Genomic DNA, 115,000 nt, shown 5'->3' with positions numbered 1-115,000 from the left:
GGGGGGCGGCTGGGGAGGGGGCCGGCCGCAGGAGCTGGCGCTGAGCCCCGGGGGGGCGGCTGGGGAGGGGGCCGGCCGCAGGAGCTGGCGCTGAGCCCCGGGGGGGCGGCTGGGGAGGGGGCCGGCCGCAGGAGCTGGCGCTGAGCCCCGGGGGGGCAGCTGGGGAGGGGGCCGGCCGCAGGAGCTGGCGCTGAGCCCCGGGGGGGCAGCTGGGGAGGGGACCGGCCGCAGGAGCTGGCGCTGAGCCCCGGGGGGGGGCAGCTGGGGAGGGGGCCGGCCGCAGGAGCTGGCGCTGAGCCCCGGGGGGGGGCAGCTGGGGAGGGGGCCGGCCGCAGGAGCTGGCGCTGAGCCCCGGGGGGGGCAGCTGGGGAGGGGGCCGGCCGCAGGAGCTGGCGCTGAGCCCCGGGGGGGCGGCTGGGGAGGGGGCCGGCGGCAGGAGCTGGCGCTGAGCCCCGGGGGGGGCGGCTGGGGAGGGGGCCGGCCGCAGGAGCTGGCGCTGAGCCCCGGGGGGGCGGCTGGGGAGGGGGCCGGCCGCAGGAGCTGGCGCTGAGCCCCGGGGGGGCGGCTGGGGAGGGGGCCGGCGGCAGGAGCTGGCGCTGAGCCCCGGGGGGGCGGCTGGGGAGGGGGCCGGCCGCAGGAGCTGGCGCTGAGCCCCGGGGGGGCGGCTGGGGAGGGGGCCGGCCGCAGGAGCTGGCGCTGAGCCCCGGGGGGGGGGCAGCTGGGGAGGGGGCCGGCCGCAGGAGCTGGCGCTGAGCCCCGGGGGGGGGGGCAGCTGGGGAGGGGGCCGGCCGCAGGAGCTGGCGCTGAGCCCCGGGGGGGGGGCAGCTGGGGAGGGGGCCGGCGGCAGGAGCTGGCGCTGAGCCCCGGGGGGGGGGGCTGGGGAGGGGGCCGGCCGCAGGAGCTGGCGCTGAGCCCCGGGGGGGGGGCAGCTGGGGAGGGGGCCGGCCGCAGGAGCTGGCGCTGAGCCCCGGGGGGGGGCAGCTGGGGAGGGGGCCGGCCGCAGGAGCTGGCGCTGAGCCCCGGGGGGGGCAGCTGGGGAGGGGGCCGGCCGCAGGAGCTGACGCTGAGCCCCGGGGGGGCGGCTGGGGAGGGGGCCGGCCGCAGGAGCTGGCGCTGAGCCCCGGGGGGGCGGCTGGGGAGGGGGCCGGCCGCAGGAGCTGGCGCTGAGCCCCGGGGGGGCGGCTGGGGAGGGGGCCGGCCGCAGGAGCTGGCGCTGAGCCCCGGGGGGGCGGCTGGGGAGGGGGCCGGCCGCAGGAGCTGGCGCTGAGCCCCGGGGGGGCGGCTGGGGAGGGGGCCGGCGGCAGGAGCTGGCGCTGAGCCCCGGGGGGGCGGCTGGGGAGGGGGCCGGCCGCAGGAGCTGGCGCTGAGCCCCGGGGGGGCGGCTGGGGAGGGGGCCGGCCGCAGGAGCTGGCGCTGAGCCCCGGGGGGGCGGCTGGGGAGGGGACCGGCCGCAGGAGCTGGCGCTGAGCCCCGGGGGGGCGGCTGGGGAGGGGGCCGGCCGCAGGAGCTGGCGCTGAGCCCCGGGGGGGCGGCTGGGGAGGGGGCCGGCCGCAGGAGCTGGCGCTGAGCCCCGGGGGGGCGGCTGGGGAGGGGGCCGGCCGCAGGAGCTGGCGCTGAGCCCCGGGGGGGCGGCTGGGGAGGGGGCCGGCCGCAGGAGCTGACGCTGAGCCCCGGGGGGGCGGCTGGGGAGGGGGCCGGCCGCAGGAGCTGGCGCTGAGCCCCGGGGGGGCGGCTGGGGAGGGGGCCGGCCGCAGGAGCTGGCGCTGAGCCCCGGGGGGGCGGCTGGGGAGGGGGCCGGCCGCAGGAGCTGGCGCTGAGCCCCGGGGGGGCGGCTGGGGAGGGGGCCGGCCGCAGGAGCTGACTTGCAGCACCCAGCTGCTCAGGCGGCACAAGCGGGGGCCCACTGTCTGTGCGCAGCGAGGGGCCTGCTGGCCGGGACCCGGGGGCCTGACGCTGGCCCAGGGCTGGGGAGGGCAGGGTCTGGTTCCGCGCCTGTGGCCCAGCTGCTGCCTTTGAACCCGGGGGAAGGGAGCAGCGGGTGCGGCCAGAGCCGGGCGGAAGCTGTTCAGCCCGGGGCCGGCGTGCCCTGCACCCCCCGCCGCGCCGGCCGGCCCTGCTGCAGCGGGACGCCCCTTCGTGGAAGCTGCCTTCCGACGCCAGCTGAGGCCCCGCAGGGCCTGTCGTGGCGCGGGCCTGGCTCTGCCGGCAGCGCCCTGCGTTACCCCAGCCTGGGCGCAGCGCAGGGCGGGCAGCTGGGCGCAAGGTAGCAGGCCAGCGAGCCCCCCGCTCACGCGCCCTCCTGCCCGCCCCACCTCTGGCCCAGCCCCCCTTCCTGCTGGCTGGGCACGTGGGCCTGGCGCCGGCGTGGCCAGAGCTCAGCGCCTCAGCCCAGGTGAAAGGTTGCCCTGAGCCCTGCTCCTGGAGCTAGGCCGCCCCATGGCTGCGAGCCGGCGGAAGAGCTGGGCCCTGCCAGGGGTGCAGGCCCGACCCGCCCAGCGATGCCGGCCCCAGCACAGACCCACAAGGGGCTGCCCCCCGGGAGCCGAGCTGCCCCTGGGGCCTGCCAGGCAGCACAGGGCGAGCCAGGCAGAGCAAGAGCAAAAGTGAAAGTTCTGCTGCTGGGAAAGGGGAAGTTCGGGGGTGCGGCCCTGCGCCACGATTGGCTGCCCCGGCTTCCCGCGGGACCCGCCTGGGGCGTGGGCATAAAACACCGAGCTGGAGGGGCAGCGCCAGGGAGCAGGACAGGCACCGGCTGGGAAGGGAGGCAGCTCAGCAGCCTGGAGCCACCCAAGCAGCCCCCCTCCGTGGGCAGCATGTGCAGCCTGGCTGCTGGGCCACCTCTGCCCTCCCCTGCCGGGGCCGCGGACTGGACCCAGAGGAGCCCACGCAGCCTCCAGGCCCGGCCGGGCCCGGCCCACGGGCGGCGGCGCAGGACGGGAGGGTCCCCGGACGGCAGGTGAGACGCGGCAGCTGCTGCTGAGGTGGGGGACCTGCCCTTGGCCGGCACATCCGGGAGCGGGCGGCTGCCCCAGCCTGCCCCGCCCAAGGGGTCCCCAATGCGCCCCCCCCCGACGTGCTGCTGCCCGGGGGGTGTGGGGGCCCGGGGCCAGGAGGAAGCTGAGGTGTGGCCCGCGAGGCGGGAGGAAGTGAAGCGCCCCGAGGCGAGCGCAGGCTGTGCCTGGGGGGGCGCCAGGGCCCTGGGGGGCCTTGCTTAGCCCCCGCTGTCCCCGGCTGACCCCCTCGGCGAGCCGAGCCAGGCCAGGCGGTGGGTGCGGGTCTCCCCGGGAGCCTGGGGCTCCGGCGCTGCGCCCCGGCCTGCTCAGCGGGTGACCGCGCCGCCTCCCCCCTCGCACGGGGACCCGCTAGGCTTGGCCTGGCCTCCGCAAGAGGGTGTTTGCCTGGGCCAGGAGCCAGCGGCGGGTTAATCCAGCCTGGCCACGGCGCCCTGACACCTTGGGGCTGGGCGGTGCCCAGCCGAGCCCTCTGCTGCGGGGGGGGCCTGCAGACCACTTCGTTTGCCCCCCAGCGCCTCCGGCCCCGCAGCTGAGTGCCCAGCGGGCCCGGCTCTCGGCGTCAGGCAGGGTAAACGCTGGGCACCTGCCTCTGCACGGCTGGAATAGCCAGTCCCCCCACCAGTGCCCTGCCCCGCCCCCACAGCGCCCCCTCTTGGGAGCACCCGCCGGTGCCCTGCCCCGCCCCCACAGCGCCCCCTCTTGGGAGCCCCCCCGTCGGTGCCCTGCCGCGCCCCCACAGCGCCCCCTCTTGGGAGCCCACCCCGCTGGTGCCCTGCCCCGCCCCCACAGCGCCCCCTCTTGGGAGCCCCCCCCGCCGGTGCCCTGCCCCGCCCCCACAGCGCCCCCTCTTGGAAGCACCCGCCGGTGCCCTGCCCTGCCCGCACAGCGCCCCCTCTTGGAAGCACCCTGCCCCACCCCCCACAGCGCCCCCTCTTGGGAGCCCCCCCGCCGGTGCCTTGCCCTGCCCCCACAGCGCCCCCTCTTGGGAGCCCCCCCGCCGGTGCCTTGCCCTGCCCCCACAGCGCCCCCTCTTGGGAGCCCCCCCCGCCGGGCCCTGCCCCCCTGCCCCCCCAGTGCCCTGCCCCACCCTCCACAGCGTCCCCTTCTGGGAGAGGTTGGAATAGCCAGTAGCTCCCCCCCCAGCCAGCGTCTGCCCTGCCCCCACAGCGCCCCCTGCTAGGAGACCCCACCCCACAGCCACACCCAGCCTTGCTCCTACAGTGCCTCCGCTAGGAGCCCCCCCCCACAGCTAGCGCCTGACTCCGCCTCCCCCCACAGCGCCCCCGCTGGGAGAGGCTGGCCCCAGAGGAGCCGGGCGCTCCCCCAGCACTCCTGTGCCCCAGCCAGCAGCCCTGCAGCTGGTGCTGGGGCCGCCTGCACGCTGCTTTGCTCGCTGCGAGCCGGGCCGGGTGCAGGCCCGTGCCCCACGCCCCACAGCCGCTGCAGTTCCTGTTTCCCAGCTCCTGCGCTCCCCACAAGCGTTTCCTCCGCGCCGCGCTCTGCCGCAAGCCCGCCGGCCGCCCAGCCCACCGCCCCAGGGCGCCCCCCCCTCCCCGGGGACTGGCTGGGGCACAGCTGAGCCCCTCCCCCACAGCCCCGCTGGGGAGCAGTGCACACGCGCTCAGCTGTGGCCCATCCCCCCACACCTGTGCGGCTGCGGGGGAGGGGCCTGGTTCCAGGGAAGGCCCCTGGGCAGCTCAGCGACAGCCCAGTAACAGGCCGGTATTTGCACCCTGACCCCTGGCCTCACGGTCCCGGCTGCCCTGGGCTGGGCCGGCTGGAGGCACCGCAGTGCGGGCCCGGGCGCCCTCCCCAGCCTGCGGGCGTTGGCCACTGAAGAGACAGTTACTGGCCAGCGAGATCCACCCGAGCAAGACTGGACGGGCTGCAGGAGCTGGGCAGGGTGCAGGGAGCCAGGGAGGGAGCCGGGCAGGGCGCAGGGAGCCAGGGAGGGAGCCGGGCAGGGCGCAGGGAGCCAGGGAGGGAGCCGGGTACGGTGCAGGGAGCCAGGGAGGGAGCCGGGCAGGGCGCAGGGAGCCAAGGAGGGAGCTGGGCAGGGCGCAGGGAGCCAGGGAGGGAGCCGGGCAGGGAGCCAGGGAGGGAGCCGGGCAGGGAGCCAGGGAGCCAAGGAGGGAGCCGGGCAGGGCGCAGGGAGCCAGGGAGGGAGCCGGGCAGGGCGCAGGGAGCCAGGGAGGGAGCCGGGCAGGGCGCAGGGAGCCAGGGAGGGAGCCGGGCAGGGCGCAGGGAGCCAAGGAGGGAGCCGGGCAGGGCGCAGGGAGCCAGGGAGGGAGCCGGGCAGGGCGCAGGGAGCCAAGGAGGGAGCTGGGCAGGGCGCAGGGAGCCAGGGAGGGAGCTGGGCAGGGTGCAGGGAGCCAGGGAGCGAGCCGGGCAGGGCACAGGGAGCCAGGGAGGGAGCCGGGCAGGGCGCAGGGAGCTGGGCAGGGAGCCGGGCAGGGAGCCAGGGAGGGAGCCGGGTACGGGGCAGGAAGCCAGGGCAGGGAGCTGGGCACAGCGCAGGGAGCCAGGGAGGGAGCCGGGCACGGTGCAGGGAGGGAGCCGGGCAGGATGCAGGGAGCCAGGGAGGGAGCCGGGCAGGGTGCAGGGAGCCAGGGAGGGAGCCGGGTACGGCGCAGGGAGGGAGCTGGGCAGGGTGCAGGGAGCCAGGGAGCGAGCCGGGCAGGGCACAGGGAGCCAGGGAGGGAGCCGGGCAGGGCGCAGGGAGCTGGGCAGGGAGCCAGGGAGGGAGCCGGGTACGGGGCAGGGAGCCAGGGCAGGGAGCTGGGCACAGCGCAGGGAGCCAGGGAGGGAGCCGGGCAGGATGCAGGGAGCCAGGGAGGGAGCCGGGCAGGGTGGAGGGAGCCAGGGAGGGAGCCGGGTACGGTGCAGGGAGCTGGGCAGGGAGCCAGGGAGGGAGCTGGGCACGGTGCAGGGAGCCAGGGAGGGAGCCGGGTATGGCGCAGGGAGCCAGGGAGGGAGCCGGGCAGGGCGCAGGGAACCGGGCACGGCGCAGGGAGCCAGGGAGGGAGCCGGGCAGGGTGCAGGGAGCCAGGGCAGGGAGCCAGGGAGGGAGCCAGGCAGGGCGCAGGGAGGGAGCCGGGCAGGGTGCAGGGAGCTGGGCAGGGAGCCGGGCAGGGCGCAGGGAGCCAGGGAGGGAGCCGGGCACGGTGCAGGGAGCCAGGGAGGGAGCCGGGCAGGGTGCAGGGAGCTGGGCAGGGAGCCAGGGAGGGAGCCGGGCAGGGTGCAGGGAGCTGGGCAGGGAGCCGGGCACGGTGCAGGGAGCTGGGCAGGGAGCTGGGCACAGGGAAGGGAGCCAGGCACAAGGCTGGGAGCCAGGGAGGGAGCCGGCCCAGCACCTCAGGAGCGCTCTGTCCCTCCGCACTGAGCTTGTGGCGGGGCGGGCGCGAGCCGAGCAGGAGGGCTGCAGGCAGTGGCGACGGGGCAGCAGTGGTGCTGGCAGACGGGCAGGCCCGAGCAGTGAGAGGCAGACGTGTCTCCCTGGAGATTTGGCAGCGTCCGGTCTCCAGCCAGCCCCGCCCCAGGCACTAACCCAGGGCTCACGGACACGGGCCTCCCGGCAGAACTGGCTCCTTCACGGGCACCTGCACCCCACAGCAGTGCCCAAGCTCTGCGGGCGCGACGCGGCGGAACCAGCTCCCTCCTGCTGCCTGCGCTGCTGCTAGGGTGACCCCCGGGGCAGTGCGCGTAGCACTCGCGTCAGCCAGCGACACCCCCCCGGGTCACTGGCCCCAGGGACTCCCCCAGTAGAACAAGAGCAGCCACAGACCCCAGACACACTGCCGGGGGCTTGTCCCCCGAGCCCTGCTGCCCCCCTGCACTGCCCCAGCCCCCCGGGGCCTAGCCCTGCCTCCCACCCCACCCTCCCGCCCCACACTGCCCCAGCCCCCCGGGGCCTAGCCCTGCCTCCCGCCCCACCCTCCCGCCCCACACTGCCCCAGCCCCCCGGGGCCTAGCCCTGTCTCCCGCCCCACACTGCCCCAGCCCCCCAGGGCCCAGCCCTGTCTCCCGCCCCACCCTCCCACCCCACACTGCCCCAGCCCCCCAGCCCAGCCCTGCCTCCCGCCCCACCCTCCCGCCCCACACTTCCCCAGCCCCCTGGGGCCTAGCCCTGCCTCCCGCCCCACACTGCCCCAGCCCCCCAGGGCCTAGCCCTGCCTCCTGCCCCACCCCCCCAGGGCCCAGCCCTGCCTCCTACCCCGCACTGCCCCAGCCCTGCCATCGCGTCTCAGCAGTCTCCCTGCCAGTTCAGAGCCAGCCCAGGAATTCCCCTGGGCGCTTGGAGGGGCCCTTCACTTCCTGCTCCAGCGGGGAAGCGATGCCAGGTCGGTCCCTCTGGGCCGCTCCCCCTTTCCCTCAGCCCCCTCGCAGGCCCGCCCCTCCCCGCCCCATGCCAGGTGCAGCCCAGGCCGGGCCCTCCCTCCGGCAGCAAGAGCCACAGGGCCTAAGCCAGGATGACGGGGTGTTGAGTTTTGAAGCCTCCCCTGCCCTGCCCCACCCCGTGCTCCTTGCCCAGGGAGAGCTTTGTTCTCGCTGCTGGCGGCACCAGGGCCTGGCCTCTGCCCCTCGTCTCACCCTCCACCCGGCTCCCCGGCAGAGCCTCCAGCGGGTGGGGACGCGCCCTCGGCCCTGCACCCCATGGGGCACCCGCCCTCCTGCGCCCTCGCCTCTGTGGCCCCTTCCCTCCTCTCCCCATGGGGCACCCGCCCTCCTGCGCCCTCGCCTCTGTGGCCCCTTCCCTCCTCTCTCCATGGGGCACCCGCCCCCCTGCGCCCTCGCCCCTGCACCCTAGGGGCACCCGCCCCCCTGCGCCCTCGGCCCTGCACCCCATGGGGCACCCGCCCCCCTGCGCCCTCAGCCCTGCACCCCATGGGGCACCCGCCCCCCTGCGCCCTCGGCCTTGCCCCCCATGGGGCACCCGCCCTCCTGCGCCCTCAGGGGTGGACCCCTCACAGCACCAGTGCGGCACCTCCTGGGCTAGCGGGCAGGACCTCAGAACGGAGCCACCCCGAGGGCTCTCGGCCAGTGCTGAGCCGGCTCCTTTGGCACCCCTCGCAGGCAGGGCCTTGCTGGACAGAGGCCTCCGGCAGCCCGTGCCCCAGGGCCCACGTTCCAGCGCCAGCTCCAGGGGACGGTGCCGCCCGTGCTGCTCCGTGCCCGTTTCGGGGGCTTGGCCAGGTGCTGGCGAGGGCGCTGCCGCAGCCCCTAACCGTGCTCAGCCACTCCTCTCCTACAGCCTCCCGCCGTGCGTGGGGCCCGCTCCCGTGTGGGGCCCGGCTGCGGTAAGTGACCGTCCTCCCGCTGCGGTGGCGTGGGCTGGTCTGGCCGGGTGCAGGCGCGGGGGCCGGGCTGTGTCTCTACATGCACCCGGGAACCTGACAATGAGCCGGAAGGGCCTGGCGCCGGATCCCCCTGCCCACGCGATGGCGCGACAGCGGGCAACGGAATCCCAAAAGCAGCTGTCTTCCTCTGAGCACCCAGCTGCGCTTGGATTTCGTTCCCTGCTCTCCCGCCCGGGCGCCGCCAGCCTGGCCCACGCCGGAGCCACCGCCCCCGGGACCTTCTGCACTCGGCCAGAGCCACTGCTCACGGAGCAGCATGGCCCTGGGGCACCCGGCGCCCGTCTCTCCCCTTGGCACCTGGGCGCACCTCCTTCCCCAGCAGCCTTTGCTGGCCCTTCGGCGCACAGGGTCCTGGCACAGTTGGCTGGGCTCCCCCAGAGCCTGCGCAGTGTCAGCCCTTTGCTGTAGCAAGCAGGCCAATGGCAGGGTGGGGTGGGGACAGAAGACAGGAGCATGCCGGCAGGCGCCGGGCGGGGACATACCGGGAGGCGCCGGGCGGGGACACACCGGGGGGCGCCGGGCGGGGACACACCCAGGGGCGCCGGGCGGGGACACACCGGGGGGGCGCCGGGCGGGGACACACCGGGGGGCGCCGGGCGGGGACACACCGGCGGGCGCCGGGCCGGGACACACCGGCGGGCGCCGGGCTGGGACATACCGGCGGGCGCCGGGCTGGGACATACCGGCGGGCGCCGGGCGGGGACACACCGGGGGGCGCCGGGCGGGGACACACCGGGGGGCGCCGGGCGGGGACACACCGGGGGGGCGCCGGGCGGGGACACACCGGGAGGCGCCGGGCGGGGACACACCGGGGGGCGCTGGGCGGGGACACACCGGGGGACGCCGGGCGGCGGGGGTGTGGCCAAAGGCTTTAAACCGGAGAGGGCACGAAGGGTTGGGGGCTGGTAGTTTCTCCTTGCAACAAATCTCTCTGCAAGGCAACGGGGCGAGGGGCTGAGCGGCCGGGGCAGACGGCTGCTGGACTCGCAGGGGAGCTGGTTTGCCGGGGGGGGCCGGCCGAGCCTCGATTCCCCAGGCGGTGGGACCCAGGCGGTTTCCGCTCTGCCGGGGAAGCGCTGCCTCTGCAGGCCGGGCAGCAGGAAGTGGAGGCAGGGCCTGCAGAAGCCACAGAGGAACCTCCAGTCCCCGCCAAGGATCACCCCGCAGGGTCGGCTGCAGCCCGTGCATGGGGCAGGGACCGGTGCAGGCTGGCCCTCAGCACGGCCCTGGGGAGAGCGGCCGGTGCCCACCCCACGCAGGGCCCGGTTCCCTCGCCAGGGCCCGCTGCAGCTGCAGTGCAGGTCCCGGCTCTCAGGCAGGCTCGTGGGCGATGGGGAGGCACAGGGCCCGTCCCCGCCAGCCGGCCCCCTCGCTGAGCCAGGGCGGCAGGGAGCAGCCGAGCTGGGCAGCCGGAGGAGGCTGGGCCCGGGGCTCTCGCTTCCTGGGGAGAAACCACCCAGAGGCTCTGTCCGAGCGGCAGCTGGCCACAGAGTGGATGTGGCCGCCTGCAGCCAGATGCAGGCGCCCGCAGGAGGCTGCAGTCACGAGGTGCTTGCTGGGGCTTCCTGCTGCTGTGAGCGGGACTCAGGCTGGGGGAGGGGCCGTGCCCAGAACGAGACGTGGCAGCAGGGCCCAGCCAGCCCAGCCCATGGGCTCGAGCGCTCCGGGGCAGAGCCTGGGGGGCGGCTGGAGAAAGCCCAGGGCCAGGTCTACAGGGCCCTCCCACAGCGTGCTGGAGCGGCAGGGAAACTGAGGCGGGGAGGACCTGGGAGAGGTGTGGGGCAGCTGGCACGTCTGTCCGAGGTCGCCCGTTCCTGCAATGGGGGCGCCGGCGCCAGGCACCGGGCTGACTGAAGGCCGGTCCCGCCCTGGGTGCACTGCCCGGCCCCGGCGCCCGAGAGAACGGGCTTTGGAATGACACGATCACTCCCGCTGAGTGGGCAGCCAGAGCCAGCGGGAATATCGTGTCCGTCCAAAGCCCGTTCAGCACCTCCTGGAGGAAGAGCCACACGCCGCTTGCCCAGCCCGAGCGCCCGCCGCCTCTTCCAGGGGCCCCTGGGCTCAGTCAGGCCATCGCTCTCCTGCCTGCCCCTTGTCCCTCCCACAAGGCTGCCAGGCTGTGACCCACCCAGGGAAGGGCCCGGCTCCTGGCCTCCTTCCCTAGCACCTCCGCGCTTTGCTCTCAGCAGGGCCCGGCCAGCACTGGATCCTGCCTCACGGACCCGAGTCCTGGGGGGACCCTCGTGCTCTGGCGTGGAGGCCCGCTGAGCGCTGCCTCCACACCCAGCTCCCCTAAGGCCTGGGCCCGGCTGCCTGCTGGGGCCTGGCGCGCTCCTCCCTCCCTGCTGGCGCTCAGCCTGGGCACCCCCCCAGCATGCCAGAGCCTAGCCCGAGTCAGACCAGCCAGCCTGGCGGGGCCAGGTGCTGCCAGGTCTCCCTGCCGCCGGCCCGCGCCTGGTCCTGGGGCTCCCTCAGTGCATCTCCCTGACGCGAGGCCCCGTGCCGGCAGCGGGCTGGAGTCCCCCACCACCCAGCAGTGTGAGCAGCGCCGCACCCGCGCCGAGCACGAGGGAGTGCCAGCGCCACGCCCGCACCGAGCACGAGGGCGTGCCAGCGCCACGCCTGCACCGAGCACGAGGGCCACGCCCGCACCAAGCACGAGGGAGTGCCAGCGCCACGCCCGCACCGAGCACGAGGGCCACGCCCGCACCGAGCACGAGGGAGTGCCAGCGCCACGCCCGCACCGAGCACGAGGGCCACGCCCGCACCGAGCACGAGGGAGTGCCAGCGCCACGCCCGCACCGAGCACGAGGGCCACGCCCGCACCGAGCACGAGGGAGTGCCAGCGCCACGCCCGCACCGAGCACGGGGGCCATGCCAGTGCCGTGCCCGCACCAAGCACGAGGGCCACGCCCGCACCGAGCACGGGGGCCGTGCCATGGCCGGAAGCCTCCTGCCCCTCTTCTCCCCTCAGGCGGCCCTGGCTGCGCCGGCCCCGGCGCACGGTCCCTTCCCGCCACTGTGGACAGTCAGTAGTTGGTCTGGTGTGAGCAGGAATTGTCAGATCACCTCTTGGCTGTGAGCGGTGGTGCAGACACACAAGGACGGCAAGAAGCAGCGGCGCCGGCTGCGGCTACAGGGGGGCAGGCGGGCCCGAGCCTGGGGCTGGCCAGAGACCAGCTGGGCTGACCGCAGCCTCCTCCTGGGGCCAGTTGGGGTGTGCACAGCGGCCCCGGGCGCAGGCCCTCCCCACTGCACGTTGCTGCCCAGGCTTGGCCTAGCTTTGGCTCTCGCGCCCTGGGGGAAGGGGGCTCGCCGGCCCAGGCCCGCTCAGAGCACTGCGCACCTAGCAGCCAGCCCAGCAAAGGGAGCCCAACCGCCTGCTCTGTGGGGCGCAAGTGGTGCTCACCAGGGCCAGCCCCCGACTCGTAGGGCACCCTGAGCTGTAGACAGCGCCCCAGGGAGCGCTAAGTACCCGCACGCCACACAGGGTCGCCCAGTGCCAGCAGTGGGCCGGGGTTCAAGCCAGCGCCGGCCCAGCCTGCGGCTCGGTGCCAGCTGTAACATTCCCCGAACAGGCACTGCGGTGCCAGCTGTAATGTTTGGGGAAGCCGCCTCTTGACCAAATTCAGCCACAGCCTGCAGGTCTGTGGGAGCTCCAACCCGCCGAGGCCCCCGGGGAAGCCAGGAGCAGCAGACACGTACCCAGTCCGCGGTGCTGGCCCAGAGCGGCTCCACCCAGGCGGGGCGTGCCGAGCCGAGCAGCATGGGACTGAGGCGCCACGCAGCGGTGGCCTTCGGCCATCAGACTAGCTCAGGGTCTCCCCATTTGATTTGGCCACGGAGCCCTTTGAAACACGAAGGAGTTTGCGGCGCCCCCGCTCCCTGGCTGGGCTGGGATTCCACAGGGCCACTTGGAAACAGTTTTCAATAAAATTCATAAACGCACCAATATCCATTGCTCTTCTGAATCGGGCAGTGCGGCTGCAACGGGACTGCCTCGCGGCCCCTTTCACTTCGCAGAACCCCCTCGGAGCCACTGTACTAGCTGCTGCCCATGTCCGAGGCCACTGGCTCTAGGGCCCTCGGCACAGGAGGAACGGAGCTGGGCAGATCCGACAGCCCACGCCGATCCCTGTCCCGTCGCCTTCCTGTGCTGCCTGCCTAGCGAGCGCCAGCTCCCTCCTCACCCTGCTGATCGCCCCCGCCCACGGGCCCGGCTAGTGCAGAACAGGAGGGAGCTGGGAGCAGCAGAGGCCTGGGAGTCTCTGCACACAGAGCCCTTCGGTCTCAAGGGGGCTCCGGCCTCCTCCCCCCGCCTGGTGGACCAGCTGCTGCGGGGGATGGGGAGCTTTGCCCTGGCTCACATCCATGATATTTGTGTCTTTAGCCAGACCTGGGAGGACCATGTGTCCCAGGCCAGCCAGGTGCTGGACCAGCTGCGGGGGGCTGGCCTGACCGTAAAGCCTGGGAAGTGCAGGGTGGGGGTGGCCAAGTGACCTACCTGGACCACAGGGCGATGGTGTGGGCCCTGCAAAAGCTGCAGCCGTACCTGTTTGGCCGGCGTTTCACGGTGACACCGCCCCCGCCCCCGACCTGGCTGCACCAGATGAAGGGGCCAGCGCCAAGCTGCTGCGGTGGAGCCTGCTCCTGCAGGACTGCGACATGGAAGTGACCCACGGCAAGGGGAGCGCCGATATCATCGCCGACGTGCCGCCCCATGGGGGGGCCCTGAACTTCCCCATGGGGGGCCCCGAACTTCCCCAGGCCACCTGCGGAGTGACCCCGCTCAGCTCGCTCTCGGGGGGGGGGGGGGAGAGATGGGACGTGGTGTCAGTACCTGGCTGGGGCTGTGGGCGACCCCTACTGGCCTCTGGCTGTGAGCACGGCCCAGCGCGGGGCCTTGAGGGCCCCATGACAGTGACGACCGGTTAAGGGAAGGGAGGGAACAAAGGAAGGGAGTGTGGGGGGAAGGGGCAGTGTTCGGGCTGGAACCATGAAGGAGACGGACTAAGGAGGGGCTGGGAGTCTGAGGGGCCCAGGCAGCCCATCCCAAGGGGGCGGAGACACCCTGGCCCTAGCTCCTGTAGCCACGTCACGTCTGTGCTGGGCTGTTCCCTGGAGAAGCAATAAACCCCCGTTCCACTGGCTGGCGCAGTCTGTTCTTGCTGCTACGGTGGTGCAGGGTCGGGGGGGACCCCGAGGTGCTGTCACAGCCCCCCACTGCAGAGAAGGGCTGCTCCAGCTGGGCTGGAGCCCTCCTACCTGCAGCAGGCTCTGCAGGCGGGGAGCTACTCCAGCCACTACTGGGTAACCAGAACCAGTAGGCAGCCTGAATGGGGAGTGCTAGCCAGTTAACCATTTACATGCCGAGAAGAAAAACCTCCTTTTGTTTTAACCTGCTACCAATTCATGTCACGTGGTGACCCTCGTTCTTGTGTTCCGGGACGGAGTTAGCGCGAGGCACGATTCTCCAGCCCTGCGACACCCCGTCCTCGCTCGTCCTCGCTGGAGTCCAAGCCTTATTACTGTTCTCTCGCCCGGCAGCTCTTCCACATGCCGCCCTTTTCAGAGCCTTCGCCATGCCAAGGTGAGACGACGTGAGCACATCTGCACGCAGCATCCAAACTGAGGCCATTCCATGGACTTCTAGAGAGGCAAGGAGACGTCCTGCCTCATTCTCTAGCCCTTTTGGAATTATTCCCAACATCACGTTTGCTTTTTTCACTGCCGCGGCCCATTTTCCATTAATATCCCCTCAGCCATCCACAATGATGCCAAGAGCTCTGAGCGCCTAGAGCTAGGTTAGTCTGCATCACACTAGAGCCGGGCGTCCCACAGGGCGTCCCTTTGCATTCATCCACGTTCCACTTCAGCTGCCATGTTGCTGCCCAGTCACAGCTCGTGAGATCTTTGTGAAGCTCTTCCCAATCTGCTTTGGGCTGAACTAGCTGGAGCAGCTTGGTGTCATCTGCAGATTTCGCCCCCCCCCGCTCACCCCCTTCTCCAGATCGTTTCTGTCCCGCCAGAGACCCCGTCTCTTCGGAAGAGATGGGATGGTGCCACTGCCCCACAGGGCGGCCTGACTCCTACATGTAGACTGGAGGGAAATCGGGGTCATCCTGACCCCGTCCAGCTTGGCTGGGGCCCTCCAGCAGAGCACCGGTAGCGGCCGCTGGCAGCGAGGGACGTTCAGGAGCCGGATACCAGCAATCGGCACAAGTTACAAGCCACCGAACGACGGGAGCTGGTGCCTGTTCTAACAACTCGCCCCGAGCTCTCTGCAGGCCACGGTGCCCCCCTTCCACAGCCTGCCCAGCCACGGCGGGAAAGGGCTTGTCTCCCGCCTCCCCCCGGCCGGCTCCTCCCGGCCGGCTCCCCCCAGCTCTCCGCTTCCCCCCCCCGGCCAGCTCCCCCCAGCTCTCCGCTTCCCCCCCCCCCGGCCGGCTCCCCCCAGCTCTCCGCTTCCCCCCCCCCCGGCCGGCTCCCCCCAGCTCTCCGCTTCCCCCCCCCCCGGCCGGCTCCCCCCAGCTCTCCGCTTCCCCCCCCCCCGGCCGGCTCCCCCCAGCTCTCCGCTTCCCCCCCCCCCCCCCCCGGCCGGCTCCCCCCAGCTCTCCGCTTCCCCCCCCCCCCGGCCGGCTCCCCCCAGCTCTCCGCTTCCCCCCCCCGGCCAGCTCCCCCCAGCTCTCCGCTTCCCCCCCCCCCCCGGCCGGCTCCCCCCAGCTCTCCGCCCCCCCCCCCCCGGCTCCCCCCAGCTCTCCGCCCCCCCCCCCGGCCGGCTCCCCCCAGCTCTCCGCTTCCCCCCCCAGCCGGCTCCCCCCAGCTCTCCGCCTCCCCCCCCCCGGCCCCCCCCCGGCCGGCTCCCCCCAGCTCTCCGCCCCCCCCCCCGGCCGGCTCCCCCCAGCTCTCCGCCCCCCCCCCCCGGCCGGCTCCCCCCAGCTCTCCGCCTCCCCCCCCCCCGGCCGGCTCCCCCCAGCTCTCCGCCTCCCCCCCCCCCCCGGCTCCCCCCAGCTCTCCGCCTCCCCCCCCCCGGCTCCCCCCAGCTCTCCGCCTTCCCCCCCCCCCCGGCTCCCCCCAGCTCTCCGCCCCCCCCGGCCCCTTTTCCCTCCAGCAGGCCCCTGGGAGCGGGGGAGGGGCGCCAGGCAGCGAAAGGGGGCGGAGCCTGCTCCCTCGGGCCAGCCCCGCCCCGAGCGTGTTTCCACACCTGACATGGCCGCCGCCTCGTGCCGCCACTTCCCGCACGGCGGATGGAACCTGAGACGGAACTTCCGGTTACACAAACCGGAAGTTGCTCACGTTCTGTTGCCCCCCGAATCCCTGGCGGGGGGTTCCGCTTTCGGCAGCTGCCTCGGTCCCCATGGAGACGGGCGGGGAGCGGTTCGGGGTGTCGGAGACCCTGGGCGCCCTGAACGCGGCGCTGAGGGGGGAACCCCGCCCCGGGGCCCCCGCTTCCGTCTGGTTCAAGGAGAGCAGCGCCCGGAACCTGCGGAGCCGCGACTTCCTGGCCCCCCAGGCCGCGCTGCGGGCGCTCTTCGCGGGGGGGCAGGTAGGCGGGGCCTATGGCCAAGCGGGGCGGGGCCTATGGGTCAGGGGCGGGGCAAGGTCTAGCGGGGCGGGGCCTATGGGTCAGGGGCGGGGCCAAGGCCAAGCGGGGAGGGGCCTAGTGCTGGTGTGTGTGTGTGTGTGGGTGTGGGTGTACACACGTACACACCTGCAGCCCCAGCCAGGCCCTGTAGAGGCTCAGCCCTGAGGTCCAGGCAGGTGGGGAGATGCCCGGAGGCCTAGCACGTCTCACGTCTCACCCAGTGGTTGTGGCAGCAGAGCCCAGCGCTGTGGGAACTGCGGGAATTACACCACTTGGGCCAGCGCCGCCAGGCGACCCGCAGCCGCTCTTCCTTGAGTCGTGGCCCGCGCGGCTAGTCGGGAGCAGAGGTAAATAAAACCTGTGATGGGAAAGCTGCCCTGGAATTTAGTTCACAGGGAGCAGCTGGAATTGTGCAGGTTTCACAAGACCTTTTAGTTACTTTTTCACTTCTCATCCAAAATCACCCCATTTTTTACAGCCCTCTTGCACTATACTGCGGTTCTAGGCTCACTGCTGGCACGGAGGGGAGAGCAGCCCCCACACTGAGCTACGGTAACTGCCTGGAAGGTTATGAATCCAGTCTAGATCAATGAGATTCCAGCTCGTGTCTGGTAGTAGCAGTGAGGAATTTGCAAGATGGGATGCGGGTTCCAGGAAGGTATATGCTGGAGGAGCACATGAGCTCTGCAGCAGCTTTGATCGGTCTGCCTTGTCTTCGTGCAGGTTCCCAAGACCATCATAGAGGGTGTGATTTCATTAAAGTGCCCTGGAGTGCCACCGCTCCAGAGCTGCCAGCTGACCCCGCTGGGGCTGACTGTCCAGTTACAGCGACCTGCTGCCTTCCAGCAAGTCTTGAGTTCCATTGCTGAGTTCACAAAGCCTTCCCAGTCAGCCAGCGGGCAGAACATCATCCTCAGCTGCTCTCCGCTGCAGAACCGGAGAAGCCTCGACACGCTCAGCCTGAGCAGTCTGAGAGCCATTCTAGTAGCCGACCACTTGGCTGAAGTCCTCAGAATCCAGGGGTCAGTGGATTGCTTTCTCCAGCTCTTTAAATGCTCTTCCATGCTCAGTCTTGTCTGTGGTGTTTCTCTTTGATTCTAGGATGAATGTCCACCTGGTTCCCGCTGTGCTGGATGAAGGACTCCAGGCATTCCTGCACCAGCTGAGAGTTGCCTGGCCCTCAGAGGTGGACGCAGCATTCATTACTGAGGATGTTTTGACCTTGAAGCAAGTCCTGAGCCAGTGCCCGTATGCTACCGTCCCAGGACTGGAGCCAGGCCAGACCAGGCTGGCTGATGATGTAATATTTAAAGTGCATTTGAAAAACTTCCTGGCGCAGCAGAGTTTGGAGGGCTACGACCCCAACCTGGATGTGTGTCTCGGTAAGTGTCACGTGTTTAACATGCTGACTGGGCGGGCTCTGCTCTCAAATCCCCCTTTTTCCAGTCCCTTTGCCCTTCTGTGGCTCTGGTGCACCAGCCTTTGGCATCAGAAGCCTGGGCCATGCCCTGGCTTCAAAGGACCCGGAGGCGGCCGTGGCCCCTTCTGTGAGCCTGTCTGAACCTTTTCCTCTTCCATGGCAGTGACCGAGGAGAAAGTGCGACTGCTGGCCGAGCTGCGGCATGTTGCCCTGCGCTGCACAGTGAGTAATCCTGCCCGTGGCTGCCCCGCCTGCCGGGTGTGTGCTGCTCAGAGCCCTGCCCACCGTGGAAGCAGATCTAACGAGCTGCTGCTTTGCTGCAGGGCACAGGGCCGGGGAGCTGCTGCAGGGTGGTGCACGTGGTGAGCTGTGAGGGCGAGTTCCAGCAGCAGCAGGTGGACTTGCTCTGGAGGATGCTGGACGTGGGAGCTCACACAGCCTTGCAGGTGAGGCCGCTCTCTGACCCACCCATCCCTGCCTGCCATGGCAGCACCCAGGAGAGGGCGACGAGCGTGTTTCCTGCTGCTGCCCGGAGCAGCCTGGGTCAGGCAGAGGGGCATGGAGCGTGACTGCCTCGGATTCCCTCCAGGGAGAGCTCATGGTGAAAGGGGCCCTTGGAAACCTGCCTCTTCCTCCTCTGGGGTCTCCCACCCTTCCCGAGAGCCCTGCGCACGAGAGGCGCTGGCCCTCCCCGCAGCCTGGGGTGCTGAGACGAGTTTGCCATCAGACACAGCACAGCTGTTTTTTTACTGACTGAACGGTGACAGCACAGAGGTGTGGGAGCATCCGTTCAGAGCCGGGGTCCGGCTGGCCAGGTGCTTGTCACTCTGGGTTTAAGCACAGCTGACTGGTGCATGCTTTCTCGCGCACCAGAGTCTCATGCATCCCTGGGAATTCACTCGCTCCTCTCTCTCTCTCAGAAGCACCTCGTCTGTGGGCCAGTGAAGGCTGCTAACTCCCCCTGTCCTGTGGGGGCACCCCAGTACTTCCAGTAAGTTGGCACTCGGCAAGGACGCTGCTGCAGTTCCTCTCCGTGCATTTCCCTGCCTCCTGCTGAGGCGGCAGATGTGAAACGCTGCCCGTCCTGCTGGCACTGCGGTGTGTTCTGAGGCCTCACAGCGCCTCCCCGAGTGGCTCCCAGACAGGGAGGTGCTGGGAAGAGGACTCTGGTGTCCTGACTTCCAGTCTCCGCTTCAGGCCAGTAGCCGTGCATTCTGCAAGCCTAGTCTGCACAGTCCTGCAGGGTGACCGCTCCTGCCCCGAGAAGCAGGCCTGGACCGCCAGCACCGGCACAGCGGGGGGTGGGGTCAGTTCTGGGGCTGAAGAGCAGGCCTGAGAACAAGGCTGAGATCTGGGTGCTGGACGCCAGCTCACTGTAGCATCTTCCATGGGAGGGCTTGGTGCTGACAGGTGTATCCAACCTGCTGTCTGCTTCCAGTTCGTGCTCTGCCCTGGCTGGAGACTGTGACAGTCCCTGCCTCGGGGCAGCCACCGGGGGCCCGGGCCAGAGAGACGTCTGCATCCTCAGTCCCTGATCCGAGTCCTCCCTCGTCGGAAGCCAGAGGACAGGCCCTCCGGACACCTCTCCTACCTCCTGCCGGGGCCCAGCTGCCCTTGTAGTGCGGCTCGGGGCCATGCTACTTGTCCAGCAGAGGGGCCCAGTGCCAGGCAGCGTGGGCGGGAACCCGGCCTGGCAGGAGCAGGGCTGGTAGGATGCTGGCCTTGCGGCAGGCTGTTTTCCCAGCCCTGGGCTCTCGGGCTGGCAGAACCGGAGCCAAGCCTTGGCAGCCAATGGGAGCGGGCAGAGACTGACCAAGGGGAGATTCGGTTCCACCCCAGGCCAATCAGAGTGCTTCTTTCCGCTGGGCGGCTCTCGGGGACACTGTCCGATGCCCAGCCCCAGTACGTGGCATCGCCATGGTGCTCTGGCGGGCCAGGCTGGAGCCAAGCGCAGCTAGGCCTGGCACGCGGACGACAGCCCGGGCCCTCTCCATTGACTCCCCAGGCTCCGGCGGTGCCAGATGTACGACGCCTCGGTGGTGAAGTACGGAGACCTCGTTCAGGGTGAGGCGTTGCGCTTTGCTTGGCCAGGGGCTGCCTCGTCCTGCCGTGCTCCCTTCGGCTCCCAGACACGCTCTGCAGCGGCTTGGTGGATTCGCAGGGCCCCGGCAGGGACTGGCAGACCTTCCCTGCTGCGCGTACGCGGGGCCTCGGGGGGGTGTGTGCAGGGAGCAGGCACCAGCACCAGGCGACTAGCTGGGGCTCAGCGCAGGCCAGTCGCTTCACAAGCAGCAGCCAGTGAACTCCCCCTGTGCCCGCCCATGCTGGTGGGGGAGCGCGGCAGCCGCGGCCAGCCTGGTGCGTGGAGAAAGGGGGTGCTGGCACGCGGGGCTATGCCTGGCACCTGCTCCCAATGCCCCTCTTCTGGCCAGTGGTCTGGGGCTCAGAGCTACAGCCACGGTGTCTGACGGGTGTGCAGGCTCCCGGGGGGCAGGGCTGGGGGCTCTACCGGGCGCCGCCTCCTTGCCATGTTTTCTGCACAGATGACTCATGGACCGAGATCATCGGCGTCTTGACGTCCGCTGCCATCCGCTTTGAAATGCTGAGCACAGCCCCCCACAGTCAGGTGAGCACAAGGAACCACTCGGCCTTTCCTTCCTGGGCCTCAGAGGCAGTCCCCCAGTAGGGCGGCCCCTGGGCCTTCGGGGCCCCTCGGGGGCAGGCGCGCGGCCAGGGACAGGAGTCCGATGCACAAGCCTGACCCCGGGAGCCCTGGGGGCCAGCGTGCAGCAGTTCCCTGGGAGCAGCTCAAGCCACACAGCAGTGGCAGAAGCCAGCTCCGTTCTGAGCGCAAACCCAGAGCAAGGGGCTGATAGCGGCTCTTGCCAGCCCACGCCAGCTTGGGTGTGGCCCTGGCCCCAGTGGGAGGGGGTAGCAAGAGCAGCGACTGGGCAGCTCCCACACGGCGCTGGGGCAGGACTTGCTCAGGGGGCGACTACAGGCAAAGGGGGGGCAGTGAAGCAAAGGCACACGACCGGACACATGAACAGTCTGCATGTGGGCCCCGGCGTGACCTGGGACGTTCCCTGCCCCCTAGCGCCAAGGCGGGCGCAGAGCGTGCCGGGGGTGACCTGGGCCGGGACGTTCCCAGCCCCCTAGCGCCAAGGCGGGCGCAGAGCGTGCCGGGGGCGACGTGGGCCGGGACGTTCCCTGCCCCCCTAGCGCCAAGGCGGGCGCAGAGCGTGCCGGGGGTGACCTGGGCCGGGACGTTCCCTGCCCCCCTAGCGCCAAGGCGGGCGCAGAGCGTGCCGGGGCGACGTGGGCCGGGACGTTCCCTGCCCCCCTAGCGCCAGGGCGGGCGCAGAGCGTGCCGGGGCGACGTGGGCCGGGACGTTCCCAGCCCCCCTAGCGCCAAGGCGGGCGCAGAGCGTGCCGGGGGCGACGTGGGCCGGGACGTTCCCTGCCCCCCTAGCGCCAGGGCGGGCGCAGAGCGTGCCGGGGCGACGTGGGCCCAGGCATTGTGAGGAACGGGGCCGTTTCCCCCAGATTTCCCTCGGCCTGGAGGACGGCAGCATCACCACCAAGGGAACGAAAAGTGGCGCCTTTGTGATGTACAACTGCGCTCGGCTCGCCACACTCTTCAAAGCTTACCAGCAGGCTGTGGAGCAAGGTGAGTGGCAGGGCAGGGTGGCCAATCCGCTGCAGGCAGGATGCCCCCCTCCGGCCCCCCGCAGTGTGAGATTAGTCAAACCAGTTCGGTGACCGACCCCTGGGAGCTACCCGGGGCTCGGTGGACGGGCTCCGAGCCCCCAGACCGACCGAGCCGGCGGCCAGGCCCGCCCGGGGCTCGGTGGACGGGCTCCGAGCCCCCAGACCGACCGAGCCGGCGGCCAGGCCCGCCCGGGGCTCGGTGGACGGGCTCCGAGCCCCCAGACCGACCGAGCCGGCGGCCAGGCCCGCCCGGGGCTCGGTGGACGGGCTCCGAGCCTCCAGACCGACCGAGCCGGCGGCCAGGCCCGCCCGGGGCTCGGTGGACGGGCTCCGAGCCTCCAGACTGACCGAGCTGGCGGCCAGGCCCGCCCGGGGCTCGGTGGACGGGCTCCGAGCCCCCAGACCGACCGAGCCAGCAGCCAGGCCCGCCCGGGGCTCGGTGGACGGGCTCCGAGCCTCCAGACCGACCGAGCCAGCAGCCAGGCCCGCCCGGGGCTCGGTGGACGGGCTCCGAGCCCCCAGACCGACCGAGCCAGCAGCCAGGGCAGAGGCCCCAGCGTTGCTGAGGAAGGGCCGACGTGGCCGAGCCCAAAGGCCCTTCCATGTCAAAGCCCGGCCTGTCCCGGCTCTGTGCTGCCTCGGGCGTAACCGGCTCAACTCTCATTCCAGGTGCATACCCAGCCTCCCCGCCCGCATCAGAACTGAACTTCTCCCTGCTCAGAGACGAGGTGAGTGGCCCAGCCCCTGGCGGGAGGGCTCTGCCCACGGCCATTTCCTCCTGCGCGCCCCCAGAGTTTCCAAGGAGCATGTGGGAGGGGCCGGTCCGTTGGGCTCAGCCTGGCCTGACAGCGCCCTGGTCTCCCCCCCGGCGGCCCCTAACATTTCTGTTCCTTCCACAGGGGGAATGGCTTCTGCTGTTCAACTACATCCTTCCCTTCCCAGAGACCCTGAGCCAGTCGGCGCAACTGCCCCTGTCCGGCCCCGGGCCCCGAATCACGGCCAGCACGGAGGCGGTGAGGCTGGGCGGGCGCTGGGAGCGCTACGGGCTGTCCCCCGGCGTCCTGGGGGCCTAGGAGCAAGGGCAGCGGGTGTCGGGGAGCACAGGACAGGGCTGCTTTGGCAGAGCCGCCGGTCCGTGGGGACGCGATGGCTGCAGTGCCCGCAGGCCCAGGCAGAGCCCCTGACAAGCTCTGGCAAACGGGGCCGGGGCGGAGGAGGGGGCAAGCAAGAGCCTGGCTGATGCCAGTGACCCTCTTCCAGGCAGCTGCCCCCGTGCGGGGATGCAGCATCATGTCCCTGGCGGGGGGTGGTGCCCAGGCTGCCCGGGGACGCGGTGATTATTGCTGGCCAGCAGGCCGACAGGCCTAGCAGCGTGGAGGGGCCGCGGGGGCAGGGCCCGACGGGAAGGACAAGCAGCTGGAGCACAGAGAGCAGAGCGCTCCAGCCTGCTGGCCAGCCCCCGCCGTGGCACAGAGCACCACGGGCTGATGGCCAGGCCCCACGAGGCAGCAGCACAGCCGGCCTTGCTGGGCGCACGAGCAGCTCATGCTGCGGCCAGTCAGCCCGCGGGCCCTGCTGACCTGCTGCTCCCGCCAGGGCCGGCGTGGCGGCGTTTTGCAGCCTGGTGCCACGAGCCCTGGGCAGGAGCCAAGCGCGGCGCCGTCGGCCCGGCCGTGCTGGCGAGAGGGAGGCGGTGCCCAGCGACTCGCGGACTGCAGCCCCAGGGCAAGGTCTCTAGCTGCTCCTCTGTGTGGCAGGTGTGCAAGTTCCTGATCCACCTGAGCATGGACTTCAGCTCCTACTACAACCGCGTCCACATCCTGGGGGTGAGTGCCTCTCCCGCAGGGAGCCCAGCCTCGCCCCGCAAGCGCCAGGGCGGGAGGTGAGGCCCCCACAGGACGCTAATGGGGTGCCAGAGCACCAAGGAGGGGCCCGGCTTGCTGGCCAGGGCATGCCCCCCCAGCTCTCTGCAGCCCTGGCCCCATGTGGCAGAGGGCAGAGCTGAGATGGGGAGGAACAGGAGGGCTCCCCACAGCCAGCAGGCGCCCCCACGCTCACTCGCTGCCTCCTCTCTTCCAGGAGCCGCTGCCGCACTTGTTCAGCCAGATGTTTGCTCGGCTGCAGCTGCTGAGAGGCCTGAAAGACGTGATCCACAGGGCCCTGGCTACCCTCCACCTGCCTCCTCTCAGCCAGATCTGAGCCTGGCGGCAGGGCCGGGCCGGGGCTGTGCTAGGCCTTCAGGCTGGGCCGGGTGCGCGGCTCGCTGGGGGCTGGTTATTCTGGGGCCGAAGGGGTGAAATGCCCTTGCCCCACCCAGGCAGCACAACGGCTCTGCCTGGCCACGAGCCGCCAAATGCCCAGGGCAGGGAGGTCAGGGCCCAGTTCTTAGTTGCCTCGAGTTCCCCCGAGGTAGCGGGAATCCCCGCAGGCCGGGCCTCAGCCCTGGTTGTGTTGTAACAAGTGGCTTAGTGGCTGTTTTGCTCTGAACTAGCTGAGGTGCCCGCAGGCCCCAGGGACACCTGTCCCCGCCCAGAGGGGGCCAGCAGCCTCGGTGTTTGGGTCCAAATACACGTTGTTACGGAGCAGGAGCCGTTTGCTTGTTTGCCCCCCTCCCATTCCCGGCCTCGGCCCCTCAGCTGTGAGATCCGGCTGGTCTGGCCCTGTTGGCCCAGCGGGGACGTGAGCCCCACCCCAGCAGCACAGCTGGAGATAAGGGAGCCCCAAGGGCATGAGACTCCTAGTCACACACCCTGCACCCCAAGACGGCACCGTACCTTCCGGTCTGCCCGGCCTCGCCCCAGGCTGGGTCTTCCCCGTTTCTCCCGGGCCCTGGCTCCTCCCGAAGCGGGGGGGGTGTCACGTCTGTGGGCCCTGCTGCCTGGTCACGGAGCAGCATGCCGGCCTAGACTCTAGTTTCAGACTAGAAAGCCAAGCGGCCTTGCCCTGCCCCCGCCTCCCTCGCTCATTTTCACGGGCAGGGGCAGCGGGAGGGCGAGGGGCTCAAGGGTCGAGGTGCAGGGAGGGAGTTCGGGGGGCCGAGGCGCGGGGGAGGGGTGAATGGTGCTTACCTCAGGTGGCTCCCAGAAGCGGCTGGCAGCTCCCACTGGCTACGAGCCCAGGCCCCGGGGCAGGAGCCTGCAGCCGACCAGGCAGGGGTGCTGCCCAGAGCTGCCAGGGACCCTTTTCCGGCCCAAAACTGGCCCCGTGGCAACGGGCAGCCCCCTCCCCCCCTCAGCCCCCAGTAAGGCAGCCCAGGGCTTGCCAGGTGCTCCCCTTTATTCCACGGCCCTGCCGGAGAGGGGCTGCAGGGGCCCTGCTCCAAGCGTGCACCAGACAATCTCCAGGCCCTGCCCACAGAGCACACACCCAAAGCCCCGCTCCTCTTGCCCCCAGCAGTCCAGCTCAGCCACGTCTGCCACGGGGCAGAACCTGCTGCCCAGGAAGACGAGGCCGCCCTGGTCCAGACGCCAGAGCACCAGGCGCTGGTCCACAGAGGCCGAGACCAGCAGGTCTGGCCGCAAGACCCGGAGTCCCGTCACGTGGGCCGCGTGGGCACAGGGCCTGGAGGACGCCGCTAGCAGGAGGACACGGGCCCCGGCCACGGCCGGCTCTGCGTCCCCAGGCAGGGCGGGGCCTGTATCCACAGCAACGAGACAGACATGGATGGAGCCGTCATCGCTGCCGCTGGCCACGAGGTAGCGGCCGGCCCCCGCCTGCCGGACGTGGAGGCTGTTCACGCCACAGCCGTGAGCCCGGACAGTCAGGGACGGGGCCCCCAGCGCTGCGGAGAGAGGAGCTCAGTGAGCCAGGAGTGCAGGCGGCCGCCCCGAGGGCACCGAGCAACCGGGGCAGGCACCTACCGAGGGGCGGCTGCTCCCCGCCCAGCTCCTCGGGGGCGGCTGCCGCGCGTTCGATGGTGGCCGTGAGATCCCAGAATGCAATGCTCCCATCAGTCGCAGCGCTGCACAGGAAGTGCCGCCTGGGAAATAAAACACACGGGGGTGGGGCAGTCTGGGTCCGGGCCCCACGGTGCAACGCGCACAGCCCAGGCTGGCCCCAGAGGGGGCTTCCGGCAAACCAGGCTCCCCCCCCGTTCCGCAGCGGCCCCGGGGCCCTAGCACCCTGCAGGCGGGTTTGCCAGGCCACAGCAAGCCACACGCCTAGATCCCTGTGGGCCCTGCTCACCCTGCCGGGTCAGCGGCCTAGTCCAGGCCGGAGGCTGTCCTGAGGGCGAGGGACGCTGGCCAGAGGGGACACGAGCCTCCCTGGACCCCTCCCCCTCATCCGCTCTCCGGCTGAACGCACCCACCTCCTGCCTCCCGCTACCCTGTGCTCAAACGTCTCCGCCTTCAGCACGCAGCGCTGGTGGTGAAAGGACTCGGCCACAAGCAGCAGCCTCCGGGCAGGCTCCAGCATCAGGAAGATCCTGCAACAGCAGCAAGGGGCAGGCGGTCAGGGCAAGGGGCGCACGGATCTCTGCAGCTCTGCCCCGGGCCCGTTCTCCTGCCCGTGGCTAGACCAGAATACGTTCGCCCAACTCAGAGGGGAGGGGGAGCGGGGCGGGGGGGGAGCCTCTCAGACTCCACACAGGAGTTCGAAAGGCCAAGGGAGCAGCTGCTTTCATGGAGCCCCCGCTGCTGCATCTCTTCCTCCACGGCCTCCCCTCCCCTGGATCACACTGTCCCCCACCCCGGCAAGCTGGAAGAGGCCAGCCCCTTGGGGAAGAGCAGGGGTCTGGGATCAGAGCCGAGACTCCCCCTTACCGGACAGACCCGTCGCTGCAAGCGGCAGCCAGGAAGAGGCAGGGAGCGCGGGTTCCAGCCACAGCTGCGATGGACATGTACCTGGAGCGAGCACAGTAACCGGTCAGCCAGCGGCCGGGCTCGGGGGCCCCGCTGCACGGAGCCGAGGCCACACCCTAACCCTGCCTCGCGGAGGGGCGCAGCAGAGCCGACCGACTGGAAGCCTGAGGGGCAGTAGCTGAGCTGCTCTAGGGCAGCGTCCCATTTCACCCGGCCCCGCGGGCTCAGCCGGCCCGGTGGACAGCAGGGCTCTCAGGCTCCCTCCAGAGCCGTGACAGGAAGTAGCCCCCCACCTGACCCATCCCCCATCCCAGGCCGGGGGGTTACCTGGTTTCTGGGTCCATCTTGATGACTCGGTGCTTGTTCCTCATGCGATCCCAGTGCTCATCCAGGCGGTGGGAGGCCACGTGGATGACCTGGCAGGCCACGCCACTCCTGGCACTGCCGTCGCTGCCCAGCAGTAGCCGGTAGCAGTGTATCTCAGCCCTGCCCCCCGCAGAGAACAGCAGAGCGGAGCAGCTGGCTGCTTCCTCCTGCCACATGCCCCGGGCCAGGGCCAGCGCTCTCACGCTCGAGATGTGGTCGCTGAGGGCTGCGAGCGGAGCCAGTGAGCGGGTCGACGCGTTGAAGGCGATCACGTTGGCCGTCATGTCCTCACTGCCGGTCACGAGGATATCCACGCCGTGGTGCCCACAGGCCTGCAGCGTGCCCACGTGCCGCACACACGTCCACTCCCGCCCATGGAGAGGCTCCCTCAGCACGTGCTGCCTGCTGGGCCCGCGCCTGCTCTGATAGACAAAGACGTCCCCAGACCGGACGTACGCAAAGGCCTCGGAAGCCAGCCAGCGGCCGTAGCTCCAGGAGCGGTGGCCCCCGCCGCACGGCACGCAGTGCAGCCGCTCGCCGCTCCGGGTGCTCCACACCACGAAGTGGTTGGCATGGAAGCCCAGCACCAGCAGGCTCCCATCAGGGGCGAAGTGCAGCTGCTCGATCCACTCCAGCCCTTTGCACGGCTTCTGCTTCCTCAGCTCCTGCAGCTGCTGCTCCTGCACGCGGAGCTGCCGGTAAGACCCGTCCCTGCCCGTGCTATAGACGTAGCCCTCGTGGTAGATCACTGAGGTCACACCTAGCTTCCCATGAAGCCCGAAGAGCAGAGAAACGGGGCCTTGCAAGGGGCAGGCTCCTTTCTCCTGGAAAGGAATCAAACCTGGCTTGTCACCGGAGTCGCCATCCCCCCGGGTAGCCTTCGTTTCCTGTTCTGCGCCAGATCCCAGAGCCGTGCTGTGGGCAAACAGCAGCAGGGAGCCCCTGCGGTCACCGCAGACCAGAAGGCCTCCCTGAGGCAAGAAGGCAATGCTTGTATGCCACCTGTGCCGGCAGACTGGCAAGAGAAAGCAGCCTCTCTCCACCACCGAAGCCACTTGTCCGGAGGAATGGCATGAGACCTCCAGCCAGAGGAGGACACCCCCTGGGCCAGAGGCAAAGAGCGCAGGCCTGCCGGGATCCCTGCCTGGGCACGCTGCCCAGCTCAGGCTGTGGACCTTCCCCCCATAAAGCCTCTTCTCTTCACTTTCTGTGGGGCAGCAGAGGGGGAAGACTTTGACGTGCCCCGTCAGATTGCCCAAGGCACAGAGCACGCTGCCCGTGGCCAGCTGCACAACTTCCAGGAGGCAGTAGGACTGATAGTTTGCATCCTCCAGGACCACAGCCCAGTGTCCGGAGGCCGAGTCGTAGCTGTAGATGGCCCCCGCATCAGTCATCACAAGAAGCCGGCTGGCGTCCACCAGCTTTACGGCCTTGGGGGATCCATTCCTACGGCGTGAGCTGAAGTTTAGCTGCACAAGGCCATTCCCACTGGGCTCAGATCCTCTCATGTGCCAGAGTCTAACCCCAGTGTCCGCCCCACCTGTGGCCACCCAGCCCCGTGCCTCGTGGACAGCCACTGCCCTGATGCTGCGCCCTTTATGCCCTCTAAAGCTCTGAACAATCTCGCCACTGTAGTTCCACACAATGCAGGCAGAGTCCTCCCCAATGCTGATGAGACAGTCGCTCAGCAACCTGACAGACCAGACTCTCGACTGGTGGCCATAACACACCAGGAGGCAGCGCACTGGATCACAAGGCGCGTGCAAGTCCCCAATATCCCACACCCTAATGCTCCGGTCATCTGAGGCGGAGGCCAATATACCTTTGCTCTTCAAGTAGGAGATGCTAAAGATGACTCCGTCGTGTCCACTGATCCTCCTCTGGGGCTTGATCCTTGCTTCGTCGTCGTCCCCATCGGCCACGCGCCAGACAACAAGCTGGTTAAAGACTGTCCCAGCCACTACTGCCAGCTGGTCCCAGCTGTCTCCAGCCAGATAAGCGGAGTAGAGGATGCACTTCTCCTCACAGTGCACCTCCCGCAGGGTCCTGTGACTGGCATAGTCATACAGGGCCACAGAGTTATGGCCGAGGGCCAAGGCAACGTGCGTGAGGGTCCCTGAGCTGCCCACCAGCCACTGCAGGTCCCATATCCAGTCGTGCAGCTGGCGGAGCTGGCAGCGCTCGGTCAGACTCACTTCCTGGCCCTGCACGCAGAGCTCCAGCACCACGAGCCCTTTGCCCCCAAAGACAGCCAGGGTCCCGTGCGGGGCGGTGGGGCGCTCCCGGATCCCGTGGACGCAGTGGTTCCGCAGCACCCGCCGCCAACGACTCCCCGCCAGGCAGCCCTCGGAGTCCAGCTGGAACACCCCCACGCTGGGCCCTTCGCCTGGGGGCACAGAGAGCAGCGTGACTGGAGCCCTGTCCAGCGGCCTCCCCCAGCGTCCCTCTGGCACCCCCCCCAGCATCCTCCCGCCCCCCACCTAGTGCAACCCGTAGCACCTTCCTGTCCAGCACCCCCCCAGCGCTCCCCCCACTCAGCATCCTCCCGCCCCCCACCTAGTGCAACCCGTAGCACCTTCCTGTCCAGCACCCCCCCCACAGCCCCCCCCGCTCCCCCCGCTGCAGCATCCTCCCGCCCCCCACCTAGTGCAACCCGTAGCACCTTCCTGTCCAGCACCCCCCACAGCGCCCCCCCCCCACCTCAGCTCAGCACCCCCCCGCCCCCCCACCTAGTGCAACCCGTAGCACCTTCCTGTCCAGCACCCCCCCGCTCAGCATCCTCCCGCCCCCCACCTAGTGCAACCCGTAGCACCTTCCTGTCCAGCACCCCCCACAGCGCCCCCCGCTCAGCATCCTCCCGCCCCCCACCTAGTGCAACCCGTAGCACCTTCCTGTCCAGCACCCCCCCAGCCCCCCCCGCTCAGCATCCTCCCGCCCCCCACCTAGTGCAACCCGTAGCACCTTCCTGTCCAGCACCCCCCCGCTCAGCATCCTCCCGCCCCCCACCTAGTGCAACCCGTAGCACCTTCCTGTCCAGCACCCCCCACAGCGCCCCCCGCTCAGCATCCTCCCGCCCCCCACCTAGTGCAACCCGTAGCACCTTCCTGTCCAGCACCCCCCACCCCCCCCCGCTCAGCATCCTCCCGCCCCCCACCTAGTGCAACCCGTAGCACCTTCCCGCCCAGCGCCCCCCGCAGGGGCGGGGCTAGGATGCTCGAGCCCCGCCCACACCTGCCACCAGCAGGGCTTCCCCCACGAAGCGCAGCGCCGTCACCGGCACCCGCAGCAGCAGCGACTCCATGGCCCGGGCTGCGCGCGCCGCCAAGCCCCGCCCCGCCCCACGTGCGAGCCCGGAAGCGATTCCACGCGCCGCACGGCTCGGCCCCGCCCATGGCCTCAGCCGCTCCCCATTGGCCGGCGGGCGCCAGGGCTGCGCGAGCCGCTCCCCAGGGTCCCGCTGCCCGCCCGGGCCCGCCCCAGAGCGCTGGGCAGGGAAGGCGTTTGCAGAACCAGGCGCCCCCAGGCCCGGCAGCACTGACCCAGCAGCAAGGAGTTCTCACAGTTTTATTGCAGGGCAGGCAGCTGGCTCCTCTGCACAGCGACACAATAACTTAAATAAATAGGAAATAAGGGACAACCGTGCCGGTGCACAGGAGGATGCAGCACACACCACCCCAGGGCAGGCACTGGGCCTTGCACATGCAACTGAAGTGCCAAGAGTAGCAACAGGTGCAGTCGTGGCATCGGCACAGCCGCTAACAAGCCATGCCCGCCAGCAGAAATGAAATGACACCACATCACCCTATGAAGAAAGCATCAGAGCTATGACATCGTACAAAAATAACGTACAAATTCCTCCGTTCTTAGATTAGTCTCTGCTGGTGGAGTGGAAAGAACACAGGGCAGGGCAGCAACACCCCCATCCAGCGCCCGACATCGCCGAGTCCAGGGACATCAAGAAAAGGTTCCAGCAGGTCAGATTTCAGCTGCACTGAATGTGACAGGTCACTGGAGTCATACCACTCTCTCCCCTTCACAACACACCCCAGCTACTCAGCTTTCTGCTCATCAAGTGGCAGCAGAGTTCAATGTGATTTGGAAGAGACACGAAATGCGGTAACACACTCTTAACCATTCGCAGAGCCCCAGGCAGGCGCTCCCCTACTGCACGTTCCCATGAGATGCAGAAGGCTGGCAGGGTCCTCTTGGTCTCCTAGTCTGGGGGTGCTGCATGGTGGCAACACGCAACACTAGCCTAGTGCACTTGATACATTTCTGCTTGGGTTTAAGCTAGCTGCTTGCGTAACAGCAGAGTAACACAGTGGAACTACCAGCAGCATACCCAGTTCCCAGTGCTGGGGCTACAGGACAAGCTCTTGAACATTCCCAACTGCTCCCAAGCCCCAGAGCACCATACAAAGGAATTAGATTTCACAGCGACACTTGCTCCATTCCCTTGCCTCCGGTCAGGGCTAGTCCTGCTTGGGAGGGTAACTTTCAGCAGGACTGTCCCCAGCCTTCACTCGTGCCATCTCTTGCACAAGCGTGTAACCTAAGACTGTGAACTGCGACAGAGCTGTGACCATCAGTGCATCCACCTGGCCTTCGGGCAGACACTACAGTAGCACACTAAGCCCTCTCCCTTCACAGTCAATAAATAAGCCAAAGCAACCAACTCAGCTCCCACCTCGGCCCCAACTCCAGCCACTTCCGCAGCAGATAGCTGCGCATCTAACAGGCTCACTCAGCCCCTCAGGCTGCATGGCCCTGCACTTGTTGACTTTCTGGATGTACCAGCAGCGAGGACATCCCATCTCCAGAGCTTGCAGTCATGCAGTCACCCATGCCCCGGCAAGGCAGGGATCTGTGCCACTCCTCGCCCCACGCAAACCGATTCCTTCCCCACACACAAATTCTGACAAATTCAAGCCCGTTAGGGAAGAAAATGCTCCAAGCCCAAGCGAGCAGGGAGTGATCAACTTCTCCGCACACGAGCATCAGAAGGAGATACACAGAGGCCTCTTTTGTTCCGTTCTCTGGGAGTCCCCCCAGCCCCCACACTTCCGACTTGCTACAGAACACGGGCATAGATGCGGAGCTCTGTGATGCAGGGCAAATGAGTCACTTGGCAGAAGGAACCTTCAGGAAACAGCCAAACACCTACCAAGGCAGCCAACCAAACCATGCGGTAGAGCGGTACTCTCCTCCCCCACTTAATCCAGCTCTGCTATTGCACATAAAAGCTTCTCTTCTCCCTGAGAATCAACCCAACAAACGCATTTCAGAACCACAGCAACCCCTGAGACGGACTCACCATTAACAACAAGTATTCTGTAAGGTCTCCACGGGCCCAAGGCCGCACATGCACCACTTCCCTTCCCCTGGCAGGAGAGGAAGGACACCCCTCTGTCCCTGATCAGTCTCATACCACGGGGCTGGAATTTAGGGAAGGGGCTTAATGCAGAACTCACTGTCCCCATTTCCCCCTGGGTTAGGCAGCGGGCTCAGGCCTGGCTGCAAGTTACTGGCCAAGAGAGCTGAGCCGATGCTCTGGAGGGAGGAGGGACAGAAACTGGCAGGTGCCAAGCAAACCCCTGTGGAGGCAGCTAAAGAAGAGACTGAATCCATTTCAATAGGAAAATCAAGACCTTGGAGGAAGCGGGGTTGACACCCTGCAGGCCCACTAACAGTGCCTTGCCCTTGCAGAAGGCCCCGCCTGGAGAGGCAAGAAGCCTGGGTAGGGCAGGGCCAAGGGGACCTAGGCCTGCCCCACAAAAAACCAACCCTGAAATAAAATGATGTGCAAATAGTGAGTGAAGCCCCCCCACCCTGCCATGAGCACGAGGCTTTCCTCCCGCCCCGAGCGCTGTGCTCGCCAAGCTCTGAGCGACAGACGCAGGCTACACCGCCGCTGGAGACCGCTGCAGGGATGGGGGCGGGGAGGGCAGAATTCTAAAGGCTTTACATCAATAGAAACTGAACTGGCAGGTGCAAAAAGTCCCGGGGGTTACTGAAGAGGCCTCTCGAGCCCAGCTGCGCCGGGACGCTACAATTCCACATGCACATTGCTGTAGGATTTATCTACAGTCCATTCGTTCTGGGCCTCGGCCCCCTCTTTGGCATAGCGAGCCATCTCCTGCTGGAACTGGAGCTGGCGCCTCTTGTTGGGATCCACGTTGATCCAGTTGTTGGCAATCCATTTGGTTCCCCGCGTGACGAGGCAGCCTCCGTGCAGAGAATATTCATCCAGGTCACCAACCCAGCCTGCCAAAGGGACACAAACCATAAGAGTCACGCTGGGAAGCACTGCACTCAACTGCCCTCACGCCCGCAGCGGCTCTGGCGCAGCCCAGTGCAGACGGCCGTGGCTTGCATGGCGGCGTTATGGACCAGGGCTCCAGACAGACGAGGTGCCCAAGAACAGATTCAGCGTTTGCCCTGACGTGCGGGCACTCATGGTGACAGCATGCGCACCAACAGTGCCAGATCCTGCGAGAGAAGAACAGTGCTCCCCAGGGGTAATGCCTCTGGCCAGTGCTCCTGGTGTCTGTCCCCCAGTTTCTCTCAAGTGAGCAAGCTCTGGCACCAGCATGGCACTAAGCTCCGTCGATGGCTGTCACCGCGAAGGATCGGAGTGCAAAAGCCGAGGGACAGATACACCCCCTGCGTCAGCTACTGGCCAACGTGCAACATGCAGAGATGCTCCGGTTGTCAGGAATATGGAAAAACTGCGCTGACCATGGGGAGCAGGGACAACCGCAGGGGTGGCAGCAGCTCTGGGGCGCCCTGGTGCTGGAGCAGGCGTGGCTGGAAGGAGATACTCCCACGCGCTGCAAAGCCCTGTGCAGGCAGTATCCCTCCCCACACCCAAGAGCCGAGGGCGGTCTCCCTTTCTGTCACACTTGGGCAATGCGTACAATGCATCTTGCCACCAGGACGCATGTGGAACCGAGGCCCCGGTTTAAGCTCTCACACCCGAGGGGGGGGGGGGGGCTAGCTAGGCCTTCTGCTGATCAACGCAGGAAGACTCAGTCCAGCTGCCACCAGGAACTCAGCAGTGCTCATCGGCTCCTGGCTGGCCTGTCACCACACAGGGCAGTGCCCAAAGCAAGGCTGCTGTCCTCCCAAATCCGCCCTTCCCTGCTGACGGGCGCGGTGCACGGTACCTTCCCCGTCTGACAGGTAGTTGTACCAGAAGACAGCAGTGCCCTGCTGCGGCTTCACTCGCAGGTTGCCCTTATCACAATTTTTCCGGGTGTCTCGTAGATCAACATCATTCTGGATGAGAGACTGAGAAAGGAGAACAAAGTAGGACTCAGATGTGGAGCCTCTGCCCCTCCATCACATCCCCTTTACCAGACCCGACCATTACAACAGCGCTGAACAGGAGTCTCCCCTCATCTCTGCAGCAGGGAACTGCCTGCCCTGCCCTGCCCTCCCCGGCTCTGCTACCCTGGCCGTCTGCAGTCTCCCGCCCCCTTGGTGTGACAGCCGGAGTGACAGCAACGTGCGTGCACTGAAGCCATTTCATCCTCATGTGAGAAACCTGCCAAGAGGCAAGGAGCAAAGCTAGGGCGGCCCTGGGAGGCTCCCCAGCGGGAAGGCTCTTGGTCACAGCCCTGCACCAGTCTCTTCCCTTTGGGCTTTGCCACTTGGTTTAAAAGGTCCTTTCCCCTTCGCGAGAGCAGAACCGCTCGTGTAAGCCCCCGCCCCCGCCCGCGAAGAAAACGCGCCAAGCGCAGGGCCAGGCTCTTTACCATCTCTTCATAGGTTCTGTTATCAGCGATAGGGAAGATGGTCTCTCCTCCCCCCACCACGTTGTTCAGGTAGAACAGCACCGTCACGTAGCTGGAAGAGAGCACAGCCGCTTGCATGCTGCCACTGGAAGAGTGACAAACCCTTCCCTCAACTCCCCGTCCTCGCACCCCATGCTTAGGGCCACAAGGCTGGATTGCCTGGCCCCAAACCAGGACAGTGTCCCCAGGGCCCCTCACCTGCTCCTGGCTAACCCGCAGGGTTCTGCGCGGCAGGGCGCTGTTCTGGCCTCCAGCTTGCTGGAGCCAGGCAGGTTCTCTTTGCACTGGCTGGAGGGACACAAGGGGTTAACCCCTTCACTCCCCTTCCAGTTGGGCAGGGCAGCGAGCAAACCCACAATCGACGTGCTGCGCTCAGCCGCCCGTCTCACACCAGGGTCCCCTCGGCGAGGCTCTTGCCCAGAGCGAGCCCCGCAGCTAGCGGCCAAGTGCCCCGCCTCCAGGGCGCCACTCACCGACACGAGGTCTCAAAGGGAGCGCTCTCATTGCTGATCAGTTTGGTGTGGCTGCAGGCCGTCTCGGGGAACACCGGCCCGCTGTCCACGTGGGCGTGGTAGTGCCCTCCCTGGTCGTACCGCACAACCTGCAGGGGCTCACTGTGCTCCACAATCTCAGGAGGCAGCCGCGTCAGGCGCATCACCCTGGGAAGGAGGAAGGCAGGTGGGAAAAGGGACAAGCCAACCCCACTCCGCCCACCAGGAAGGGCACAGTGCTCGGCAGACAGAGTGACACTTCCTGCCTCAGAGAACCCGGGAGGAGGGACAGGCTGCAAGCAACGGCTCGGCTGTAACAATCGATGGGTCTCAAGTGTCTAAACTACCCCACGGCCGCTCCCTGGCCTTCCCGCGGGCGCCAGGGTACAAGAGTCTCCAGGAAGGGTCTAGGTGCAGGGAAGCAGGTGTGAATCCCTCCCGGAGGATCACCGGGCCCCCTCAACCGTGTGCAGAAGCCAGGGGCCTGCCGAAAGGTATCGTAGTGGGGCTCCGCCCCAGACAGTCAAGCCACATTACAACCCCACAGTGTGGCAGCCTGGGCCGAAGGGGAGATTTGTCTCTTAAGTCAATCGGTCGCTCACCTGGCGGCAGTAACGAGTCACCAGAGACCCTGCAAGCCACGGCTCTGCTGAGCGTTGTCAGCTTTACTCGCGGGCAGCACAGGCAGCATTGGCGCTGTACAACGGGCCAAGCGGACCAGTGCCCGACACCTCCCTGCGGTGCGGAGAACCAGCATGTGCCAGAGTACTTAGACTAGTCAGTGCTAACCACAAACGTCCTGGCTAAGCGGCTCTCACGCAGCCAAGCTGCCGCTTGCGGGGAAAGAGTCCTTCCGTAGGCATCCCTGGAGACCTCCAGGTGCCACGGCTCCTGCACACGGCCCCTAGAGCCCAGCGACCCCCAGCAGAGCAAAGGGACCCCGACAGGCCTCCACGGAAGGGAAACAAGATTCCGTAGCAATAGCTTCTCACAGTGCGCATCCATCTCCTGTCCGGTATCACCCCAGCAGCACTGAGCAAGGAACCCAGACCCGCCTGCTCTAAGATTTCTGCCCCCCGTCCCCCCAGAACTTCCTGTCTCCACTTGCCCCAGAGCGAGCAGGAACCTCTCAGACCCGTTAGGCTGGCTGACAAAATCCGTACCAGGGTTGTGGGGGCTCTGGCATCTGAGAATCCCACCTGTAACAAGGGCTTTATTCACACCCTTTGGAGCGGCAGACTACCGCTGGGAGCCCCCTGTGCTACCCAAGTAAGGGCCGTGCTGGCAAAGGCTCCAATGAACAGACACAAGCCAAGTGCAGCCGCTGCCCGCTCTGCCCAGTGGCGTAACGCTGCCACCAGTTCCCTGTCTAGGACACACTCAAGACCAGGGTGGCCAAGAGCCAATTCCAGGCCTCAGGCCATGTTTCTCTCAAGCTTCCTGAGGGCAAAGGAAGAGACGTTCCACTGTGATGGTAGTGAATGAGAGAAGGGCTTGGCAGGAGGGTCGGGTCTGAGGCTGAACCCATCTCTGGATGGCCAGTGGGGCCGAACCTGGCCAGCGAGACCTACCACTGGATGTGTGCTCGAGGAGCCAGATGGCTCGGCTCAACTCGAGTCAGTTCTCCTTGGGGACCCAGGTGAGGCGTGAGAGGAGGTAAGTCAACGCACAGTAATTACTGGCGCATTAGCTCACGCTGGGAGTGAGCAACAAGCTCGCCTGAGGAATGTTTCCATTCACTCCCCCATGCGGTCGCCTCCGGGGTAGAGCAGTGTTAGCCTATAGCCACAAACACAGCGAGGAGTCCCAGGGCCCCTCCCACGAAGATCTAGTCGGGCCCCAGCTTCTGTGGGCAAAGCCCCACTTGCCAGAGGCATCCTCTCCATTTAACACCTGACCCGCGAGACCTCATGCCTGAATAAATTCTAGTTGGAGGGGCCCCAGGGCCCGAGGCGCTAGTTCTACGAGGCTGCTCTCCGAGCAGAGGGGAGCAGTTTCACTTCTGACCACCGAGCAACGTGCGCTTGCAGAGAGCACCGCCACCGTGCTCTGTCCTGGGACCCTGGGCACAGCGGATCTGCTTTCGGCGCTTACCCCCACGTGTGTGCGCGTCCCACCCCCGCCCCCGAGAGGATGGCAGTGTCTGCACAGCACGCTTACCCTGCCAGTGCCTTTACCTTTGTTGTATGGACCTCATGACCTGATGAGCCCCCTCGCCCTGGTACAGCCAGGTGTGTTGGCTGTTCCTCACCAGATCACTCATCTTCACGTCCTGGCTCCCCATGTACTTGTGGAAGTCACGAATGTTCAGCTGTTTAAACTCCTCCAAACTCAGCACGCCTGTGGAGAAGGAAAGCAGGCCGGCCCTTCAGCCGTCTGGCAGCAGCCGCACATTTCCCTGGGAGCTCCTGCCTTCAGGGACAGCTACCTGCCAAAAGGCAGCGCAGGGTTTTACCCGTCTAAAGCATGCCATGCCATGGGCCTGCGGCTGCCTCAGAGCTGCCCTGGCCACTCACTGGCAGCCAAAGAGCCACATCGGAGAGGTGCGAAATGGAAAAGACTGCATTTGCTTGTGTCTACCAGAGAGACAACAGGTCCCGGCACACGCTGTTCTGTCTGGGCAGAGGCCACGCTGGGACCGCTAGGAATGCAACAACTGTGCGATGTCGAACTCCAGGAATACGCTGTGGGTACTCACTGTGTTCTGCAGGAGCACTTCACAGTTATCTGCTCTACATTTGTGAGCATCTGTCTGCTCAAGAGCTTCCCCTGAGCCGTGAGAGCTAGGACCCCCAAATTCCTCTTACTGTAACTTAAAGCAAGGTCAGGGGTTGGTTGTGCCAGGGCAACGCGATGCTTCTCATCCATCCAAGCAGAATCAATAGGCAAGTGAAAGGGACTGGCTGGGGCACCCTCCCGCCGGACTGCCCTAATCTCAAGCCTCCCACCCCCACGCACGCTTTGTGCTTCCCCCCCAGATTCATACATGGACATTGCTGACCATTTGCTTTCATCAGGGAGCGAGGGGAAAGCGCACAGCTTGCTGCATTCCTCGTTCAGGCTGTGCACTTCGCTCCCGCTCCCTGGCAGGGAGAGAAAGGGGAAGAGCAAGCAATGCTGCTACTAATCTCAGTGGGGGGGGGAGAGGAGTGACGTTTTGGCCCTTCACTTTCCCCTGTGTACACACAGTCTCCTGCCCTGAGCTCCCTTCACCCCCTAACCCTGACACCTGCACCCCCAACTCCTCCTTAAGGGCCCAAGCAATGCTGGGTAAATGGGCTAGTCTATTATAATGAAGTGAACAGCCTCTCCAGTTTTGCCATCTGTAATACAAGGCTGCACTGTGCTACACGCGATAAATGGACTTGGACTTACACTCTGCCCGTATTTCAAAGGAGACTGCCTGCCAGTTGAACAGTGATGCTAAGCAACACACACACGGATTGTGAAGCCTTTCTGCATTTATGTAGCTCACAGCCCACGAGGGAAACAAAACAGACCGTGACACCAGAACCAAGCAACAGACATTTCCTCCCTGGAGCGCTGACGCGCATGCCTGACTCTCGGCTGTCACGGCGATGGCTGTGCTCCATCACGCGCATGAGCAGCAGGGAGAAGGATTATCTTCTGGCCTTTCCCAGTTCAGGGAAGACCTTCTGTTCTCTATTGGACGAAGAATCGGGTTGGTGTCTAGCCCCATGTGCCAGCACAGCGACCAGCCTGCCCCCAGACAGCTTAGCACAGCTAACTGTGGATTACCAATGTCAGCCACCAAAAGGAAAATCCAGCACCCAAAGCAGCTGCCTCTGGACTTGAGAACTCCCTGTGCTGACAAACCAGAGTTCTTAGCCACAGCAGGGCGGTGTTCCGCTGCCCCCTCTTCCAGAGGGCAGGGTAGGACAGTTCCCCCAGAGGCTGGCACTCCCAGTTCAACTCCAGCAGTCTGCACTTCCCCCTCCTGAGGACAGTGCCACATCCCGGCTGTGACCTGGCCTGTAAGGATGGGGGGAGCAGGGTTCTGGAAGTGAAGGGCTGCCAATGGCAGGGAGCGCAGCATCGGGAGCGGAAGGGAAGCGTCTCATTTGTGAAAGTTCAGCGTGGTGGAAACGCCGCAGACCGTTAGATCATCCGCCCTTAACCCAGCCAAGGACGGCACGAGCCAAGAGAGCACTGAGGCAAGTGCACTGGCCGGATATTTAGCCAAATTCCTCCCACCCCAAAAGCTCTAGGGCTGCTCCGAGAGCCAGGCCACTGGAGGCGAGTGTGCACAGGCTGCATGGTTCCTTAATTTGATTAGGAAGCGGAGAGTCACTCAACTGCCGGCATTCTAATTAGAGCGGGAGCGGTGGCTCTTGGCAAGCCGGGGGAAGCCTGCGCGGATCCGGACTCTTCGCATATGAAACTTGGATGGGAAGAGGGGCAGAAGCACCAACAGCCGAGTAAGGAAACTGCCTTCATGTGCAATGACCCTGACACCCTTTCATCAGGAAGAGACGCTAGCAGGCAGCTCTCCAAATTGGCTGGCTGTGAACAGTAGGAAGGAGACACAAATCACCCTGGAAATGTGGGGATGGGGCGGCATCTGACAGCTCTGTGGATGAAAGGGGCTGCAGGTCCCCAAGAACGACCGGAAGGGGAACAAAGCAGAGCTGCGTAGCCAAGGGATTCTCCATCATGCAATGGCACAAAATAAGGCCGAGCTGACAGGGCCCCTGGGGGAGTCCACCAATGTACCAGATACACAGCTGGTCACCCCCATTCCACTGGGGCCGAATCACGTGCCTGGAATAGTCCGGCACAGCCCTAGCTCCCCTGCACCCCTTACCGGGCCGCCAGGCTATGTCTGTGCTGCCAGCGCAGCAGCTGTAGCGTTTCCCTGCAGCCACTCAGCAGAGCCACAGAGGGGTCTCCGGCTGCTGTGCGAGGCGATACACCGCCATCCCACAAGCCACCCAGGGATCTGCAGTGCCACCCTCAAAGTAACCCTCTCAGAAGATAATGCAAAGGGGCGTTCGAGCAGAGGCTGGGAGCCCCGAGGGGTGGGTTCTGTGCCAGCTCTGCAGGCTGCCTTGTGAGCGGGCTCAGGCAAATCACTTCTCCATTCGAAAGCCGGGCACATGCGCGCACAAATAAAGCTGCCTATTTCTCAGGGCTCTGAGGGCTGGCAGTGACTGGCAAAGGAGAGAGCTTGCTGTGTGCCTGGATTGTGCTTGTTGGCCTGCTCCAGCCTTACATTACAGCCCTGCATCTGGTCTCCAATGCACGAGAGGCACAAGGCATTCTCAGCCCTCTCACCATTGCCATCAGGGTCTGCTTTGACTGCCGTGTACATGTCCCGGACGCTCTGAGGGGTCATCCACCGGCCGTTCCCTAGGCGGGTGTGGGTCAGCACCTGGAATTCCAAAGAAGATGGTCACATCCTGGGCTAGCATTCGCTCCTTTGGGATGCTAATTAAGCCCTAGGGGCTGGTCGCTTCTCTGGGGGACATCAGCTGGCCAGGCTCCAGTGCATCACCTGAACGTGTGCGCCAGACAGAAGCTACAGCCGCGTGACCAGCACTTGCTTTAGCATGGCAGTGCACGCCCCCATGAAGCACAGCTGGGGCCAGCCAGCCAGTTACGGTCTCAGAGGGGCGGCCAACCGCAGCGAGAGCGCCACTGTTTTCACCTGCGCCCAAGGGCCTCAAGGGGAAGGGGGAGAAAGGGACCTTTGCTCTCTGAAGAGGACCAAGCGCCCCGAGAGCTCCAGCTCTGCAGCAGCGCAGGGAAGGCAGGGCACGAAGGCAGGCAGGCCTCACTAGCCCCCCGGCCACCTGCAGACCTGTGGAGCGCAGGCGGGAAGGAGCTGCTCAGTGTCCCAGTGAGCCTCCGGGCTGTGCCTCCCCACGTGCTGGCAGCAGGCCCCACCTCACGGGCTTACCCTAGCGCAGCGGTTCTCAGACAGGGGGCGGAGACCCTATTCTAATGGGGTCACTGGGACTGGCTCAGACTTGCTGGGACCAACGCCAAAGACTGAGCCCCACTGCCCGGGGCTTCAGCACTGGGTGTTGGGGCTCAGGCTAAAGGCTTCTGTCTTGGCCCCGCCGCCCGCTAGGGCTTTGCCTCTCCAGCCAGGGCGGAGGAACTCTGGCAGGCTCAAGCTTCGGTCCCCACTCCTGGGGTCATGCAGTCCCTCCGCATGCAACACAGGGGGAGAAGCCCTGCCCCAGCGACTCAGCAGCTTACACACAGCTCTACACTCCTAAGCAGCGACCCTGCAGCGCTCGGCCACCGTGGGCAGGCCTGGCTAGCTCTGCAGACCTCCCCACGCAGGGCCCCGCCGGGGGACCCACCACAACACTGCCCATTCTCTCAGCTCGGCACAGGTCCGCGCACGGGACCCCTCGCCCAGCCCATCAGAGCAGACGTTTCCTAGCAGGGCCTGCGGCTGCAAGCCCCCGGCAGGATCCCGGACACTGAATGTTTCCCAGACTCCTAAGACGTGTCTCTTCCACGCAGCAGGCCTGCGGAGTCCCGACCTCCTCCAGTCAGTAGGAAGGTGCAGTGCCAGGCGCCAGCCGTTAGCCACACACAGATGGGTAGCTGCACCACAGCCGCTCTTCCTCAGTCCCCATCTGAACCCGCTCTAGGGCTCTCCCCACCTCGCTACCTCTTTGAGCTGCAGCTGCCCATCCTGGTTGTGGTCTAGCAGGTTGAAGATGTCCATTTGGCTGATTTCGATCATTTCCATGGCCTCCTCATAGTCTTCTGTGGGCAGGATCTGGCTCTTCTGCAGACCTTTCAACTGGGCCAGGTGGATAATCAGCTTACACTCATCTTCGCTTAGGAAATCCGGAATTTCTGCAGAGAAGAAAGCGTGAATGGAAGACCAAGGAAACCGTTGCAGTGAAATCTCTAATCAATGGCAAATAACAAAGAAAGGGGGAAATAAGAAGCTTTCCAACAGATCTGGTAGAGGGGAAGTTTCACCTAATTTGGACTTTGCAGATTAAGGACTATAGGTCTCTTCTGACTTAAAACAAACCCTGTGTGTGTGGCCAGTCTAAGTCCTATGCCCAGAGGTACAGACGCTTTTTAAATCTTATGTATGACAAACATTTTTACCACTCATTTTAATAGAACTTTAAAATCTGTTCCTGTCTTCAGCATACCTGTCCCCATGGAGCAGTGCAGAGGACGACCCACAGGCGGCTAGGGACTCTGCTGAATACTAGCTGCCGGAAATGACTGGAGGAAGAGAACCAAGAGCCTTTGTGCTGGGCATGCCTGCAGCTCCCTGGCTGCTTTGCCCTCATTCAGAGGGGAATTTGGCAGAGAACCAGGTGGAGCCTTGATTAGTGAATCCACTGATGTGAAGGAGGAAGGGAGCCACCAGCCTCACGCCCACAAAGCTCTCAATGAGGTGCTCTCGGCTCCACTGAGACGACCGATCTCTGAGCACAGATTTATACCAAAGGGGAAGAGGAGATTTCACCAACAGGGGTCCCAGAAATAACAGGTAGGTACCTGTATTACACGCTGCAGGACTCGAACCCCCCTCCCCCCGGCCCTCCTTAGCAACACGAAGCCAGCAGTTCACAGAGCTAGTATCTCGAGCGCATGCAATTTTCAATGGAGAGAAGTTCCTTCTGGGATTATGTGGCCAGAAGAATTGCAGTAAAAGGGAGTGTGGGGTTAACAATCCTGTCCCGGGGATGGCGGAGAGACCCCACAGGACGCCAGCCACACTCGCACCTCGCTAGCACTGCAGCTATTTTGGGAAAGGAGTCAGAGCGTCTGGTCCAGCTAGAAAGCTCAGATACCTCTGTGCTGATTTCTCAACCGCCTGCCCTAGACTCGGCAAGTCTCTTGGCTAAAAGCAGCCCACAGCCCAACCAAGAAACACACTGACAAGAAAGAAAGGTGGGAAATGACTTTGGTTTGGAATGGACACTGCCTGCTAACCCCCATAGCAACAAGGGGGCCTCTCATTCAGTAGAGCTAGGCGCTAAGTCCGCGGACTCCGCCATTGCTGCTTGCTTCCCGGGGCCCCCCGAAAACAGAACGCAGCCACTTGTGTCCACGAGCCCCTCACAGGAACAATTCCTGGCACTGTCCTCTTACGAGAGCTTCTTCTGAGCTGCAGCATCCACTCGCCACTCTCTAGGCAGTGACATAACACAAGAGGTCACCGAGCAAACTGACAAGTGATGCCCCAATACCTGATGTTCCCCGACCAGGACCAACATAGCGCCCCAGTTGAGATGTGGCCGTTTAATGACATGCTAGAGAAGGGAGAGCCTGTGCTGAGGCAGCAGCTGGATTTCACACTGATACACAATGCATGTTCAGAACCAGCTTTCTGTGTCAGAGTGCTGGGTGAAGAGTGTGTCAGGCTAATGCTGATAATCCTGTGTGTGTAAACAGCCTCCCGCAGGGCTGCAAATGAATTGCTACCTGAAATGGTTAACTTCTGAACATAGGGCCCATCCCACCCCACTGCCTGTTTAACAATGGATCCAGCTAAACAAATGGCTCCTAATTGACTTGGGGCAACACTTGATTGCTTTTCCACAAAAACAAAGGGGAGGAAAACGCTGGCATTTATAAAATAATGACTAATCCAGAGAAGAGGATGGGCCAGAGGAATAGCGCTGAACAGAGAGCTCCAAACAAGGGGGATCCAAGCCCTTCATTCCACCCTCCTCCCCCACATCAACACCTGCTGATCTCAGCCAAGCCCCTACAAAAATCCCAACAATCAGGGCAACACAAACTGCGGTATTGTCTTCCCAGCCGGGCTGCATTTAATGAGAATGGATTAGCGGAGAGGTGGCTTGGTGCTATAAAAACCATCTCCCAGGCAGGAGCAAGTCAGTCTCCAGTGACTGCCCAAGACAGAGCCTCCGGGTCTCTGAACGTGTTACAGCACCTGCCCGGAGAATGGGCAAGCTGCAATTTGCTCCAGCCAAAGGGGGCACGCAGTGGCTGCTGGCCCTCGTCATGTGGCTGTTAGCCTGGCGCTGCCCAGGGGCTTATGGGTACTTCTTGAGGAGCTCTTCCCGGTGCACGCTCATCCCAAGGAGCATGGCCTTGTGCTACGACATTGGGTATGCAGAGATGCGCATCCCCAACCTGCTGGAACACGAGACTATGGCAGAGGCGACCCAGCAGTCTTCTAGCTGGCTGCCCTTGCTCGCCAGAGAGTGCCACCCAGATGCCAGGATCTTCCTCTGCTCCCTCTTTGCACCCATCTGCTTGGACAGGTAAGGCCCTTCAGGCACGGCTAGTCAATCGTGGGCTGCCAGACAAAGGGCCCCACAGGAGAACAGGCTCCGGGGGAGCCCAAGTGTGGAAATCATTTAGAACTAGACTGGGCAAAGCACGGAGCTATTGCAAGGGACAGGGTGGCCTGGGCAAGGGGCTCCCCCCACTCTACCTGGGGGCATCGCCGAGGGGAAATAAAAGCCCTGCAAGACAAGTGCAATGTGTCCTGGGTTTAGAACTTCGGTTGGAGATCAGCTGCCTTGTAACCTCCGCACTTCAGTGGGATTTGATCAGAAAACCCGCTGGCAGATTCTCCCAGGCTGGTCTTCCCCACTGCTCCAGCTTATGTAGAGGGCAAAGCGCCCCCGTGAGCTGGGCATCTCTGAAAGGGTTACACACTAGTTCTCCCCCCCCCCCCCCGCAGCAGCAAGACTCCTAGTCCTGCTGCGAAGTTCTCTGCTCGCCTCTGCCGGGTGTGGCCCCTCCACAGGAGTCTCGGAGACAGCACACGGGAGTCCAGTTGCACAGGCTGCCACACACAGCACCTTCTCTCTGCCCCCACTCCTCATGCTGAACCAAATCATCCTGCCCCTGCGTCACAGCCAGCAGCCTCCCCATGCCCTAGGGCCGGGGTCTCCAACCTTTCTAAGCACGAGATCACTTTTTGAATTGAAATGCAATCCAGGATCTACCTCAAACCCAGATCCCCTGGCCCCGCCTCCTTCGTGCCCCTGCTCACTCCCTCCTCCCATTCTCCCTCCCTTTCACCAGGGGGGCAGAGGGTTGGGGCGCAGGCTCTGGTCTTGGGCTAAGGGATCTGGAGTGTGAGGGGCTCTGAGCTGAGTCTGGGGCAGGTAGCTGGTGCAGGAGGGGGTGCAGGGCGCAGGATCTGTAAGGAGTTTGGGTCAGGGGGGCTCTGGCAGGGCCTTGGGGTGTAGAGGGGGTACAGGACGGGCAGGGGTTCAGAGCTGGCTCCAGCTGGACGCTATTTACCACAGGTGGCTCCTGGGTGGGGGTGCAGTGGGGCTGAGGCAGGCTCACCCTGCCCTGGCCCTGCCCCACTCCCTAAAGCAGCCAGCAAACTCCCTCCATCCCAGGCCCTGTTGTCCCCCCTCCCCTTCTGTGGAGACATACAGGGTGGGAGGGGGGCACCCTGACATCAGCGCCCCTCCTCTCCCTTCCTGGCTCTGTACCGCAAGCAGGAGGCTCCCGGGGAACAGGGGGAAGCTCCCAGCCAAAGGGCAGGAGATAAGCAGCAGTGAGGGGAGGGGTAGCTGAAGTACCGGCACTTGAGAGCCTCTTGGCCAGACCCCTCAGGATCCCCTGCCAGAGGCTCCAAGGGGTTCTTACAAAGGAAGGGTCCTGGCTGCACAGCAATTGAGGAGTGCCAGGAAGCTAGCTAGAGAGCAGAAATACAAGCAGCAGCTGCTCAGTTAGAGCAAGCGCCTTCACCTCTGGAAGAAGGACGCCTGTGGCAACACCCCGCACCCTTCCTACGGAGAAGGGAACGGCTCTTAGCCCCCAATTCCATCCTATAATCGCCTCGGCCACACACATACGTAGGGCTGGGTTTCCAAGTGCGCGTTTTCACAGGGAAGACAATGCCTGCCACCCCAGGTCCAGTTTAACTGTTTCTGGACAATCAGTACCAGATACTCAAGAAAAAAAGATGTTGCCTTTCTAGAGGGAACCTCTGGGCCTGGGACGATTGTTTTCTGACTCACTCATGTAACCTGCAGGGACTAGAGAGGTCACTCCACAGCACAGCACAACGCTGTTAATTCAGGGAGGCTGGTGGTTGGAGCTTGCTCTGGAACAGTTAACCCGTCACTTGTGCTTGCAGGGGAAGATGAAGGCTCAGCCCAGTCCTGTTTCTCTCCCTAGGTTCATCTACCCCTGCCGCAGCCTGTGTGAAGCTGTTCGGGACAGCTGTGCCCCAATCATGGCTTGCTATGGCTACCCATGGCCTGACATCCTAAACTGCAACAAATTCCCTGCAGATCACAACTTATGCATCTCAACAATCACCGATGAAGCCACTTCAACCAGGAGAAGTAAGGCATTTTTCTAACACACGTAGCCACGTAGAACTTTAAAGGTGAACCGCAAAGCAAAACCAGGGGCCTGTATTGTGTTTGGCCTTCTCTTTTTAAAGTTGCCTTTCTTAATTCGGCTAGGCTGGTTTTGTCCACGCAGGAGACCTCTATGGTGAAAGGATAACTGAAGAAATGAGAGAAAACAGAGCAGGTAGGAGGGGGAAGAATTTTGAGGCAGGCCATTCAGAATGCAGGGGTTTGGTTTCTGTTAAAACCTGTTCAGTTTCAAATGACTAATTAACATTTCTGAGAAATGAAGCCAGTAACAGATTGAATACACCTGCTCCTCCAAGCAAGGCATGAGAGTGAATACTGCACAGGCTCAGATAGCCCCAAGATCCTCCAGCAAAGCTAATGGTGTTCAGATCAGTAGTCAAGTTAAAAACATGCCTCAGAAAAGCCATTCAGACGGTCTCGGTACATCGGGAAGCCAGCTGCGCCTCTCGTCAGTGGGCACGTAGCAAAATTCAGACCACTTTGAAGTAAATCCCACCTGGCACCATCACTTCCACATTCTGCTTCTGAAGCCGGGCTGTCGGCATTGCCAGGGTTGCCTCGTGCGCGTGGTAGAAGTTTCACCTGCAGCAGAAACACTCACCCACTGAGGGCCAGTCCCTATGTCACTTTCCAGCCCACAAAAGCTTGTGTCCAAATACAAGTCAGTGTCTTTAAGGCGCCACAGGACTTCTTGTTGTTATAGCTGCTGTTATGGGACCACCCGTTAACCAACAATGGGAAATGCTTATCTAGACACTCCAGGACACAAGGGGTTGTGGAGTGTCTCGATTCCTACTGATACTGGGGTCTAACAATGTGAATTACAAGAGGACCGCAAGCTCCAGACAAACGTGGACCAAACCTCCAGCATCGCTGTGTCCTGCTCCCCTTTGAACGACACTCTGGCAGTGAAGTCCCTGGTGGTGCTTGGCACCTGGGCTGCCAGCAGACTCTGGAAGGCCTTCAGCACAGCACCACAGTGATGTGGTTTAATTCCAGAAAGGGGTGGGGGGAGCTGGACTCTGCCAAATATACACCCACCCTTCCCGGCCTATGTCACGAACAGCATTTGCTCTGCCTTCAAAAGCGACTCGCCCTCGCTTCCCACAGCCCTCCTCTCGGAGTCTGAAATGCAACCCCCTCCCCCAAGGGCTCAGGCTAGCTACTTTGTTTAATCCAAAGCTGCGGAGACACAGCTTGGCTTTCCCGCGGTACCAGTTTAAGCTAAAGCCTCCAAGGGAGCCAGCGCTTGGACTCACGTGCCAAGCCCCTGCTCCCAGATGGAAGGGGGCTGCTGCGAGTTCACTGCCCTTTCGCGCCGAGCACGCTGACGAGTCAGGGCACAACATGGCTCCTTTGTGGGGAAGGCGCCCAGTTGCCATGCTCCACGATAGAAGGGAACGGCAAACTGAGCGTAAGCGAAGCACAGACCGAGGAAAAGGCAGACGCTGTTCCAAGAGGCCGGGAGACGGGGCAGCAGACTCCTGTAGGACACTGGCTGAAATCCGGCCTGCACTGTCTTGCAGAAACACGGGTTTTTCCTTCTGCAATTTCCCATGATTGCTGCCACTGGTGGCAGTGATGCTGAGTGCTCCAGGCACTGCATTCACCTGCCCTGCTCTGGGCGAGTGGTAGTAACATGGGACGTGTGTAGGCAAAGATCTTCATTTCCCTTCTTGACCCATCTAAACCCCAAGCCCAAGGAGGGCCTGGTTCAGAGGCGGCACTCATCCCAGCCCTCCGGCGAGCTGCTCCAGCGGAGAGGGGCAAGCTGGCATTGCCCCTGCTGCACCTCAGAGCAGTCGTCACCAACCTGTCAATCGCGGCACCCTGCGGAGTTGATCGCTGGCCACCTGGCCAGGCGGCTGCCTCTCTTTGATCCAGCCCAGCTGGAGCATGGTGCAGCCACAGCAGGCTCAGGGCCGCTGCCAGCTGGGCTGGATCAAAGAGGGGCAGCTGCCTGGCCAGCTGGCCATGGGTTCAACCAGCCGAGGCTGCCCCTCTTTGTTAACTTGCTGGCTGGGGTGGGGGGAGAGGCACATGTGTGCACACGCGTGTCCCTGGCTCGTCTCTGCTCCAGAAGAGGACGGGGCCGGCCAGCTCCATAGAGCCAGGACTAGGGTCGCCAGGTGTCCCGTTTTGAACCGGACAGTCCAGTAGTTGAGCTTCCTGTTCGGGAAACAAACCGAGACAATAGAACTGTCGGGTGTTTTCTAAATCTGGTGGAATGTTGATTGTGCTGCAACATCACGTGTGTCCGGTGTTTTTGTTGAAACCGTCTGGCAACCCTAGTCAGGGCTGGGCAGCCGAGGACCGGGCTGTGCTGCGCTGTTCCCTGCGGGCTCTGTGCAGGGTCAGGGAGCCCCTTCCCCAGCGCCCTGCTGCACCCCGCTGGGCTGGAGCCACTGCCTGCAGGCAAAGGGCTGGGCTGGGCAGGGAAGAGACTATGACCTCCCCCACCCCGGAGGCAGGATGGGAGGGGCAGGGGTTGCATTGAGGGGCATGGGGCGATGCGGGGCAGGTTGGGAGGGGCGGGGTTGCACTCAGGAGCATGGGGCAATGCAGGGGCAGGTTGGTAGGGGCAGGGGGCGATGCAGGGGCAGGTTGGGAGGGGCAGGGGTTGCACTGAGGGGCAGGGGGCGATGCAGGGGCAGGTTGGGAGGGGCAGGGGTTGCACTGAGGGGCAGGGGGTGATGCAGGGGCAGGGGTTGCACTGAGGGGTAGGGGACGATGCAGGGGCAGGAAGGGAGGGGCAGGGGTTGCACTGAGGGGCAGGGGGTGATGCAGGGGCAGGGGTTGCACTGAGGGGCAGGGGGCGATGCAGGGGCAGGACGGGAGGGGCAGGGGTTGCACTGAGGGGCAGGCGGGGAGGATCATGGGGCTGAGGGGCACGAGGCTGGAGCACAGGGAAGATACACATTCTACTTTGCAGAAGCTGCACTTTCCTTTACTCCCCACTTCTTTGCCTCCCTCCCCAACTAGCTATTTGGCTGCATTCTCACCCTCACCTTTTCTGCGTTACTCCTCCAGCCCCCCATACTCCCACCCAACTCCCTTCCAGATCCCGCCCTCCTCACCCCATCCTGCACCCCACCGCCCACGTCCTGCATCCCTGTCCCACTCACTGGCAGCCCTGTCCGCACATTGAACCCCGCATTTTTGTTCCTACCCCAGAGCCTAAGGGGGTCCACAAAATCCACTAACTCTGGCACCCTGGAAGAGTAAATCTGGCCTTTGGGAAGCTCTACACCTCAGCCCTCCCCTCTCCCCCGTGGGGGTGAAGTAGCAGAGAAGTGAGGTGTCTAGCTGGGGACCACTTCTGTGAGGGTGGGGGGATTTGGGAGGAGTGTTTTGCTTCTCACTTGTGTGGTCCCCAACTGATTTTTCTGTGGTCAGTGGCCCCCACCCCGCCACAAATAAAGAAAACGTTGAAACCTTGCGTGTTGCACGTATTTTACTTTATTTTGCATGAACTTTGATAAGCTAACACGGGAAAGTTAAAATGCTGCATCTGTCCAATCACTGAAATTCAACCGCTCTCCCCAGCTGCAGCCCTAGCGAAATGGCTCGGGCGTAGTGGTGTGATTGGCGGCGAGTGGCCGGTAGCAATGGGCAGTCTGGGGAAAGGGTTGGAGAGGGTGGTAGACCCTGGCTTGCCCTGACATTTAACAAGTGATCTTGGGTGTAACAAGCCTGAGGAGCGTGAGTGTCCCTGGCTCTCCAGCAGGGCAGGCAGCTTGCGGAAAGGGTCCAAGAGATGCTATCACTGTCTCTGTTACAGCAGTGCCCCGAGCCAGCTGCAGGGACTGTGAGCTCGAGGAAGCCAGCTCTGCCAAGGAGATACTGGAAAACTTCTGTGCCAGTGATTTCGGTGAGTACACACCTCTGCTTCCCTCCTCAGCTACTGGCTTCCCCGACAGCCAGCCACACGGCAGCTGCCGGGGAAGCCTCTTCTATTTGCTATAGAAAAGGGACTTGGTTATGGCTCCAGCTTTTACAGTTTTCAACCCTCACCTGAGCACCTAGTCCAAACTCTTCTTGCCTGCGGCTTGTACCAAGGGCAACACCCTTGGTGCCAGGGATGTGAAGGACCAGCTGACTAGTCGCTTCCCCTCTCGCTGCCTCTGCCAGAGCGAGGCAGCAAGGGGGTGGGAAGAATCAGACTCATAAGGCTGGCAGAGCTCTCAGGAGTCAGAGTCCCGCCCTCTGCCCAAAGCAGGACCAACCCAACTAAATCAGCCCAGCCAGGGCTTTGTCAAGCCAAGACTTAAACACCTCCCTAGGGAACCCAGCCCAGCACTTCCCCACCTGCCTAGGGAAATCGTTTTTCCTAAAATCAAACCTAGACCTCCCCCACTGTAACTTGAGACCACTGTTCCTCATCTGCCCCCACTCAGAACACCCTCCCTCCATCCTTTTTGGAACTTCCCTGCAGGAAATTGAAGGCTGCTATCTAATTCTCCACCACTCTTCTCTTCTGCAGACTAACAAGCCCAAATCCCTCAGCTTCCTCATAGGTCATGTGCTCCAGCCCCCTCATTATTTTGGTTGCCCTCCACTGGCCCCTCTCCAATGCATCCACAAGAAGAGGGGGTACTTCAAAGTGGCAGCGCTGCCGCTTTGAAAAGCCACGTGCATCCCAGGGCAAACTGGGGTGTCCCCAGGCTGCACATGGCATTTCAAAGCAGCATCGCCGCATGGTGCCCGGGATCAGCTGGGGACTCCCCCGCTGACCCTTGGCTCTGAGTGGCGCTGCCGCTTTGAAACGCCCCAGGGCTGTTGCTACACTCTGAAGGCTGAGCCGCCCTATCAACTAATCAAACAGTCGATGAAAAATTCATCAACTATTTGATTAGTCAGTTACCTGATACTTAACATCCTTACTTGGTACATCTCCGGCAACTTGCGCGGCTTGTACCAAGTGCAACATCCTGCATTTCTGATGAACTCTCAGCACAGGAGGGAAGAGGGAGAGGGGACAACCAAAAGCAATCGTGTGTTTCACTGTGGAGAGCAGATTCCCATCGAGGCAGGTACATCCGGTCATCCCCAGAGTCTGTACATCAAACCCCAACACATTCATCCCAGCAATTCACTGTTTCTGCTCCAAGGCCAGGGGGTGGACCAGTGAGCTTGCTTAACTCTCAGTTTCTGTGAAGCTCTACAGCAGGGCTGGCTCCGGCCCGTGGACGGCATCAGGCCGCTTCCTATTTATATCCTGCAGCCTGTGCCACCGAATTTCCAGGCGGTGGCTCAGGCAGCAGGATCCTAGTGAACTGGCTCCCAGCTCCTGATCACGGCGCTTCCCTGGCAGGAGCCAGAGCTGCGAGCCTTTTAAGTAGCTGCAGTCACCCTGGGTGGCTGCCAGGCAATGTGGTAGCAGGGGGCTGGGAGCTGTGAACCCTTGGCTGTGTTGTTAATTCAAAGCTTGCTGCCCCACACAGCTCTGGTTGGGGAGGGGAGACTAGTCCCAGCCCCACTCCTTCCTCCCCAGGCACCGCCCCTTCTGGGGGTGGAGCCAGCCTGTGACCACATAGCAAAACTCATTAAGTGACCTCCCGTGAAAATCATTGCCCTACCCGGTTCTACAGCATTCAGCCATGCGAACATCAGGGCTGAATCCTGAACTCTGACGAGGGCATCAGCCCTTGCAGCCCTGCTCTGAGGGGAAGGCTCAGACTGGAACCTCGCAGGGAGTGCAGGGCAGTACTGAGGTGCGCCGGCACAACTGCTTCCTGCCTTGTGTGTCTGCCTACGCAGGGGCACTGGTCTCCTTCACCAGCACTCATCCTTCTCCCAGCGCAAAGGAAAAGGCAAGCGACACGTTACTGGCCCTGGAAAGGCTGTAATCACAGATTTGGAGGCTTACAAGTTGAACGCAGCCTCAGTGATTTGGCTGGGACATTACTGAGTCAGGAAACACCGATTGCTTCAAAACAGACACAGTTCTATCTGACGCCAGCAGACACGGGGGGAAGCAGTTAGCCGCCAGCAGTAAAGACATCCCAAAGGGAGTGAACAGATGCTATCAGGCGGGTAACAACAATAGGTCAACTGTTTCACATTTGCTTCTTCCAGCTGTGAAAATTAGGATTTCCAGGAAGAACGTGACCTCCAGCATTTCTGCTTTCAACATGGACTCCAAGCTGGAGGTTTTGAAGCATGGCCCCCTACTCCGGGCAGAAATCCACCCAAGACTCCAGCACTGGCTGGACCTAGATGCCACTTGTGTTCACAATATCATGAGAGGTACACACGCAGGAGTCTACGTCGTCAGTGGAGAGGTGCAGAATGACAAAGTGGTCGTAAACAAAGCCTATGCCTGGCACAAGAAGAACAGGAACCTACAGCTGGCTGTACGGCGATGGAAACATCACCGGTGCCGAGCATAGTCTGGTAGGCGGATGGGGAAGTCTCTGCTCCACTGGTAGGCAATTGCTTCCCTCCTGGGATCTAGACAATTATGTGTGACAATCAAGGGTTTGGAGACTGGCTCAGTCCAATGGCTATTTTTTTAGTGGGAGTCAGTGTAGTCTATAGCAAAGGTCCAGGGGCCACACTGCAGAGCATTTCACTAAGGAACTGCTACACAACACAGCTATTAATTAAGAGCTGAGGGAGTGAGCTGTTACTCCAAGAAATGAGAAGAAACAAACCTGCCTCTCCTACTGCACCGGAAACCCAGAGATTCTAATAGATGTGGCAAACCGGCATGGTAGCAGGAATAAGCAAACGGAAATCCTCAGGTTAGAATGGACTGGCGGCGCTACTCCATCGCTATCTTTACTTGCTCCCCTCACACTGAAACGGGATAGTAATTTCAGTCCTGTGGTTTATCCCTGACACAGACTTTGTGCAAGTACCATCTTGCTGCAGGCCCAGAGATGTTTCCAAATAGAGGTCACCCTGCGTGGTGGGATATGAGGGCCGTACTGCATTGGCCACAGGGCTGTCTGTAACAGAGAAAGGGCTTTACTCTCCTTTGTGCTGCAACAGATATTCAACTAGTAGAAAAAGGCACCAAAAGTGCAGCAAGTCAGTCATGTAGTTAATGCCAAACAACTCCTGAACTTCAGTCACTCAGCACTATACCTAGAGCCTGTCAGTTAAAGGAGATCTGCAAAGGAAAATGTTGGACTTCTGCCCTTTTTCCTTTCTGATAAAAATGGTGGCCTAAAAGGGCTCATTCAAAAATGGAATTAAAAAAAAGAGTCAGTCTACCTAGGAAGACTCTGGCTATGTCTACACTACACCGTAGTTCAAAATAAGATACGCGACTTATGCAGCTCAAATTGCATCTTATTTCTAGAACTTCCTATTCCGAAACATCCCTTACTCCTCATGGAATGCGGTTTACAGGGACATTGGAATAGCAAGCCCAAAGTAACAGGCTTGCTGTGAAGATGCAGGATAGCTATTTCAGGTTACTCCGCTATCCTGAAATAGCATTGCAGTGTAGATATGTAGCCTCTGGTGACAGAAGAACTAGTGAAGTGAGGACTTCCCAGGAAGCAAGACTGAAAACTGAGCAACTAGGAGGCAAAGGGATATTTAGACAGACTGTTTACAACTCTTTGTTAGCACCCACGTTACTCCAGTGACTAACACGCATTCTGGAGAAAAGCAGTCTCTGTTCAAGATTCAAAGCATTCCTTCAATGAAGTGTAGTCTGAGACCATTAGTCTTCTGTCAAAAACTGGGAAGAACAGATTCAATGCTTTTGATATTTCAAAGGTGAAACAAAGCAAAGGGGATCCCATCTTCAAGGACAGGGATGGCTCTCCTGACTTCCAGACAGACACTGCTGGACCTGTGAGCCACAGGCTTTGAAGCAGAGCACAACCATCACGCCCAAACAAGGAAGAGAGAGTTGGTTTTCCAGTATTCCTAGTGAAAGTAAGTGTCATGTATGGAATCTTTCTAAACTGGAGTAAATACAGGACTGAAACAGGGAAGCAAAGAAAACAAGGTCTGGGGGTAAATGGCCCCCCTTTGCGCAGCAGTAATTGACGTTTACCTACAATGCAAGGCTCGTTTGGGAGATGCATGGAACATCCGTTTGGACAGAGATGCATTACAGATACCGTTGTCTCTGTCTACTCTTCCAGTGTTGAATTAATTGGTGACCAGAGTTTCTGTTTAGCTCTGGCAGTATCTGAGGCTTGTGGCCCCAGGTCCTTCCCTGTTTAAATTCGGTTGGGGAAATCGGCCACATCGGGACACTTATGCAAATTTAATATCTGGACCACTGAGGCGGCACAGAGGGTTTTATAAAGTCAGGGTCTAAGGCCAAAATGAAGAAAACCCCACTGATCACCTAGTCTGACCTCCCAAATCACAAAGGCCACAGAATGTCACCAACATGATTCTTAGAGCAGACCTCTTAGAAAAACATCCATCTTGCTTCAAAATTGACAGTTATCCACTGCTCCTTTTGGTAAACTGCTCCAAGGTTTAATGCCTCTCAATACTGAAAACGCACACCTTACGTCTACTTCGAACGTATCTAGCCTCATCTTCCATGCATCAGACAATGTTAGCTTTCTCTGCTAGATTATTAAACACTAATTCCCTATTCACTGCTCTAGTCTAAACTCTCCAACTTATCAGCATCTTTCTCGACATTAGAACTGGACACAGCATTCCAGCAGAAACACATCAGCCCCAAATTCAGAGGCAAAATGACCTCTCCACTCCTACTCAAGATACCTCTCTTTACGCACCCTTCAAGGATTGCATTAGCCCTTTTGGCCGCCGTGGAAACTCACGTCATCTGCAAACTTACCAGTGATATTTATATTCATATCCGGGAGGAAAACCTACAATTGTTAAATAGCGTAGGGTCAAGAACCGATCCCTCTGGAACATGACTGGAAAAAACATCCACTCCATGAGTCCCTGTTTGCAAATCTGTGTTGAGAACGACCAGTGAGCCGGTTTTTAATCCATTTACTGCATGCCATATTAATTTTACATCATTCTAGTCTTTAATCCAAACGCTGTGCAGCACCAAGTCAAACACCTAAGAATATACTGAGATGCCCGGCATACCTTTCCCCCCAACTTACAAATTTGAGCCCAAACCACAGAGTTAAGAATACAAGAATGGCCACACTAGGTGAGACCAAAGGCCCATCTAGCCCAGAGTCCTGTCTGCCGACAAGGGCCAATGTCAGGTGCCCCAGAGGGAGTGAACCGAACAGGGAATTATCAAGTGATCCAACCCCTGTCGCCCATTGCCAACCCTGACAGACAGAGGCCAGGGGCACCATCCCTGCCCATCCCGGCTAATAGCCATCAATGTACCTATCTGTTAATTTCTCTCTTTTTAAACCCTGTTAAAAACCCTGGCTTTCGCAACATCCTCTGGCAAGGAGTTCCACAGGCTGTGCACTGTGAGAAGTAGTACTCCCTTTTGTTTGTTTTAAACACACTGCCTGTTACTTTCATTGGGTGACCCCTAGTTCTTTTCCTTATTCTCCTTGCCTCATGAGCTCTTAACTAACAATTGCCTCAAAGCAGATTGAGCTTTGAGATCTCACTGAATCGATAAAGGCTGCAAAGCCCCTGCCTGGTGCTTGTTGGACACTAGTGATTATCTGAAGACTAGTTTCTCTCAAAGAGGAAAACCAACAGGACAAGAACCTTGCCTAGGTCCATGAAATAAGCTTGGTTTCAATGGCAGATAATGCTGTGTCGTTTGTAAACGTTCAAGTATTTAAAACAAACCAACCAGGATTTCCCAGTAGAGCCCTTGGCCACACTTCCAAACACAAAGCTGATGAGACGTCGTACACGTGACACTTGACCTGCAAGCCGTGCTGTACTGCATGCTGAGGAGGCATTCGGAATATGGACTTGGCACTCACTGCTACACTTGTCCTCAAACTCTGCAAAATGGTTTGGTAATTAAGTCAAAAGTTTTCGCATTTAACTGGGAAAGTCCTTTTCAGACAGAGCCTCTTAGCTTTGTCTTCACACAACAGGGGTTTATTTCTTATTGATGTGAGCTACAACAGACGCTGTTCAACCTGATGAGAAGCATGAACTCAGTGGGGCTGTTCTAACTTCACTACACTGGGTTTTAAATTCATTTTGTTGAACTACTTGTGGGTAGAGACTTGTTTTCAAGTCACCATGGCCCCTGGGAGGCTCAATGGGCGGTCAGAGCTATCTGTGAGCCAAAGTCCCAAAATAAGAACTCCTTATCAGAGGACAAAGCAGAACAAGCCAGATAAGGACCTAAAGTACTGGACATCATGCACTGCTGCAGGTGTGACGCATTGCCAGACACCAGGAGCAGGAAACAAGGCCTACCCCAGAGAGGTGTTACGCTGGATTGATGAAGTACTGTCTACTGTGCCAGAAGCCTGTCTCTTGTCAACTACGGCGGCTCTCGGAGGCAGGTTCAACTCTGTTAGGTGATCCAGCTCTATTAGGTAAATGGCATCAGTCAGTGTAAAGAAGTTAGAAGTGAGGGCCTAAGGGAAACTAACTTGTAAAATCAGACAGACTCCTCACACTGCTCCCTGTCGTCATTTTGAGACTTTTTGCGTGTGCTCATTTTATACGACACCAGTTCCAAACTTGAGGCTTTGCACACAGCCAGAGGGAAAACTATTTTGGAATTTACAAGTTATGAATACTTTGTATTTAGAAATCCATGACAGAGCCATGTGTGTTTCTTAAAGATGCTTGTTGCATTAAAAGGAGATAAACAAGAAGCATGCCTGGTTTTTGCTCTAAGTTTTCCCTTTGAATCAGATAGTGTGAACTGCAAGGATCCTTTTTTTTTAATTCATACCACACAGCATAAAGAATTCAGTGTCCCTGTTTTGCTCATCCTTATGCTTGAATCAGTTTTGCTGCACCTGGACAGAGCAAGAACGTGTACACAATTGTGCCAAATAAGATCCATTTACATCTTTTCAACATACTAACCAGAGATCTAGCTAAGAGGAATTGTAGTGTATGGTGGAATGGCTAAGAAATAAAAGTGTAACTAGCATGCCATGCCAAGTGTAGGGGAAGGCACTATTTCTACTACTGCCTTTATTTATTTCTTCTCCTAGATACTTAACAATAATGTTAAGTTGCCTTATTATTTACTTTCAGATGTTGCAGGATCCCTTATACCTCCCCAATATCTCAATGGGTTTGGCAGCATCTTTTCAAGGAGCTTAGTTTCATGCATTTTTTAAAAGACCCAAACACAGAAAGGGAAGATTGGGGGACAACACACACCCCTGGGAGAATTTAAGTAGCTTTTCAAACTCTTCTAAGTGCTCTGTCCAAAATTAATCATCTTTGAACAGTGGATCAAAACTTGAATGCAAGAGTTAACATTTAACCAGGTACCACAACATGATTTAAGAAATGTAACTGCTGAAGGACAAATGAACTAAGGATGTTAAATTGCAGTGATCTGGCTAATGGCGTAGTCCATACATGATAAGGCGGTAAGGGCCGCTCTGCAGAGGTAGCTCCAAGAGCTGCCTTGAGCCAGGATTGAGCAGTCCATGCCTCCTGACAGCGTTGGGAGCCACCTGCCGTACAGCTCTGCATTTTAAATGCAGCCACTGGGCTCTTACTACATTTAAACTGCGGAGGTGCAGCATCCCTGACCATTGCAAGCCGGAACTGCTCGGTCCCAGCTTGCGCTGAGTCCAGCAGCCCCGTCCACCGTGAACAGGGGCTGCTGCCAGAACAGACCGTGCATGAGGCCAGCTCAGGCCGCTGCATCTGTGAGGGGCCCCAGCTCCCCACTGGGACCCCCGCAGACAGGGGCTGCTGCTGGAGCACCCTCCCCTACCCCCCCGGTGCCTCAGATAGCTTTTAAGCCAGCTCCCCCCAGCACTGGCTCCTGTTCCCCCCACATTGCTGCCTCTCAGATGCAACAATGGGGGGAAGTGAGTGGTCGATACTCCAGTTGACTACCGGAAAAGCTTATGCTCATCCGATTGTCGACGACTCGCTAACACCCCTAAAATGAACATTAAATCTCTCTGATAAATTAAAACAAAAGTGGCTTAACCCCTCTCCCCCAAACCATTTGACTGTATCAAAAAAACTCAACTGCCACATCAATGGAGGTGTTAAAGGTAACAACATCGGAAGCAGTGCCCTATGCATGCACAGACCTTTCGGCCATACTCATACATATAACACTCCCAAGTACCATGGCCCACAGCTTGTACGTTGATTCTCCAGAGCTTAGGAGGTAACAAGGCAAGCAAAGATTGAGTCAAGGGAAAAAGTGTTTGCTGCCAACATCTTATGGGAAGCAGGTCTGTTGGCCTGTTCTTTAAACAACAAAAGCAACAGTACTGGTAACCAGCTGGAGACTGCCTTAGTATGTAAATCTTAAACAAGATCTGCAACCCCTGTCTAAATAACCTCTCCCCTGAAGGCAGGAGAAAGGACTGCAGATTTCATCGGTCAGTAGCACTCACTTCCATACATGCCCGGGGGATAAATAGAAGAGCTACACAGGGCCAACCCTAGGGAGGCTTGGGGCCTGGGGCAACACCCCCCCCACTGCCCCAGGTGCCAGGCCCAGATCAACTCCCCCACTCCCACTCCACCCTTTCCCAAGCCCCACCCTATTTCTGCTCCACCCCTTTGTTCCCAAGCAATGCAAGTCAGGGATTTCTGGGGGGGCTGGCAGCATAGGTCAGCCCCTTCTTCCCCCCCACTCGACACTCACTGTGGCAGGAGCCCAGCCCGCTGTGCTCTGCTTCCCCATGGCAGCAAGAAGAGAGTGCCCTGGCATGGTGGGTGAAGCAGAGAGCAGTGGGCTGTAGGGGGCAGAGCAGGCTGCTGGTCACTGCAACCCTCACTGCTGCAGTGAGAGAGGGGAGCTGACCTCTGCTGCCACCCTGCGCCAGGCCCCCAAGCCACATTCCCTCTAGGGTACGTGTGGGAGAAGGTTAGTCCCAGCCACCTCCTTGGCAGAGCTGTGCAGCATGTGACAAGGCACGGTTAGCTGGTGGCGGGCTTCGTGGGGGAGTGGGACTCCGCCAGGCTGCTATCTACTGTCCCCAACTCTGCAGCGCTGGACTTGAGGCCAGGGTGGCTGTCTGGCTGCTTCCGGGATGGGCTACACAGTGTGTGGCTGCCCTAGCTGGGGCTGTGGTGCAGCTGTTCCTGGGGCCCCCTGCATCTCTCTTCCCACTTCACTGGGCTCTCTTCAGTCCCCTGTGCCCCCCTCCCCCTGGCTCCCCACGTGACAGCCTTACCCACAATCCTCCACTCTCTCCAACCCTGGGCACCCGCAGCAGCTTCCCTCTGCCCCAGACACAGACTGGCAGCCAGCTCCACGGGGAGCAGCCTGAGGCAGCCCTTGCCCTGCACACAGGCTACCCTGGGAGCAGTGCTCCTGGGGGGGGGGGGGCAGGTCTCACCTCCCCACGAGATGGGAGGGGGATGTCTGGGAGCAGGGCTCAGGGTCCTAGCAAAGGGAGACTGGGCTGGGTCTTGGTGCTGGGAGAGTTTCTCGGGGAGCAGCACCACTGGTGGGTGCCACACATCCAAACAAGCGCACAGGACCTCAATATTGGTACACAAGACAAAATTCACTCTGCTCATAAATGGAAAATCTTCGAGGGAACATTGCTCCCAACTTTTCCTACTGGTCCCATTCATAGGACGGTTGAAGCAGCCACCATGGGGCTTCCCCAAAACATGAGGCCTGGGCATTGCCCCAAACTGTGCTATGGAAGGACAGCTCTGGAGATACAATCAAAGCAGGCTGGCAGAAATCCAGGTGCTAACCTGCCTTTGGCAATCTTCAAAATTCACAGTGGCCTGTTTTTACTGGACAGCAGCTGAAGTGGTGACTCAAATAGCCGTGCCTATCTGCACCAGTTCCCGACTCTTAGGAAGAGCACTGGCATAGCAACCATGAGGAAGCCTCAGCAGTGGCAAGCCCAGTGAAGACACCACTGGGCTGCTAACAGGGCTACATGGGATACAGAAGCCCTCACGTTTATATATACTGGGGGCTGTAAGCCACTAGTTGACTATCCGATAAGCATAACCTTAGAGAATCGACTAGTGATGGGACTCCACGGAAGGCAGGGGAGGTAGAGGCACAGTGGGAAGCGGCGCGAGCGGGGACCGAAGCCGTCTCCACTCCTGCCACTTCGGCAGTGATTCTGCTTTGGAAATGTACAAGAGCCCAGCTGGGGCCCTTGTACATTTCAAAGGCTGAGGCACTGCAGGGAGCATGGGGCCAGTGGGAGTTTCCCACTGACCCTGCACTCCCTGCGGGGCTTCCGCTTTTGAACTGCGGCAAGGACCCCTCTCCCAATCTCCTTCTGACTGCAGCGTGCGGCAGGCCGGGTTCTAGCCTCTGCAGCAGGGGAGGCGCAGGGGTGTCTGCCTGCCCCTTGTGGGCACTGCGAGGTGCAGGTAGTGTCATGTGAATGCGGCACTCTGGGAAACTGCAGCCTGCCGAGGTAGTGAAAGCAATAGCGTGGGGGCCGCTGTCCTGACATCTTCCGTGTGGTCCCGCCTGCGCTGCTCACCACCCCAGCCCTGCCCACAGAGCCAGGGCCCCCCCATCCACCCACCAGGAGCAGAAGGGAAGGAGCAGACAGGTCGGTGCGGCAGCTCCCTGGGTGGCTCGGGGGTGCTCCGGCAGCTGTGGTGACTGTAGCCGCTGTGGGGGGAGGGGTGACGTGACTCTTCACAGGCACAGCTGGATTCTGAGTGATCAGGCACCGTGCTTCTGCTCCCCAAGAACCTGACAGCAGGGGAGCCCCCAAGAGCCCATAGCTGGCACATAAGCCCAGCCGGGAGTTCCGGTCCTAGCGCCTGTCTGCAGGCTGCTGTCCCGAGCACCATACCCTCCTCCCCGCCCCAGGGCTCTCACAGCTGCGATGTGGGGTCTGGCGGCTACTGGACCATGTTTCTAGCATTGAAAGCCCTGTGGGGTGGGGATGGAGGAAGGGGAGTAGGGGCTTGGTTTAAAATAGCAACTCCAAATGGCGAGGGGAAGCAGCAAGGGCTCAAGTTGGGAGAGGGAAGAGGCAGCAGGACGCAGAGTGACATGAATGAGCCTTGCCTCTCCCCAGCTTGCGCTGCTCCCCCCCCCCATCTTCTCCCCACCCCCAGCAACATGGCTGAGAGAGCAGGGCAAGCCGAGGCTATGTTGCTCTGCTTCCCCTGCCAATAATGGTGAGCGTGCAAGGCTCTTCCCCATTACTTCCCTCAGATGCCTGGGGACCCTGGCCCTGGCCAACTGCTGGCTAATCCCTTTCCCCTCCTGCCAATGGCATTTACGGGGCACATGCCCCCTCAAACCCCCCAGACATCACCATCTGCTTAGACCCTCACATCTGGTCTCTCCCCATGAAGTCTAGTCTTTTGTGGGCTTTTACCCTATGTCATACAGATTTCATAGGGAGACCAGAGTTTCTCCAGTTGGCAGTCCTGACCCAAAAAGGAGCTGCACAAGGCTTGCAAGATTATTTTAGGCATTGTGTCTGCTGGTGGCAGCTCTGTCTTCAGACCTAGGCTCACGGCCAACAGCCACTGTGGGCCACCAGGAGCAGCAGCAATGCAGAAGCAAAGGCAGGAGTGCCACATGCTACAACCACCTTGCTATCATCCCCACAACTCCTTTTTCGGTACGACACCTACAACTAAAACAGTGTAAAATTACAGATTTTAAATATCTGTAATAATGAAATTTATGATTTTCCAAATCCTGTGACTGAGAAATTGACCAAAATGGACTGTGAATTTGGTAGAGCCCCAGTCACACCCAATGAAAACCACAAAACATTGTACCACGGTCAATGGTTCTCACCAACAAGCCACCACAATATTCCTTCTGAAGCTACCACTTCCCAAAAAACAAAACCATCTTCGGGGACTCAAAACACCAGTTTCATGGTTATTATTATAGAAGGTTCTTGTCTTTAATTTTATCAATCAGATTATTCATTATTGTAACTCCGGAGCTCTCAAATTATAGGCTTGGGGCCCATAATGACCACAAATATACCCACATTGCAGCTTGGCTTAAAATACCAACAGGATTCCAGTTGTCCTGTCAGCAGGCTTTGAGCAGTGCAGTGGGTCTTACCAAAGAGAAGTGGTTTCAAGCTGAGAGTTTTCATGAAATGGACTTTGTTAGGGACCAGCTCCACCTTTTGCTTATGGCCAACCTGGAGGACAAAACAACAGGAATTAACTTACCACACTCCAGGCAGAACATTTTAGTACTTTTCCCCTATGTGCACCCAACTATTACTATACCAAAAAAAAGTGCCTCTGCTATTTTTGAACTGCATCGACAGAGCTAGCAGGCAGCCAGTCTCTCCAGAGTTGGTGTGCTCCTGCATCCAGATGCCCCAGTGCCAGGCACCTCATCCCTGACGCTGGGCCACTAGAGCTTTTCTAAGTTCAGCTCGACAGGTTACATGTTCCGCTCTGCTGAGGCGGGACGCGTGACGGGCCCCACGCAGTGCCAGGATCCAGGGAACCCCAAGCGGGCAGAACCCAAGAGCAGGGGCGGGAGCCCATCACGGGGATGTCAGAGCTGCCCGCGGCCCTCGCAAAGTCTCCTCTCAGCACAGTTCGGGGTGTTATGCCGAGCCGAGCCGGGCCGGGCCGAGCCGGGCCGGGCCACACGCCGGGCCGGGCCACATGCCGGGCCAACTGCAGAACCGAGCCGGGCCAACTGCAGAACCGGGCCGGGCCGCACGCCGGGCACACTGCAGAACCGAGCCGGGCCGAGCCGGGCCGGGCCACACGCCGGGCCGGGCCACATGCCGGGCCAACTGCAGAACCGGGCCGGGCTGCACGCCGGGCACACTGCAGAACCGAGCCGGGCTGCACGCCGGGCACACTGCAGAACCGAGCCGGGCCGAGCCGGGCCGGGCCACACGCCGGGCCGGGCCACACGCCGGGCCAACTGCAGAACCGAGCCGGGCCAACTGCAGAACCGGGCCGGGCCGGGCCGCACACCCCGCACACTGCAGCGCCCGTCACGCCTCCCCGAGCCCCACGCGCCGCGGCGCTGCTTGCCTTGATGCCCTCGCGGCGGGGCAGGGCGGCGCCGGGCGCGGCGGGGGGGGCGGGGCCGGGGGCGCGGGGGGGCGGCGCGGGGCCCGGCCCGTCGCCCGCGCTGAGGTGCACGAAGAGCAGCAGCCCCAGCACGTTGAGCACGTAGAGGTGCGCGAACACCATGAGCACCACGAAGTAGGGGCGCGAGCAGACCTGCCGGGGCCGCCCCCCCGGGGGCCCGGGCAGCGGGGGCCCCTCGGCCCGCGCCGCCGCCGCCGCCATCCCGCAGAGCGCCCACACCGTCGCCACGGCAACCGCCCGGGGGCCCGGCGCGCTGTCGTCATCACGCACGCGGATGCGAGGGGAAACGGGCGTCCCGGCATAGGCCAATCACGCTGAAGAGACTGGTACCACGTGACCGCTCAGGGGCGGGGCTGGACGAATAGAAAGAGGGGGAGGGTCCAGCGGCGCAGCCATCTTTGCTGAGGGCAGCCTGGCTGGAGGCCCGCCGCGAAGACGGGAAGGCAGCGGCCATCTTTGCTGAGGGCAGCGTGAGGGGGCCTCTTGCCCGCCCCAGGGAGCGAAGTGGGTGGAACCGGGTCCCCGCTCCAGGGCGCCTCGTGCTGGGGTTCCTCCTCGCCCTCACAGCTGCGGGGACCATGCGGCCTGAGACAAAAGGAGGGACAGGGTAGCCCCGCCCCTGCAGGTAGTACTCCCGGGTCAACATGGACACATGACCGGAAGTAGAGTGCCATGTGACCCTCTAAGAACTCCTCCCCCCCAGCCTCTACCCACCTGCCCTGCCTGGCGCCTAGCCCGCCCCACAGCCCTGGCCCTGTCACCACCCTGTGTCCATTCACCCGATTTACTCCAGCTTTGCTCTACCTCTCCTTTCCGCCCCTCCCCCCCCAGCATCACCCTGTCCCTCCCTTCTTCCACCCCCTCCTCCTGCCCATTTCCTCATTCTCTCGCCTTGGTACGTCTCTCCCCCCCCCCCCCCCCCGGCCTTGGTGCCTTCCCTTTTCTTCTCTTGGCCTGCCCACAGTACAAGCCTCTTCCCCTTAGTTCTCCCTCTGCCCCTTCCAACTTCTGCCTGCCCGTTTCTGGGGGGCTGGAGCCAGAGCTGCAGCGCTATGTTTAGTACTGCCGCCCCAGTCCCCACAGGCAGCCCTGGCTCCAGCTGGAGTCAAGCAGCAGCCACATGAGGCACGTTCCAGCAGGAGCAGCCTAACCGTAACTGGTCTGGTGCGGCTGCCACTTAACTCTAGCTGGAACAAGGGGCAATCCTAAAAATAGCACCACGGGCAGCCCCAGCTCCAGCTGGAGGCAAGCAGCAGCCACACACAGCACAATCTTGGACCCACCGGCACCCACCCCCTACAGTAGCTGCTGTACAAAGAGCAAGCAGCTGCCTGGGGATGGAGGCAGCAGAGGTGTCCTGCAGGGGGAGAAAGGGAGGGAGGGGGCTGTGCGTGGGCTGGCAGGGAGTTGCCGGGCAGCAGTGCACACTGCATTGGAGTGGAGCTCGGAGCATACTCCAGCCTTCGACCCAAACCGGAAACCATGCGCCACCAGAAGAGGCCTTGGCTGCCGCTGACAAAGCACCCAGGAAGCCATCTACATCCTGGGGGAGGGGACTAGTGTCTGTGAGGCTGTCCCAGCGGAGGAAGGAAATGGTGGTGCCATTTCTAGCTGGATTTAGCAGGGCTTTCTGGGACATCTTCCTACTTGATGGGGCACCAGGACAGAGCATTTAAATTTGGGACAGTCCTGGAAAAAACAGGACATATAGTCAGTGTAGTTACAACCCCCATCCACACCCCGCTGCTCAGCAGGTCCCAAAGTCCAGCTGAGCGGAGGGGCTGCCCCCCAAGGCGGACCGAACAAAGACCCTGCACACACCTTTTAAAATGATAAAGTCACAACTTTATTCAAACAAACCGCTCCACCGCTGGGGCCTGTCTCCCGGGCACTTTCCCGCCGCTGCCCAGAGCGAAAAGTGGTGGCAGTGTCTCGGAGAAGGCCTCTTCCCCAGAGCAAGGCAGCCCAGAACCAACGACACTCTCCATTATACTAAAGCTCCCACAGCAGCCACAGCTACCAGAAACCCTGGAGCTCCACCCCGCCGAGCAGCACCAAGGGAGAAAAGTATCAGAGGGGGAGCCGTGTTAGTCTGAATCTGCAAAAGCGACGAGGAGTCCTGTGGCACCTTATAGACTAACTGAAGTGTTGGAGCATGTCATGCATGTGACGAAGTGGGTCTTTGCCCACGAAAGCTTCTGCTCCTACACTTCAGTTAGTCTATAAGGTGCCACAGGACTCCTCGTCGCTAAGGGAGAAAAGGAGGCCCTAGAACAAGTCTCCTTTAAAAATCAAGTTCTATCAATCACCTGCTTAAAGTCTAACAGTGCATGTGAGACAGCACAGAACCCTCCTGCTGCTCCTGTCCCCCACTGGTGCAGGGAGCAATTCACCTGGGGAGCAGCAGTCATGCAGTTTATATTGTCAATAGAAAACTTTGTACTGCCTGAGAAGCCTGATGACGGTTAGGAAGCGGAGTCAGCCAGTGCATTCGCACGAGCAATGCTGAAATAAAGAGCATCAGATGCCAGGCTAGAGAGAGGGCAGGCAGACCTAGGAAGAGCAAGCAGCTGCAAAAAGAGGGAGGGGCAAACACTGTGAGACTGCCCCATGGCTATTCCAAGTTGAAGTCTGTACCTCTTTAGAGCCAATAACCTGAGATTCTACTTCTATTCTCAGGCCACCTCATTGGTGGCTCATTGAAAGGGGCCATGTTCACTTAACAGAAATGACCATTTTACCTTTGATCTCAAGAACACTAGTTTCTTTCCTATCAGGCCCCCTGCTCTCAAACAGCAGTATCTTACTCTTCAGATGTCAGAGCAAGCAGGAAATGGGGTACATCAGATCCCTCCAGTTTTAACTGTTCCTATGCTACCACTGCACAAATGTTGCCTTGCTGGGGCTCATGCTGCAAAGACACGGCCCTGCCTTGTTTTCCCCAGAGAATAGAAGCAGGATCTGTTCATGGGAAACCAGCAAATTCACAGGCTCCTTCCTAGGAGAGTTTTGGAGAACCAGCGCCCTGCTGACAAAGCCTGAGTTCTGTCTCATTCCAAGGAGAGCAGACTTTCAAAGCAGTCTGCATTCGTACAGATCGCTAAACTGCTCATCACCAAGGTGTCTGGGCAGTGCAGACAGTCAGTTTTTAGGGCCATTGGGTGATTGGGTCCTGCCATCTCATCTACCCTGCTCCAGGAATGAGGATTTTAAAACACTCCTTGCTTAAGCAGAATAGGATTACCCTTGCCTAGAGCTGAATGCTCATGCAATAGAAATGAGCAGGGAGGAGAGGGTACCATCCGGAGCAAAGCCCTAAGTATTTTAGATTAGAAAAGGTCTCTCTCTATACCTTTCTAGCAAACACATCAAATTTCATTTGAAAGCAGCTCGCTGAACTAGCATTCCAATTCGTAGCCTACATCTTTAAAGCACTGCGTATTAACCCTGCTCTGTGCTGACCAAGCTCTGTCCGCAGGACTAGTCGATATGATGATGATATAATCCCTCTAAAACGGATACCCGGCCCTTTTCTCCCACCTTAACCTGATTAAAACCTACATACCCTGTTCTGGGTGCTAGAGTCAAACGGTGCACGTGTCTCATATAAACACAAGAATCACGCCCGCAGCAGAGTTAGTTTACTTTGTCAAGCAGGAATTAGGAAGAGTCCTAATCAGCGTTCTGTCCTGTCAATTCCAAAAAGGTGAAAATAAGAATATCCTAGTAAGGAATGTGTCATGGCAGCATTCCTCATGAAAATGGCATGGAAGGGAATTCCCTAATTCCCCTAGAATTGGGGAATTCCTCAGATCGGACAATCCGCTACTCCATTTGTGCCTACATATAGCAGATTCCAAGTGCAGCTGCATGTACAAGTCCAGGCGTTACACAGGCATGCATGCCTGGTACATCCACAGGAGCGAGGTGCTGCATGTAAGCACCTGGCTTGGAAGTGAACCCCTCATGCAGAAGAATTGGGGAGGCCACTTCTAAAAAAAACTGTTTATTTTACATTAAACACGCTCGTACAAAAGCTCTGAGAGTTCCGGATAATCAGACTTGTAATAATAACCCTCCAGCAGCTTGTACACTAACAGAGGCAAGTGAACTCTACCAGTCAGTTTTCAGTCTGGCTTGATGCAGGCTAAGAGCAGTACAAGGTCAGCTTTCACACTTCTTTTAGAGTGCCCTCTACACTGCCAAGATGTGTCAGGGATCACATGAAGCATTTCTGGTCCCCCCTTGACTTGCAATGGGGTGTGGTCTTGCTTGGGTAAATGGGACCAAAGCAGTTTGATCATGTTACACACCAGGTATGACTGACCATTACAAAGATGCACACAGGAAAGTAACATGGCTTATTTCACTCCACTTAAGATCAAGCCTATTTAACACGGTTAGAACAACTGTTCTACCGTCTCCCCAGACACTGCCATTTTGGCAGCATAGGAAACCCCTAAAAACCAACTGAAGCAAAAATCCACATGGAAGACCTTAAATTCACCAACTGCAAAGACTGAATGATCTCGAGGCATTTCTCCGACATCACCTGATCTGTCCTCTCCCACCTCCATTTGCTTTGGTTCATGCAGCACACTACTGCTGAAAGAGGAGATGCCACCACTGATACTGTAAGGCTCAAACACAGCAGCAGCGCCCCTGAGTTCCAGCCCCTGGCCAGTGCTACAAAGCGCATGTTAGAGGCAAGGGAAATCTAGCTGGGTTATTTCATAACCCTCAGTGCATAAGAGGATTTTGGGGCAGAAGCCCATTACATTTACAAGCAGATTATTAAGGAAAAACACTCCACTGCCAATTTGTTTTTAAAAAGGGTTGTGTGTTATTCTAGGGTCTGTCTGTATAATTGTACAACTGTTGGAAATTACATACCTTGTAATGATCTAATACTATTAACAGCCATTCAGAAAACCTCCCTCAAAAGCCATCTGGGGTAGGAGGAAGATGTCAGTCTTCACTCCCCCTCCAGCCCAGCAGAAATAAAAGCAGAAAGATAAGGAACAGAAAGGGACTAAGATGGGGCGTTTGCACGTCTCTGGTTTGCAAGGGGAGCGGATGGTTTTGTCCTGGGCCAGCTTCTCCCACAGGCAGTGCTCATCTCTCACGATGCAGCCACCGTCACCTTGCTTGCTGCTCTCACCCCTGCACCGCACCACCTCCTTCCACTTTATGTGTCATGGAAGTCTTTAAGCAAGGTCCGCCTCCTCTGTTCCGCTATATGCATCTGATTCTCTAAGTCCTGGAACAAAGAACAGCAGGGCAGAAGCCCGTTAACCTGGACTCCCCGGGGAAAGCGGAGACACGTGTAAAGAAGGGCCTGCTTTACAAGAGACACTGCTTCTCAAGCCAATTCAGGACTGCAGGGACCCTTCTGATTTGACGCTGGCCCTCGGAACCCAATTCTCTTATTTCCCCTCTTGCAGGGTTTCTGATGCTTTCCCCCACCCCCACAAGGCAACCCCCCAAACACACACACGGGTGCCTTCCCCCCAATAAAAGGCTGAATGCATCATCCTTCACAGCCTGGCAGCCCTGGTATAGCCATCCAGGAGTCACTGCTGGAGAGCAGCAAAGTCCCCCCCAAGTAGGAAGCAACAGTGCCACTTTCACAGCACCTGCAGGCCCAGGGAGGAAAGGCCAGACTCGAGCTCATCTGATGGCCTTCACCTGCCTACCAAGCTGGCCTGGGCCTTTTTGTGCAGGCACTAAGCCAGGTGTGAATGGAGATGGGCCAGCAGACATCGGGAACCCGATAACTTACCCCTCTGTCATAGCTGTCTGCTCGCTCCACCTTCCATGAGAGGTTTTCAATTTCAGCCTCCAACTGAGCCTGCTGGTATTCAAACTGATCAACAGGGCAGAGAATTAGAGACACCAATCTCCCCAGGGCAGCTGTATGCTACCAAACAGCGAGGGCGAGACACAGAGCACACACCAACGGCGGTTCCTCTCCGCAACAGGTTTGGTGGAGCAAATCTCGGAACACTTGGGAAGACAATGAGCACTGGAACGCAGCCCGTCCAGTGACTTCAAACCCCAAAGGAAGATGGATTCTTGCACATTGAACTTTTAATTACTGGAGTGTCAGGGAACACCAGCAAAGGAGGAAACTGGAAACACTAACTGGTGTTTGGGATGGAGATTCACCAGTCTGGAAACGCAGATTGTGCTGTGCCTGCCTTCATATAAAACTACAAGTGCTGAGCACCATGGTGTCACCAACAAGGAAACTCTCTCAGGATCCCAGGCTCAAACCCACTTGGGATAGGCCACATGCTGGACCTCCCAAAGCAGCCCCCTTGATAGCAAAGCCATAGAGGGACCGAGCAACTGGGCTGGCCTGCAGACGTGAAGAGTATTATTATGTGCAGCAAGGCAGGTACGGATGTGCACCATCAGTAGAAACACATGCTCCCGGTTGTGGCACTCTGCTAGTCAGCTGGGTGGCACTTGACTCTTTCCTAGGTGGCTGCCCAAGCACTCAGCTTTCAGGGAACACTGCCCACCACCCCCGCTACAAACTTGGGAAAGAGAAACCAAACCCAAAGAACCAGCTGAGGGGCTTGTCTACACTCTGAGCAGTGTCTGCAGCATAGGTGGGCAAACCCCGAGCTGGCTCTGGGGTCTCTAGCTCAAATCCTAGCAGCAAGCAGACAGCCTGGGCAGCAGCACAGCCCAGCTCCTAAAGCAATCCCCCAGGACCCTGGCGGGCCAGCGCCCTACCACTAGCACCGAGGTTTCCTTCCTCCTTTCTTGCACCAATTCCTGAAAGGTGAACCTGTTGCTGTGACTCCCCCAGCTCGGACCCAGAGACACGCGTCGGCCCCTGAACCGCAACGCAAATCCTTATGGGGAAGGATATTGGGACAAGGAGCTTGTCGTCCACACTGTGGCACTATTCTAGTCCAGCAGGGCCGTCTCTGGAATGACAGGAGCTCTGCTGGTAGATCTTGCTTGGGAGGGGAAAAGGAAGGGGAGGTTTTTGAGCTGATTACCAGGTTTGGGGACTCAGGTGTACAATGACATTTACTGTAAGCTCTCAGACTCTGGGACCGGAGATGCACCTGTAGGGCTGCTGGCTCGCTATGCTCCCTAGCTAAACGCCCCAAGTCTGAGCAAACACCTTACCAACTTCTTCCTGGGGCCAGACTCCATGTAGTAGGCGTACGGATAGGTGTACTGCAGGGTGTAACGACACTGCAACAGAAGAGGAAACGCATTTAGCCTCGGCTGCGGTTAGCACAGCTTATTTCTGACTAATGGAGGGACACCGGACCAGTCTAGGATAGGAGAGACCATTACCAGATGCTTCTGAGGACAGTGCAGGAACCAATTCTGGACTAACCTGCTTAGAAAGGTGCCCTCCTGCTAACCTCAGGCAGGTTCAGGGCATAATCTTATAGCTCTCCCTCCTCAGCCAGGGAAGGGTTTGGTGTGTAGCCTCTCCTGTGGGTGCACAGCCAAAACCACCCACCTTTGCGAGCAGCTTTGCAGCGTTCTGCAGGTACTGCCAGTCTATCCATGTTCCCAGGTTGTTCATCACCCTTTCCTGGATCTTCTCCTGAATTCGCTGGTACGTCTGTGCCTCTAACTGCAAACTTTTATTGTGGTTCTCCCACTGCAGAAGCAGAAGAAAAGGGGCATGAGATCAAAGTGCTGCTACCCACAGATACAAACTCCAGCCAACAGGAAGGCTGACGGGGCTGGAGTCCAGCAGGACAGGACATGCAGTGGGCAGGAGGACAGCACAGCAGCACCCCCAGGTTGCAAGCCCATAGAAGCAGGTGGGAGCCAAGAGCAAACCCAGCCCCCCCCTCGAAATGCCCTATGGTCACAATAGCGTCTTCTGAACGAATAGAAAGAGTAAAATCATGGCAATTCCCTCCCTGAAGAGGTCTCGGACAAAAGATGAAGACTGGCTTTCTGAGCTTGGCCATTAGCCAGAGTCCTTGATCTGGGAAGCCAAGAGTATTCACCTGGTATTTTAATACTGGACTAAAAGATTCACCCGCTGTTGCACAGGTCCTTGCATAAGTTTTGTTTTTCTTCATTTAAGTCATTGCTCTGGGGTGGGACTGGGGAGGTGTTCAGGGCACAGGCTGCCCTGGGGAGTGAGGACAACCCCAGCCCTCTCTCACCACAGCAGCTTGGGGCCAGATGAGAAACACCTCTCCATGGCTGCTACAGCTGCCGTGGGCACAGCTGGAGAGGGGTGCATGTTTCCTGGCTGGGGGACAGACAGCACACACGCTCTTTGAAACATACAGGAGATTGCTGTCCATTTCTCCACCCGTGCAGGCCCAAAGAGGTTATAGCTGTCCTGGCTATCTCTGGCCTCTTCCTGCCCTCTTCTGGTCATTCTAGGTATAACTCCCTCCTGCCAGACCCCTCCCTTTCCATTTTATGAAACAAGTGAATTCCAGGCACATCCCATTGTCCTGGCACAACCAAACCCCGACCCTGCCCTAAGTTAGGATAAGAGGAAGTGGCATATGAAATGTGGAAGTTCTCGCTCTTACCGCTTCGGAGGCATTCTTGAACAAATGGACTTGCAGATGGATGGACAGACAGATGCACATTACTAAAATATCTAGTAAGATTAATGCCATGAAGCAGCAGCTGTTTATATCTGAATGAGGAAGTAAGCGCGTGCTGACCTCACAAAAGCAGCAGCTGTGGAGCTACAGCGTTTTCGGTCTAGGCGCTGCACTAGACCTGTACAGGTTGACCAGTCCTATGCATGCCTGCTGCAGGGAAAGAGGAGCTGTATCTGTCTCACTGGTCAGTGACAGATTCCAGCATGTCCTGACAAAAATCCCCTTAACATTTCATTCAACTCCATGATGGAGTTCTGATGGAAACACCAGAGATTTGCTTCTTCTTGGTCCTCATATATTCATGCCAGGAGGAGCTTTGGAAAGTTCCCTGGCCCTGTGAGGAAAGGGCTGCATTGACAGCGCAGGGGACAGGACCAGATGACCTTTTCCAGTCCTATGATACCTATATCTGCAACAGCACAGCAGCATCTTGTAGAGCAGGGGTGAGGAACCTAAGTCCCAGGGGGCCAGATGCTGCCCCTGGGGAGCCTGCTCTGGCACTCCAGCCCCTGCCATTCCCCTTCAAGGCTAGAGCACACAAACTCTTCTAGCCTGGCCCCCCTAGGCTCTGGTGTGCTGGCGCATGTGCGCAGTGGCTTTCTCCTCCTCAGTCAGGGGCCATGTCAGTGAGGCTTTGTTTGGGGGTTCTCTCTCGCTTGTGTGTGGCCCCTGGCTGATTTCTCGGTCGGTCAGTGGCTCCCCACCCAGAAAAGGTTCCCCGCCCCTGTTGCAGAGGGACACTACATTAGAATGATTCAGTTGCATCATTATAGCACTAGGAGCTCTGAGCGTGGATGAGAATCCCACTGAACTAGTTGCTGAGAACACAGAAAACTGCAGGCAGTGCTGATATTCTGCAGCGTCGGGAGATGAAAGCAAGCTCGTGTGGTTTGCTTCAGTGTAGAACAAAAGTTAACAGCCTGGCTGAGATCTGCTGGGCAGAGTTCTGGGTCTGCAGGAACTGAAGACAGGCCCTGCACTGGACTATCAGTACAGAACCTTTCGCTGTGTAGCTTCGTGCACCGACACCTCTGGCAATGACCTTTGCACCAGGCAGCGACATTAAAAGCGACAGCAGCTCTGGCCAAAGAGCTATGTCCTACCCGCTCAAAATAGAACAAGTACTTCTTAAGGGCCTCCCTGGCCTGTGCTTGCTGACTCTGGTTTACAATATCAGGATTCTCTTTGTACCGACTGCATTCGTAGTACTCGCTGCCGTGGGTCTTCCAGTCCCCCAGACACATCCAGCAGAAGTCTGTGGAGAACAAGGCACAATCAGTGAGAAACGCTGCCAGAGAAACAGACCCTATTCCCTTTAGCCACGCAGCATGGGAAGTGTGCACGCGCCATCCTGCCTGGAGAACAGAGTACAGCTTGTGGGCCGAATGCAGCCCCATCTGGGGGGTGTATCTAAATACAGAGAGGTAACACTCCCACTGCGCTCCAAGGGGACACAGCTTAGCACACACGGCAGGTTGGAAACCAGGCCCCGGAGTCTCCAGAGGCTGCACCTCCTAGTGAAAGAGGAGGGCAGTTGCAGTCTTACTTGTGAGAGCTGCCGCTCTCCGACTGCTGGCGAGCTGCCAGCGTGGCGGCTGGCTGGATTGGGTTTAAGGATCCAGCAGTGCACAAATCCCTGCAGACAACCCACTTTGCGTTCCCATGGGGGCACGTTGGGCGGTGCTGATGGCCTGTGCTACAGGGGTCAGATCAGACTGAGTTTGGCCTTTGGACGAAGACACCTGTCCATAGCCAGCGGCTCAGGAGACAGCTCCAGAGCAGAAATCCCTGCGAGCGAGCCTACGCTGGCGCAACGCTAAGGGGAGACACTCCAACGCGGATGGCGAGGGTTCTCCCTCGGGCACAGTTTCTCCACCTCTGCAAGAGGTGGCGGCCCAGGCACCGGGAGAAGCCCTGCTGTCTGCATCAGGGGTTAGGTCACGGTAACTCTGACTCAGGGTTCACATCTGAGCCCCATATCAGTTTGTAGCGTAGACCTGACCTGAGTGAGAGGATGTGGGTAAAAGAGCAAAGGAGAAAAAGTAACACAACAGCTAAACCTGCAACAGCTTCCTGGGTCTGTCTGAAAGCGGAAAGGATGGCAATTAAACAGCTGCTGCACGAATTGCTTCGGAAAGGCTGTTGGATTGAGATCTGCTAACTCCACCCATGGGCTGGCCTGCTCTCGCAAGTGCCAACCACTGTGCTAGCTAGGGACCTGCGGTGCACCTTGTACCAGAGCATCCCGCCAAGTCACTGCCACTCCTGCTGGTCTAGCAGCAAAGGAAGTGAACTAGATGGGTGGATTAAGGTTACTGTCTTGCCTAGCCTCGCCTCTGGGAGAGAGCCCCAGACACAGGTGGGTGCCCTGGGGTAAAACAAATGTAGCATCGCACAAAAGCCACTTGCTTTGCATGCCTGATACTTCACATTGCTTGACCAAGGGCTGAGGATGGCCAGGCTGCCTCTTGCAGGGGAATAGACTGAGAAGCAGTCAAGTGGACAAGATTAGAGGATTAGGAAGCCCACCCCACTTCCGCAGCTTGGTTGACCTGTACATGTGTGAACAGAAAGCCCAAGTCTAGTTTGACACAAAGGCTCAAGCTCCGTAACACAGAAAGTGGTTTCACCTGCTGGTACAGAAATCCACGTGCGTACCAAGAACTGCTCCAGGAAAGCTTATAAACACCACAGCACGTTCCTGAGGAGCAGTCTCATGACCAAAGGGAGCTGACGACCTTTTCACTCCTAAATGCCACTGATGTGCCAGAAAGCAGGTAAGAACAAAGCACCGAAGTCGGAGATGTAATTAGTATCCTCTGGGTATCTGTTAACTGGCTATTTTAGACAACAGCTTTTGTTATTGGCTAATTTAGGAACCCTCCCTTTCCCCAGCAGATCCCAGATCCCGCTACGTACCGTGCTTGCATTTGGAGCATTGCTGAAAAGGAAGAGAAAGAGACATTATTGCAATCTGCCGAAGGACAGGGCAAGGGAGAGCAAAGGATCAGGGAGTTGCTCACCATGTGATTGCAGCCTCCATTCTTTTCAATGCAGATATTGCACTTGGGACACTGGGAAAAACAAAAGCAATCATTCCATCCTGCTGTTCTAGAATCGCCCCGAAGAACAGAATCCCAGCCCCAGCGTGACCCCCACACTATTCCTGAGGAGCCCATTTTCAAGTGGGATGAGGGGGATGGAGGGGTGGCTGCCTCCTGGACTCAGCAGCTCAGTGGTGCTGAGACGACAGTTCCAGGGTAAGTCATTAGACCTAGCCTTACCACTGCTGAGTAAACCAAAGTTTAACTGGCCACTCTGGCTTAGAGATTAAATCAGTTTACAAAGACAGACTGAGTTGCCACAGAGACTCAGAGCACAGGAGCACCTAGTTCTGTACCCTGCCTTCAGGAACAGCGGAAGGGTAGCTGCCTTAGAGGACGAGCAAAGCCGACATACGCCTGCCTGACTAGAGAATGGTTTACAGAAGTTTCTTTGTTCCACGGCTGATATACTGGACAATGTAACTGTTACTATAGTCTCTGGTTTGCAAAGCTCTAGGAAGTATCCAACTTAGCCAATTGGAATCTGAAGACACCAAATCACGTCCCAGTCCAAAACTACCACTAGGGGCCTGGATGAGATTGGAATCTCTGATTTACCCATAACCATTTCCCCGAACCACAAAACCCGACAATCAAGCCAGCGACCATGACTTCCACACTCCCCCCACACTGCATATACAGCTCCTTTTCTTGAGTCCTTTAAATTAACCAAGTGCTCAGAAAACCAAAAGCTAGGCACAAAGACCTTTTAAGTCATGAAGTCCCTTTGGCTCCCCCAGCCAATGGGGACCAGCCTTACAACAAGCATATTCATTTTCACACCGCCCTATATTGCTGTGCCGGCTTCACCGCATCTCCCACTTCAGGCTAGATAACCCCAGGTCTTCTGCTTATTAAGCCTCCTCCCACAAATGGAAATGGATGCTCTACGCTTTACATTCTCTCAACTCCATGGGTAGAACGAAGGCTCTGTACTGCTGCCAGCAGGAATGGCCCTTGGTGCGTCCGAGCATTCTCCTTTGCTAAAGCAATTAACTGCAGCCGCCCACCAGACAGAATGGCTGCTTCTCAGCCACTAGAGAGCAACATTCCCACGGCAGAGTCATGCTCTCAACGAGTTCAGCAGAACGAAGATGGAACACTTTGCTAGGCAGAGGGGCACTTCCCAGTTTCAAGTATATTTGCAGGAGTAGAGCCAGCAACAGAATCTCAGAAACGTAGGACGGGAAGGCTGCCTACACAGCAGTGTTATTTCAGATGAACTGGCGTTATTCTGAAATAACAAAGTGTGTCTGCACTACAAGCAGTTATTTCGACAGTGTCGAGTTGGAGGACTTCTCACGCCAACTCCTGTGACCCTCATGGTACGAGGCGTGAGGGAAGTCGGAGGAAGAGTGCTCTCTCTCGGACTTCCTTCTCTGTCCACAGCGCCAAAAGCCAAAATAAGCTTTTTCCACTTAAGCTACACAATTGACATAGCTCAAAATAGAACAAGTACTTCTTAAGGGCCTCCCTGGCCTGTGCTTGCTGACTCTGGTTTACAATATCAGGATTCTCTCTGTACCGACTGCATTCGTAGTACTCGCTACCATGGGTCTTATTTCGGCTTTAGCCCGGCTGTAGAGACGTGCCCGAGAGGACCTTGATAGGCCATCTAGCCCAGCCCCCTGCACTGAGGCAGGACTAAGTATTATCTAGATCCTAGACCACCCCTGGCAGGTGGGTGTTTGTCTAACCTGTTCTTAAAAACCTGCGTAAGACAAGACATTCCACAACCTCTCTTGGTAATTTCGTTCTGTGCTTAACCACCCTGAGAGGTAAGAAGTTTTTCCTAATGTTTAACCTAAACCTTCCCTGCTGCAATTTAAGCCCATTGCTTCTTCTTCTGCCCTCAGTGGAGAAGAACAATCTATAAGGCCTCTTTATAACAATTTTTTCCAAACTTGAAGATTTATCTGTATCTCTCTCAGTCTCTTCTCCAGACTAAACTAACCCAGTTTTTTCAATGTTCCCACATAGGTCATGTTTTCTAGACCTTAATAATTTTTGTTGCTGCCCTCTGGACTGTCTCCAGTTCGTTCACATCTTGCCCAAAGTCTGGTGCCCAAAACTGGACACCGAGCTCTCACTGAAGTTTCTCAGTAGAAGCAGAAAAAATACTACTGCTACTACTACTTAAGAGCAGGTTAGACAGACATCTATCAGGGATGGTCTCGATGGTCCTGGGTCCTGCCGTGAGGGCAGGGGACTGGACTTGATGACCTCTCGAGGTCCCTTCCAGTTCTAGGATTGTATATAGATTTTTTTTATCACTCCTGCAAATACAGCCCAGAATGATGGTTGCTTTTTTTGCGCCAGTGTTATATTATTTACTCATCTTTAGCTTGGGTTCCACTCCCAGATTACTCTTTCCTAACCAGCCATTTTCCATTTTATGTTCCTGCACCTGATTGTTCCTTCCTAAGTCCTGTATTTGGCATCTGTCCTTACTGAGTTTCAGGATTACAGGTTGGTTTGGTATGATACATTATAACAGATCCATGTTGACTGTTACTTATCTTATCTTCTAGCTACAGGTAAAGTGATTGTTCAAGTATTTGATCCATCCCCTTTCTTGGTACTAATGTTAAGCTGACAGGTCTGCAATTCACTGAGTTGCGCTTATTCCCTTTTTATAGACAGGTACGATAATTGCTCTTTCCCAGTGCTCTGGGATCTCTCCCGCTCTCTCAAAGATAGTTGCCAATGGTGCAGAGATCTCTTCCACCAGCTCCCTAAGCATTCAAGAACGCATTTGGTCAGGCCCTGCCAACCTGAAGGCACCCTACTTGTCTAAGCTCTGATTCCATTAGTACTCTGCTTGATGTTGGTTTCACTGACAAAAGTGCTGGTGTGGACAGTGAGTCTCCTGCTGTCATAGTGACCACCGCTCATCGGGAGCGGTTTAATGATGCTGGTGGGAGAGCTGTCACTCATCAGCAAGGAGCTGCTATATGGAGCCTTTGCGGTAGCACAGCTGCAGCAGTACGGTCTGTGCTAGAAACACAGCACAAGGCATTTTCACTTGTTCTTTCTCCAGTCAGCCTCAGATCTTACCCCATCGACACTGACGTTCACTAGGTCAGTCAGACTTGTCACTGCTAACCTGTCTGGTGAAAACACACAAACTAGCCACTGAGCACGTCAGCCATTGCTGTATTTTCTGCTATGATCAGATAACAGGATTCTGATTTAAAGCCCCTAATTCAAATTAGCTAGTAAACCTCATTGCAGGAGGAATACCAGCTAATTCGAGATAGGGCTTTAAATCGGAATCCCGTTTCACTGCCGCGTATAGACGCGGGCAGTTACTTCAGGCTAGTCAATTTCTAAAATGGAGACCAGACAGGAACACGCAAATCAAGCGCGGGATATTTAAATCCCAGGCTTGATTTGCAAATCCGGTCGCCCTCATTAGCCTCCCTAGATCGATCTAGGTGTAGACGTACCCTGAGGTTGCTCAAGTTTGCCTTTTTGAAGCCCATTGTCTTGATTCTGCTGTTTTTCCTCCTACCATGAATGTTATTTCACCATCACTTTTGTTTCAGCTGCCTTCCAACTTCAAATTCTCCACCAGTTGCTCCCTGTCAGAATCAAACCTAGAACAGCTGAAGTCATTTCCCTGATCATTGTAATGATTTGTCTCTGCTACATTTTACATCTTGTTGGACAAACTATCCCCTGTAATACAGTCCCAAGAGATGTGCAGGCAATTGCAATCATCCATCACTAAGTCCTGTGCTTTGGTTAATTTTTTTTTTTTAAAGCCTCACTACCTCTTCTTCCAGGTTTGGCAGGCCACAGTAGATCTCTACCATGACATCACTTGTGGTTTTTTTACTCCTTTTATCCTCACTTAGAGCATTTCAACAGGTATGTGCTCTCACTTCTACTTTAGCCTTGCTTCAGAGAGAGAGAGAGAGAGAGAGAGAGAGAGAGAGAGAGCGAGAGCGCGCGCGCGTGAGGGTGTTTGTGTGTAAAATATACATGGCAACGTCCTCCCATTTCCTCTTGGCTCTCCTTCCTGAACAAGCTGTATCCTTCAATACCAGTATTCCTGTCGTGAATTATCCCAAGTCTTTGTGATGTCAATTATGTCGGAACTGTGCTTATTTAGTCGTATTTCTAGTTCTGCCTGTTTATTCCCCATGCATCCCGCATTAGTGAACAGACATCAACGATGTTCATTTACGTTCCCCCCTAATGCTAAGCTATCCAAGACCTTTGCACCAAAAACCTAAGCGGGAATTTACTAACTTTATACAAAGCAGCATAAAATGCTAAATGTGCACAGAATTTTGCTCCCCCTTCCCTGCAGGACTAGACACTCTTACATCTTTAGTGTGAGCACTGATGTAGTTGGCTGTTTCAGAGTCGTCTGCACACTTGGTGAGCCATTTGCGGATGGTGGCGCAGTCTGTAGGTGCGTGGTACATCTGCCGACACTTGAAACTTAACAAGAAGAGAAAGAAATTCTAGTGTTCAGGGGAGTTAATATTTTGTGCTAATAACCAAGAAGCCAGACTTTCCTCATAACCAGGATCTAAATGGGAGAGGTGTGAGGAGACAAGCAGCTTGTCAGGAGGAGGAGGTCTCACAACACACTCCAGTGACAACCCTTCCTATACTACTCCCAGTTCTCTTACTTCACCCATGGACACTGCAAGCCAGGAACGCACTATTAGCTTTCTGCTCCAGTGGAAGTTTATTCTTATCCTGGAGAGGACCTTAGCATACAGACGTTTAAAGGTATTCTAGACTTCACATAGAGACATCAGCTGACAACATATCTGAACACTACACTCTGTTTCAGCGCATGCTTAGGAGTGTGCCTCCCAATGGAGGCCTGTGCGCGTAGTTAGGCTATCCGAGTCCCTCGGCTTTACGGTTTTCTGGGTACTGGGAATGTGCTAGAGAACAGAGCAAATATACAAACACAGGCAAGAGACTGGATCCTTGCAGCAGCCATTAATGCAGGGCAACTCAACACGCAGCCCGTGGGTAGGAGCCAAAACAAAAAGTCGTCAATAGAATGGTCTCCTGTTGAGATGCGTTTTAGTCGTTAAATTCCTCGACTGTCATTGCTCACTGAAAGTGCTATCATGGGGTGGCAATCAGGTATCTATTGCATTTTATTAATATCAGCAGAACTGACTTAAATGGGGCCTGTGTGTTGTGTAGTCTTGCCTTAATCTTTGTATTCATGCCCGTCAGTGTGAAAGAAGCTATTTGCATATATTTGCATGCATATGCAACCCCACTTAAGTTGTGGCCCTCAGCATGTGCGGTGAGTATCAATGTGGCTCCCAGGGCTTCCAAAGTGGAGTAGCCAGCCCTGTGTTATGCATCATTCCCCAAATCACCCATCAATGCTTGCATCATAATTTGTAGATTAATCCAAGCTACAGAGGACAGAGGAGACTTGTTTCCCTGGATTACTGAGGGCGAGTTTTCAGAGGCGGTCAGAACCCACAGCTCCCACTGACAGTCAGGCCCCCTCTAACTCCATGAGCCACGGGGCTCACGTTACCAACCGCTCTAGAAAGGCTGTGTGATGCTTCGACACGCTAGGCCTGTTCTCACAGGAAGCCGCCGTAAGCAGAGCACATGCCTTTGCCCCATGCTTTCCTTACAGCCCTGAAGCCTTTTACTTCCTTACCAGAAAACTTCGTTGCATCGATTGCACTGAACACGCCGAGCTCGGGGCTCCTGTACCTGGATGACCATGGGGCAGTCTGCACCGGGACACAGCTGCAGCTGGTAGTGGCTCTGCAAGGAGACCGAGTGGCAAGGTCAGCAATTGCTAGGGAGAACGCTGCTCTCCACGCTGCGAGTACAAGTGCCCTGCATGCACGTGACTGGGCAGATCTTGGATCTTCTGGAGAAGACAAGGGAAGCGCCACCGGAACATGCCCAAGAGCGGGCAATCAGTCTCTCCTCCATGCAGAGGAGGTTGCGATTGTGCCCACAGCAGACTTGGAGGCTTTGCATCTCGCATTTATTACAAGCTGAGGCTGTCGTGGTCAGTCATGAAACAAGGAAATTTGAGGTCCCATCCATAATGCCAGGAGACCGTCAGGAGAAACTCTAGACAGACCTGGACTCTCCCTCTACTTCAACTCCTTTCTCTCCACTTACGTTCCACCCTTTGCACACTCTGCTTCTCAACTGTGGCTAATCTGTCCCCTCCCTGTGGCGCCCCCGATACTGTATCTCGAGTATACATCACTCAGTTACTCCCTCTAAACATTGTGCTCTCTCGCAATTGGAAAAGACTCGCCAAGCTCTGCCGAGTGAAGGCATGCACAAGGGATGCTGCAGAACAGTGGCCAGAGCTGCACTGGCATAAGGGAACGTCTGTACCTCCCCAACAATATTTCTTGGTGTTGCACCAGTATTTAATAGTCAACTTAAGCTCTCGGCTTTAAGAGCAGAGCACTCTGCTTCAAGAAATGGGCAAGCACCAGCTGGAGCAGGGCTGGGCAGGATACGGCCCGGCGGCCAGATCTGGCCTGCCACACCACTGGATCTGGTCCACGGACCACCCTGCCGGGGCCCCTCGGGAGTGCAGCTGCTGAGGTGTAAGTGCAGTCCCTATGTTTCCCTGCTCTGCAGGGAGGGGGGAAGCTTCGTGTGATCTCCCCACCCCCAAGCCCAATCCTCAGCTCCTGTTGGCCAGACACAACCGACCAATAAGAACTGACCTCGGCCAAACTATCAGCTCCTATTGGCTGGAAACAGCCAGCCAATTGGAGCAGAGAGATTGCCCTGGGAGATGGGGGCAGCACAAGCCTCTTCCCCCACCACCCCAGTGGAGAGCCATGAGGAGGGAGCAGCCTGTATTATCAAGTGGTTTGGGGCTGCAGCAGGCAGGGAGCCCAGCCTGCCATGGGGTGCGGCAGGGCTGCTGGCCGGGAGATGCTTAGGTAAGCACCTCCCAGCCAGGGCCGGTCTCTGGCACCCTAACTCCCTCCTCCAGGTCACCGTCCAAACCCTCTGCACCACCCCTGCCCCAGGTCACAACTCCCTCCCAGACCCTGTACCCCCACCTACAACCCTCCCCCAGGCCAGAATCCTCTCCTGCACCCAGACACCCTCCCAGACCCTGTACCCCCTCCTACAGCCCTCCCCCAGGCCAGAATCCTCTCCTGCACCCAGACACCCTCCCAGACCCTGTACCCTCTCCTACAGCCCTCCCCCAGGCCAGAATCCTCTCCTGCACCCCGACACCCTCCCAGACCCTGTACCCTCTCCCCCTGGCCAGAATCCTCTCCTGCACCCAGACACCCTCCCAGATCCTGTGCCCCCTCCTACAGCCCTCCCCCAGGCCAGAATCCTCTCCTGCACCCAGAAACCCTCCCAGACCCTGTACCCTCTCCTACAGCCCTCCCCCAGGCCAGAATCCTCTCCTGCACCCACACACCCTCCCAGACCCTGTACCCCCTCCTACAGCCCTCCCCCAGGCCAGAATCCTCTCCTGCACCCAGACACCCTCCCAGACCCTGTACCCCCTCCTACAGCCCTCCCCCAGGCCAGAATCCTCTCCTGCACCCAGACACCCTCCCAGACCCTGTACCCTCTCCTACAGCCCTCCCCCAGGCCAGAATCCTCTCCTGCACCCAGACACCCTCCCAGACCCTGTACCCCCTCCTACAGCCCTCCCCCAGGCCAGAATCCTCTCCTGCACCCCGACACCCTCCCAGACCCTGTACCCTCTCCCCCTGGCCAGAATCCTCTCCTGCACCCAGACACCCTCCCAGATCCTGTGCCCCCTCCTACAGCCCTCCCCCAGGCCAGAATCCTCTCCTGCACCCAGAAACCCTCCCAGACCCTGTACCCTCTCCTACAGCCCTCCCCCAGGCCAGAATCCTCTCCTGCACCCACACACCCTCCCAGACCCTGTACCCCCTCCTACAGCCCTCCCCCAGGCCAGAATCCTCTCCTGCACCCAGACACCCTCCCAGACCCTGTACCCCCTCCTACAGCCCTCCCCCAGGCCAGAATCCTCTCCTGCACCCAGACACCCTCCCAGACCCTGTACCCTCTCCTACAGCCCTCCCCCAGGCCAGAATCCTCTCCTGCACCCAGAAACCCTCCCAGACCCTGTACCCTCTCCCCCAGGCCAGAATCCTCGCTTGCACCCAAACACCCTCCCAGACCCTGCATCCCAATCCACTGCCCAGGTCACAATCCCCTCCTCCACCCAAACACCCTCGCAGGCCCCATTCCGTTACTCCATGTGCCCTTCTGCATCCAACCTCCAACCTAGACCCCCCACCCCCCCACAGAAAAGTGCAGCCCTTGACCACCTACCAAAATTTGGAGTGGCCCCCCACCAGAAATTATTGCCCACCCCTGAGCTGGAGTCACCAGGATGCCATCAGAGCAAGATTTATTCTGGCACGTCGTTTGAGAACTCGGATGGCGAGCCCTGCACTACAGCCGGGACCACGGACAGTGACGGCCGCTCTGGCCCTGAACTCTCTACACAGGCATCGTGAAGACGCCCAGATGCCAAGATCAATTTTGGCAAGTCACTCGGGACTTGGGGTGCCCAGGGTCCAGTTTTGCCAAGGGGGGGGGGGGGGGAGTACTCAGCACTTTTGGAACAAACCAGCCCTCTTCAGAGGTCTCCCACAGGGCACTAACACTGACGCTCCCTTTTGGAAATCTCGGCCCAAAGTTGGGACGACTGGGAAGGGTCAGGGCAAAGCGGTACACACCTCCACGTAGTCCCTGAAGAGGTAGCGCCGATATTTGTCCTTCAGCTCCTCACTAGGCAGCAGTGGAAACACAAAGTCTTCGGGGGTCCGCAGGGGACAGTCCTGAGCCATGCAGGAGACTCCTATTAAAACAGAGGGCAGTTGCCGCACAGTGCGATGAACGGGGGGACGAATGCAGATCAGAGATGTGCTGTTCCCAACACAGCTTCTCCGGTGCAATCGTGTGACAGGAGAGATACAACAGTTACAATCGCCAGCTACAGTCCAGCTGCTGTCGGTGGAAGATGACGCAGGCAGGTACATCTGGGGCAGTCCCAGCTTCACCATCCCTGTAGTGGGATGTCACGGCTGTGCACCTGAAGGCCCGGTGAGGAGTAATCGGCCACCTTGCAGTAGCACTGGCTATGGATGAGGGGCGTTTGAGTGTAACCGTTGTTAACCGCTGTGCCAAGAAGCGGAGGCTTATTGGTTAATGATGTCAGCTCTGCTCAGCAAAGCCACCTCCCCGGGAGCCGGGCGGCCGAAGGCTGCCGGCTCTGCCCCAGGGAGGAGGCTTGCTGTGGCAGGGACGCCGCCCCCCTGGAAGTGGGGCCCCCGCTCCGGCGGAGGCTTCGCTGCTGGCTCTGCAGTATTAAGCTGGATACTGCACAGCCCCCAGCATGTAACCGTGTCACCGCAGAGATTTTCCCTACTACTGACAGCGTCCACCAACACTGAAGGGGCCTGTGGAAATACACTCAAAGGCCCCTGTACTCTCAAAAGCCAACAGACATCCAGGACAATGTGCTCCTGAAGAGCTGCGACCTTTAAACACTGTAGCCTTGCTGCCTGAAGCCTCTCCCTGGTGATGTGATAATTGGCCTACAAGTTTCCCCTAACTGTGAGTGCAGCTGGAAGGAGTGAGTGCAAGTTCATGGCCCGTCACACTAGCCTACAACAATAAACGGTGGTGGAAAAAGGTGCAAGAAGTGGACAGGAAAAGTGAATACAAACAGAAAGGCCTCCTGGATTAATTCAAGCACTGTGTTAAAATCATGTCTAGAAAACAAGAACAGCGAGAGACTGGAAGTCAATGAACCAAAATTGGTGGAAAAACTTAACAAGTAGTCTTGCAGCACCTTATAAACTAACAAAACATGTAGCTGGTATCATGAGCGTTCATGGGCGCAGCCCACTTCCTCAGATCACTGGGGTTATTAAAGGTCCAGTTCCAAAATAAATAAGAGATGGGGGCGGGGAGGGGGAAGAGAGAAGGAAAAAGGGGAAAAAATGGTCAGAGTGTCCATGCGACATGAAGCTGACAAAGTGAAAACTGTTCCTAAGTCCCCACTGTTTGGTTTTTTTAAGGGACGGGGATTAGCGGGACTGGTGGACAACATGAGGGATAGGTTCTTCCACTCTTCTGTCCCTTCTGAAGGCCTTAGAAAGAGACCCTGGGGGAATGGAGCTGGCTACCACCATCCTGGCTGGCTGAAAGCCAGGAGAAAGAGAAGGCACAAGCTTCACTATCTTGGCTCCCACCTGCACCCTGAGCCTTCGTCCTGGCAAGGCCAGGCAGCATTCACCACCTTCACCTGCGCTAGCCAAATTCTTAACTCCCTGGGGATGTGAAACTGTGTTATGGTCCCCCCACCCCTCCACCTCCCACTGTAGGTTTTCCCTCCTCACTTCACTTCTTGTCCTTCCTATCCCTCCCATTTATCCTTCTATTTACGAGAGTCCGGCTTAGTTGGCCAACACTGTATATTTTGCAGTGTTGTCTTCAAATCCTCATTGTCAAGTCCAAGTCGAGTCTCAAGTCACTACAGTTCAAGTCTCAAGTCGAGTCTCGAGTCTTAATTTAAAAAATGTCAAGTCACTTTTGTAGAAGCCATCAATATCGGCATTTTCGGACAATTTTTTCACCAAGTCGATTTAACAAAATTAGCAAGTCTCAAGTTGAATCTCAAGTCACAAACAATGAACCCGAGTCGAGTCTCAAGTCGAGTCACCTAAGTGACTTAAGTCGGACTCGAGTTCAAGTCGTGGGACTCGACTCACCAACTCTGATATTTTGCAACTCTGCTGTAAGCCTCTGTCCAGAAAGAGACACCTAAACGCAATATCTTAAACAGCCTAATGCAGGTACAAGTTTGCCATGTCTCAGAGTGGCTGATAAGATGGCATGCTGGGCCTATGATTTTCCAGCAATGAAACTAAAAATCCATATCAGAGAGAGAAGCTGAATATTCTACCTTTCCTGTTCTTTTCTCTTCCCCTTTCATGTGTGTTCATCTTGTTTCATCTTCTAGAAAACGGGATTGGACTTTTACAACTACTCCAACCCATCTTAAGTAATTTTTTTTCTTTTGCCCAAAAAGGAAAGTTATTACCATCCAAGAGACATTCAAATGCCCAACAAAGGGAAAGGGTACAAAAGATGTAAAATATATTAAGTAAGGCTTTCATCTTAACATTTCAAATGCTTTAACTGTTTCCCCTTCCTACCCATATTTTTAATAAAGGATTAAAGATTTTTAATGACATGTTTGCCCCAAATTGTTTAAAACTGTTTAAAATTGGACATTTACAGAGTCATGGTAACACCTTACCTCTTTGGACCCATACAGCCCCTTTAAATTAATAAAACAGTGACTGGTGATCACAGCCTGGCAGGGTCATAAAGACAAGAGTAAGAGAACATTGACCAAAATCTTTGTCCAATTTTAACAGGACTGTCCAAAGTACTGGTAAAAAGGACTTGCATATAAATGACAAACACACCATTACAGAAGTACTTGTATGTACAAGTATGCTGCAGAAATAAATACATAAGTAAAAGAACAAGAATTTTCAACACCCATTTTCCCTGCAGTTGTGAAGTCAGTTTCCAGATAGCTACTTAAACAACAAGCACAGAGCAGGGGAGGAAAAGACCCCAGCGACAATGAAGTTTTAGTCGTATACATAAAGAGCCTTGGCATTACCAGAAGAACAACTGCTCCGTTTCCCAACAACCCTGTAGCATGCCAGGGGCAGGTAGGCATTTCCTACACCACTGTGAGGGGATGCAGCACATGGCTACGTACGCCTTGCCTTTCCCTGCTGCCAGCTGCAAGGAGCAATCAGAAGTGAAGGTGCACCAGCCAGACCAAAAGGCCAAAGCTTGGGCAGTCAGAACGCAGAGCCTGAAGCTCCCAAACCAGGGCAATGGGTCCCAGGCCAGTGAGGACGCAGGCGAGATGTGACTTTTTAAAAAACAAACACACTGTTCAGAAGTACTTGCAGATTAGGAAAAAGTTACCTATGTTCCAAGTATCATTACAACGTACTCAAATGCGAGTGCTACGTACAGACGGAAGTACTTCGATGTATACAGAATACTTCCATAGGTACTCAAGTATATGGGACTGGCGATTTACAGTTACTTGGAGGCAGTGCTAGGGTCCACGCTGAAATTAGAGAGATCCTGGCGATTATGAATTCAGTCCAAACCAGCAGCCAGTTGAAAATATTTAAGGCACTGATTTTACAGGCAAACCAATTGCATGCTTCATTTTCTCAGTATTAAGATATTAAAATGACTGGTCCAGCTGCCTTAGGGAGTGGAGGCAGGGGGAGGACAATGCATCAAATAAAAACCCACCAAAACGTTTGCCTTGAACTCACCGACTCCGACGCCATCCTTGACGAGTACTGTACAATGCTGCTCCCAGCAGCTCCGGCAAAACTGGTGCTGACAAGCCAGCGAGAGCAAATTCTCCTTTCGGACAAACTGCATACACACTGCGCAGTGATGGGAGGAATGTACCATTGTCTGAAAGAGAGGTGCAAACCAAAAGTGGGCTGAAACGGTTCCAGGCACCACTTAGCTCTTCTAACCCTGGAAGCCCAACATGGCCCTCCCCAGCGCTCATGTGGCACTGCTGAGGAAGGAGCCCAGAGTTGTCTTAACTTTAACGTGGGCCAGACTTACTTTCATCTAATTCCAACGGCCCCTGGTTTTAGCCCAAAGGAGGGCGAAGGAGCACAGCTAGAAAAGGCTTCACCTTGAATTCTTGTTAGGAGCCTCTGAGCTGCCAACGGACAATAGACAAGTCTCTTACTTGCTGCCCTGGAGCTGGTGTGTTACCCAGAAGGAGATTTGGTTTTCTAGCCTCTCTGCTTCTCTTGCTACCAAATGAAGATTAACCATCCCTTTGAAATACTCCTTTGCCGCCTGTCTCCCGTCAGTTACTCCTCCCTTGGGAGCAGAGGTTAGTTCAGGGGCTTGTTTGTTCGCTGTCTGGCTCGATCCCAGAGAGCAATCATTCTGTGTGTTCAGCTAGACAGCAATTTCAGCTGGAGTCCTAGAACACTAGACCTGGAAGGCAGCTTGAGAGACTGAGCCCAGTCCCCTGCCCTCACAGCAGGACCAAGCACCACCTGGATCAGGGCTACTCAACTTTGGAAGCCCCGGGGGCCACAATGATACTCACAGCACGTGCCGAGGGCTGCGACTTAAGTGTGGTTTCATGTACACACAAATATATGCAAATTGCTTCTTTCACACTGACGGGCATGAATACAAAGATTAAGGCAAGACTACACAACACGCAGGCCCCATTGAAGTCAGTTTTGCTGATATTAATACAATGCAATAGTTACCCGATTTCCACCCCATGACAGCACTTGTAATGAGCAGGGACCGTCCAGGAATTTAACTACTAAAACACATAGCAACAGAAGACCATTCTATTGACTCGCCGTTGTGGAGCGTTTTCCCAGTGGAGGCCATGTTCAAAGGATCCCACCGGCAGGCCGCATGTTGAACCCCGTGTAAACCTAAACTGCACCGCAAACAGGCCACGAGTTGAGTAGCCCTGATCTAGATCATCCCTGACAGGTGTCTGTCTAACCTGTTCTTAAATATCTAGCGATGGAGATTCCAGAACCTCCCTCAATTTATTCCAGTGTTTAACCACCCTGACAGGTAGGAAGTTTTTCCTAATGTCCAACCTAAACCCGCCTTGCTGCAATTTAAGCCCATTGCTTCTTGTCCTATCCTTAGAGGCCAAGGGGAACAATTTTTCTCCCTCCTTGTAGCACCCGTTTAGGTACCTGAAAACCGCTATCTTGTCCCCTCTCAGTCTTCTCCTTTCCAAACTCAACAAGCCCAATTCTTTCAGTCTTCCCTCACAGCACGTGTCCCCTAGACTGTTAATCATTCTTGTTGCTCTTCTTTGGACCTTCTTCAATTTCTCCATGTCAGCCTTGAAATGCGGTGCTCAGAACTGGACACAAAACTCCAACTGAGGCCTAACCAGCGCAGAGTAGAGTGGAAGAATGACTTCTCGTGTCTTGCTCACAACACACCTGTTCATGCACCCAGAATCATGTTTGCTTTTTTTTCCCAAACATCACACTGTTGACTCATATTCAGCTTGTGGTCCACTCTGAACCCTAGATCCCTTTCTGCCGTACTCCTTCCTAGACAGTTGCTTCCCATTCTGTATGTGTGACACGGATTGTTCCTTCATGACAAATGATGCAAGCAAAGATGGCACCTTTATGCACATCAGAGCTTGTGGGGCGAGAAAGCAGATCCCAGTTCACCATGAAGTTCAAGGAACTTCTCCTAGCTCTTCACCTGTGCCACATATTGCACAGCAGACACCATCCCTGCTGTGGAGAATGGGGCAGAATTCATTGCTAGGGCATTCTTGTGCCCAAACCCTGCTGCTCCGGGAAGGAAGTCAGTAGGAAACAATCTAGCTTTCCTGTGTGATTATGCAGGATGAAGCACCCAGCAAGAGACAGAGCAGTCAGCTGCTCCTGTGCCGTTTCATTTCACCCTTACAAGTGAAAGGGGAAGCAGGCTATCAGAGCACCTCCAAAGCTGTATTCTGCCTCCAGAGCTGGAAGCAGAGTTTATCCACCCATGTATGTGTAGCAGACTGAAGCCATAATGCAAATCCCTTAGGGCTCTGGTACCTTCAAGAGAAGCCAGCATGGGATAACACCTCCCAGGCCTGACAATGCATTCAGAACTCCGCCTCTGCTGAACGAGCGTCCACATGACCAGCATAACCCGGCTGCAGCATCCTCGTCTGCGACAGGTAGGAGCATCTTTGCTCCCGGAGAACTCTATCGTGACTGAGAACAGTTCTCCAGCAGCGTTCGGGATCACTTACTGCTCCGAGCCAGCTAACGTTTATTTGGGCAGTTTCCCTGGGTCTAGCTGATTGTGTCCCTACAAGAGTCTCTATTCTCTTCGACTCGCTGCAGAAGGACCCCCTGTTCCTTGGCAGTTTCACTCCAAGAAAAGCAATTCTGACGATCTGTTGGGTCAGGTTCTCAGACTCCCCCCTCAAATCCTCTAGCTGGTGCCCCTCCGTAGGGCATTCTAGAATACATGCTCTTCACCCCTTCTCTCATCCACACAGCATAGGCAGAGTCAGAGCAACACTGAAAACACTTTCCCCTCTAACCTCATGCTGGAGGAGCTCTTGTGGGCAGGTGAGTATTCCTAGGAGGCAGCATAAGCAGCATGTTCATTTAGGCTTTTGTACACAATTCCCACAAGACAGGGCCCACGTATTCTCCTGATCCAGTGCCTTAGCTGCCTTGGCCTGCACCCCAGAGGCAAAGAAGAGCACTGCAGAGGAGGACTCAGGTAGCAGCAGACACAAGAAAACTAGACCAAGTTTGTAAATGCTCACAGGGCCCATTTTACAACATGTGGACTCAAAGGTAGTCTGGAACCCAAATATGCTAGAGAGTTTAAGGTCATGACGCCTTCCCCTTTTAGCTTTGTCATTTTGCTTGTCAACACTGCTAGCGACAAGCGGATTCAGATGCAAGAGCAACCACCCATTGTAAAAAAACCAGTCTCCTCTAGCTCCAATAGCCTGTGATGCAGATTCCGACAAGTCACAATCCATTCCCAGAGTAACTGTCTGTGATGTGACACACCGGATGGCAACACCCACGGTCAAATGAACCCTGTAAACATGCACTAGGAAGCTTCTAAGTGGGAGGCAAGTTTCCACAGACCCTGGCCACCACAGCTGCAAAACTCAAACCGGGGCTTCCAAAGTCATTATGAAATAGCGTGGGAAGAAGCATCCTTTGGAGTTGGCCTCCACGCCCTGAAGCAGAGCAAGGCAGTCACTGCAAGGCAACACCCACTTTTAGTAACAAATAACACTTATTATCCTATCAACCCACAGTTCTCCTGCAGCCTCTTTTAGGAACACAGCAAGATCACAGAGCCCTTGGGCCATGTCGTCTGCCCCCGTGGATTCTGCGAGCTTCTCACTCCCGTTGTATCTGACCTGCTCTTGAAAAGCTACTGTGATTTACTCATCTGTAGGGGTTGTTCCAGTCCATGAACACAGGAAGGCTTATGTCTAAGTGCCAGAGACATCCTGGCTGCGTCTCACTGTAAAATGGGTTGGGCTCAGGTTTAAGACACTACAGCTGCAAAAGCGTTTCTGAGAGGCAGGCCAACCAGTGGGAGAAGTGACCCTAGAATGGGGCGGCACAGAATGAGGGAGTCGGACGCAGAAAGATGAGGGCCTGTAGTACAGGCCTGGTTTGAGGCCTGAGGCCTAGCTAACTATATTACCAAAGTCCTGACCATTCAGCAAAGCTAAGCTGTGAGCAAGAGGCAGGCCCCTGTTTATGGAACTTGGCAGCATGAACAGGGCTGAATGTAAAACACCAGCTGGAACTAGATACTGCTGCAGAACAGTAACTGGTACCGGGTCTAAGCTGAAAGCACATTCTAGAAGGGTGCTAACACCACCCCGTTAAAAAGGACCTTGGTACCCACACACTCCCCACAGATACAGACCCAGGCTCAGGAAAGGGTCAAAAGTGACAGCATGAGGGACAGAGATGTTCTAACTGAACGAGCAGGAGTGCAGTGATGGGTGGTATCTAGGACTATCAGAGGGTGGCAACCTGACACTTCAGGAGTGATATGTAACTTGTTTGCAGAGTATAGAAAGTGGTGTCTCGGAGGGGCTGTCTTTGTCCGGCCTAGGTGGCAGTCTCTCATTCCATGTCAATGACTCAGCTGGTCCATTGTTGGGCCAGGGGTACATATGTAAGAACAGAAGAGCAGCCAGACTGGGTCAGACCAAAGGCCCATCTCGCCCAGTGTCCTGTCTGCTGACAGTGGCCAATGCCACGTGCCCCAAAGGGTAAACATCACATGATCCCTCCCGTCACCCACTTCCAGACAAACAGAGGCTAGGGACACCATTCCTACCCATCCTGGCTAATAGACTGATGGAGGTTAGGTCCATCAATGGCTATCTAGCTCTTGTTTGAACCCTGTTAAAGTCCTAGCCTTCATCACATCCTCCGGCAAGGAGTTCCACAAGTTGACTGTGCACTGTGTGAAGAAAAACTTCCTTGTTTGTTTTATACCTGCTGCTTATTTGTTTCATTTGGTGAACCCTAGTTCTTCTATTGTGGGAATGAGTATATAACTTTTCCTTATTCACTTTTTCCACACCAGCCATGATTTTATAGAGCTCTATCATACCCCCCCCTTAGGGTACATCTACATGGCACAGCTATTTTGGGATACCACAGGCACCCTGAATTAGCTACCCCGTGTCTACACAAACCGCCTGTTATTTCAAAATATTTTTTAAACAACAGGCGCGCTATTTTGCCATCGTGGTAAACCTCATTGCAGGAGGGATAAGGGCTGGCTTGAAATAGCGCATTATTTCAAAATTTAGCACTGCGTAGATGCACCAAATTTCAAAATAAGCTGTTTCAAAATAGTTTCTAAATAAGATACACAGATTGTGTAGCGTAAATTGCGTATTTTATTTTGAGTTTAGGGTCCTGTGTAGACGCACCCTTAGTCTCCTCTTTTCTAAGCTGAAAAGTCCAAGCTTTTTTAATCTCTCTTCATATGGGACCCATTCCAACCCCTCATCACTTTGTTGCCCTTTTCTGAACCTTTCCCAAGGACAAGATATGTTTTTTGAGATGAGGAGACCACATCTGTACACAGTGTTCAAGATGTGGGCGTTCCATGAATTTATAGAGGCAATAAGATATTTTCTGTCTTATTTTCTATCCCTTTTTAAATGATTCCTAACATTCCATTTGCTTTTTTCACTACCACTGCACACTGAATGGATGTTTTCAGAGAATAATAGTAATAATAATAAATAATAATAATAATAAAAAATGGAGATGCCTATCTCCTAGAACTGGAAGGGACCTTGAAAGGTCATCAAGTCCAGCCCCTGCCTTCACAGCAGGACCAAGTACCCTCCCTGACAAAAAACTTTTGCCCCAGATCCCTAAATGGCCCCTTCAAGGATTGAACTCACAACCCTGGGTTTAGCAGGCCAATGCTCAAACCACTGAGCTATCCCTCCTCCGAGAACTAGCCATGACTCCAAGATCTCTCTTGAGTAGTTGTAGCTAAATCAGTCCCCATCATTTTGTATGAATAGTTGGGATTATTTTTTCTCCAAAGCGCATTACTTTGCATTTATCAACATTAAATTTAATTTGCCATTTTGTTGCCCAATCATTTAGTTTGGTGAGATCTTTTTGAAGCTCTTCACAGTCTGCTTTGGTCTTAACTCTCTGGAGCAGTTTGGTATCACCTGCAAATTTTGCCACCTCACTGCTTACCCCTTTCTCTAGATCATTTATAAATAAATTGAATAGGATGGGTCTCAGGACAGACCCTTGGGGGACCCCATTAGTTACCTCTCTCCACTCGAAAAACTTTTCATTTATTCCTGCCTTTTGTTTCCTGTCTTTTAACCAGTTATCCATCCATGAAAGGACCTTCCCTCTTATCCCATGATAACTTACTTGACTTAAGAGACCTTGGTGAGGGACCTTGTCCAAGGCTTTCTGGAAATCTCAGTACGCTATAACCACTGGATCCCCCGTGTCCATGTTTGTTGACCCCCTCAAAGAACTCTCGCAGATTAGTAAGGCATGATTTCCCTTTACAGAAACTATGTTGACTTTCCCCCAACAAATTATGTTCACCCACGTGTCTGACAATTTTATCCTTCATTATAGTTTCAACTGATTTGCCCGGTACTGACGTTAGACTTACCAGTCTGTAATTGCCAGGATCACCTCTAGAGCCCTTTTTAAATATTGGTGTCATGTTAGCTATCTTCCAGTCATTAGCTACGGAAGCTGATTTAAAGGATAGGTTACAAACCACAATTAATAGTTCCGCAATTTCACACGGGAGTTTTCAGAATTCGTGGGTGAATGACATCTGGGCCTGGTGACCTGTTACTGTTACGTTTATCAATTTGTTCCAAAACCTCCTTGAATGATACCTCAGCATACAGCAATTCCTCAGATGTGTCATCTGAAAAGAATGGCTCAGGTTTGGGAATCTCCCCAATATCCTCAGCCGTGAAGACTGAAGTAAAGAATTAATTCAGCTTCTCCGCAATGACTATCATCTTTTGAGTGCTCTTTTAGCATCTCGATGGTCCAAGGGCCCCACTGGTTGTTTAGCAGGCTTCCTGCTTCTGATGGACTTAAATAACATTTTACTGTTACTTTTTGAGTTTTTGGCTGGCTGTTCTTCAAACTCCTTGGCTTTTCTTATTATATTTTTACACTTAATTTGACAGAGTTTATGCTCCTTTCTATTTTAGGATTTGACTTCCACTTTTTCAAATATGTTTTTTTCTCTCTCACTGCTTCTTTTACCTGGTTGTTAAGCCAAGCCATGGTGGCACTTTTTTGGTTCTCTTACTATGTTTTTTTAATTGGGGTATACATTTAAATTGGGCCTCTATTATGGTGTCTTTGAAAAGTTTCCATGAATCTTGCTGGGATTTTACTTTTGTCCCTGTACCTTTTAATTGCTGTTTAACTAACCTCATTTTCATGTAGTTAAAATTAAATTTGTAGAGGTTCAGTAGACTCTACTGACATCTATTACAGTACTTCATTTGACAATAAACCTGGCCAGGCACCCTTTGATCCTTATCTGATTTTGTGGTTCTGGGGGGGGGGGCGCTCTCTCGGAGTCTGCTGTGTTGACTACTTGCACAAAGTGAACACAACACACAGGAGGAGCACACATCGCACAGCTGAACGGACGCCACCATTGGTGGAGCAGGAGACCTGTCAGGACACCACAACGGTGAATCCTGACTGCTACCCCAGATACCTACATGTTTGGATGAGGTGAGCTGAACTCCTGCTTCCACTAGCAACTGGGCAGAATTGGACTTGTGCCTGGAAAAGTTAAAGAAAGAATTAAACTCTTGCACCAAAATGCTTTTTGATTTTACAAGAACCATTTTGCCACCAACGAAGAGTAGCTTCTGGAATGGAGTCACACGGGATACCTGAACAAGAAGAGTCTAAGCCATTCTTCAGGGAGGCCCTTGATGCAACAAAATGGATCGTGCTAATAAAACCCTCTTTTTGTGGAAGTAACTAGCACTGCTGATAAAATAGGAACTATGCATAACAGGGTGGACAAAAATAGTTTTAATAAAAACTGGGTTTATCTGTCAGTTTTTAAAATGTACATTAAATAGTATTCTTTAAAATTAAATTAGGTAAAGGCCCATGTAATTCCTATTACACAGAAAATAATTCAAATTTTTTAAATATTAATCAGTATATGCTTGTTGCAGAAATGGTAAAGGAAATCAAACTATTACATTTGTAGAGCCACTGGCTAAGCATCTTGGAACCACATTTTCAGCACTCAATCAGCTTTTGACAGCAGTGCCTCCTGTTGGTGTAGAGAAAATATTTTCTTCATCTCCATTTATCCAACAGAGCTCAGTTAGTGACGTTGATTCAAAGTTAAGAAACTAAATTGCCACTTGAAAAGAAGGAAAAGTTTGCTTTCCCGTTCAAATCTGACTAAAAAGCTAGATACAAGACGGTGAGGTTTACTAACTGTAAAACCCTGAAGGAAATGGTGGCCAGAAACAATCAGTTCAATTAACTCATTCGAAATATTACTTCCTTTGTTAAATAAATCGGTTGTAAATGCAAAGCCTTGTTTTGAACAACTTTTTTCTTATGAATCCAGCATAATTTTAGGTAATTTTATTTAACTCATTTTGAATTTCCGTCCAAACAGAGCTTGACACAAATCAAAAGTAAAAGATTAGCTTATATGAGAAATGCATTATTCACATAATAAATATGCAAAATTAAGGATCTGACTAAGGAAGAAGCTGTAAAATTGCTTTAATAAATCTCAGATTCATAGATTCAAAGACCAAAAGGGGCAAAGGTGGGTATCTCGTGTGACGTCCTGTATTACATAGCTCATAGAACTTCCCAAAACTAATTCTTAGAGCAGATCTTTGAGAAAAATATCCAATTTTAAAGTTACCAATGTATTCTCTTGGTTAGCAAAAAGCAGCACAAATTAGCACGGAAGTTGTATTTAGTTGAAAATCATCACATTTTAATTGTTACCAACAAGTAAGAATCAACTGTATAGGAAAATATCAAATGCACACATGCAAAATTAGATTAAAAATCGATTATTTAAATGAAGGTTTCTTGATTGGCTTAAATCAGTCCAACCTGATGTTTAATCCAAATTTGAACTAGATTTCTCTTATATTCTTAGACAAGATAGACCAGAGGTCAGCAACCTTTTCAAACCAAAGAGCCAAACTACATCAAAATTCAGAACAAGTGGTCAACAAAGAGCCATGTAAGAATGCCCATTTGCATGAATATTATTGATAACTGACATAATCAGGGCTCGACAAACCGCTGTTTCTACTCCAGCCGGTCGCTCCGTGCACCCCATTCACCGGCGCTGCACACGTGCGCAGTGCTGGTCTGGTGCATGCACAGTGTGGGACTGGCGAGTAGCTCTCGCCGCAGTTTGTCAAGCCCTGGACATGATGATTAATAATAGCATAAATGAAACATTGTACTCACAGACTTTATTTATGGCACTTCTGCTGCTGCATCTTTTTGCACATTTCTTTGAAGTTTACATCATAACACGGGTCAAATCCAGTTTCATGCTGTCTTCTGTCAATCTTATGGGAGGGGGTTTGGGATGTGGGGGTACACGATGGGCTCAGGGCAGGGGGTCTGGGTGTGTGATGGACACAGGGCACAAGGCTGGGGTATGCAGGCGTGCAGGAGTCTAGGGATATGAAGGCCTTAGGGCAGGGGGTTCGGGTATATGATGGGCTCAGGGTTGGGGTGTGCAGGAGTGTTATGATGCTGCAGCCGGGGGGGCTTGTCGGCCAGGCTTCATTTTTAAATGAAGTAAAATATTCTGTCCAACACAAAGGTTTCAACATTGTCTTTATTTATGGTGGGGGTGGGGAACCTTTTTTAGGTTGGGGGCCACTGACCCATAAAAAAAAAAATCAGTTGGGGACCAGCACACTAGTGAGAAGCAAAAGAGAAAAACCCTCCAAACCCTGCCCCACCCTCACTGATGTGGCCCCCCAACTGAAACACCTCACTCCCCTGCTGCTCCAGCCCCATGGGGAGGGGAGGGGCAGGGAGGACTGAGTTCAAAGACTCAGGACAGATTTACTCTTTTGGGATTCCAGATTAGTGGATTTTTTAGGTCCCTCCTAGGCTCTGGGATGGGGCCAAAAATGAGGGGATGAGTGTGTGGGACAGGGCTGCCAGTGAAGGGGATGGGGTGCAGGAGGGGGTGAAGATGCAGGAGCAGGCTGGGGGCAGGGTGTCTGGCCAGGGAGGAGAGGACAAGAGTGGGGTCTCAGCAGAAGGAGAAAACGTGAGGGGGGTGGGAGTGTGGGGTCTGGACACGAGGGGTTGGGGGGGGCACTTGCTTGCTTTTGCGCCATGTCACAGGCACCACATAACACGGCCTCCCACTGCTCCCATTCGCAGGATTCTGGCCAATGGGAGCAAAGGGGAAGCCTCCAGGAAGGGCGTCCCTGCGAGGCTGGTCCCCCCAGCAGAAGGAAGGAAAATGCTGGATCCAGCTGGGAGGCTCGGGGCTTTCTTCCCCTGCCCACCGCTGCACCCCTGCAGGAAGCCAGAGCTGGCATTCCAATCTTGTGGGGGGCCATAAGGCTGTAGTGCCAGCACTGGCTCCTGGCTGCGGAGGAAGCTGGCTCCCTAGTGATCCATATTTGGCTTAAGGGCCATAGGTTGCCGATCCCTTGAATAGACCAACAAGATTTTCTTAATCTAAATCCCTTTTCAACAAGGGCTGTTGGCATTTTGCACTCCAGTTTGATCTCATTTTGATTCCAATACATTATCTAGCTAAGTATTTATGCAATCATATCAGAAAGGACCCCCCCACCGTTCACCAAATAAGAAATAAGCAGCATCAGAAGTAGCCATGTTTTGCTCTTTGGCGTTTCCAACATGTCGGAAGGTTTTCACCATGGATATGAACGACACTGAATTAAATCCAAGTCATTTCTATTCATGCTGGCATAGGCAGCCCCCCTTTCTTGTCCACAACTGCAGTGATTTTAATTAGGGGCTTCCACTGAATTTATATCCAGCGCGACCAAGGGAAGAAAAGGGAAGTTGGGCGTTCGATCGAGGAGCAGAGCCACCGAGAAACAATCGAATGCTGCCATGTTCAAAATAAAGCCCCTCCCCAGTTTGCTCCTGTTCCGGATCTGACCCCACACTGCGAGAGCACTGGCTCCCATGCAGAAGTCCCACTGTCCAGAACTTGGGAACAGGCTGGGGAGCAGCTACGTCCCTGGGAAGCCTGCCCGCTCACGCAGCGTGCCCCACACAGAGACCTGAACCAGGGCCCTCAGGAAACGGAACTGCCCCACTCTCAGGAAGGGGGCATTGCTAACAGGGACCCGTGGGGCACATTCACGGTCACTGTTTCTGGGCCAGCCGTCAGTGCTGAAGGAGAGGAGGAGAGGTGCTGGACATGTGCTTCTGGACAGAATTCACTCTGCCTTTGCAGCTTGTCGATGTGGTGTAAGAACTGGTCGGTGCTGTGCTGGTCAACGTTGCGAAGACCAGGACTTTAGCAGGGCGCATAGAAGAGCTAGACAGGCTCACAGGTCCTTCAATGGCTGTTAGCCAGGCTGGGTAGGAATGGTGTCCCTGGCCTTAGTTTGTCTGGAGGTGGGCGACAGGGGAGGGGTCACGGGAGGATTCCCTGTTCTGATCCCTCCCTCTGGGGCACCGGGCATTGGCCACTGAGGGCAGACAGGACCCAGCCTGGCCGTTCTTATGTGCTACTTGAGCATGAGCCGGCATCCCCCGGCTCTATACCCTCTCAGTGCTCCTCAGATGCCCGGCCAAGTGAAAAATCACCAACAGTGTCCAGAAGGACAAAAGCTTTCACCCGAGAGCGTGCCTGCCTTGGGAGCCAGCGCCAGGCCAGGGCCAGATTCTTCTCGGGGAAACCCTCATTAGAAAGAGAGTTAAGGACACGGGAGACTTTAAAGGACATTTTCCCTTTCTTAGAAGCAACTGCTGCTGCAGCTCTCTCGATAGCCAGCTTCAGATTTACAGCAAAATGCATTTGCGGGGCTTAACAATCCCTTCAAGAGACCGGGGCCCTCCAGGGCAAACACACATCTCCCGCTGGTCAGCTAGGGGAATTAACTTGATCCTCTCCACTCCGGGGTACAGTAGGCCGGCTCTCTGAGGGCCAACCCTTCTCTGGCGCAGTATCAGTGGGAAGCAGCCTGGCACGTTCATACGAGGGGTGTTAAATAGTCGAGTAACCTCACGAATTCTTAGCGCTTTCTCGACTATTCTATAGCCCCTGCGGGCGGGGCCGGCAGCCGGTGCGCTCCAGCTCACTCCTGAGGAGCCTCCTGCCACTCCATGCAGGGTGCCAGGCAGGAGCTGGCCCATGAGGGGAGCCAGTTGAAAAACCAGCTCCCCTCATGGACCAGCCGCCTGTCGCCCCGTGCTGCGACCTCTCATACAGAGGCTGCAGCCCCTGTCTAGGAGGGGTCTAAGCTCCCGGACCCGGTGTGAGCCTGAACTGAGCCGGGCTGCCTGCCCACTTGGCTCCTAATACACTTTAAATGCACAGCCACAGCGGGGGCAGGTCCTGGACCTGTTTCAAACCAGGACTAAGCCAGGCGGCTGGCCAGACTGTGGAAAAAATGTACTGGCAAGTGGGGGGAGGGGGAATGTGTGAAGTCTATAGCGTTAGCCTATAAGCTTTTGCTCCTCAGTTCTTCGACTAGACTATCACACCCCTAGTTTATGCATGCAGAGTAGTGAGTGAAAGCAGACTAGATACAAGTTAGTGACACTTACCTTTCCAAAATCTCCGAGACTTGCCAGTGGAAATTAACTAATAGAAGCTTAGCAACTGCGGGAGACACCTAGAAAAGAAAGGAAAGAAGACTCAGGAGGCATTATTCCCAGAGACCCCTCGTACACACAGAGGTTTGCCCGTCGCCATGTACTGCAGGGAAAGTTCCCCTTGTCAGCGGCCTGAGCTGGGAACAATCCGTAAGAAAAAAGTTTCCCAAACTATTACATGCAGTTCATGTTTTCACTCCGTGTCAAGGCCAAAAGAAATCTGCAGTAAAACATGCCGACCCTGCCAGTATTTCCCTCAGAACTTGCAGGCCATTAATTTTCCATGTGAAGCTTTAAAGAAGGGTCCCCCTTTAACCATGCCCCTCAATACAAGATAAGCAACATCACGAGTGAGGAACAAGCTACACACACAGCTGTACCCAAGGAACCCCTCTCTTCCAACTGATGCAACTTCATGGAGCCAAGTGTGAGAAACTCAAAACCTGACTGTTCCTTCCGCTGCGGAGGCCTAGAAGGGGTGGGACTCGAGAGGGAGGAGGTGGGGGCCAGAGCACAATTAAGGTTAAGACTGTGTCACGGCTATTTTTAGTAAAAACCACAGACCGATCATGGGCAATAAACAAAAATTCATGGAAGCCGTGACCTGTCTGTGTCTTACTAAAAATAGGGAGCGTGGGGGAGGGGAAGCAGGGGAGGGAATGACAGCTGGAGCCCCATGGGTAGGGACTGACAGTCTGAGCCCCACCCCACCCCGAGGGCAGGAGCACACAGTTGCTGCTTGGGCTCCAGCCATGTGCCCTGACAGCTGAAACCAAACAGTCCAGTCAAGTCCCGGAACCCATGACCTCCGGGACTGAAGCGAATCCTTCTTCACACTAGTGCACACTAAGCCCCAGGACTGGTGCATGAGCAGCCAGACACCGCTCAGTGAAGTGGCGAGCTGCACATGGGGGCAGAGGCTGTGGTAAGAAGGAAAAGGAAACAGTTAGTCCTCCTAGCACAGAACCAGTGTTCCCTCATTTCCCCACTCAAGCAGAATGAATTTTCTCACTTGTACCCATGTGGATGTGATGCAAACCACATCACCTTCACACTGGTGCACAGAAACTTCACGCCGTTGAGTGTGCGAGGGGCTGCAGGGCTGGGCACAGGGTTGACGTGCAAGAATGTGAGGTGCAGGCTGGGGTCACTGGCTCTAGGGTGGGGCTGAGTTTGAGGGGCTCAGGGATGGGACAGAGTCAAGGTGCAAGGCTTCTGGCTGGGGGTGCAGGCTTTGGGGATGAGGGGCTTGGGGTACAGGAATCATAGAACTGGCAGGGACTGTGAGAGTCATCCAGTCCAGTCCCTGCCCTCACGGCAGGACCAAGCACGGTCTAGATCATCCCTGACAGGTGTCTGTCCAACCTGCTCTTACATATCAGAGAACCCCTGACACAGAAGGGGCCACCTGACTTGGAAAGGAAGGAGGCGGCATTCCAGGAGGTTTCTACAGGGTAGGCTACCCCGTACACTGCGCAGAGAACACAGACATCCACGACCGGACGCTGACTGGACAAGCGTGAGACCTGTCAAAAGAAAGCTGTGACTACAGCAGTCACTCCACAACTGAACCGAATTCTCATTAAGAAATAACAGGGTCTGCTGTAAGCGAGAGGACGAGGGCTGCGAAAGATTAGCTGGTAAGCATCGCCCTAAAGGGGTGCTGCTTCCCGGTTCTAGTTTACGGTCACCTGTGGGGCCTGGAGCAGCTCCCTGCCTGCTGCAGTCACGGGGCTGCCCCAGCTCCTCTGGGGACCAGTGCACACAGGGCCTGCTTTCCTTTGGAGCCTGGTGCTCTGCAGGTAGTCTCAGCCCCAGGGCAGGAGCTGGGAGCCCTGCAGGCCGGGGTCTGTCCCAGCCGGGCCGGAGCAGTGCCAAGTCCAGATCCCACTTCCGTCCGTTAACCAGTTCAATGTTCTGTCAGCCTTCCTCAGCCCCCGCCCTGGCCACGCCGGCTGCAGTTGCCATGGTTGGGGAGAGGCGCCTCTCATCTGGCTCCCAACTGCTGCAGTGAGAGGGCTGGGGGTAGTCTGCTCTCCCCAGGGCAGCCTACGGCCCAAACCCTTCATCCTCAGTCCACCCTCAGAGCCCACACTTCCAGCCACAGCCGTCACCTCATACCCCAACCCTCTACCCTCCCTAGCGCCTGTGCCTTCAGTGGGAGCCCTCGCTATCCTGCACCCCAGCCCTCTGCCCCAGCCCTGACGCCCCTCCCACACACCGTCCACGTGCAGCAGGCCTTCTGTTACAGGACACGTCCCCGCCACACTGGGGCACAGAACCAAAGTCACTGTGCGCATGAGGGAACACTGCTTCCTGATGGACACGCCTCACTCTACACGTACCCACCTGCTTGGGATTTTGGGGACCCCAGAATTCTACGGAAAGCAATGGCCTGGCGCAGGATTCTCCCAACCTCGTTCCCAACACACACAGCTGTATTTTGAACCTAATTTAATTGCATGGTATGATCAGGAGATAAAGGCAGCTGGCTACCCAGCAGCACAGAGCTGAAAACGGGAATTTGAGTGGGAGTTTGGAAGAGCAGCTTAGGGGAGAGTGTGGGTGATTTGTTCCCTCCTCCTGCCATCCTTGCCAGGAGTTTAGAGGGAATGCTACAACAGCTGCAGAAGCAGCAGCGGGAGTGACCTGAAGAAGACAGGCAAGGTGGATGACTGGATGTGGCAGATGTAGGATGTACGTTATTTTGGACAGTGTACGTAAACGTGCTTAGTTTGTGAGAGATCTGATGGAAGAGAAGATCCAAGGTTTGGAGATGCAGCAAAAATGATGGCTGAGTTTCAGGGTGGATACAAATTCTATAAAAATATATATATTAAAAAAAAGGATTTTATTTAAACCAGATTTTTTTTTTTATAAAATGCTATTTGAGGAAAAAGCCAAAGTTTCAATTAAGATACAGTATAGCTCAAAGATCTGAGTGCAGCCTTCAGTGATGATCTAGCGTACCATTCTCTCACTAGAAGAGAAAACCTACAATAGCAGCAGGCTATTGGGTAAGACAGGCATGTGTGCAAAATGCAAATAGTGCAACAAAGAAATGCAAGGCCTGGCTGCCCAAAGGAAGCATCACCAGAAGTGTTGCTTCTGAAGAGGAAGCTGTGTTGAAGAGGATGAAAGGAGCATGTCGGAACATACAGGATCTTCAGGTATATGACCAGGGCCGGCCCAAGCTATTCTTGCGCCCCAGGCGCCCGGTGCATATGCGGCCCCCACCCCCAGGCACCCAGCAGCCCCAAAAGGTTGGGGACCACTGCTCTAAGGTACTATCATTTTGATGTAGTTGTGATAAACAGCTGAAATAGGCAGATCTTTCTTTTACAGTTTCATCTTTAAAGTAATACTGGGAGTCAGTAAAGACAACGAACGATACTAAATGAGCAGTATGGTAATAATAGTTAAGTAACTGCATTGACTTATTTTGCTTAGGAGAATCCATCCTCAACATGCAGGATTCTGAACACTATCCACCTTCGAGATCACCGTCATTTTCTACAGTTTCAGAGTGATCTGCCCATGACAGGCTGTCAGTCACATCACGCATGTCACATAGCCACAGTTTATCACCTGTAGCAAAAAGGAAAAAAACCTCCATCCAGAGACAGCCAGAGAGAAGTTTGTGATGGAGCAATGTCCAATGATCCTGTTGTATGTGCTGGTGTTACAAGAGAAGGAGAATGCCTTCCATACTGGAAGAACTGATAGCTCCGGAAATGCACACCTGGCAGAATGCTTACAAGTAGCAGTAAAATCTATAACCAACTGTGGAAAAAATGCAGCTGTCTAGTACGCAGCTTGGTCACAGACAATGATGCAAATGTATCCAAAATGAGAAGAAATTCAGGAGAGAGTTCCAAGCTAACAACATATGGTTGCAGTGCTCAATTGATGCACCTCCTAGCCAAAGACTTCAGTGTTCCAGAAATAAAGGCTAATGTTGTTGAAATTGCAAAATATTTCCATAACAACCACTTTGCAGCAGTTGCTCTGAAAAAAGTGGGAGGAGCCACGCTAACGCTCCCACAAAACGTGCGATGGAACTCAGTAGGGGACCGTTTTGAGCACTGTACCAAGACATGGCGTATCTGATGACAGTTTCTGAACAAAACCACGAAAACATAAATGGCACTGCCACAGCCAAAGTTCTCAACACTGGGCTTAAGAGACGTGTTAAACACATGCTGAGTATCCAGAAGCCTATGTCTGTAGCCTTGAACAAAATGCAGGGAAATAGCAGGAACTGAGTGAGATTTTAAAACGAGAAATATGCAATGAGAGAGTTAAATTATAAGCATTAAACAAAAGAATGGGACAAGCACCATCTCCAGCTCATTTTCTTGACAAAATTCTCAAAACTGGGTACCACAGTCAGACCTTAACTACTGAAGAGGTATTGGCTATGACATGGGTATCCAGCAATCATCCCTCTATAATGCCAACTAGAACCAACTTCACAGCTAAGGGTAAACCATTCAAGATGTCCGCTGATTAGGTTTTTAAAGAAAGACACACCAGTGAACTGGTGGAAGTTACTGAAGCACTTCCAGTCAGAGACAGCTGAAGTGATCATCTCACTTAACAGCAGTAGCTTCTTCTGCCGATGTAGAAAGAATATTTTCTTCCGTTGGACTAATTCACTGTAAAGGGGAGATTATCTGGGGCCTGAAAAAGCAAGAAAGCTTGTTTTTATTTTCCAGATTATGAACAAACAAGAAAATGAAGGTGAAGAAAAACCGAGTGAGCTGCAGAAAGCAATATTTTACATTTCTCATGTTGACCTAGCTGACAGTCGACTTAAATGCAATTTAAAAAAAACAAATTAACTATTAGTTAAAACAATTAACAAAAAGAAACCAAATTTTAAAAAACTCAAATGTTTAAATTAAAAAATGCATTTGCTCCTTTTGTTAAAATATTATGTTTGCTGTTGAAGAAAAAAACCTAAATACCTAGTTAAATACAACAATTTCAGTGTCTGTCTAGTGATGTTCTCCTCCTAATACAGCATGGCAAGAAAACCCTCCAAATATTAATGATTAACCTGTTGAACTGGAGATAGTTCACCACCCTGTGACATCACATATCTGCTTCAGTGACCTTTGCTAAATGAAATAACCAATCATTCATTTTCTAAAATAGCTGTAAAGCTAATCTGCAAGGTTTGCAAAACACATCACTGTTTAAAAGTGTACAGTGTGTACCTTCTAACAATGAAAACGGCATCTGTCTCTGGGCTGTGAAGAATATGTATTAAGGTACAGTGACCAACAAGAACGCACTTTTACAAAGAAAACCATGATTAAATCAAGACTTCCAGACTAGTGATTTAAAGCAAATCCACCCTGCTGAGTTTAGAAGGGGGCTTGAGTGAATGATGGAGGGAAGGAGCCAAGAGGCTGGAGGGAAAACTGAAGACTTGCAGATGCATGTTGGACAAGGCCACTGTGAGCGTAGACGGCTGGACGAAGGAAGTAGCCCATGGAAGAACGTAATAAGGAGAACAAGGGTGAAGAACAGATGAGCTAGCGTAGGAGAAAGAAGTGAGGAACAGGTTCACTGAGTTAGAAAATGAAGTGGGGAGAAAGTAACAGAAGATGGGAGATCACAGAAGAGAAGAGCGGCTAGCCCTGCAGGAAGAGGGGAAGAAACAATTGAGTTCAAAGACCCAGGAGGACAGGTGATGACGACTCTCAGAAAATTGCAAGCGACACAGAAGACAAGAACAGGAGGCGGAAAGCTGGAGAATCGTACCAACACCACAGAGGCAGGTCTGCATGACTGGAAACCCTCTAAGAGGAGCAGATGGGCCTGTCACACCAGAGCTCATTCGAAAGAACAGAAGGGTGTGCTGCTGGGAGCTAGGGTCCAAGATGTGGATCAGAAGAGGATAACAATGGGCATGTGAAAGATTCCACCAACTGCCCTTCCTGTGGGAACAAATGACAATTCTAGACTCCTGCCGGAACACATCAAGGAAGTCTACGTAGGCTGTGAAGATGCTTAAAGAAATGGTGTCTCGGCTGATCTTCAGTGGGATTCTACCTATCTCTAGAGGAGGAGAGCAGATGTGACACGAGATTACTGTGATCAACAGACGGCTTAGGAAATGATTCTACCCACCGCACCTCCCCACAACGGCACTCTGGTCCAGCAGGACCGGAGAGCCCCAGGGGACTAGTGACAGGAGGGCCGGCAGAGGGAACCAGGACCAGAACCTCCGGAAGCCTGCAGCAGTGGGGGGAGCCAGAGTCCATAGCAGCCCAGCCAGGGCCAGAGGTGGGGGTGGAGGGACTGGCTGTGGTGGAAAACGGAGCTGGGAGCACTGAGGGGCCGTGGGCTGAGGAGCCGGTGACAGGGGATCTCTCCTGGTCCAGCAAGTTCCCTTACTTGGGACTGGTCAGGTCCAGAGGATGCTGTACCAGGGAGGTCCAACCTGTATAAGGCAGGCTTTGGGATGTTGAACCATAGGAGACATTTACACATGGAATTCAGGGCAGATAGTTGAGAGATGCTCACGTAATCGCCAAGGCCAATTCTAATAATGAGCAAGAGGGGAAAAAACCCGAAGCCAATGTCAACAGAGAAAGGAACACCAGATGGTAGAAGAATGGACAGGAAGACAGTGTCAATACCACTGGCAGTGGTGCTGGGAGGGGCTCTGAGGATGATTAGTGGAAGAGAGAAGACTTGCGGGGATTGGTTTGTTTATCCTGCCCTAGCAAAGGCTAGAGAGACCAGTTCTATTTCCCCATCAAAACACATCAGAGGGACACAGAAGAGGGAATTATTTACATTAAGAGCTAACGGGGGCACAAGGACAAATAGATTCAGAACTGGTTATATTGACGAGTCGAGACTTGAAATCAGAGAAGGGTTTCTAACCAGCAGGCGTGAAGCTCTGAGCAGCCTTCCCAGGGCAGAGCGGGGCAAACCCCCAACTGGCATCAAGACTGAACGTGATAAGTGCATAGAGGGGATGACATGATGAGATTGCCTAGTGTCATAGGCTCATCTGCCACTGCTAGCAGCAAATATTTCCAGCAGCCGACGATGGGATATTAAATAGGGAAGGCTCAATCACGGTGGATAATTTTTTCCCCGGTATCTGACTGGTGGATCTTGCTCAGGGACTAACCGATTGCTATACTTGAGGTGAAAAGGGTCAAATTAGCAGAGAGCCTGGGTTTTGGGCTTACCATGCAGTGCGGGACGTTGGTCACTTGATGGTTTGCACTAGAGTAAATGACAGCTTTTTCCGTAAGATTTGAGGACTTTGCTAACTGAGGGATTACAGCATATACAGGAGGGAGCGCATGAGGTCCTGTGGCCTGCAACTAGCAGCTGGTCAGGCTAGAATCCAGATGATCCCTCCTGGCCTTAAAGGCCACGAGTCCGATTTTAAAGAACAATGTGAGCAAGGGCCAGTTAGCTATGGTAGGGCACAGTGGAACAGCACTGTCTGTGAAGCTGTAGATGGTTTAAGTAGCCGCCCCGGACAGCAAGATCAGCTGAAGGTGTGGGTGGCACATTAGTGACTATGCTAGACTCCTACTACAACATTAGGGACGTTAGATATAGGAATGTTAAATTTAGATTAATTGGCTAATGAAATAGTCGATGTAATTTGCATCAATTAATCGATAAGGGCGCCTCCCCAGGGCTGTTGCTACACTACACAGGTGAAAGCCTGCGGGAACCCAGGCAGTCCCTCGCTGGTCCCGGGCTCCCCGCAGCATTCCAAAGCAGCAGCGCTGCATGGAGCCCAGGGTCACTGGGGGAGTCCCCAGCTGCCTCCAGCTCCCCACAGCACTGCCACTTTGAAGCGCCCTCTTCTCTTCCTCCCCTTGCTGCCTCTCTCTGATAGAAGCAGCAAGGGGGGATCAACTAGTCAAGCAGTGTGTCGACTAGTTAGTCACACCCCTAGTTAGAAAATGTGTAACTGAATAGTTGTGTAACCACATTACGTTTTAGCTGTTACACAACTATTGGATAATCCCTGGGGGCAGGGCTGGCAGCCAGTGTACTCCCAGCCTTACTCCCGGGAGCCTCACACTCCACCTGCCACCCCACAGGAGGGGACAGGCAGCACCATGGAGCCTGCATTGGGGGGAACTGGATTTTAAGATGGTTCCCCCTAGCAGCGGCTCCTGTCTGCCCCACCCCCATTGTTTCTGAAGGATGCAGTGGGAGGGAAGGGGGAAAAGTGGGTCCGTGGAGCCACATAAGCAGAGAGCTTCCCAAACATATTGGCTCCTGTCTGCCTCCCCCCCCCCCTCCCCCCCCGAGCAGCTGCCTTTCTATCAACTGCAGGCAGCTCCACAGTATCCAGTGCTCATGGGGAGCCGCCTTTTAAGCTGGCTCCTCACAGACACCAACGCCTGCCTCCTCCTTCCCTCCCCCGCTGCCTTCGGGGCAGCAACGGGGGGGGGGAATGCGTGTCGTAGACAGGATTAACCAATAAGCCCAGGCTTATCTGTGAATTGTGTAGCTGTCGACATGCTGACATCCCTAGACAACATCAGACAACTTTTGTGCAGTGTAATTGTTTCTCTCCATGGCCAAGGGTCCACATCACAACACGACACCACCACAACCCGCAGTGCGTGGCAGATCTGTTAACAGCTTCCACTGAAGTGCCACGGTCTGAAAGCATCTTAGAGACTGAATTCTCAGCTCACCTCTAGAAGCACCTCCATGACAGGAAGGAAACACTTTGGCAGTACCAAAAAACATGCCTGGATGCTGGCCTGTAACGTCTGACCAGCTGCACAAAAGGGATAATACAGGCTCTTTGGAGCACTTAGTGTCAAGGGGCTGAATTACAGAAGTGGGAATTGTCTCCAATTAGGAATTAGTCATTAGTATAACAGTGGACAAGCTCCCCACCCTTCATCTAATTGCCTGACAATGCAATGAGAGGGTTGGCCCAGGAGAGCTGAGCTGTCTTTCTGAAAGTCTGTGATTGCGCACTCTCAGAAATGAGCAGGGTATGTGTGTTGGACTTCATGCTCTTCACGCTGCCTGTCTCTTGCCAGCCAGTCATTTACTGCACACACACAAGTGCACCTATTTGTACCGGGTCTGCAATGTGTTTTTTCAAACCTGCCTCTCTTCCCCTCCCCATGTATTGTTTTAGAACTCTCCAGTGATATTAATGAAAGAAGTTGAGCTCTGGAAGTCCATACAAATTAAAAAGTTCTGTAAATAGCTTTTCGTGCTCAACCCCCAGAGCCAGTATGCAGTAGTCTGTGAAATCCTGAGTCAGCTCAGGGCTCCTCATCTTACACACCATCCCGTCAAGCAGTGATCACTTACAGCTTCAGTGTCAGATGGTAAGAGCAACATTTGCCTTTTCAGGCGTACACTCTTACTTGCAAACACATCTCTCTGAATGCAGGAACATTTGCTCACCTTTAATGTGGAGGCCAAGCTGGCCACGTGCTCATTCAAGGTGCTCTCCGACTCCTTGTAAGTTAGGCAGGTAAACTGATATTCTTCTGGATCAAAGGCATCAGCTCCCTGCTGCTCCACGTCATTAGCTACCCCAATATAATAATCCTCCATATCCCCAGGATCCTCCTCCTCTTCCTCCTCCTCACAGTTAGGGTCATAATCCTCTTCATTGCTGTCAGAGCCCTGGCTGTTCATGTCCACGGACATCTTACTGCCCTGCCAAACGGCAGACCATGAAAGCAAGCGCAGCTTCTCTCTGCAACACTTTCTCACGCCTCTGAATGCATCTGACTTCTGTCTCCTGTGGTAGGAGGAAAAACACGTTTATTTGTGCACCTAAGACAGGGCAGCAGGATATTTCGGTGCCACGCAGAAGACAAAATAAAAGCACTGATCTGATGCTGAGTTCAAGAGCAACATGTAATGACACAGGCCCCTGACTAGAGATCAGCTCTGGCGCCTGCACCCGAAAAACTTGAGCACAGCTCACTAGTGCAATTCTCAACCTCCAGTGGGGAGGGCTTACTGCACTGCTTCCTAGTGCTCCTGCCAGGACTTACGGACAGCTTGCCATCAGGGAAATCACCGTGTCACCCCCACCACACAGGCTGGGCAGCAATTAGGAACGTGAAAGGTCCACTGGTTCACTGCTAAGTATCATCCCAATGGGTGATGCTTACCGATTCCGGTTAGCTGTTAAGCGGTGGGGGATGGGGTAGGGATGTGAACAACTAATCGATTATCCGATAAGCAAATGCTTATCAGATAGTCGAGTCGACTAGTTGCTTCCCTGCCCCAGCTGCCTCTATCAGAAAGAGGTAGGAAGGGGGGGAGGGGATACTTCAAAGCGGCAGTGCTGTGTGGAGCCTGGGGCCAGACCCCGGGCTCCACAGGGTGCTGCCATTTTGAAATGCTACAAGGCGCCTGACACCAGGCTCCTGGCAACATTTCAAAGCAGCAGCACCGCACAGAGCCCAGGGTCAGTGGGGGAGTCCCCAGCTGATCCCAGGCTCCATGTGGAGCTGCTGCTTTGAAACCCCGTGGGGGACATGGGACCAGTGGGGGACTGCTGCCATGGCCCCGTGCTCCCCGCAGCGCTTTTGCCTTTGAAGTGTAGCTACAGCCCTAGGGCTATTGCTACACTTCAAAGGTGGAGGCGCCCTATCGACTAATCGAATAGTCGAGTCAGATTGCATTGACTATTCGATTAGTCAGTTACTTGAAATTTAACATCCCTAGGCTGGAGCAGCTCCCTGCCTGCCACAGCAGGGGGCTGCTCCAGCCCCACGGCAGACCCACCATAGACAGGGGCAGCTCTGGTTGTCTGGAGCAGCCCCTGTCTGCAATGGGCGCAGGTATCCTGCAGGAAGGAGCTGTTCGGGCCAGCCGCTGTGGGCAGGGCGCAGATGGAGAGGCTGTCCTGCCTGCATCCCCTTTAACCAGTTAACCAATTAAAGGGGATTTTACATCCCTAGCAGGGATGTAACTAGATAATATCTAATACTTCACATCTTCAAAATACTTCAACTATTTTTATACCCTTCATGTGAGGTAGGATAGCCCAATATTGAAAAGGAGATTATGGGAAACAGCTTTTCCAAGATCACAGCAGCTAAGAGGAGAACCCGGGAGACCACACTCAGCCCATGCAGCCTCTAGTCTAGAGCACAGAATTTAACTGGCAGGGCAGAAGGAGGGTGGGCAGAGAATCCTAGAGCTCTGAGCTGCACAGAAAGCAGTGGCTCAGAAGGGCGGGAGCACCTCAGTATGTTCCCTTAACTGGAATCTAGCAGACATGCCTGGGCTTTCGCTTGGCACGGGCCTTATACCCAGAGACAGAAAAAATACAGAAGTTAGTCCATTTTCGTGACATTCTCAATAGAAATTAATATTTAGCTACTAAAACTGTACAGGAAAGGACTGGTGGCTCTGAAGGAATCAACAAATTATGCTTAACATTGTCACTGAAGTTGGCAAAGTAGTCAATTTGATCTCAGTTCCTGTCCTGCACAACTTCTACTCCTATCAGCAATATAATGACCACCATGTATTAGTTATAAAGGGATCATCAGACAACACAAGCTGATAATCCTTGAGTTATGGGTTTCTCTGTAACCGAACAATCACAAGCAAAGATCTAACCATACCAATTTGGTCTCAAGAGGGTCTATATTACATTTATAAGAGCTGGAATACACGGATATGACTGAGTTTTACATACAAAAAAATTGAAAAGTTAAAAATTACATTTCCTACAGGAAGTATTAATTGGGCCCCTTGCACGTATGTGATATTTTGTTTATGTTGTTAACGTAACACTTTATTTTCCTCCACTCCATTGGTTTTCTGATTTAACACACATTTTTTAGGTACTCTAAGTCACTCCCTAGTAAGGATGTGACTGTGAAGCCAAGAACATGGTTAACCGATGAGCCTGGGCTCCATCAGTTAATCCTCTTGGTTACACACAGCCTTTCCCCTCCACCTCCTGCCTCTTCTGTATCAGAGGCAGCGGGAGGTGGGGGGGACAGGAGGCAGCGCATGTGGGGAGCCCATTTAAAAAGCCAGGTCCCATGGGGGAGGGTGGACAGGTGGGTGCCAGTACACACCAGCTTCCGCCAAGCCGATGGCCCCTCTCCTGATACTGCTGCCACTGTATCAGAGGTGGGAGCTGATACACGCAGGGAGCTGGCTTCTGAGGAGCCGCCTACCCCTCCCCACACTGCTGACTCAATCAGAGGCAGCAGCACAGGGAAGAGGAGGCAGGCAGGAGCTAGTACATGCAGGGACCCGTCTTTGAAACCAGCTCCCCACATTTACCAGTTCCTGCTGAGCTGACTGCCTCCCCTCCTGTATCAGGGGGGATACAGAGGCAGCGGGGGCAGGAAATTGGAAATCTGCCCCCCCCCCCCATAAACATGTATTCCCCGAAAATTTCAGCAGATACATGTTTGCACAAAAAAACAACCCACATTTTAACACTCCTAGTTAGTCGTAGACAATGTATAATTTATCTGAGGCACAGCAGTGATTTCAGCAGATTTATACCTCCTCCAAGAAGAGAGGTTGAGGACTGGAAGTAAGGATATTAAATTGCATTTAATCAGCTAATCAAGTAGTTAATTGAATTTCGTCAATGGGGGGGAAATTACAGAGCCCCAATAGGGTTAGCTCCTGACCCTGGGAGCTAACCCTGCTGCAGCTATGTCTTTTAAATGTAGTAAGAGCTCGCACCTGGTCCTCCCCAGCACCTCTGCTTCTCCTGTCCCCCTGTGGAGACAGCACTGCGGGGGAACTGGCTTTTAAGCCAGCTCCCCCCAGCACCGGCTCTTATAGAGGCAGCAAGTGGGGGGGGTGGGGGAGAGAGAAACAGCTAGTCAAGTAGTCGACTACTTGCTTACATTTTTAGTTGGAAGCTAATCACATTAGTCTGCTGAATTCTGTTCTCTATACCCATAACATACCTCATTTTTTCATGACTATCTGCAACGTGTGTCACGTCTACGTTTTCTATACTATTCAGCTTCCTCTAACTCCAAAGGAGTGGAGGATCAGCACTATGGAGAGGACATTTAATTAGTGGTACATTTTTATTTTGCCAAATTGAGTGGAACTCTGAGTAACAGTCTTCAATGAGTGATGTTCCCATACCACAATATCGATGCTATACAGATGAGCACTAAAGAAATACCAATAAAACAAATTAAATCAGTCAAGTTGCCACGGACAAAAATGCACCTTTTCTGCCAGATGAAGTCACCAAATCCAAGTAATTAGGTTACACCACTGAGAAATCCTCTATATAACAGATTCTAGAGCAGTGTCTTCTAATGGCACATGAAACCCCGTAGGTACAGAACAGTTCTCAGTCTTCCCCCAAGGGAAACATTCAAAAATGAAGGAAAGGAGACAATTGAGTTTCTAAGGAAAATATCTGGAAAGGCTGATGTATTTGGTAAGCATGTCTTAGGTCTGTGCAGCGAATGTCGAGTTTTCGCTGTGGGCTCTCCAAACAAAGATTCCTCAATACTATATTTCATAACCAGTGCTGAGTTCTACTTCTGCCAAATCCAAAGCAAATTTTTAATTTATATTTATATTATACACTTTCTCTCATTTGCTTTGAGCCTCTGAGAAACACTTAGTCGCAGATTAAGGCCAGAAGTGACCAATATGATAATCTGATCCCCTACAACACAGGCCTTAAAAACACACCCAGTAATTCTTGCATAGAGCCTGGTTCTATGCAAAGATATTCTAGTCTTGGGGAAACTAGAGCCACCCGAGGGTAGTCTTTAGTTTTCACCCATAAAAAGGCCTCAGCAATCTAAAGTTTATGCCAGCAAATCGCAGAGATCACTCAGGACACACAGACATTACTAGTTAGGAAAGACTTCAGTCCTACCTCGAGGAGTCATGCTCATCCCGTGGAGAAAGACAAGCTCCTGCACAGGTGCAGTGGAAGGTTTGGGCAGTAAAATAAGGGCCTTATGTAATAACTAAAGAGTTGTCCCCCACTATGGGGAGAATAAAAAGCTTTTAGGAACGGTGATATTTCTGCCTTTTGAGACATTTGGCTCTGCAACTTCCCTAATTTGCATTCACAACTGCTGCAGTAGCAGCATATACAAATCAAGCACACAATAATATGTCTGAGTGATCTGACAGTGGCCCTTTAACATAATGGTAGAGATTTCAGGGATAACCTGCTGCTAAAATAGATGCAGAAATTCACACCTCAAAGCCATTTCAACTTAAAGACAGCCTGACATCAGTTCATTGGTACTAGATTTTCTACACAATCTCAAGGACCTCCAACTTTTGTTCTTAAGACTTGTGTTTTGAAGATTCTGAACCCGTCACGAACGCAAACACATCAAGCAGACAGTATGGGGCCAGGAGCATGACATCCCATGTGTGTTCATTTTTTTAAATTGTATCCTTTGGTATATACGGTTGTGACTACTTTCTTCCACTATCTGATCTGAGGAAGTGGGTCTGGCCCACGAAAGCTCATCACCTAATAAACCATCTCGTTAGTCTTTAAAGTGCTGCATTGCCCTGCACTTTGGGAACGAGGGGATTTCCCTCCAGCACGCCGGCTGGCTTTACAGCGCCGCATGTGCAGGGCAGACATGGATCTCGCAGTAAAGGGACCTTTCCGACCTGCTGCCACACTCAGCAGCGCTGCGAGCTACCGGGGGCACCCGCGGACCGCACTGAGCCCCTGTGGGGAGGCAGCGGGCGCGCGCCTCCCAGCACCACTGCGGTTCAGCGGCCGGGCCGGGCCAGCGCGCCTCAGCCAGCCAGGCCAGCGGTCTCCCCGCGAGGAGCCCCCCCCCCCCAGGACCCCCCCACGGCAGGCCGGGCCGGGGCAGGAGCCGCTGCACAGCCCCGGAGGGCCCGGCCCGGGCCCGACTCCCCGCGACTTACCGGGGCCGGAGCCGCCGAGGGGAGGAACCGGGGGGAGCCTTCCCCGCGGGGCGCTCCTGCCGGGCTGCTACAGTTTGCGCACCGGAAGTCCTGGCGTCCCCCAAAACGTCATTTCCGCCGGCGCGCGGCAGGGAGCCGGAAAAAACAACGTGACGGCGGCGAAGCCAGGTCAGGACGGGGCGCCCGGACCGAACCATTCGGGAGCCTGGACTGAACCAATGGAGGGGGAGGGGGGCCCGGGGCAAGATCGCCGCCCCTCCCCCAGTCCCCGGCGGCGCCAGTGACGGGGGATACCGGGGCCCGGCCCGCTCTCGGCGCTGGCTGCCCGTCTCCATGGGGGTGGCATAGCACCCCGACAAACAGCCCCACTTCATGAGTCCCCATTTGCCACCCCACTTCCA

General features: G+C 56.9%; 5 protein-coding genes across 6 annotated transcripts; 2 read left to right on the top strand and 3 right to left on the bottom strand.

Annotated features, from left to right (window-relative positions):
* The first annotated feature begins 15,728 nt into the window (after positions 1–15,728).
* On the top strand, positions 15,729–23,670 carry DALRD3 (DALR anticodon binding domain containing 3). The gene is made up of 13 exons (XM_075938398.2): positions 15,729–15,917; positions 16,680–16,978; positions 17,058–17,338; positions 17,540–17,598; positions 17,700–17,822; positions 18,297–18,367; positions 19,382–19,440; positions 19,920–20,002; positions 20,923–21,046; positions 21,757–21,815; positions 21,987–22,100; positions 22,845–22,913; positions 23,167–23,670. The coding sequence occupies exons 1-13, from the start codon at positions 15,729–15,731 to the stop codon at positions 23,284–23,286; spliced, it is 1,650 nt and encodes a 549-aa protein (XP_075794513.2). The 3' UTR covers positions 23,287–23,670.
* A 675-nt stretch (positions 23,671–24,345) lies between these two features.
* WDR6 (WD repeat domain 6) lies at positions 24,346–29,667 on the bottom strand. Its single transcript, XM_075938396.2, has 6 exons — positions 29,487–29,667; positions 26,217–28,641; positions 25,851–25,931; positions 25,397–25,513; positions 24,948–25,066; positions 24,346–24,868 (listed from the first exon to the last, which is right to left on the bottom strand). The coding sequence occupies exons 1-6, from the start codon at positions 29,554–29,556 to the stop codon at positions 24,363–24,365; spliced, it is 3,318 nt and encodes a 1,105-aa protein (XP_075794511.1). The 5' UTR covers positions 29,557–29,667; the 3' UTR covers positions 24,346–24,362.
* A 135-nt stretch (positions 29,668–29,802) lies between these two features.
* On the bottom strand, positions 29,803–63,242 carry P4HTM (prolyl 4-hydroxylase, transmembrane). Of its 2 annotated transcripts, none has more exons than XM_075938400.2 (9): positions 62,919–63,242; positions 61,975–62,056; positions 41,192–41,382; positions 39,838–39,934; positions 36,720–36,882; positions 34,525–34,710; positions 34,013–34,103; positions 33,422–33,545; positions 29,803–32,519 (listed from the first exon to the last, which is right to left on the bottom strand). In XM_075938400.2, the coding sequence occupies exons 1-9, from the start codon at positions 63,177–63,179 to the stop codon at positions 32,302–32,304; spliced, it is 1,413 nt and encodes a 470-aa protein (XP_075794515.1). In that variant the 5' UTR covers positions 63,180–63,242; the 3' UTR covers positions 29,803–32,301. The 2 variants fall into 2 exon arrangements, with proteins under 2 accessions (XP_075794515.1, XP_075794514.1); XM_075938399.2 differs by having other exon boundaries at positions 63,111–63,219.
* LOC102454798 (secreted frizzled-related protein 5-like) lies at positions 43,183–56,588 on the top strand. Its single transcript, XM_006120124.5, has 4 exons — positions 43,183–43,787; positions 45,673–45,842; positions 49,663–49,752; positions 51,960–56,588. Exons 1-4 carry the CDS (start codon positions 43,465–43,467, stop codon positions 52,271–52,273), a joined length of 897 nt encoding a protein of 298 aa, XP_006120186.1. The 5' UTR covers positions 43,183–43,464; the 3' UTR covers positions 52,274–56,588.
* Positions 63,243–64,800: 1,558 nt separating the features above from the next.
* On the bottom strand, positions 64,801–114,747 carry ARIH2 (ariadne RBR E3 ubiquitin protein ligase 2). The gene is made up of 15 exons (XM_075938397.2): positions 114,600–114,747; positions 109,125–109,467; positions 99,645–99,712; positions 94,583–94,646; positions 87,072–87,219; positions 83,424–83,545; positions 80,360–80,469; positions 79,035–79,152; positions 74,620–74,670; positions 74,516–74,537; positions 72,700–72,851; positions 70,474–70,617; positions 70,128–70,196; positions 68,761–68,844; positions 64,801–68,238 (listed from the first exon to the last, which is right to left on the bottom strand). The coding sequence occupies exons 2-15, from the start codon at positions 109,371–109,373 to the stop codon at positions 68,167–68,169; spliced, it is 1,473 nt and encodes a 490-aa protein (XP_075794512.2). The 5' UTR covers positions 109,374–109,467; positions 114,600–114,747; the 3' UTR covers positions 64,801–68,166.
* Positions 114,748–115,000: the final 253 nt, after the last annotated feature.

This window comes from Pelodiscus sinensis, chromosome 11 (assembly GCF_052426305.1).
Source record: "Pelodiscus sinensis isolate ZL-2025 chromosome 11, ASM5242630v1, whole genome shotgun sequence".
Taxonomy (NCBI): Eukaryota; Metazoa; Chordata; order Testudines; family Trionychidae; genus Pelodiscus; species Pelodiscus sinensis.
Note: the sequence above shows the minus strand (reverse complement) of the source record. Positions and strands in the feature narration are given on the sequence as shown.

What these genes read in the sequence shown, in the direction of transcription:
- LOC102454798 (XM_006120124.5), top strand. Translation starts at nt 43,465, where the DNA reads ATGGGCAAGCTGCAATTTGCTCCAGCCAAAGGGGGCACGCAGTGGCTG. An exon ending in AGCCACTTCAACCAGGAGAA is followed by an intron (nt 45,843 to 49,662) that starts GTAAGGCATTTT and finishes TCTCTGTTACAG; the next exon opens with CAGTGCCCCGAGCCAGCTGC. An exon ending in CTTCTGTGCCAGTGATTTCG is followed by an intron (nt 49,753 to 51,959) that starts GTGAGTACACAC and finishes TGCTTCTTCCAG; the next exon opens with CTGTGAAAATTAGGATTTCC.
- DALRD3 (XM_075938398.2), top strand. Translation starts at nt 15,729, where the DNA reads ATGGAGACGGGCGGGGAGCGGTTCGGGGTGTCGGAGACCCTGGGCGCC. An exon ending in CGCTCTTCGCGGGGGGGCAG is followed by an intron (nt 15,918 to 16,679) that starts GTAGGCGGGGCC and finishes GTCTTCGTGCAG; the next exon opens with GTTCCCAAGACCATCATAGA. An exon ending in GCACAGCCCCCCACAGTCAG is followed by an intron (nt 20,003 to 20,922) that starts GTGAGCACAAGG and finishes CGTTTCCCCCAG; the next exon opens with ATTTCCCTCGGCCTGGAGGA.
- P4HTM (XM_075938400.2), bottom strand. Translation starts at nt 63,179, where the DNA reads ATGGCGGCGGCGGCGGCGCGGGCCGAGGGGCCCCCGCTGCCCGGGCCC. An exon ending in CTTGAAACCACTTCTCTTTG is followed by an intron (nt 41,383 to 61,974) that starts GTAAGACCCACT and finishes TCTTCTCTGCAG; the next exon opens with AAATTCCGGATTTCCTAAGC. An exon ending in ATGAGGTCCATACAACAAAG is followed by an intron (nt 34,711 to 36,719) that starts GTAAAGGCACTG and finishes CCTCCTTCCCAG; the next exon opens with GGTGATGCGCCTGACGCGGC.
- WDR6 (XM_075938396.2), bottom strand. Translation starts at nt 29,556, where the DNA reads ATGGAGTCGCTGCTGCTGCGGGTGCCGGTGACGGCGCTGCGCTTCGTG. An exon ending in GGAAGCCCTGCTGGTGGCAG is followed by an intron (nt 28,642 to 29,486) that starts GTGTGGGCGGGG and finishes CTGTGCCCCCAG; the next exon opens with GCGAAGGGCCCAGCGTGGGG. An exon ending in AAGATGGACCCAGAAACCAG is followed by an intron (nt 25,932 to 26,216) that starts GTAACCCCCCGG and finishes TGCTCGCTCCAG; the next exon opens with GTACATGTCCATCGCAGCTG.
- ARIH2 (XM_075938397.2), bottom strand. Translation starts at nt 109,373, where the DNA reads ATGTCCGTGGACATGAACAGCCAGGGCTCTGACAGCAATGAAGAGGAT. An exon ending in ATGGAGGCTGCAATCACATG is followed by an intron (nt 74,538 to 74,619) that starts GTGAGCAACTCC and finishes CTTCCTTTTCAG; the next exon opens with CAATGCTCCAAATGCAAGCA. An exon ending in ATGCTCCAAATGCAAGCACG is followed by an intron (nt 72,852 to 74,515) that starts GTACGTAGCGGG and finishes TGTTCTCCACAG; the next exon opens with ACTTCTGCTGGATGTGTCTG.